At 44.4% G+C, this 144179-nt stretch overlaps 1 protein-coding gene and 1 pseudogene across 1 annotated transcript; one reads left to right on the top strand and one right to left on the bottom strand.

Moving 5' to 3' along the window:
* Positions 1 to 65430: 65430 nt before the first annotated feature.
* On the bottom strand, positions 65431 to 125390 carry NSG2 (neuronal vesicle trafficking associated 2). The gene is made up of 5 exons (XM_065873964.1): positions 125220 to 125390; positions 124174 to 124324; positions 108318 to 108401; positions 70785 to 70895; positions 65431 to 67246 (listed from the first exon to the last, which is right to left on the bottom strand). The coding sequence occupies exons 2-5, from the start codon at positions 124300 to 124302 to the stop codon at positions 67055 to 67057; spliced, it is 516 nt and encodes a 171-aa protein (XP_065730036.1). The 5' UTR covers positions 124303 to 124324; positions 125220 to 125390; the 3' UTR covers positions 65431 to 67054.
* Positions 125391 to 127794: 2404 nt separating this feature from the next.
* Positions 127795 to 128287, top strand: LOC136120968 (large ribosomal subunit protein uL11-like; annotated as a pseudogene).
* Positions 128288 to 144179: the final 15892 nt, after the last annotated feature.

Genomic DNA, 144179 nt, shown 5'->3' with positions numbered 1-144179 from the left:
TGACTTGAGGGTAGCAGTCCCTTCCCTGCGGGTGGCTTTTTGAGGCTCTTCTAGGAAAAGTGTGGAGACTTCCCGGCACATGGCCGGTGTGCTAGAAGCAAATCATAGCTGCCCATTTCAGGAAGAGGAAAGTTCTGGGCTTTACTTCATTCCCACTGGCACCCCTTGGGCTGATACCTGAAACGATTTACCTCCTTCTAAACCTCTCGCACTGTGGAGGCTGCGGCAGTAATCATTTATCACTCTGCACGCCTTTCCCCACTCTCCCCTGTAGGCCCTCTCTCCACCCTGGTGACTGATGGCTCCTAGGTGACAAACCTCGAGACTAAGAGCTCAGGCATGGCCCCTCTGAGCCCCCATGTCTGCATCTGTGCAATGGGCACATGACCCATGCCTCCCTTTGCAGGATGAATTTGTGAAGAGCCAGTGAATGACACACCTGGAAAGGCTTTGTCAGCTGTGAAGAGGCTCAGGTGGTGACAGGATAACTGGAGATGGTGGGGATGATGGCATCTCAGGCGAGCCCCTGACAAAGTCCTTGCAGAGAGCTGGGAACCCAGAACAGCCCAGCCTGCTCAGGACGCTGGGGGTGGGTGCAGGGGCCACAGGCTACAGAGGGAATCCCTCCTTCCTTCACGCCTCCCTGAGTCCCACCCACCCCCACCTCCTGCTTATATTTGGGTTTGGATGTGATCAGAGGAAAGGGGGCAGGTGTTGCTCCAGAGAGGGCCCTGGGTCCTGCCAGACAACAGCTTGGGCCCCCTAAGTACCTCCTTTGGCTCCAACAGAGCCCGAGGCAGGACCTGAAGCAGCATCTTCACCGCCCCAGCCCCAGTCTCTGCAGCCAGCCCTGCTCCCTGAGCCACGGGGAATAACTCCGCAGCCTCCAAGAACTAGAATTCTCCAATCCTTGCTGGCACCCGGTTCCCATGGCAACCCGAAGCTCTCCTTTGCCACCTTCGGGAATGTCATTAGGCTGTGAGGGGGAGAGAGCAAACAAAGGGAGAATGTCAGGCTGCAGCAGCGTTTAAGAGGATGGCTCTGCGGGGCAGAAGCTCTTTTTGTAGCAGTTTTTTTTTTCTTTCCTCTTAAATAAAATATACAAACCATTTCATTATATCAAACCAACTAAGTCCTTTCTTTTCTAAGGGAAAAAGCAAAACTAATAAAATGTACTTGAGTGCCTCACCGAGGAACCAGAAAATAGATGCTCATGTCTTTAGAACAACAGTATAACGACAACAGGGACTCCACGTGTTCCGTCACCTTAAAGACCCCCAACCACCTCTTTTCCTGGTGAAGAAACTGAGTTTGAGAAAGACAAACAGCCCTCTCAAGTCACAGACCAATAAGGGGAGGGCAGGGATGTGAGCCCATCTCAGAGACCTGCTCAGCATGGGATGTGCCTGCCAACGTGCTGTCCTGGAAAACAGTGATCACATCATCAGCACCGGGTTTAAGAGCCAGGTGCCTGTGGAAGTAAGGAAGGGCTGCTGAAGGTTTTCTTTGCTCTCTACCCCCAAGGTCTACTGAATCAAACCTGAAAGCAGCCAGAGCCCCAGGGGTCTCTGGAATTCACGCCCATGCCATCTTCCAGCTGGATGACTTGAGCCTCCTCTATCTTTGTCTCCTTAACTTCCATCTCTCCACCCCAATGCCCACTTCACTGAGGCCACAGAGTCTATGCAAGCATGGTGTGGCCACGTCATCTCACATCTACTTAGACAGCACAGGACAAAGTCCAAGCTCCTCAGCATCAGCCTCAGGGTCCCCCATGCCGGGTCTACCATCAACCCTCCAGCATCATCCCCCAGGAATGAGCCCTTCAGACTGAGCCCTGCGTTGTTAACCAAACACTCCCTGTTCCATCTTACCTCTTTTTCTTTACTTTAGTTGATTCCTCTGCCTGGTACAGTTCCCTTCCCCATGAGCCACATGAAGTCTGATTGAACATCCAACTTCAGCCTGTGTCATCTCCCTGTGAGATTTTCCCTGATTTCTGGTCCCGTCCACCTCCATGCAGACTTAAATCCATCCCTCTTCTCAGTCCTTAAAATATTTAGACTTGCAGCACTTACTTCCTTGACTGAAATTACATACATACCTGCCTCTGCTGCTAGACTGTGAACGCTTTGAAGACAGACTGCATCTGGTTCATTACAGTAATCTGAGCACATAGTAGATGCTCAGGAACTTTTAAGTGATTGACTGATACATACACACACACACACACACACACACACACAGAGATGGACAGTGGAAAGAAGAGAGCAGGCAAATGTGATTAGAAGTCATTTTAAGCTCAGCCAACAAGAGGTGAGGCCAGGATGAGCTACTTTTCAATTTGAAAATCTCTTCAGAGTTGTTGAAACATGATTTATGTGATATAAACGAGTCCAGTCTGATGTTGGACCAATGACCGGGCTCACAGCATGGTTATCCAGGCATGCTGGAGGGTTAGCAGCATCTTGTCTTACCTAGTATGGCATCATTAACATCTCCAGCTAGTCCACCCACTTAGAGAAAAATCTATGGCCTTAAATGCATTTATTAGAAAACCACCAAGATTGACAAGAAAAGGACTTAGCATGCATCTATAAAAAAGGCAGAAAAGAACAAAATAACTCACTCTCTGAACTAAAAGAAGCAATTAAGAAAGATAACAGCAGAAATTAATAAAACAGAATACAAACAAAACAAAATCAGCCAAAGATTGTCCTTTGAAAAGACCAATATAATAGACAAATTTCTGGGAAACTTTATCAGGAGAATCAGAGAGAAGATATTAAAAAGCAACTTTGGAAATGAGAGAAGACAGGAGCTATAGATAAGAGTGATATTAAAAATGTATTTAGGAATGCTAGATACTACTTAATGTCAATGAATATAAGCTTCTAAAGGAAATGAATAACTTCTTAGGAAAATATAAATTATTAAAATTCATTTAAGAAGAGGTAGAAAACATGAATAGATCAGTAAACATAGAAGAAATTGAAAAGGTAACCAAAGAACAATTTCTTAAAAAGGAAATAAAAAATTCAAGTGATTTATGGTGAGTTCCACCAAATTTTCAAAAGTAGATGTTATCTATGATATATAAACTGTTGTAGAACATAGAATAATGTGGAAATCATTTTTCCTTAAGCTCTGAGCAAAATCCTGACATCAAAACTAAAAAAGGAAATAGTAGGCCATATTCACTCAGAAACACAAACATGGCTAAAAAAATATATTAGCAAAGCAAATATACTACCATATTAAAATCATAATCCAAGGATATTTTACTATTGAATATCAGAAAAATCAATATATTCACCAACCTAACAGATAAGAGAATAAAATATGATTTTTTCAGTCGATGTTTCAAAAGCACATGGTAAAATTAAAAACCTGTTTCTGCTGAAATAAAGTCATAACCTACTAGGTGATGTTTAACAAACATCAGAAAGGCTGGTGAAATATAGAAGCATTCCCTCTTAGGACTTGAACATGGTAAGGATACTATCCTTATCATCCTGCTACATAACATTTTACTCAATGTCCTGCCAAAGCAACAAGGCAAGAAAAAAATAAAGGAATAAAATTTCAAACAAAGACAATTGTCATTACGTGTAAGCAATATTATTATCTCCCTAGAAAATTAGCTAAGAAAATAACAGAACTAATAAAAGACATCAGTAAAGGAGGAATAGGTAGATACCTACAAAACATTAAAAATTAATAATTTTCTTCACTACATAATAATCAATTATAGAATAGAATTAACATTTTCATTCATAAGGAAAAACAAACATACACACAAAAGCTAAGAATAAACCTAAGAAGAACTGTACAAGATTTAAATGAAGAAAATTATTAAACTTTATGAAATGAAGGTTAACAACAATAAAAAATCCTGAATAATGGAGATTCATGCCCTAATCCTGGATGGGAAGAAAGATTATAAAGATGTCAATTCTCTCCACATAACCCTCATATTCAATGTAATCCCAATCATAATTTGAGCATGACTTTAATGAAATGTAATAAGTGGACTTGACATTAAAATTGCTAGGAAAATTTCAAAATGAACAATAATACAAAACTTGCTATACCACATTTAAAAAAATACTATAAAGCTATAGTATATATAAAACAGTGTGTTTAGTGGCTTAGAAATAGATTATCAATTAATAGAACAAAATAGAAAATATGTAAATGATCCTATATACATTTAAGAACTTATAATAACGTGGCCAACTCATTAAACAATATTTTATTCTCAGTTGGAAAAAATGAGAATGAAAGTAAAAGATTTATGGAATATCATCATTAAAAAATAATGAAAAGATTACTTACTGACATAGAACGTTTTCCAATATATCAATTATTATAATGTGAAAAATGGTAAGTCACGGAACAATATGCATACTATAATTCCATTCTGATGTAAGATGCAGGTACATTTGTACATGTTTGAATGTAAATGCATAGAAAAGAGTCTTTAAGACAGATGTGAAGCTATTCACAGTGGATACTTTTAGAGAGGAAACTGGAATGTGGAGGGAATATGGAGAAAGTTCTCATTTTGATCTGTTTTGTTCTAGAATATCCTAATCTTTCAAACTGAAAATGTATTCATGCATTTAAAAAAATTTTATGCATTCAATAATAATTGTCCAGGAGGAAAACCAACAAAAAACAAAGAGCAATTCCATAATACACCATGGGAAAGACCCTGGGTGCCTTACAAAATAGACCTGGAGCTTTGGGAAGCTCAGGAAACTCTCTGGACTCATCCTCTGCATGCTTCAGGCCTGCCCACTGTCTTCAGACACAGTCCATTATATCTAGAACAAGTTCCACCTCTGTCTGGGTCAAGTTCAAGAGCTGTCCCCTTGAATTTGGCCCTCACTCAGATGACCATCTGGTTCCTGGGACTGCCTTCACCCATGGACTTCATTCTTCTGACATTCCCTAGCTTTAGCTCCTCACCCCCAGGCCAGTCCTGGCTCATCCAGCACGATGGGGGAATCCAGACCTTCCTATCTGAAGTGTGCAGAAAGTGGATGCCAAAGTCACGGCTCCAAGGCACCTGAGCCACTTGCACCACCCCCCAAGGAGAAGCAAGAAACCACATGGCAACCTCTGAGCATCCATCTCTTGTCATCACCCCCAGCCTTTTACATCATAATTATTTTCACACAGCAAACTATTTCCCACTAGAATGAGGGACAACAGGGACTTGGTCTTGTCCACTCTTTATCCCATCCCCAGCACCTGGAAGCATGGCTGGTAGGCACTCAAAGAACTCATTGGGTAAGCTCAGGAAGTCACATGTCCTGTCTTTAAATCCACCAAGTGTGGTCAGTTTCAAATTCTGGAGACATGTACGCTCAGCAAACAGAAAAGGAGTAGCTTCCTCTGCCTTGCCCAGCCCTGAGCAGCTGAGCACCCAGAAGGCCTGGACCTCTCCTGATAAGATCCACCCTTCTGATTTCTGGCCTCTCAGGGTCAGGTGCAGGATGCCCTTCTCCTGCCTGGTGGGCAAGTCCCATTTCCTCTCCCCAGAATTTTTCAACCAATTGTGAACCACCTTAACTTGTAGGCCTCAGGCTATCTTCCTCCTCTAAGCCTGAGTTTTCATTTGCTGAATAATGTAATCCCCAAATCCCCATGTCAAGGACAAGTCAGGACTCTGCAGCCAGCACCATTCCTGGCTTCTGGGACAGCAGTCACGGAATTTGCATTTTTCTGCGAGCTTGGTCTCATAAATTCCCCCAACACACCCTGGCTGAGGATTTATCAGACTAAAGATTTTCTATATCCCCTTTCCACAGCCAAACTCAAGGAGAATTTCTAATTTTCTGCCGAGCCCCAGTGCTCCGCAAGCTTCTTTCCCAGGGTTTTGCTTCACCAAAAATATTGATTGCTTGAGGAAAAAGCCACAATCGATCGAGCTTTCCCGAAAGGCTTAATGATCAGAGCTTCTGCCAGGCTGAGCCATGATGGTTGATGTTCCAGCAGGCGTTGAGGAGGACTTTGTCACAGGACACAGCTGTACGCAGGCCCCCAGGAGGGAGACTAACAGGTACCTCGTTAACTGGCTCACTCTGCACGGAGGCGAGAGCTCTGGGCGAGGAGGCCTTGCAGCTGGAGAACAGAAAGGCCTAAGTAGGGGCAAGAGAAGCAGTCCCTTTGCATCCTGTGAGACTGCGGGAATGAGGGCTAACTTCCCTGGGCCTCAGTCTCCTCATCTACGAAATGGCTATAATCACGCTCCCCTCCTGCAGTTCCAGGACTGTTACCAGACAGAGTGATCAAATGTACCCAGCACAGACCCAGGTGCCCAACAACTTCTTCCTTTCCTTTCCCTCCGGACTTTTATAAGCCTGGAACTAATTCCCCCACTTAGAAAATGAGCCTCTCACACAGTTTTTTTTTGTTTGTTTTTCTTGTAATCATGTGAAAGTATCAAACCAAAGTTTCATTTGGAGCATGGACTTTGCACTTAGCACTGGGCCAAAGCAGCCCGGGAGATGGTAAAGAAACCTAAGTGGCATCTGCTGCCTGGGGAGAATTTATAAGTTGCTTGAAAACTTAAAAGGGAATATTGGCCAGTAATGGATGCCTGATAGAGGCAGCTTTTACTCCAAAGCCCTGGGGACAGAGTCTGGCGCTGGCTCCTGCCAGCCGTGCCATGTGGACCATTACTTAGTGTCATGGAGCCTGCTTCTGTATCTACGGAACTGACTTTTTAACATCCACCCTCTGGGGATGTGGTGGAGATTTTTAAAAACATAAATAAAATGGTGTAGGTGAAACATTCAGTATTGTGCCAGGAGTGTAACAGACATGCCATCAATGCTTTTTGAATTTTATGACCCAACAGTCGGGGAATAATTAAGTGCAATGCATCCCATGTAAGATGGAGCCACACTAGATGGAAATGAACAGAAAATGCTGAGGAACCGCAGCCGTGGTCCTTGCATCTTGATTCAGAGCAGCTTTTGCTGTTGCCCTGAGATTCCTTCCTAGCAGGAGGCAGCATGCACAGGTAAGCAGATAGACATGTACTGCCATGCAGGACATACTTGGGTTCCAAATCCAGTTTCACAAGTCACCTGCTGTGTGACCTTGGCTGGGCAGTGGACCTCCTAGACCTCCGTATCTTCTCGTGTCTATAGGATGGCCACCACGACAGTCACCTTCGCACAGGCTGGGTGAGGATGAAATGGTGTAGGATGAGTGGGACTGGACCACGATGAGGCTCAGATGTGAGTTAATATCAGGAGAGTTTCTGACCCTGTTCCTCTTTAGGAATGGGGCTTCCCAAGGCCTTGGTGAGAAGCAAGGAAGAGAGTTGAGGAGGGGAGGTAGCGAGAGGGATGGAGGCCCCTCACACATGCAGCGTGAAGGGGCCGGGAATGGAGTCAGCATCACACCGGGAAGAGGGAGAAGAGAAGTGGGGTCCCTCAAGCCCCGGAAACTCCTCAGTCCCAGGTAAGCCAGGACAGTTGGTCACCGTAAGGGTGTGATTGAAGCAGCAGCAGTACAGGAAGGAGCTGGGCCCAGGCAAGAGGACAGTGCAGGAGACGCAAGGGGAGCACTGGAGGGGTCCGGGCAAGGTGAGCTAAGCCCCAAGGAGAGTGTTTCCCAGCCCTGGGGCTATTGCTCAGAGCAGAAGCTCAACACAGGGCCTTTGCTTGTAAGGACATCTTGTCAACCACCTCCCTTGCCCTACACACCCACTAGCACCCTGCCTGGGTTGCACCAATATTGTTTCCCAAGCTGGTGAGTTTCCTGCCATGGGACTGCCACCAAGAGAGGGGATGCTGGAAGAGCCACTGGCCCTTCCTTCCAACTAGTGAGAGCCCAGGAATAAATAGAGGTGCTAGGAGGAAAATGAGGCATCAAGACTAGAGGACAGAACAAGGAAATGGGTGTGTGCCCAGCCCCCACGCAAGGAAGCACTGACAGCTGAAATCCTCAAAGGGATTTGTAATAAACGTGCATGTGTTTAACTTCACAGTTTAACGAAGGTGACTCTAATTGCATAAACCGTGACAGGCGGTGATACTCATGAGGACAGCTAACATTTCTGAGCATTTACTGTGTGCCAGGCACTGACGGGTTGTATCCTCTTTAAACCCTCAGAGCAATCCCATCACAAAGGTACAATCTCTGTGCCCATTGTATAGATTAGGAACCTGAGACTTCCTAAGGGCCGCTCACTTGCCAGGATCACCCGGAGCCACCAAAGAGCTCAAAGGGCTGATTGGCCAAGTCTGGGCTTTGACCATTTACACCTAAGAACTGCAAGTGAGGGAAGCAGCTAGGGTAGGGGGGTCCCTGGAGAAAGAGAGCCAAGCATGGCTTTCTTGACATAAGAGAAGCCATTTCTTTTATTTATTTATTTATTTATTTTGGCGGTACGCGGGCCTCTCACTGTTGTGGCCTCTCGCGTTGCGGAGCACAGGCTCCGGACGCGCAGGCCCAGCGGCCATGGCTCACGGGCCCAGCCGCTCCGCGGCATGTGGGATCTTCCCGGACCGGGGCACGAACCCGCGTCCCCTGCATTGGCAGGCGGACTCTCAACCACTGCGCCACCAGGAAAGCCCGAGCAGCCATTTTTGACCTAAGCCATTTTGTGATCTAAGCCCGGCCACAATGCTTGCCTTTGAACAGGTCTCAGTAATTAATGATCTTAAGGGAACAAAGAATGCAGATCAAGTGGAACTTAAAAGATGATGACGTTGAGTTTTTCTGACCCTCATGACTTCAATCAACTAAAGCTTGGACTCTGTCAACCGCCCAAGCCCCTTCATATATATGCATGTGCCCTTAGCTTAAAATTTCGCCCAGTTTTGCAGTTTGCGAAGACACTGCTTTGAGAAAGATCCCCAGTGTTCTCCTTCCTTGCTGTAAGTGATACATCCTTCCTTCCCCCGATCTTTGGTTTGGCTGTCTCTTTTGGCTAGACATCCAGCAAGAGGTGAACCCAGTTTCTTTGGTAACACCCCCAAAATCAAGATGTGTTACTCAAATAAGGGGGAGCACAGCTGAGCAGGCAGCACCGAAGCCCACAGCCCACTGTACCTCGAGACACACGATCATCCAATCCTTGCCTCTAGCACCAGCTGTACGCAGTGAAATCAAATCTAAAATTAAAGGCTTGCCTCAGCCTTTTTATGTTTCAGTTGTAGAGTCATTAAAAGTGAAAAATCTTCTAGAGGCACAGTCATTGGCCATACGCTCCACATCGTCCAGCCCCCAAGGGCATGCCTTCACATTTCAAATTTTCCGCAGTTCAGTTAAAATAGTTGTGTCTGACAATTAGTCAAGAACTCTCCCTCAACCTAAGAAATGCGTATTATTATTTCTTTTCTTTCTACCTCCAGGAGAACAGGGTGTGTAATTATAAGAACCTAATGATCAACCCCTTCCAAAGAATCAGGCTGCTTGGGCTGCGTTTGTGGCGTTGGACTCAACAGCACTGAAAACCCTACTTGCACCATATTATAATTATCGTCATAAATCATGCTCCCTTTGAAGCACTAAGTGGGGACATTTTCTCTGGAAGGGAAACAAAGCAAACCCTTTCTCAATGACAAGTAAGTAGCAGCATGAGAGGCAGATGGCTTAGTGGTCTGAGTCATCCAGATGAGAGTTCTGATCCCAGTCCTGCCCTCAACCTTGACCTTGGATGAGTCACTTAACATTTCAGCATCTCGGTTTCCTCATCTGTAGAGTGGGGATGAAATGGTTTCCCTCACATCATCGTGTGAGGTTAGCAAAACAATGCATGTCACAGCAAGTCCCAGAGTGCCTGACCCAAAAGAAACACTTGCTAAATGGTAGTGACATTTCAGTTTGATATCTTTGTATCAATATTATTTCATCAAATGAAGATGATGGGCTGGCATGCTCTCGGTAAACTGCCGAGTCCTCTTATAAGCTATTGTTCATTGTTCAGGTAAGAAGCTCACCTCTTAGACCTGAGGAAGTTACTCTCCCCCCAACCTCTTCCTTGGGAGAAGCCCAGATCATAAAGCTCCAAGAGACATGAAAAGATGAGCAGCTTAGGTTCCCTGGCCTCAGTTTCCCCATCTGTAAAGTTGGCTGGTCATCTTTGCTCCCTGGTTCGTTGTGAATATTAATAAAACTATATGAAGTGTCCTCCTCAGCACCCAGTACCTAGTTGCTGCTCCATCAGGGAGTTTTCTCCCTTCTGGTACCCACTAAGCTATCTCGTGCTCCCTGCACTCCTACGAGGGAAGCAGCACAAAGATCTGTGTTCCCACTGGATCAGAGAGGTCAATGGACCTCTTTGATGACTCTCAGCTGGCTGAAGCTGGAATGCAAACTCAGTCTCTGGGTTCCTATGCTCCTTCAGTGCTCCAAAGCCACTCATTCACTCATTCACTCAACAAAGATCTCCTGAGTGCTTCCCACGGGTTGGGCTGTGGGCTGGGCTACTGCACCAGTCCAAGCTTGGTCTAACCAGGGTCTGAGCCCGGGTAGTGGCCACACAGAAGGGTAAGGGGAGCAGCTTCTGTGTCTCTCCTTTCCATGCCTCCTCCTTTCTCTTCCCTGCTTATTCTTCCTCTTATTTTCTTCTCTCTGGGGCTTCACTACCCACACAGCCACACTCTGATGAAGTTAATAATCAAGGTGTCAGCTTTAAATACCAGTTAGCTCAAGGAAGAGAACCTACTTGCCAAAAAAAAAAAAAACCTAACAAAAGGAAAATTCCAGTTGAGCTAACCCATTACCATGGTGCTCAGACTGTACGACATGGTTATATTTCGATTCATTCATTTTCATTCACTTATTCTTGAAACAAGTATTTATGCGCATCTCTCTATTAGGTGTTAGACTTGGTTCTAGGCCAGAGGTCAGCAAACTTCTTCTGTAAATGGCAAGATCTGTGAATACTTAAATATAATGTGAATACTTAAGGCTTGTGGGCCGTGTGGTTTCTGTCACAACTACATATTCAGTGCTGTTATTGTAGCATAGACAGTACACAAGGAAACAGAGGTGGCTATGTTCCAGTAAAATTTTATTTACAGAGAGAGGAGGGTGGGCTGGAGTTTGCCCACCCCGGCTCTGGGCACTGGGACCCAGAGGAGAAGGAGACCCAGGCGCCCCTGTGGAGGTCAGAGTTTGAATGGGAACATATTTCCAGATGGAGCACTGTGATGAGTGAGGATAAAGGGGGCAGTGATGATGACAGACAGCAATTAATTATATGGAGCACCTACTACACGCTGGAAACTTCACCTGAGTTATTTCATTTATTTTTCCAACAACCCTGAGAAGGAGGTATTATGTATCATCATTTATAGATGAGAAAAATGAGGCTCAGATGGGGAAATGACTTGCCTGGACCACATGGCAGTGATGAGTGGAGACTTTGAAGGGGAGAGGGCTGGTGTGCAGACAGGGCCTCCAATGGTGACCCACCGCCGAGCTTGGTGGAAATACCAGTTGGGGGAGCCCCTCTCCTCCTGCCACAGAAGACAACCCCTTCTCTCACTGGACAAAGCGAGCATGGATCCCAGGAGTGTCCACTGTCCTGGAAGCATCCCCAGGGCAGGAACTGAGTTTTGTCCACTCTCTCTCCCCAGGGCCCTGAAGGAGGTCCTGGAAAGCTTGCTGAGTTGTTGGCTAGTTGCCTCCCCCAGGGAAACACAGCATATGTGACTGGATCAAGCAGAACTCCCTCCAATTTTTGACTCCACCCTCCTAAGAGCTCATCAGCTTGACCTAAGGGCAGGTGTGTGTGCGCCCCACTCTCAGGACTGAAGGCTGCATCCCACACTCTCACTGAAAGAGAGGGGGTGGGGCTTCTAACCTGCTCAGGTCACTGCAGCCTTAGCAGCAGCTGTCACAGGAAGAGGTTAAAGAGGGAAAAGAACTTTCTTTAACACACACCCAGAGGAACATTCATTTCCTAGTAAATCCTAACTGGTAAAAGCAAAATCAGCCAACGCTTCCATAAATGAAACATCACTTTCATCTATTGTGAATCCGTTCCGATCTCTCACTTTCCCAGTACAGCAGGCAGATGTGTGTCGAGTAGAAACGACTGTCCAGGGTTACTTATTCCTTTATTTTAAAAAGATGAACAGAAAAGGTAATCAAATTTTTTTGCCCATTAAAAATTTAATTTTCCATAACTATTATAACTAAGGTCAGAAATGCAGAAGTTGGATGAAATTGTTTTTTACTTCTGCTTTTCAGTCTGCAATGGCACATTTGTGAGCTTCCTAGGAATGAAATGTAGTAAGTAGCCTTTCATCACATCTCAAAGAGTTCCAGCCCACAGGATTGATTACTGTGACGATTGCTTTTCTGAAGCATGTGCCCTCTTGGGGTGGGTAAGAGTGGTCCAAAGAGGTCCAAAGAGGGACACATTTTAAATCATTGACATTGAGCTGACTACCAGTCTGTTTCTGGGTAAATTCATGTCATAGAAATCTGCAAGGAATTTTTTTTAAGAGATAGGAAACAATATATTCCTTTTGACACTATCTGGATGCCAGAAGTATGTTTCCAAACTTCATCTCAAGCACTGGGCCCAAAATGTGTCATTACCCTGCAGGCTGCTAGTAGAAGGACCGTGTACAAGAGAATGTGTGTGGTAGGGTTCGGTCTATATTCAGAAAAGAGAATTTAAAACACTCATTATCTCAATTCCTCTCTCTGGGGGAAAAAGCAGTTGTAGGGATGCCAAAAACTGTAGCTATATCTGTTTGCAAGCCTTTTCTCTTTTATATTCATTTTAAGGAAAGCTATCATAGGGAGACCTGAGCTTATCCCATTGTTTTCCACCTTCATCTTTTGTACCCACTGATCTTCTTGCCTTAGATGCCCTTTCTCACTATTTCTGCATAAAGGACGTCTACTTTTCCTTTCAAAATGCAGCTCAGAATTCTGCTTTGAATGTGGTGAGTTAACTCCTAGCAGACGCCAGTTCTCCCAGAAATTACCACTATAAACTATGCACGGTACACAAAAAGCAACTACATTGAAGGCTCTGGAGACTGATTGAAAGCAGGCACATTTTGGAAGGGAGGCAAAACATAGAAAGGGCTGGCACAGGGTGAGTTCCCCATTCTTACAGCTTTGGTCTGGGGGTGGGCTGTGATCTTGGAGTGGTGATAGAAAACCCACCGTCTTTCTGAGCTGAGGAAGAAGCAGATAGAGCCCATCAGAAAGTGAGGGGAGGAATCTAGGAGAGGAGAGAGCTAGAGAAGGGGATCCCCAGGTTCTGAGTATAAACTTCGTCCATGTGCCTGGTCAACCCCATGGACCATGCGTGCCTGGGGAAGACTTGAAAAGCCCAATAAGGATCATATACTGCCCTGAGAATTGGCTGACCACACCCACAGGCAAGCCAGAGATGACAGTCTGAATCTGACTGTCTGCTTAAAAAAAAAAAACAGCAACATTCTTGGGAGGGATATACCAGCAATTAGGAATTTCCACAGCATGAAAACCAGAGTGTTCAGGGTAAAATCCAAAATTACTCAATATATGAAGAACTAGGAAAATACAACCCGTTTGCAAGGGAAAAGAAAGCCGAAAGGGGTAAAACATGATGATTCTGATGTTAGAATCATTAGAAGAAAACTATAATTGTGTTCAATGAGGGAAGAGAAAATATGCTAAAGGTGAAAAGGAAATACTAACAGAGAAATAGAATGTGTGTGTGTGTGTTTATACCAAAAGGGAAATCCAGACCAGAAATACATAATATTTGAAATTTAAAATACACTAGGTGGATAGTATTGGACTTCCAGCTTTAGCTTAGGATATAGAAAGCTGGAAAGAACACTGTTCTCACCTTTACGAAAACCACAACAAAATCCAGACAATCAGAAAAATTAAAAACACTTCTTGAATTCATTGTATACAGACACTGGGCCTATCATATTCAAATTGTTGAAAACTTAAAACAGTATCGTGGAGGTAGCCAGAGGAGAGAAAGAAACATTGCATTCAAAGGAACAGAGATAAGAAGTCCTACGGGTATGATTAGAAACTATGCAATCCAGAAGACAACAAAGTGACATCTTTAAAGTGATGAAAGAAAAATGCTGCCAACATGACACTTTATACCCAGCAAAGACACCTGTTAAAAAGGAGAGAAATGAAGAATTTCTCAGACAAATAAAAACAGAGAATTCATTGCCAGCAGACCTACACTATAAGAAATGTTAGATGTTCATCAGACAGAAGGAATACAATCCCAGGAAGAAACTTGGAACTACAAAAAAAAAAAAAAAAAAAAAAAATGGGGGGTTGGGGAAAAGAAGCACTAAAAGTAGAAAAAAATGTTAAATATCAAGATCATTTTTTCTTATTTTTAGCTGCATCAAATCATAACTGACTATCTAGACCAATAAGAGTAGAAATGTGTTGTGTGTTTATAGCATATTAAAAAAAGTAAAATGTATGTTACCGGTAGCACAAGATACTGGCGGGAAGAATTGGCTGTGTACTATTGTAAGGTCCTTACACTACAAGCAATATTGAACAATATCATACTTGAAGATAGATACTTCTGCTCTTCAAGACACTGTTTAAAAAATGAAAAGAAAAAAAATAAATTAAAAGAACAAAAAATATAAAAACAAAAAAAAGACAATCACAGACTGGGTGAAAACATTTACAGGTCATATCTCTGAGAGAGGACTTGGATCCAGAATATATATAAAGAACTCTCCAAACACAATAATAAGAAAACAAACAATGCAAGAAAACATGAGGGAAATATTTGAACAGACACTTTATCAAAGAATACGTACAACTGGCAAATAAGCACATGAGGATATGCTTAATGTTGTTAGTTATTAAGAAAATGCAAATCAAAGCCACAGTGAGATACCACTTTGCATGTATTAGAATGGATACATAAAAAATTCTTTTGACGTTCAACATCAAATGTTGATGAGGAGCAACTGGAACTTTCATTCATTGCTGGTAGGAGTGTGAAATGATACTGTCACTGTAGAAAACAGTTTGGCAGACTCTTGTAAGGTTAAATAGACACACATCACAGGACCCAACAAATCCATTCTTAGCTATTCACCCAAATGAAATGAAATGTGTATGCAAACGTTTACAGTGGCTTTATTTTCAACCAACAAAATCCAAATACAAGCCTAAATATTCTTTAACTGGTAAATGTAAGAACAAACTGGTACATCCTTTCAATGGAATACCACTCGGCTACAAAAAGAAACTAACCCTTGGTACATGATCGAGATTCAACGGCATGGAAAAATCTCAAATTCATCATGATAAGCGAATGGAGCCAGCTGCAAAAGGCTATATACTGCATAATTCCATTTATATGATATTCTGGAAATATAAACTATAGGGACAGGGAACAGATCTGTAACTGCCAGGGGCTGAGAGTGGGAGAAGAGTTGACTACAAGGGTCCTGGGGCAATTTGAGGGATGATTAATGGAACTGTTCTATATCTTGATTGTGGTGATGGTTACACAACTCTATACATATGTCAAAACTTGCAGAGCTATATACTAAAAAGGGTAAATTTTACTGAAGGTAAATCATACCTTATTTTTATTTATTTATTTATTTATTTATTTATTTTTGGCTGTGTTGGGTCTTCGTTTCTGTGCGAGGGCTTTCTCTAGTTGCGGCGAGCGGGGGCCACTCTTCATCATGGTGTGCGGGCCTCTCACTGTTGAGGCCTCTCTTGTTGCAGAGCACAGGCTCAGTAGTTGCGGCCCACGGGCTCAGTTGCTCCGCGGCATGTGGGATCTTCCCAGACCAGGGCTCGAACCCGTGTCCCCTGCATTGGCAGGCAGATCCTCAACCACTGCGCCACCAGGGAAGCCCTATTTTTTTTTTTAAAGAAAAAAATCACTATAATGACTGAAAGTAGCCATACACATTCTGCGTGAGTCCATTTATGTAGAATCCTAGGAAAGGCAAATTAATGTATATTAATGAAATTTGGATCAACAGTTGCCTGAGATTGTTGGCTGGGTGAAGGAGGCATGGACTGGAAAGGAGTATGAGGCGTATTTTGGGGATGATAGAAATAATTCTGTATCTTGATTGTGACGCTTTTTCATGGATGCATACATCTGTCAGAAGTCTCCAAACTTTATCTTTTAAATGGATGCAGTTTATTGTACATAAATCATACCTCAAGGAAGTTGATTTTTAAAAATCCAGGTCAAACTTTGTGTTGTCTGTGAAGCCCTCTAAGACCTCCCCAGGCATCATGGATCCTCCCTTCCTCTGGACCCCATGGATATATTCTATACATGGGTACCTTTCACAGAACTGGCTTTTCACGCCTCGTTCTTCTCCAACACCCAGCACAGAGCTTAGAATTCATTCTTTCAAAATAATTATTTCATTACAAATATGTAATACACACCTATTAAGAGCTAGGCAATGACTGTGCCTTCATGAAGATTACAGTCCAGCTGGAGAGAAAGATAATAATCTCGTAGATAAGTAAGCATAACTTCTCCGAGCCTCAGTTTCCTCATCTGTAAAGTAGAGGTAATAATAACCATCAGGTCGTTGCGAATATTATAACAACCTTTTAACATTATATGATGTTATACTAATGTCAGTGCCTGATGCATAGTGAGTACTCAGTAAGAGGTTGTCATTATTAAATTTAATTACTACTGTGTCAATGGGTAGGAAGGAAATTAACTTCATTCAGTGATAGAAAAAATGAGAAAGTATCTACTTTAGAAAGGGTCATGGGGTACCTTTCTTCGAGGGGACATTTAAGCTGGAACTTGAAATCTGAGAAGGCACCAGCCAGGCAAAGTCTGTTCCTGGCAGATGGAAGAGCCTATGTGATGCTTTTGTGACAGGGAGTTGGTGGGCCGCTTGGAGAAGCTGTAAAGAAATCAGGTGGCTTCAGCCCAAGCAGGGAAGGGGAGAGAGTAGAGGAGATGAGAGAGAGGCAGGGGCCCCTGCACCAGGACCTCATAGGCACTGACATGGTTTGGGCAAATCTTGGTAAATGTTGGATGGATAGGTGCTTGTCTTGATGGATGGACAGATGGAAGGATGGATGATTGGAGAGTTGGATGGATGGATGTATACGTGGTCAGATGGATGGCCACTCAACTCAGAAGTCACACAGACCTGAGTGAGCCATCTTTGCCTCTAAGCAGCTATGCAAACTCAGCCAAGTACCTTTCCCTATCCCAGCCCCTGCTTCCACATCTGCAAAAATATTGTTTATAAGAGTAGTGATGCCACAGGATTATTGAAAGAATCAAGTAAGATCCTGCACAGAGGTGTCCATTTAGTAAATTTCTCTCACTGTCTCCCCTCACCCCCGCCGTGTGCGTGCATGCATGTGTGTGTGCGTGTGCGCGTGTGTGTGTGTGTGTGTGTTTCATACACCCAGGTCAGGAGCCTTGCCTCAGCTCGGCAAAACCAGAAACAGGACTTGGTGAAGCAACTGGAGCCGACTGGGCTCAGAATCCATCAGACTCACCGGGGTTGGATGCATAAACCGGAAGTCAGGTTCTGTCATGCCCTGAGGAGGAGGGACTGGGCCATTGAATGAGGACATTCTTGGAGGTCATCGGAAGCTGACTAAGGCAGGGCGGGGTCAGGGAATGGATGGATCTCAGCAGCAGAGCAAAGCGAGGGAAAGGACAAGGAAAATGGTGAACGTGAACACAAGTTTTCTTAGGATGGGGAGCACTTACACAGATTTTCTCATTTGATCCTCACTACCAAGCTAGGAGGAGAGTACTATTTTTATCAACATCCCCATTTCACAGATGACGAGCCAGAGGCTCAGAGAGGTACGTCAGGCTTCCCACCAAGGCACCCGGTTCAGTTAAGTGTGTGCTGAGAAAGTATGGGTGGCCTTGGCATTGCATTTCTGACTGTGGGCAAACTCATCTGTCTTCTCCCTGGCAACAAACAAATGTGTACATTTTCTGTGTGTTCTTTGATATGGGCAATGATAAGAAGCACCAGGGCAATTAATTTACTCAAAGTCACCCACTGGTGAGTGGTGGAGGGGAGATTCAGACCCTGGCTCCCAAGCCCACCCTCCACGTCAGGGAAAGCCCTGCTATGCACACACCCGAGCCCCAAGGTCTCACTCCATGGCCACCCTGCTCTCCTCATCTCCGGCAGGATGCAGTCGGTCATGAGCCTCTTTAATCCTCCCACAGGCCTGGCGGGGCAAATACAACTCCATCCACTCTCTAGATGAGGAAATTAGAGTGCCCTTCATGCCCGCTTCCCACTTGTAGAACTTTGTCCAGGCTGTGCCCTCTCTGCCTACCCAGAACCGGGGCAGTGGGGCCGGGATAGATGATGCTTGGTTCTAGAACTTCCTGGGGCCCTCGGTCAGCAGCTCCTTTGCAAGCCTGGTGACCACTTCCTCACCCAGCCTTCCAGGCTCAGCTCAAATCCCACCCCTTTTGTCCCACCCCCAGAAAAACCTAGTGATTCCTCCTCACTCCAAGGCTTCCTTACAGCAGCTCCTCCTGGGATTATAACTGGCTCTGCATCGGCAGCATCCCATTCTGGAAAGAACTTTGGAGGGAAATATCTGCAGGGTGGAGGGCCATGCACAGGGCTGGGAGTTATTGGGACACAGAATTAACAGAACTTGGAGATGAAGTGGATGTGGGAAGAATGCTACAGGAAGGAGACATAAATACTCCCAGCTCTCTGGTATAAGCAAAGGTGGAAGACGATGCCATTTGCTGAGAGGGGATGGAGGAAGCCAGCTGGGGCATCCGTGGAGGGGCAATTGGAAGTCCCATGAAAGCTGGAGTCCCGGCACCAACGACAACAATCTCACAGCAAAGAAATCTTGACAAGGTGTTGAAACCTTTGGAGGCAGAGTCACCAAAAGGCACCCTTTCCCTCAAGTCCCAGCCATTACATTTCTAGACCTTTATTTAGATGATGGAAGCACCTAGAAAGAAATGAAACCAGAAATTTTCAGTGTTGATGAGCTCAGTCGAGCTCAAATGGCTAGGAAATCACCTACCTTTTTGATTCCAGCTGCTGTCTAATGAAATTCCTGTTTGTGGGGAGGAAGTAGAGAAGGGAAGGGGGAGGGGAGATGAATGTCAACAGCATCTGGGGTCCTGGGCTAAGCATAGGGTTGGCCTTGGAGTCAGCAGGTCTGCGTCCTCACCCCAGTGCCACCTCTAATGAAGGCTGTAAGTCTGGCCCTTTCTCTGGAATGCCTGGAAACTTTCTCCTTGTTTCAAGACCACTTTCTGTGACTCTTGTCTCACTCTCAGCAGAGTTAGACATTTTCCTCTTTGCTCCTCAGCACCTTGTTCATCCCTCAATTACAGCAGCTGCCCTATTTAATTATGATCATTCCTGGTCGGTGGCACAAGTAGAAAAAACCAGGAAATCAGACAGTCTGGGGTTCCTGTTCCGAGCTCTTTCTCTCACTACGTGTGACCCTGGGGAAGTCACATTTCCTCTTTGGGTCTCTAGCCCTCAATGTTGTAAGGTTTCAAACATAGGAAGAAAAATGCACATAAACTGCTTGCTATCATTATGGGCACGTGTTAACTGCACAATAAAGATTAGGTCCTTGCCCCAAGAAGATGGCAAGCTCTATTAGGATTGGGACCCTCTATCTTCTGCATCTCCAAGGATCTGGACTTTGCCAGCAGCTTGAAGTGTGTTCATGTCGTGGCTCTGCCCCTTACCAGGTAAGTGACCTTAAGGCAGGTCATTTTATTTCTCTGAGCCTCAATTTCCTAATCTGTAAAATTGTGGCTTTTGTTAGGAAAAATCATAAATGTGAAGTGTCTGGTGATGTCTGTCACTCATTACTATAAAAACCTCAAATTGTCGAATTAAGCCTTTCAAACTGCAGAGTCTGAGATCAGGAACTGTTTCTATCTTCACTAGTGTAACCCCAGGTCTGCCATGTTCAGTTGCACAAATTGTGCACTGCACTATTCCAGAGCACCCTTCATACAGATCTGATGTGAATTGTGCCAACTAGAATTGTGCGGTGCATCAGCCCTGCAAGTACCACGCCTGGCATTGTTCTAGGTGCTGTAAACAGGATCAGTCCCTGCTCTCATAGAGCTTATATCATAGTAAGGTGGGGGGGAAATAAGACAATAAATTAAATGTTACCAGTAAATACAAGAGGAAAGAGGGTGATGTGACAGACAGTGACTAGGCTAGGGAAGCCTTTAAGGTGACAGCGACATGAGCTGTGGCATGAATGCCAGCTGTGCAAACATAGAGTGAGGTGTTACAGGGAAATCACAAAGACAAAGCATGAGTGTGCAGAGAGGTGGGCAGAGGGCCAGCCATCGTGGGCACACAGTCCCAGGTAAGGACGACAGGCAGCCTCAGGAGATTTCCTTCAGGGGCAGGACATGATAGAGTTTGTGATCTACAAAAGGGAGGGGTGGAAGCAGGGACCAATCAGGAGGCTGATACAGTCATCCTGGTGGGAGACAAGGGCCACTAGGACCAGAGGGTGAGTATTAGACTCAGAGAATCCAGTTAGTGCACATCAGAAGTAGAGAAGTAGTAGACACAAATGAATGGGCTATGGAAGAGAAGGACTGAGAATTGTCCTCATCTGGGGTGGATGGAGAGCTACTCATGGAGTTGGGAAGCCTGGAAGAGGGATGGGTTTGAGGAGAGTTTGCAGTGCTATGAGGCAGCCTCGTGAAGCTAATAGTCTCAACTGATGCTCAATAAAACCCACTGGATGAATGAATGAGTGAACAAACCAAGGAACGAGCTTCCATGTCCTCTCTAACCTGGGGATAATAATCCCTCCCCTGAAGAGGGATAAATGGTCCCAGTGGTCTGACCCTGAGCTGCCCTCCGTCCTCCCATCCACCCCCTCCATGGTGGATAGGAGGTGGCATTCCTGGTGTCCCGTGGAGGGGCTGGGCCTCTGCAGGACAGAGCTGCCGCTCTTTCCCTGTGCTTTCCTGTAACTCCCTAACCCCGCTGTTCACCACACTTCTTTGCTCCCTCCCCCCCATTTGGTCTTTTCATTTTCTGGCAGGTGTCGTCTAACACCGTGGATTTGTGAAAACGTCAGTGCTCTTCTTTCTGCCCCATTTCACTTTAAATGCTCTTCAGAGAGACCTGCAACTTCACAGCAGAGCTATGGGACCAGAGAGAATTGGGCTTAAACCCTGTTAGTCACAAGCTGTGCTGCCTTGAGCAAGTCGCTTCCTGTCTCTGAGCCTCAGTTCCTCACCTGCACAATGGGCTACTGGTCCAGCCTGAGAGCTTACCCTCAGATGGACCCTAGACCTCAGCAGAAATTCTGGCCCAGAAGAGCAGCAGATTGAATGCTAATGCTCAGCTTTCTCCCAAATGAATGTAAGACCCCAGGAAGCTCGCTTCCTGGATTCAGACATCTCCTCTTCAGCTGTCAGTTCGTTCAGAAAGTATTTCTTGGGCCTGTCCTGTGTGCCAGGGCCTGGACCAGATATTGGAGCAGATGAAGTGTTAAGTGAGATGTGGAATCCCGGTTCTTGGTAAAGGAGAGTCATGTGAATGGGCAGAGAGGGGGCTGCAGGATGACCTAGCAGTCAAAAGTCACCCCCAGTCAGCCTCCAGGAAGGCTGCTGAGAGGAGGGGTGTCTGGGCTGAAACCTGGAGGAGAAGAAGGAGCTCCCAAGGTGAAGGTGGGGGACGTCACGTGCTCTGAGGCAACGAAAAGCATGAAGCTTAGAGAAAAGGAAGCACAAACAAAAAGGAGGGAGGAGGAAGCATGAACTAGGGAAGCAACGCCATCCCATCAAAGAGCGCCTGGCTCCTTCGGTATACTATAAACCACTAACTGTTAAAAAGGGATGAACTTTAGAAAAAAATAATATAGTTTTTCTGCATTTATATTATGAAGCTGATGTAGAATATCAAAAATTCTTTACTTTGAAAAACAATGTAATCAATTTGACATAATTCATATATATTGAACCTGTGGTACACACACACAATAAAACTTACATTCAAAAAAAAAAAAAAAGAGCGCCTGGCAGCTTCAGGCCACAGGCAGCAGTGCTATTCAACTTAAGGAGTATCCTAAGGGCACTGGTAGTGTGCGTGGGCTGTGGCAGGAGCACACGATCTGATCTCTGGGTGCTTTGCAGAGAATGAATTGAGGATGGTAGATGAAGCAGGGAGTGCTGAAATCAGGCACGAAATCAAAGCCGAATTCCCCTTCCACTCATGAGTCCCGGAATCAGAAGGCCCTCGGTTTAAATCTCAGTTCCACCACTTAATATTTACATGGAATTTGATAAGCCACTTTTCCTCTCTAAATCATGGGTTTCTCGCCTATAAAATGGGAGTAGTTATAAGATGCATCTTGGAGTTGCTATAACAAATTAAATGAGTTGATCCACGGACAGTGGTTGGCACAGAACCAGTGCTCGGTGAACGGAAGCTACTGCGATCGTTCCTGTTGTGCGTGTAATCCCCCACCACCCTAACATACCTTTGGACTTCAGGGTATGTGAAGTCCAAAGTCCCTCCCCATTTTCACAGCCAATTCCAAGGCAACCGCTGTGAGCAGGTCTGGGTTGAGGGGTGAGTGGCAGAGAGGCCTCAAAGGATTTGTGCTGTAGCTCCGTTGCCTAGCAACAGCATCAGCCTCTGCATCATTGCAGAGCCGGCCGCATCAGGCACCCTCAAAACAAAGGCAGCAGCGGAGATGACTCACAGCCAGTCTTTGGGAACTGGTGGAAGCAGGGCCTTTTTTGGGGGTGGGGGGGTGAGGGGGATCATGTATACCCAAATTCTAGCTCTAGGGAGGGACCAGCCTCAGTTCTAGCTCCTGCTTTCCCCCCAGGGGACCATCCCTCTCACCATCCCCTGGGCCTTCTGGTACAAGGTGGAGACAAAGAGTTGATTATGTGCCCACTATATGCCAAAGAACTCTGTGTACATTGTGTGTGCCATCTTCAGAACAGTTCTTTTTCAATTTACCATGGAGGACTCCGAGGCCCGGAGAGGAAAACATTCACAGTCAGAGTCTAGCTAGCCTCAAAGCCCATGCTCTTGTCATTATGCTGCAGGGTGCCTCCCAGATCCTGTTCCCCGGCTGTCACCTCTCTGCAGAGCTCTAGACCCAAACAGCCAAGCACTCCTGGCACCCATGGAGGAACCACAAGCACCACACTCAAGAGGATCCAAACTGGGCTCGTCTCCCTCCCTCATCCAGCTCCCACCCCTCCTGAGTCCTTTTCTCTGTGATGGCGCCAGTACCTACCGGTCAGCCACATCGAATAAAGTAGGTGTCATCGTGGGCCTTTCCCTTCCTCCTCGACCTCAATGCCACTCACCAAATCAGCAACTGTCCCTTTCTCCCCCCTACCCTTTCTTCTCAGTTCATCTTTCCAGCGCTCATCTAGCCATGGTCTCCTGGACGGTATGTGCTCACCCCAGGCCAGCCTCGGCCTCCCGCCCCATGCCCCATCCCGCAGCTCCTTCCAAAGGCCAAATCTGACCATGGCACTTTTTGCTTCAACCCTATATGGCTCCACCAACCACATTTGAAGCCCAAACTTCTTACCAGGGCCTGCAAGATCCCTCACAATCCGGTCCCCATGCCGGCTGCCCACAGCACATGCACAGACATTCATGCACACACATGCTTACAGACATGAACTCACACACACACACACACACACACACACACACACACACACACAGCCATCCTGGAAGCGGGTCCTGCTCTCCATCAAGCCTTCAGATGACCGCAGTACCGGCCAGCACCTGGATGGACAGCTTCATGAGAGACCCCAACCCAGAACCACCCAGCTAATTCACTCCGGGATTCCTGACCCACCGAAACTGTGAGATAATAAACGTTGGTTGTAAGCTGCTAAACTGTGGGTTAATTTGCTCCACAGCCATAGATAACTAATACCGTTTCCTAGAGTAGATCACCTAACCTCGCTATGCCTCCATTTCCTCATCTGTAAAATGGGGTTAATAAGAACACGTGGACAGGACTTCCCTGGTGGCACAGTGGTTAAGAATCCGCCTGCCAACACAGCGGACATGGGTTTGATTCCTGGTCCGAGAAGATCCCACACGCCACGGAGCAACTACGCCCGTGCACCACAACTACTGAGCCTACGTTCTAGAGCTCACAAGCCACAACTACTGAAGCCCGTGCGCCTAGAGCCCATGCTCTGCAACAAGAGAAGCCACCGCAATGAGAAGCCCGCGCACCGCAATGAAGAGTAGTCCCGCTCGCCACAACTAGAGAAAGCCCGCACGCAGCAACAAAGACCCAACGCAGCCAAAGATTAATTAATTAATTAATTAATTAAAAAATAAAGAGTTACTGACTAGGAACTGCTTATCACAGTGCCCAGCGTCTATGAAACATTCAATAATTATCAGGTATTAGTATGATTTCTATTATTATTTATTCTAAAAGGTTTCTTTTTCGTTTCCAAAGACTCTTTCATTTCCAAAGTGTGACCTTCCTGAGTAACACTGAAGAGCATTTTTTAAATTTGGGGTACTTTATTTTTAAATATAACTTGTTATGTTTGATAGTTTGTGGAATAACATCTTCCAATAGTCTCTATATTAAATGCTAAATATCAGAAAGAGAACAAAATTAAGGGCTTGCGCAATACCCGAACAGGTGTTCTCGGCTTATTATGTCTTCCATAAAAAGCCTATGTACCGTGATCGCTGGAAGTCAATGCCATTACTCTGCTGAGAAAAAATTTCAGCCCGATGATTCACAGCCTTTTCCTGCAAAGTGACGCTTCCCCTAAAAAAACAATAACAATAATAATAGGTAACCAATCTCTTCCGCCTAGTTCTCACTCTGCTAAGTGCCTTTCGTGCATAAGCCCTCACATTCAGGAGCATCCAGTCGGGGACCGATGGGGAACATGAAGCTCAGAGAGCGAAGCACCGTGGCTGAGGTCTCCCAGGGAACAAGCGGCAGATCCAGGACACAAGCCTGCTCCATCTGACATAAAAGCTGCTGCTCAGGGGCGTTTCGAGACCGGACCCCTCCTCTCACCTCCCCAGGCACTTCCAGAAAGGCTGTCATTGGCTGTGGCCAGAGCTGTATGCCTGCTCTGAAGTCAGAGGCACTTCTTTTCTGAGGCTACGTCTTTAGAACACGCTCCCACCTGCACTGCAGGGACACGGGGACGCGGGGGGCCCTCCAAAGCTGGGGGCCGCCTTTTGCTTCAGGGTGTGGCACATGTCCCTAACCCCCATGCCATCCATTTGCTGCCCCACAGCCCTCTGAGGCCTCCAGATCCGAGGAAGGCCAAAGGCCCGGAGTGAATGAAAGTTCCGGCCAGTCACAGCTGGGGGATTCCAGCACCCCCTTGCTGAGACGTCACAGAGGCCAAGGCACCGGAAAGCAGGAGGGGCCTGGCCCCTTGGCTCAGGACTTCCGCTCAGAGCTCTGCCATCAGCACCCTCCTTGAACTTGTCTGTTTGTCAAGTCCTGTTCCAGCCACCCTCTCTTACCCAACAGACACCCCAGCGGGTGGCTGGCTGTGGCTGGAAGCCAAACAGTGACCTCGCCAATGGTCACCAAGAAAGCCATCTCTTCTGGCCCTTTGTCCTGGGCTCAAGGACAGGAGAATGTGCAGGACTGAGACTCTGGCGTCTATGTGAGGCCCATCAGACGTTAAAGTTCAAATGCTTTGGGTCCATCTGCCAAAACGTGGACTAGTTTTCAGACCTTCTTTCTCACCCAGCAGGAAGAAGCACACACTTTTCAATTAGAGCCTGAAAGAGGGCAGGCTCTGCTTCTTGTTATCTCCCAGAGGCAGGGGGACAGAGAGCCTTTATGCACCTGGAGATGTGCTGTTTGCACAATCTTACAGTGAGAAAGCCAGACCCTGAGAACGGGCAGAAGAGGCCACGTAGCTTAACTCTCACCCCGTTGCCTCCTCTGTCTCCTTGTTTAGGGGATACTCAGCTTCTCCTTGCATACCTCAACTGACAGAGAGCTTACCACTCCCAAGATGGCCCTCTCTGGAACCCAGATTTTGGAATCAGAGCCCTGGATTGGATATTCAGTTCAGCACATGACCCTGGGGAAGCCACTTCACTCCTGTGGGTCCCAGTGTCTCCCTTTCCATAAATAGGGCTTGTGGTCTCACAGGTCTGCAGGGAGATTCAAATACAATATTGGCTATGGATGTACTTTTGAAATGGAAAGCCACGTGCAGCAGTGAGGGTTATTTTTGTAGTAATTGCTGTCATTATGAGGCTGTCATACAGCACAAATTGTTCCGGAGCTTCTCTGATGTAGAGCCCACACTCGCTCCCCATCATCTCCTACGCTCTGGATCTTCCCGCTGTGGGTTAATCACAGTGGTTGTGGTGAGAGAGAGAATATTGGTCAGCTTTGGGAAGACGCCAATCCAATCTGAGAATCGTCATTCTGGAAAAATATGGACCGAGGGTGCGCTCACTTAGACTCCTCACTAATGAGCTAGTCACAAGGCCACGTGCACCCAAGAGAGGTACGTGCTCTCACCACCCCCTGCTCCTTCTTTCTGTCAGCAAGCATTCTAGTGCCTTCTACAGGAGAAACAGAGAGATCACCCAACATAGTCCCAACACACGGCACCCCTCTACTCTGTCTCCTGCTGATATATTTCCTTCTCTCCTATCAGACGTTTTTTATTCATCCATTTGTTCCCCATCTGTACTCTCCTGCTAGGGCAGAGCCTTCTCTGTCATGTTCTCCACTAGGTTCCCAGTGCCAGCCCAGGACCTGGCATATGAGATATTGAATCTGTGTTTTTTGGATGAATTTATAAATAAATGGTGAGCAAAGTGCAGCCTCTGAACCCAAAGAATTCTGTCTGCTGGGGAACAACAGACAAGCATTCAGGTGGTATCAATTCAATGCGATCATGATAACAGATGAACAAGGAATAGTGGGGACAAAACAAGAAGAGGCAGGAACTCTGCTTCCACGGAGTCCAGGAAGTCTTCCCTGGGCAGAGACTTGAGTTGGGCCTTGAGGGGTGAGTAGGAGTTAGCCAGGTGGATGAAGAAACTGTGGTGCAAAGAACCAGGGTGTTGAACAACGAGATGCATTGGTGGTAGGACACACTGTTCCTTATGGCTTCAGCATAGGAGGAGAGCTCTGGAGCACTGAAAGAAGTGAGGCTGGGGTTCTGTTCGTAAAATATAAGATCAGGACTCGTGTGCTTCATCAAAGAGCAATGTGGTGTTCTGAGAGCTCTGAGCAGGAGTGTGGTGGGATCAGAATCACAGTTGGGAAGATCACTTCGGTGCAGTGGGTCAGAGAGGGGGTGACTGGAGACAGGAAGGCCAGGGAGGAGATGGGTCCAGGAAAGGGGCAGGTCCAGAAAGGGGCAGGTCCAGGAGAGGGGCAGGGCCTCCTGAACGGGGCAAGGGCAGAGAGTTAAGGAGATGGGAATGAGAATGTCTAGAGTCAAGATGAGAACAAAATTAGGAACAAAGAAGAACTGAGAGATTTTTAAATGAAACACTCATCTGCTTTATGATGTTAGCACTAGTCTAGATTCCCCAGGTAGAAAGGGAGGAGATGAGACCACATGTTGATATTTACTATGTGCCAGATACTTTTCGTTCATTGCTTCGCTCAGTCCACGAGATGGGCATTATTCTCTCCATTTAACAGACAAAGAAACTGAGGCTCAGAGAGATTGAAGAATCTGCCCAAGTTTTCGTGACATGGAGGGCAGAGCCAGGAATCAAACACAGTTCCTTCTGATATTAAAATCCAAGTTCCTCACCTTGTATCACCTGCCTCCCAGAAGACTCAGTGGGGGACAGGTTTTGGAAAGAGGGGAAGAAAAGAAAGTAGCAAGGGACAAAACTGTGCTGCCTGCTATGGTCTGAATGTGTCCCCCCAAAATTCATACGTTGAAATCCTAACCCCTAAAGATGGTATTAGGAGGTGGGGCCTTTGGAAGGTGCTTAAGTCATGAGGGTGGAGCCCTCATAAGTGGGATTAGTGCCTTTCTAAAAGAGGCTTCCGGGAGCTCCCTTGCCCCTTTCACCATGGGAGGACACAGAGAGAAGGTGCTGGCTTGAACAAGGAAGAGGACATTCCCTGGAAGGCAGCAACCATGGTGGCACCTTGATCTTGGGCTTCCAGTTTTGGAGATCATGAGCAACACGTTTCTGTCATTTGTAAGGTAGCCAGTGGGTAGTATGGTGTTAAAGCAGCCCAAACCTACCAAGACACTGCTCTTGGAGCTCACCTTCAAGGGGATCTTTCTTTCTCGTTGCCAAATTGTCTTGTCTAAATGCCAGTAGTAAAGAGAACAAATTATCTTTTTTCTTCTGTGCTAATTATGCTAACATCAAAGATTTTTAAAACTCCTTCCTCATTCCTGATTCAGGCACTAATTTCCTTTTCATACTTTAAACTGAGAGTGTGGAGACATAAACTGTGACCTGCTTTTCTCCCTCTCTTCTGGTGCCAATTGTTGGAAAAACCTTTGGCTTTAAAATGAGAATTTCAAAGCAGACGGTCCAAGTTCTTAAAGAGAAGGAAAGTCCCAGTTATTGAATAGCCAGGAGAGTGCTATTACTGTAGGTGCCTTCTATGCAAGATTGTTGAATCGTGACATGTTATCATCTTCATTTCACAGGTGAGAAAACTGTGAGTCACAGGTGGACTGTTTCATGCAGGGTCACACTGGTAGGCGAAGACTGAGCATATCAGGTCCGTCACGTGGATCCATGCCGGCATGTGTCAGAGCCTATGGCCATTTCCTCATTGCTGGGCACAGCTTGGGCACTGAACAAATGTTTGAAAAATGCACGTGTGGGTAGACACATGAGTGTCATCTTGCTCACTGTGACATCTACTTCTATACCTGCATTTTCATTTCCAAGTATAGGCCTGATACCTAGTGTTTACTCCATCCAGGTTTGTTGAGAAGACAGACGAATCATGTCCTCATCGGTGCAGAGTGGCAGAAGGGTCTCCTGCTGGGGCTCTAGAAATATACCCATAATACAGAGCTGTCCCTGCCCAGGTGACCACGACTGACAGAGGGCCGAGCCATGAAGGTGGTCTGGAGTAGAGCCACTGCAGAGAAGACAGGCTTGGAACTCACCAAACCCATTTGTCTAGTTTCCGAGGCACAGAGCGACCTCCCATTTGTACGCAGGTGGAGCCATGTGACTGGAAGAGAAGGTATGACAAGAGCAAAGGTCTTGAGTCAGAAGCTAGCAGGATTCATGCTTGAGGTACAATAAGAAGGAAAGTGTAGCTGGAGTCTGCCATGGTCACTTTTACCTGACATGGCTTTTTTGAGGGTCATACAAAGTTAGATAAGGGGAAAACCTCAGGCAGAAGACTCCTCTTTTCCTCCTTCTTGGACCTGTGGCAGAGAGATGGACCAGCTGAAAAGATGGGCAAGAACTTGAGCTTAATGGGAAGTCGAAGATGATGGGATTGAAGTTGATGATGGTCCAGGAGTGTACCACTGGGTGGCTTTCAGTTGAAGTGACAAAAAAAACGCCCTGACTCTGGTTCCTGTACTAAGAACATTTATTTATCTCTCATAGAAAAAGTCAGAAAGTAAGTGACCCAGGGTTGGTGTATCAGCTCAACAATGTTAGTGAGCTAGGTCAATACCCCTTGAGTTCTCTTGTCCTTCTTCTCATGGTTACAAGGTGGCTGTCATGGCACCAGGCATCACAGCCTCACTTGACCATCTTCAAAGACAGAAGGCAGAGAATAGTAGTGGCACGGTGGAGCAGAGTTTATCCTCACATGCCTCCTTTCCATTATGGAAAATACATTCTCCAGAATCTTGTCAGCAGATTGACTGGATCACTGGTCATACACTGGGAAGGGACTAGTATTTTAGATTGCTGTGGTCACCATGCCCACAAAGTCACTGCTCAGTCTCTAAAGTAATTGGTCAGTTCAGGATAAGTAGACAAATAAACGCATTGAACTAATCAATCAGGAGTAACAACTCATCTTTGAACAGTACCTTATAATTATAAAATGATGTCACATATATTGGCTCCTTACATCCTCACAGCCAACTTTTCAAGAAGGGGATATCATCCCCATTTTACAGATGAGATACTGAGGCTCAGAGAGAGAGTGACCAGCACATGGCAGAGCTAGATTCGTCTGACTCAAAATTTCCCCCCGCTGCATCTACTTCCTCTTCCTCCATCCAAACCATCTGCCTGGTTGGCTGAGGGGACTGCTTGGTCCCCATTGCCCAGAAGTCTCCCTCAGAAGGAAGGGGAGGGGAATCCTGAGCTGTTGATCACCTACTGTGTGCAGAGAACAGATACACAAAGAGCAGAATGATGTCTCTAGATGGTCACGTGGGGCTGGTTCACATTCTGGGTTCTACTGACCTTTCTTTAAACAGTTGGAGCCTTTGGCCTGGCCTTGAGGGGAATCTGAGTTGTTTAAGCAGGAAGACCAAGAGACAGACATGGTGGATGTGTACTGACTCCCAAAATCAGCTCTGAAGAATCAGCAGGGGAGGCTGTGCAAGAAGCTTGGTGCAGGGCTTCCCTGGTGGCGCAGTGGTTGAGAGTCCGCCTGCCGATGCAGGGGACACAGGTTCGTGCCCCGGTCCGGGAAGATCCCACATGCCGCGGAGCGGCTGGGCCCGTGGGCCGTGGCCACTGAGCCTGCGCGTCCGGAGCCTGTGCTCTGCAATGGGAGAGGCCACAACAGTGAGAGGCCCGCGTACCTCAAAAGAAGCTTGGTGCAGGGTTTATGGACCTAGATTTGGAAAAGAGAAGAGGGGGACAGTTAAGCCTCTCCTGCCCCTGCTTGTGCCCCAGGCATGGAAGGAGGGAAGCCAGGGTGTGGAGGATAAGGTGGAATGTGACACCACATTGAGAAGCACAGACCAGCATCAGGAAAACAAGAAGGTACCTGCCGTTCTCAAGCCAGGGACTCCCAGAGGCAGTGACACCCACCCAACCTGTGGATGGTCCAGCGGAGACTTAGAGAAGCTGAGCCACATCCAGAACACCGCAGGAGGACACCTCCTTCTAGCAGCCAAGGTCACATATAAGCTCTCCCACCATATTCCTAGACTGAAAGCTAGGGCCTGTGACACCCACAGGGGGTGCTTTGGTGCTGAAGGGTGGCCCCAGCATCTAGGACTCAGGTGGACAGGTCAGAGTCAAAGGTCCCACCCCTGATGACATAGGCACAGTCTCTTTGAATCTCAACAATGAGTCTAGAAAAACATATATTGACATTTTACCATGATACAGAGCTGGAAACAGACTCAATGAAGTTCCATATCAATTACCAAAAGAAGGAGGAGGTAGGATTTGAACCCAGGACTGTATGTTCTTTTTCTGCCCTTGAAAAGATTGTTCCGAAATCACAACGTGTCTTCTTCCTTATTCATCATTATTTTCATCTATTATATATCATCACTACTATATCTTTTTCGTTGTAGAGTATCGTTCTGTCTTCAAGGATTAGGGGTCTCCTGAAAGCAAAGATGCAAATATCTGGAGGAGAAATAAACTAGCCTCACCTGTATTTTAATAGGCTCTCAATCCTCAAACTTGTCCAGAAAGACCTAGAGGCCTGGGGACAGTGATTTCCTCCATCTGCAGATGCCTCCTCACTTGCTTCCTGGCCCTGCTGTTTCCTCCCCCCGGGGAATAGCATTAACTGTCTACTTTCCTTCAAAAAGGGAAAAACAGTCTCGTGGCAAAACTTTAAAGTATATCTGATCTGATAACCAGGTAGACAAGCACAGTCGCTTTAGAAGGCGTGTTCAGATCCCAGGTAAACTTCTCTTCCTCTTGGGAGGGGGATAATCTTTGAACCTGGTGACTAGTATCCTCTCTCCTCCCTCCCCATCTTCATGTTACTTTCTCTGCTCCTTGCCATCCCCTCCCCTGCCCTTGGGCCCATCCTGCTGGCAGCCTCAGGGGCTAAACGTGGGCAACTAAAGCAGGAAAAGGGGGACTTCCTCCTGGCTTTTAAAAACCCAAACCCTCAGGGCAAGGAAATCTCCTCACAGAGCAGGCAAAATATTTAGGAGAAAACATGAGGCCGAACGAACAAGGTCTCTCCTTCCTTTGTAGCTCACCACCCTGCAGATCAGAACCGATTTTTTCCAGACTGGGGATAGCTCTCCTCTGAAGAGAGGGTCTTAGAGGAGAAACAAGATACTCTGGGTGGGTCCTAAAGAAAAAGCCCCGATTTCTCTCCAGGCTAAGCCCCAAGAAGGGAGCCAAATCCCCAAGATGTCTGTGCGATTCCAGAGGAGAGAGGACCTGCCCCCTTGCAGCCCACAGGAGCCCAAGACAGGGGAAAGAGACCACAGAAAGTGATACATGGTGTATCTTGGAAACAAGTCTATGAACAGCCTCGCACAGGAGCTGCGGAAACAATGAAATAACCTCTGAACATCCAAAGAGCCAGAGACTCAGTCAGGGGCCAGCAGAGCCAGCACTGCTGAAGGAAAGCAGCCCTTCATTCTCTCTCTCTTCTGCCTCTGTCTCTGTCTCTCTCTCTCTCCCTCCCTTCCTCTGTCTCTCACTCCCTCCGTTTCTCTGTCTCCCTCCCTCTAATCTCTCTCTCTGTCTCTTTACGCACGCACGCACACACACACACACACCATTAGAAAATCTCAGACAGATCCTCCAAAACATATCTACATAAGAGATTGTCCCACTAGTATTATTATTTTCACTTCGACTTTCTCACCATCCTCACACCCTGGACCCAGCCAGCACCGTCTCACCTGAATTGCTGCAAGAGCCTCCTAACTTATTTCCACACTTAATCCACTACAGTTTTTCTGGCCACAGCAGTCAGCGTGATCCTTTAAAAACACAGGTTAGATCATGACATTCTTCCTCTGCTCGGAATCCTACAGCAGCTTCTCATCTCACGCAGCACAAAATGCAAATTCTCTCTGTGACCTACAAGGTCGTACCTGCCCGCCCCTCAGAACTCATCTCCCAGTTACATGCTCCGTGCTCACTCAGCACCAGCCACTCTAGTTCTCCTCAGACACACTGAGCTCACACCCCACCTCAGGGCCTTTGCACAGGATCTGGAATTCTCCCGGGCTGGCATGGACCTTACTCCTTTAATTCATTCAGGTGTTGGCTCAAACACTACCTGAGAACCCAATCTCTATAAGCTCTGAAAGCATGGTTTTGTCTAGTTCTTTCATGTCTGTATCCCCAGCACTTAGGAGAATGCCTGACATTTCCTTTGTGATCAATGACTATTTATTGGATAAACAAATGTCCCATGTTGACAACTCTAACCAAGGGCCTGTCAAGTAAAATGCTGAGTTTTTTTTAAAATTAATTAATTTATTTATTTTTGGTTGCACATGGTCTTCGTCGCTGCGCCTGGGCTTTCTCTAGTTGCGGCGAGCAGGGGCTGCTCTTCGTTGCGGTGCGCGGGCGTCTGACGGCGGTGGCTTCTCTTGCTGCGGAGCACGGGCTCTAGGCATGCAGGCCTCAGTCGTTGTGGCTCTCGGGCTTAGCTGCTCCGCAGCATGTGGAGTCTTCCCAGACCAGGGCTTGAACCCGTGTCCCCTGCATTGGCAGGCGGATTCTTAACCACTGCTCCACAAGGGAAGCCCCCTGAGTTTGAAAGGATGTAGTCAAAGACCAGAGTAGCCAGGCCCTTCTCCAGATCTTAGGCACCACCCTAGGAAAAAGCGGGGGAGTATTTGCTCGTGTCCACCACCCTAGAATGGGGACTAAAAATAGAATTAATGTAAATGATAGAAAATGAAATTATGTTTCTTGCCCTAAGCTTGTGGTCTAAGATTCTCAGTAGGCACACTTTCCTCGAAGCAGAAATCCTCAGCCAGTTGGTGGCAACCTCTCAACAGCCTCAATGATTTTCTGTTGGAACAGCTCACCTGCTTCCTTCATTTCCAGGCACCCTTAAACAGCACTGAATCCCTTCGATGTGCCATACCTGGGCTGGTATCAATAATAGGCTACTATCAATAATAACGATTAACATTTATTGGACTTTTACAGTTCCAGAAACTGTGCTAAAGGCTTCCTATGGGTGATGTCCTTTAATCTTCCCAACGGCCCTGTGAGGTTTGTAAGGCTTGCACTATTATTAATCACCTGTTACAGATGGTCCCTGACGTAGAAGCACTCCGAGTTCCATCAGGAAGACAAAGACATGAATCAATTACCATACGGCACGAGCTTGAACAGAAGAAAGCACAATGCTGCAGGGACACAGACGGAAAGCTGATTAATTCTCTTTAGGATGGTGGGGGGGTGGTCAGCGAATTCTGCCTTCTGCAGCTACCAGAACCCTTCCAGCCTCTTCCTTTCTAAGGCTTTCAAATCTATTGTGCCCTCTCAGACACCCCATCCTTAGCTCTTCCCGTGGCTCCTCCTTTTTCAGCTCCAGACTCCTTCCAAATGTCCCTCCAAAGTAGAGTCCCATCTCCCCCACTGGAATGTAAGCTCCCTGAGGGCAGGGCTCCTTCCTCTCTGGTTCATTACTATATTCCCCAAACCTGGGTAAGTGATTGACGCAGCAGAGGTGCCCAGTAAGTATTTACTGAACAAATGTCTGTATGAGTGTGTGAGTAAGTTAACTAATTGAAATTACAACAGGCTCAGTAGGCGGGGAGGAGGGAAGAGAGGAACAGAGAATTCTCCTTTTTGAATGGGTAAAGCTGAAGGGAGGTTGCCAGAACATATGGCAGGGAGGAGCAAAGACCCATCAAAGATGTCCTCTGCCTCACTCTGCTTAGGGAGCCTCATGGTCAGTTCTCCTAGGCCGTCGCCCCCAAGCAGAGTTCTTAGAACATACTAGTCTCCTGATATTTGATGAAGGAGGGGATGACTAGGGATCACCCCAGCTGAGCAAATGCATAGCCAGATGGTGCTGCCTCTCCCTAGCATTCCTTCCTCAATGAGTAAATGGTCAGTTCACTGTTTTTCTCACTAGCCCATTCATTGGAAATTTTGATGTCGGGCAGATCTGAGTTGGTACCCCAACTCAACCACCTTGGACAAGCTGCTAAGCCCCTGAGCCCCAGTTTCTGCACCTGCAAATAGAGGTAACAGTACCTGCATGAGAGCTGGGAAGATTGAAAGAGATGAGGCCTGCAAAGCCCTCTGCATGATGACCGGTACATAGTAAGTGCTCAATAAAGCACTGGATCAATGAAGGAATGGATGAATGAATGAATGAAAAAGGGAATACATATTTTTGGCTAGACCTTAGATTTAGTAAATTTGAGACAACTTGATGCAAGAGAGGCTGCAAATCCTCCTTTCCGAACATCTAGAGAGGTAGTGCTTATTGAAAAGCGTACCGAAGACTCTTGACAGACTAGAGTGGTGGCTTTAAGGGCATGGGCCAGGGATGCTGATGTGATGATTGGCGTCATCCTGTCCTGTGTCCTGGCCAACACAGGCAGAGGGCTGCCCCAGCACACGGAAAAGGGACCCCACAGAGGGGCCTGGGGACTTGAGGCAGCGCCCCCAGCGAGCTTGTTGGCCCTTTGCAGACTTAGTTTAGTTAAGTCTGAGAGTGTGGACTCTGGAACTGTCTGGGTTCGAAAGTCAACCCTGCTTCGTATTAATTGAGCAGGTTTGTGCAAGTCACATGACCTCTCTAGGCCTTGGTTTCCAAATCTGTAAACTGAGAATAAAACAGCATCTGCCTCATTGGGTGGTGGCGGGGATAAGTGAGTTCCCACAGGGAAAGCATGAGAACAATGTCTGGCACACTGTAAATACCCAAGAGACAGATATCGGCTGAAAGTATAAATAAAAAGATTCTGGCCTTATATAACTACCCTTCACTCAGTGTCTCCTCTGTTCTGGATTCCGGACATGGAAGATGCAGAGATAAATAAGCTATGACCTCATTGCTCCCAGGCTGGTAAGGGAGGCAGCTGTGTAAACAGACAGTGGCACCCGATGACACTGGGGCTGTGGTGGAAGAATAATTAACAGGCTGGGAGACCCTCAGCAAGGGCACCCAAGCCAAGCCTGGGAAACCAGAGAGTCCTTCCTGGAGGAGGTGATGAACTTCAAGTGGGAAAGAGCACTGAGCCGGGAAGAGGGGAGGGAAAAAGCATTCTAGGCCAAAGATTGTGAGAGCCGTGGCCCAGAGGCCAGCATGGTTGGCACAGCCAGGGGATAGGAGGATGAGAACATGAGGGCAAGGTGCGAGATGATAGCTGTAGGAATTTGCAGAACACACTCTGTGTGCCAGACTCTGTGCTCAGCATGGGGTACGGGGAGAGCGAACAGTAGCAGCTCTCAAGGGGCATACAGTCTAGTTAGAGAGATGGAGACCTAGATTATGATATTATAGTCATAATAATAATGCAGTACGGCAGGTGCTATGGCTGAGCTTTGCCCAGCGGCTGTGGGGATCCCTAGGTAAGCACAGGAGAAGAGTTTTGAAAGACTTCTCAGAGGACGAAATAACTGCAACAATCTTTCTTCTTTCCTTCCTTCTCCCAAGAGGTAGTATAGGATGTGGCTGAGAGCACCAGCTCTCTGTTCGTATCTCTGTTCTGCCCACTTAGCAGCTGTGTGACCTTGGCCAAGTCTCTTAAGCTCTGTTTCCTCATGGGATTGTTATAGAATTAAACAAGTTAATATATTTCAAGTATTTAAAACCATACCTACCACAAAAGTAAGTGCTCTCTGTGTTGGATGTGGTAGATTCACTTATTCAGTATCTGTGTATTAAGGTGCACTGCATGTCAGACATTGTTCTAATCACGGGAGACATGAGAGGGGACCAAATAAACAAGGTCCTTGCCTTCATGCAGTTAAGATTCTAGGGAGGGAAGATAAGTAATAAGGATGGAAACAATAGATGAACAAGATAATGTGTGCTAGTGGCAAGTGCTGTGATGGAACTACATCAGAGGAGCGGGTGACTTAGATAGTCTGCTCCGGAAAGGCCTTTTAGATGAGCTAATTCTCTGAGCATAAGGAGAAGCCAGCCGGGGAAGAGCTGGAGACAGAGAGAGCCAGACATTGGCCACGGCAGGCCCGATGACCCTGGATGAATGCATGAAAAATCAGCTCAAGACTTCCCACTAGGATGTCTCCCAAGATGTCAGGAGCCAGCATGGCATGTTCAAAGAGGGGAAGGAAGATCAGTGTGGCCAGGGCAAAATTCAGAAGAGGAAAAATGGGAGGAGATGAGATGAATAAAATATGGCTGAGAAAGATGGGATTTGATGGAGTTGGGGCAAGAAGACCCTTTACGTGGGAGACTCCTTATGGACAAATGTTCAAATGTGTGGGTCTGGCTTGCTCACGGCTGCGGCTGGAATTTAGGGTGGATGGTGAGGGTAATGGTTGGAGAGGACGTTGTGCGGATAAGAGGGTATTTGAGCTCTAGCTTCTATGCGACGAGAGCCACCACAGACCAAACTCGGTGTTTTAGAAAGATCGCTGTACCATGTTAGTTTCCTCGGGCTGCTGTAACGAAGTGCCACAAACTGGGTGGCTTAAAACAGAAATTGATGGTCTCACAGTGCCAGAGGCTAAAAGTCTGAAGTCAAGGTGTCAGCAGGGCTGTGCTCTCTCTGAAAGCTGGAGTGGAGAACCTACCTTTCCTGTTCCGAGCTTCTGGTTATTTGATGGCAATCTTCGGCATTCCTTGGTTTGTCCAAGCTTCCTACAGAGCTTCAACCTTTACCTCTATCGTCACATGGCTTTCTCCCTCATATGTTTGTGTCTTCGGTCTTTTTTTTCCTCTTCTAATGAGGATACCAGTCAAATTGGATTAGGACCCACCCTAATGACCTCCACTTGATTACTTATTTCCTAGTAAAGTCATATTCACAAGTACCAGGAATTAGGACTTCAACATATCTTTAAAGGATGCAATTAAACCTATAATAAGTATGGATAATATCATAGTTGTCTCTGGCCCAAATTAGCAGGTATCTGTATGCTGGAAAACACAAGAGGCTGGCCTTGGAGAAAAGGTGAAGACGCATGGGAGCTGTTTTTTTGCAGATTCCAACCATAAGCATTTGCCTTTAAGTCCTTCTCAGACTTCCCCAGTGGCTCAGTGGTTAAGAATCCACCTGCCAATGCAGGAGACACGGGTTCAAGCCCTGGTCTGGGAAGATCCCACATGCCGCGGAGCAACTAAGCCCATGCACCACAACTACTGAGGCCGTGTGCCACAACTACTGAGCCCTTGTGCCACAACTACTGAGCCCGCGGGCCTAGAGCCCATGCTCTGCAACAAGAAAAGCCACCGCAATGAGAAGCCCACACACCGCAATGAAGAGTAGCCCCCACTCACCGCAACTAGAGAAAGCCCTCACACCGCAATGAAGACCCAACACAGCAAAAAATAAAATTCATTAGTTAACTAAAAAAAATACAATAAATAGAGTCCATTAAAACAAAAAAGGCCTTCTCAAAACAGTGTCTGGTGGGATTTGTTGCCTGGATCCACACAGCTGCCACCTTCCCGCTGATGATATGAATCAATAATCTTTTCTCAAAGGCTGTGAAAGTCAGGACCTTATCTCCTGGCTGGAGACGATTTTGCCTTCCCCGACTTCAAATGCACTTCAGAGGCACACACTGTTTGCCTGCTACCTCTGCCTGAACAGCAGTGGGCTCCAGGGCCTGTATGCCGGCCACCCCCAAGAGGGGCACCTCTCTGCCCCTCTGGTGTCGGCGGTGGGAGGTAAGAGGAGGTGGTGGGGTGGAAGACTGAGACTTCCCACGCTCTGCCATGTGCCCGCACGGGTGCTGGGCTCAGGAAGGAACCAGAATTTGAACCCAAAGACACTAAACTTCTCAGCCTTTGACACAGTCACGCCTCACCCATCCCACTGCCCCCGCCCCCAGCCTGGAAGCGCTAAATAGGCTGCAGGCTTGCAGAGCCCTTCTAGATCCTTTGCGTGTGTCAGGATAGACTAGTTGCTGTAACAAACGCATTTCAGTGGATCATCGTGAGAATGGCTCATTCACACAGAAGTTCAAAGTGAGTGTTCCTGCGTAGTAGATTCCCTGGGTAATGAGGAAGAACCGTGCGGGTCTAAGATTTGACCCTGCTTGCAAGCTAGCAAGTCGGCTTGCCACCATTCCGCGGATGCTGGCAGAAGGCACAGGACTCTGAGTCAGAGGCAAAGGACGTGAGTGTCAAGTTCACATTGGTTCTCCTTGTTCTCAGGCTCCGCGGCAGAGAGGCAGAGGAGCCCAGGAGGGTGCTGCACAGCGGGCTTACATCACAGACGAGGAGCCCCATGCTTCTGGAACCCAAATCTTTTGGCCTGGGTGGTAAGTCGATCTGATCTTTGCCCTGAAAGGAAGTATTATCTTTATTCTACCAGGCAGCGAGCAAATCTTCCCTCTGCTCCAGAAGCAGACACCATCTTTATCTCCCAAAGCTGTTCACTGTACAAACATCCTTGAAAAAATAGTCTGGAACAAAAGCTGTCAGTGCCTCTGCTCACAAGACATACAGAAAGGAGAAAGCCCCGTGAACAATAATCTCCCAAGAGTAGCTCCCCAGTAAGCAAGGACTCAAGGGCCCAGGTTCCTTCCAAACCCTCCTCCACATCCTTAGAGCTTTCTCTATACAGATGGAAAATGGGGGAAGAGGATAAAGGATCAAAAGGGAGAGAGGATTTAACAGTGTAGGCTTGAAGTAGCGTGCTGGTATTTCACTGAGCCATGCTTTGCACGGGAGATTGAGAAGTGTAGTGTAGCTTATGCCCAGAAGGGAGAGAAAAAAGGAAGGCTTTGGTGAACCACTAGCCAGGCTCTGCTGTTCTGCTTTTCTTTTTTTTTTTTTAATTGACGTATAGTTGATTTACAATGTTGTGTTAGTTTCAGGTGTACAGCAAAGTGATTCAGATTCTTTTCACATTCTTTTCCCTTATAAGTTATTACAAAATATTGAGTATAGTTCCCTGTGCTATACAGTAGGACCTTGTTGTATATCTATTTTATATCTAGTAGTGTGTATATGTTAATCCCAAACTCCTAATTTATCAGTCCCCCACCCCCTTCCCTCTTTGGTAACCATGAGTTTGTTTTCTGTGTCTGTGGCTCTATTTCTGTTTTGTAAATAAGTTCATTTGTATCCTTTTTCTACATTCCACATATAAGTGATATCATGATATTTGTCTTTCTCTGTCTGACTTACTTCACTTAGTATGATAACCTCTAGGTCCATCCATGTTGCTCCAAATGACATTATTTTATTCTTTTTCATGGCCGAGTAATATTCCATTGTATATACCACATCTTCTTTATCCATTCATCTGTCGGTGGACATTTAGGTTGCCTCCATATCTTGTCTGCCATTCCACTTTAATTCTAAGCTAAACTTTACAAAGATGCTCCAAGGATTTCCAGGAATCTCCTGGGAAATAGAGGTAAGGATAATGGGGAGTGTGACTGAGAAACAGAAAGAAAGAAGGGAGGACCACTCCTCTGAATATATAGTAAAATATCTATTTAACAAGAGTACTAGATTTGAAAAATTAGAAGCACAATTTTAAATCCTTGAGACTATACTTCCCTAGAATGACAACCATCCCAAACTGAGTGTTTCTCGAGATGCGGGACTTTGGGTATTAAAACCAGGAGAGTCGTGGGTCAGCTGAGGCAACTGGTCATCCAATGTCTAAGGAAATGATTTCCTCTTTCCGAGCCTCACTTTCTTCACTTAGGAAGGAGACATACCCTTGTAGGCTACCTTACAGATATGTGATGAGGGACCCAAGGAGATGGTGCACGGAAAAATCTTTTATAAAGGATCACGTACATGTGAGTGTAGTTTGGAATATGCTTTTAGAACCCAGAAGGTTGAAGTGGGGCAGAGGGAATTGGATCCAAGTAGGGGGAAAGCTCAGAGACGCCATCATTGAACAGTTTAACCTATAAAATGAGAAAACATGAGATTCAGGACAATAAGCCAGAGGAAATGCACCCAAGCTCCACCCCAGAGAGCCTGTGGCAGAACTAGCCCTCTTAGCCGTGAGTTCAGTACCTTTCCTCTGCCTCTCATGGAATTTCTTGCCTTCTACTCCCTGTATCTAGCAGGACCCTTGTGGAGTCCACGACACCCCCCCAAAGATGAGCACTCAAAGCCATTCTTGTTGTAGATGGGGAGACTCCTTGTAAATGCTCAAACCCACATTCACCCAGTCCTCTGTCTTTGTGGCCGCCAACTGGTTGGGAAAGGAAATTTTTGTCACTGTCATGAGTATTTATTTCCTTCAGTTAACTCTGGCATTGTATTATGAGAGCCCTAAAATATTGATATTCCCCATGATTTGGAGTCAATAGGGAATAAAGTACTTTGCACAAATCCTGGTTTATAACTCAGATATTTAAAAATGAACTCCAGCATTTCTGTTCAAATTTCAAATAAAAACCTCATATTCAGTCTGGGTCTGCTCAATTTTCTAACCTTCACTGGAGTATAAATATGATTTGCTTCTTCTTGAGTCCAGAAATTTGCTTTACTAAGCCTCCTAACCATTTTTGTTTAAAAAGGCTAATTTATCATGGCAGCATGTGTAGGATTAAGCGGAGAATCTGCTCAAATGGACTGCCCCAATCTTTATCTGCGATGAAACACTTACACGCTTCATCATGAACACACCATCATGTATTGACAACCAAAATGGAATTCATTTTTTTTTCTCTCCAAACCTGGTTCTCTTCCCAGGTTCCCTGTCCTAATAATGCCAGCACAGTCACTTAGATGCCCAGAAACACAAGAATATTCTAGACTCTTCCCTCTCCCTCACCACCACCCCCACACACACTCAATCTGGCAGGTGCCTCATCATTTCCGTCTCCTCAAGTATTATCTTCTAAATCAGTTGACATTGCTGCAGCTCTACTTTGTTCAAGTCTTATCTTCTTTCCCCCGGACTATTACAGTAGCCCCCCGACCGGGTCCTCTGTCCCCCGTTCTCCCACCTCTGATTTCTACACCACCTAGGCTAGCGGTCACACATCCTTCTGATTGTCTGCATTTTTCTTTATTTTAGATTTCTCTCCTTCCTCCCTGATTCTTTAAGAACATCACCCACCTCGGCACTCAGCCTAATGTGTCTCATATGTGGCCTTAAATATGCACTGATTCTTCTCAGCTAAGTGAGGTTGCGTGGTATAAAATGAGCTTTAATTTAAATAAATAGTATCATGCTATTAAGTTCATTTGGTTTCCCTTCTCTTTCTCAGTTTTGTTGCACGGAGACCTTTTCATGTGGCTGTAAATACACCGAGTTTGTGGTTTCTGGCTTCCGCAGAGTGTTCCACGGTGCGCATCCACCATATTTTATTTGTTCTTGCCCCAGTGGTGGCCACTCAGGGTGCCTTCCATCTTCTCTTGCCCTTCCATTCAGACCCTAGCAATGACCATCCTAGGACATGCTCCTTTGCAGACCTTGGAAGCGATTTACCTGAGCTGTATACCTAGGAATGTGTCAACGGGAACATATGGCATATGGACATATGCATGCTTCATTTTGCTAAGTGATGCAGAGCACTTTCCAGAAGGACTCTGCCAGTTTATGTTCCTGCTTCTGAGCAGGGGAGTTCTGGTCTCCCCACATCCCCACCGGCATGTGGAATTATTCACGTACTAATGTTCGCCAAATTAATACATGGAAATCCATTATCACAGTATTGTTCTCACTTCCACTTCCCTCATTACTAGTGACTTTGAGCCCTTCTTCATATAGTACTTAGCCATATGAATTTCCTCTTCTGTTCCACTCCTTTGCCCAATGTCCTATTGAATTCTGTCTTTTTAAAAAAAATGATTTGTAAGGGTTCTTTACATATTACAGGTACCAGCAACTTGTTGATATGACATACTGCAAAAATCTTTATACAGCCTGTCATTTGTCTATTAACTTTTCTGGTGCAATTCGTCATTGAGAATGAATCCTCCATTTTAATGTCAGATTCATCCAGATTTGCTCTATGGCTTGTCAGGACACCCCTTTTCCCCCCAGTTTACTCCTGGTCCCAGCCATGTGATGATGGCTGAGAAAGCCACGTGCCTTCAGGGTTATCTTGGCTTTGTGGCCACAAGCAGTTGGGTCACAGGTGGGCACCTGGCCCCACTGGGCCAGGGATCCCATCATTAAGGGAGGCAAAATGGGGACTGAATGCAAATCAGTCAGTCTCTTTCCAGGTGGCTGTCAAATTTGGGAGCTGTTGATGACTATTTTCTACAGTGATAAAGCTGACCTGCAGGGTGACACCAAAATGTAATAGGTATGTGGAGAGAAGCAGAGGAAGGGCAGGATAGGAGGGCATCACAAATTTCCTTCCCATTCTCTGGTTCCTGAGTTCCAGCTCCGTAGAATGACCCAGCATATTCTTGACTTGTATTTTCCAGTTACCTTACAAAAAGCCATATTTGGGCATTCAAACACCATTTTTAAATTAACCACATCCTTTTGCCACATCTACTGCCATTTGCTTAATACCATTCTTTCAATTGACCAGATATTTTTTCTTAAAACTTTTGATTCAAAGAGGAAATTTCATATCAAGACTATAAGTAGAAAGTTAGCAGTATTTGCTATACCTAGAGGTAATGATAGAAGTAAATAGAAATAAAACGATGTAAATGTTAACTAGATGCCATCACATGCTGAAGAAGTGCATTCAAGCAGAGTAGACCTAAACTGAGACTTTCTTCTCAATGTAATCAGGATTTACAGAGATTTAGGGAGATAGTAACCCTTTCTTGGTGTGATTCAATGTTATATAGTGCCTTCTCTCCAACCTCCGAAAAGCATCTCCCTGTCTCAGTGGTACCTTTAAAAACTAGTGTTCTAATAAATCTTTCCTCTCTCCCTCTGACAGGTTTTTATTTTTCTTTTCCTTAATCTATGTTTAATAATAGGTTTCTGATCATTGAAACGAAAAACATAACAAAATGAGGTTCCTGCAGTTAAGGGGCCCAGTAGTTCTGATTTATCATTAAGAACCAGGCTTATGGGAAAATGGTTGTAGATCACCTTCTCGGACAAGTTGTCCAGGACTCAGGCATAGGAACCCCTCCTAAAAGCAAGGGGGTCTGGGAAATGTAGTCCAAAGCTCAACAGCTGATTCTTTGCAACAACTCTACACCATGGAATAAATGCATGGATCTCTTATGGATGGTGTCTGCCACACACTGTCACCAACAGCTCGCACAGGGCTGAATATGTTATAGGAGCTCAGATGAGAGAGGGAAGAAAGGTAGGAAAAAGGGACAGAGGAAAAAAATGTGCCCTATTCCTTTCCTTTAGGTGAGAAAAATTCTATTCATCCTTAAGTCTCATTATTTTAAATGAGCATGAACTACTTTTTCCACAGCTATACGGATAGTCAGCATAAAGCAGTGAAAACCTTATGGTTTTATTAAGCAGATTAATTTTCACTCCTAGAATCTTTCTGGGAGTATATCATGTATAGATTAATTCCTGAAAGGTCACTTGGAAAATACTTTTCTATAAATTAAATCTTGTCTTCCCCTGACCTTCATGATGCTATCAGAGTTGAGTTTCTCTGGGAACATATTTCTAAGTCCTATCATCTTTAAGAATCCAGTGAAACATATAATATCACAAACTGGAGTGTGTGTGTGATGGTTCTCAAAGCAAGTCACACAATAAAATGACCTGGGACTAAGAATTGCTCTGAGGTTGTATTAGTTTTCTAAGCACGCAGTAACAAATTACCACAAGCTGGGTGGCTTAAACAACAGAAACGGATTGTCTCATAGCTCTGGAGGCCAGAAGTCTGAGATGAAGGTGTTGGTGAGGTTGGTCCCACCCATTGACTATGAGGAAGAAGCCATCCCATGCTTCTCTCCTGGCTTCTGGTGACTTGCTCGTCATCTTTGGCATTCCTTGGCTTGTGGATATATCGCCTTTATCTCTGCCTCCACGTTCACATGGCATTCTCCCTAGGGCATGTGTGTCTTTGTGTCCAAATTTCCCCTTTTGATTGGGATACCAGTCATATTGGATTAGATGACCTTAAAGATCATCTGGAAAGACCCTACAGTATTTTCAAAGAAGGTTGCATTCTGAGGTTCTGGGGGGTTAGGACTTCAACATATGAATTTGTGGGGATGCAATTCAACCCATAGCAGTCATTGTCTCAAAATCAAAATGTTCAAAGGAGAAATAGTAGGGACCATGTAAGAGAACAAAATGAACTGCATGGAAGCCAGCCAGCCTTTGTGATGCCTCCTGGTCCACAGCTAGAGAACAGAAAACACTTCTGATTTCTCCAACCTTCTTTCCCAGGAGTTAAAATAGCAACTGACCCCTAAAACAATGGGCTGCGGGCTTGTCAAGAGGATTAGAAGGTGGGTCCTAGAGGTGGATGGCCTGGGCTCTGATCCAGGCTTGCATTGAACCAACTATATGAATTTATACATGAGCCTCTGTTTTCTCATCTGTAACCTAGGCTGATGCAAACCTCATAAGATTGTCCCGATGATTCAGTGAGCAAAATGCCTGGTAAGTAGTTCCCAGCAGGCATTGTGTTAAGCGCTGGGTACAGAGCGGTGCTTAGGACAAGCTTACCTTAAAAGAGTTGTATGGTGACCTGCCACACGCCCATCGCCTAGATGTGATCAGTGCTTTGCTGCATCTCCTCCATCACATACTTCTCCATCTCTCCGCCCCCGCTAGCCTTCTGTTACTCCATCTCATTTTTAATGCATTTCAAAGTAAGTTGCCAACATCAGTACTCTACCTCCTCAACATTTCAACATGCATATCATTAACCAACGTTCAATATATTTTTTATTTTGTGATAAAATTTAGTACAGTGAAATGCACAAATCTTAAAAGCACCCATTGGTGGGTTTTGACAAGTGATACCACTGAAATGCAAGCATTTATCAAGACACAGAACATTTCCATCACTCCAGAACCTTCCCTCATGCCCCTTCTGAGTCAATCTCCATATCCGCCTACTCCCCAGAGGTAGCCACTGTCCTGATTTCTATCATCAGAGACAAGTTTTGATTGTTACAAAACTTTATATATGGAATCAGACAGTAGGTACTCTTTGAGGCAAGCTTCTTTCACTCATATGATGTTCTTGAGATGCATCCATGTTATTGCATGTCTCAGTGGGTCGTTCCTTTTGTTTCTCAGTCACCTTCCATTATATAGATAGATCACAGCTTGTTTACCTATCCTCTTACTTATGGACACCTGTGCTGTTTCCTGTGTTTTGGCTGTTCTGAAAAACTCTGCTATGGATATTCTTACATGAGTCTTTGTGTGCACATGTGCTTTCATATTTCTTGGGAATGCAATTGTGGGTCATAAGGTAGGGATATGTTTAGTTTTATTATTTTTTTAATTCCAGAATGTTCTACAAAGTAGCTAAATCATTCTACACTGCCTTCAATTTCCTAAGATTTTGAAAATGGAAGATCACCCTGGTGGCCTCTGAGGAAGGTGAACTGGAGGAGGAAGGGCCCAGACCAGGCAGGTGATGGACTGAGAGGCCTTTGCAACATTCTGGAGTAGGTGACAGGAGCTGCACAAGTGCCTCCTAAATCACCAAGACCTCGCTCTTCTTTTTAAAATGTTTATAATGCAGCAGGATTTTGCTCCTGTGTGTGTGCTCAGAATAATCCCAAACTACTACCAGGACACAAGACAGGGCTGAGAGAGAGAAGTCTTCATTCTGAATTTAGACAGTAATTTCTTGGGAGAAAAGAGACTTATAAATGTGGACTATTTTAACATTTGTGCCAGTGTATTCTCTTATTAACTCTAACGAGGTTTCACCTATTTGATATGGGAGGGGGGCCAGTCTGGGCTGAGAAATGAGGATATTTCCGGGCTGTTTCTCCATTCCTTCACCGCCCTGCAGCTGGTGCAGTGAATGGCCTCCCCAGCAGCTCCCAGCAGCAGGGTGTGGGTGCTGCCCAGAAAGCTAAGCCTGTGTTGGGGTCTCCAGCCCTCTCAATGAAGCTGGGAACCCCTTAGCCAATTTAAATCAATCCCTTTTTCTCCTATACTAGCTGGCAATTTTCAAACTGGGGTGGGGTGCAGATCCCTGAGAGGATGTAAAGTCTCGGGTTTTAGGAATCAATTTCCAGATCTTCAGCTTCCAAAAGCCCTTGTTTCTAAAATGGGCCCTCTGGTAACTTCCAGGGTCTGCCTGTTCTTTTCCACCTTCTCTTTCACAATCACACCTCTTGCACTTAACAAAAGAAAGGCTTGCTTCTCCTTCAGCTTATTATTGCTATAAAGGGCAAAGATCTCCAGGACCAAATAAAGGGGAAGAATTTCAGAAGGACAGCTCCAGAGTCGGGGAGCCCCTTAGCAAAGACCTATAGTGAGGAAAACTGGAGCAACCTCTTTGCAGGATCCCTCTAACTTTATTCAACCATCTTATCTGTCTTTCCATCTATCGGTCTGTCTATCTAACTTAGAATTGTTTGTTTATTTTTTAATTTTTATCGAAATATAGTTGATTTACAATGTTGTGTTAGTTTCAAAGTGATTCAGTTATACATATATATATATATATATATATATATATATATATATATTCTTTTTTAGATTCTTTTCCATTATAGTTTATTATAAAATATTGAGTATAGTTCCCTGCGCTATACAGTAAGTCCTGGCTGGTTATCTATTTTACATACTAACCTAGAATTAGAATTCAGAAGTGCAATAGTTGTCTCATGGTCAAGTTTATTTGAACTAAGTGATGCAGTCAGATGTTTTCTTTCAAACACACTTTTTTTTTTTTTTTTTTTTTGCGGTACGCGGGCCTCTCACTGTTGTGGCCTCTCCCGTTGCGGAGCACAGGCTCCGGACGCGCAGGCTCAGCGGCCATGGCTCACGGGCCCAGCTGCTCCACGGCATGCAGGATCCTCCCGGACCGGGGCACGAACCCGTGTCCCCTGCATTGGCAGGCGGACTCTCAACCACTGCGCCACCAGGGAAGCCCTCAAACACTTTGATCTGGCTGATAGTTTCAGTATGTGGCCTTGCCATTTAGGCATGGGGGCTGACATTTTTCAAAATTGAAAGCACTAAATGTACAGCTTCAAGATTTCAAAGAAAATATATCTAAATCAAATACTTACACAATGAATAATAAGGTACGTCTTTTACAAGCATCTAAACTCGTGACTTAAAAGAATTTACGTTATTAACCTGAAAAAATGTGCAAGAGAAAAAGCTTTTAAAATTATTATTGTTTCAGGGGGATTTGGAGTAAAATTTTCCAAGACCTCTGCCTTGGGATATCACCCTTCATCCAAACTGGCTTCTCAAGGTGTTTCTTCCAAATAAATACTATTGTGCTCTTTTCAGGCGGAAGTCTGGAGAATTGAATTCTCCCCAGCTCATAACTTAAGGGGAAAGAAATGATAAAGCTGTCCCTTTGCTTTTGGGAAAGGAAATGCATTTGCAAAGGATTTGATCAGCCACAATAAAGCTGCCTGATGGGCCTTAATGAAAGACTGGACGTATCAGAGACCAACAGAATCACAGGGTGCTCTTTTCGGCCAATCCGTATCCCGAAGGCCTCCATTGAAAGAGACTTTCTTACCAGAATTGCAGGAAGGGGCTGTAGGCTGAAGCCCAACCAAAAAGTACTGCTTGGTGCTTTTCACCCAACAAGGCTTTGCCACCTTCACTTGGAGGACAGCTCTCCTCCAACGAGGAGGCGTCCGTATCAGCAGCGACCCCTCTGCTTGCTTAGGAAGCGTGGAGAGAGGATGCACCTGACTGCAGGACCGGCTTGAGCCCAGCTGCACCGTTCATGCGTGTTGCTGAGAAAAAGGTCAAAGAACAAGTAATTAAAAGCACCACTTCTCACGCTGGAGAAAATACAATAATGACTTTAAAAGATTTTCCTGTTTTCTTTCCAAACGCAATTAGATGCCAAGCACCTTGACTGATCCCAAGTCCAAATAGCTGATGCTATTTTATCTAACTCATGATTACAAAAGCGTTGGAGAGCTAACAGCAAATATGCTAGGGAGAAATTTGTTTTCCAGCTCATCTAGTCCACATGAAGTTTTTCTCCTATTTTTTTTCCTCCTGGCCAGCTCATGGTTGGGCTGCGGTGGTAGGTGTGGCAGTTGTTATTGCCTATGGAGTGTTCTCCCCTCACCACACTGTGAAACTTCCGGCACCAGAGTTCATGGCGGACTCCCTTCCCGTGGCCCCCTCTAAGCTGTGTGTAACACTGCATCCTGCCTTGCAAGGGTCAATCTGGGAGCTCTGTAAGGGTGGCACCAGGTCCTCCCACCTGTGAGTCCCCAGCAGCTGATCCAGACAGCCTGGGCACTGCCTGAATGATTACGGGACATCTAAAAGGGGAAAGAGCATCCCTCTGGAGCTGTACGTGTTTGGCATCTGTCACTATCTCCTTGAAGGTGGGGTCTGCATTTCAGACGTCACTGGCTCCCCAGTTTCTAGCGGAGACTCTACATGTGAGAGGTGATCAGTGAACACTGAACTGGATGGATCACTCAACTTTGTATTCATTTATTGTAACAGCTATACAGTGACTAGTTGCTACATACAGCTCAGAGAAAGAGCACAGCCCTTGGGGTCTGCATTCGTTTTCTAGGGCTGCCAGGACGAGGACAACAGACTGAGTGGCTTAAAATAACAGAAATTTACTGTCCTCATCGCTCTGGAGGATAAGTCCAAGATCAAAGTGTTGGTGGGTTGATTGGGTCTGGGATGTGAGGGAGAGTCTGCCCTGCCCCTCTCTAGCTTCTGGTGGCTTGCAGGCAGTCTTTGCGTGTCTCGGTTTGTAGATGCATCGTTCCAATCCTCTGCCTGCACAAGGTGCTCACCTCGTGTCTCTGGTTCTGTGCCCAAACTCACCGTTTTTAGAAGGACACCAGTCACATTGGATTAGGGGCAACCAATGACCTTACTTTAACTTGGCTACCTCCCTAAAGATCCTATTCCCAAGTAAGGTCACAATTTGAGACACTAGGGGTTAGGACTTCAACGAATCTTTTGGGGGAACACATTTTTTAAATTTTATTTTATTTAATACAGCTGGTTCTTATTAGTTATCTATTTTATACATATTAGTGTCTATATGTCAATCCCAATCTCCCAATTCATCCCACCACCCCCCCCACCCCGCTTTCCCCCCTTGGTGTCCATACATCTGTTCTCCACAACTGTGTCTCTATTTCTGCCTTGCAAACAGGTTCATCTGTACCATTTTTCTAGATTCCACATATAAGCATTAATATATGATATTTATTTTTCTCTTTCTGACTTACTTCACTCTTTATGACAGTCTCTAGGTCCATCCACGTCTCTACAAATGACCCAATTTCGTACCTTTTTATGGCTGAGTAATATTGCATTGTATATGTGTACCACATATTCTTTACCTATTCCTCTGCTCATGGACATTTAGGTTGTTTCCATGTCCTGGCTATTGTAAATAGTGCTGCAATGAACATTGGAGTGCATGCATCTTTTTGAATTATGGTTTTCTCTGGGTATATGCTGAGTAGTGGGATTGTTGGGTCATATGGTAATTCTATTTTCAGTTTTTTAAGGAACCTCCATATTCTTCTCCATGGTGGCTGTATCAATTCACATTCCCACCAACAGTGCAAAAGGGTTCCCTTTTCTCCACATCCTCTCCAGCATTTGTTGTTTGTAGATTTTCTGATGATGGCCATTCTGACAAGTGGAGGTGATACCGCATTGTAGTTTTGACTTGCATTTCTCTAATACTTAGTGATGTTGAGCATATTTTCATGTGTTCGTTGGCCATCTGTTTGTCTTCTTTGGAGAAATGTCTCTTTAGATCTTCTGCCCACTTTTATTGGGTTGTTTGTTTATTTAATATTGAGCTGCATGAGTTTATATATTTTGGAGATTAATCCCTTGTCCACTGATTTGTTTGCAAATATTTTCTCCCATTCTGAGGGTTGTCTTTTCGTTTTGTTTATAGTTTCCTTTGCTGTGCAAAAGCTTGTAAGTTTCATTAGGTCCCATTTGTTTATTTTTGTTTTCATTTCCATTGCTCTAGGAGGTGGGTCAAAAAAGATCTTGCTGTGATTAATGTCAAAGAGTGTTCTTCCTATGTTTTCCTCTAAGAGCTTTATAGTGTCTGACCTTACATTTAGGTCTTTAACTCATTTTGAGGGTTCTTTTGTGGATGGTGTTAGGGAGTGTTCTAATTTCATTCTTTTACATGTAGCTGTCCAGTTTTCCCAGCACCACTTATTTAAGATCCTGTCTTTTCTCCATTGTATGGCCTTGCCTCCTTTGTCATAGATTAGTTGACCATAGGTGCATGGGTTTATCTCTGGGCTTTCTAACCTGCTCCATTGATCTATATGTCTGTTTTTGTGCCAGTACCATATTGTCTTGATTACTGTAGCTTTGTAGTATAGTCTGAAGTCAGGGAATCTGATTCCTCCAGCTCCATTTTTTTCCCTCAAGATTGCTTTTGTTATTCGGGGTCTTTTGTGTCTCCATACAAATTTTAAGATTTTTTGTTCTAGTTTTGTAAAAAATGCCATTGGTAATTTGATAGGGATTGCATTGAATCTGTAGATTGCTTTGGGTAGTATAGTCATTTTCACAATATTTATTCTTCCAATGCAAGAACATGGTATATCTCTCCATCTGTTTGTGTCATCTTTGATTTCTTTCATCAGTGTCTTATTGTTTTCTGAGTACAGGTCTTTTACCTCCTTAGGTAGGTCTATTCCTAGGTATTTTATTCTTTTTGTTGCAATGGTAAATGGAAGTGTTTCCTTAATTTCTCTTTCAGATTTTTCATCATTAGTGTATAGGAATGCCAGAGATTTCTGTGCATTAGTTTTGTATCCTGCTACTTTACCAAATTCATTGATTAGCTCTAGTAGTTTTCTGGTGGCATCTTTAGGATTCTCTATGTATAGTATCATGTCATCTGCAAACAGTGACAGTTTTACTTATTCTTTTCCAGTTTATATTCCTTTTATTTCATTTTCTTCTCTGATTGCCGTGGCTAGGAGTTCCCAAATTATGTTGAATATTAGTGGCGAGAGTGGACATCCTTCTCTTGCCCTGATCTTAGAGGAAATGCTTTCAGTTTTTCACCATTGAGGATGATGCTTGCTGTGGGTTTGTCGTATATGGCCTTTATTATGTTGAGGTAGTTTCCCTCTATGCCCGCTTTCTGAAGAGTTTTTATCATAAGTGGGTGTTGAATTTTGTCAAAAGGTTTTTCTGCATCTATTGAGATGATCATATGGTTTTTATTCTTCAGTTTGTTAGTATGGTGTATCACATTGATTGATTTGCGTATATTGAAGAATCCTTGCATCCCTGGGATAAATCCCACTTGATCATGGTGTATGATCTTTTTAATGTGTTGTTGGATTCTGTTTGCTAGTATTTTGTTGAGGATTTTTGCATTTATATTCATCAGTGATATTGGTCTATAATTTTCTTTTTTTGTAGTATCTTTGTGTGGTTTTGCTATCAGGGTGATGGTGGCCTCATAGAATGAGTTTGGGAGTGCTCCTTCCTCTGCAATTTTTTGGAGGACTTTGAGAAAGATAGGTGTTAGCTCTTCTCTAAATGTTTGATAGAATTCACCTGTGAAGCCATCTGGTCCTGGACTTTTGTTTGTTGGGAGATGTTTTTTTAATTAATTAATTAATTAATTTATTTTTGGCTGTGTTGGGTCATCGTTGCTGCTCCTGGGCTTTCTCTAGTTGTGGCGAGTGGGGGCTACTATTCGTTGCGGTGTGTGGGCTTCTCACTGTTGTGGCCCCTCCTGTTGCGGAGCATGGGCTCTAGGCATGCAGGCCTTAGCAGTTGTGGCACATGGGCTCCGTAGTTGTGGCTCTCAGGCTCTAGAGCTCAGGCTCAGCAGCTGTGGTGCATGGGCCCAGCTGCTCCACGGCATGTGGGATCCTCCCCGGCCAGGGCTCAAACCCGTGTCCCCTGCATTAGCAGGCAGATTCCCAACCACTGCGCCACCACGGAAGCCCTGTTGGGAGATTTTTAATCACAGTTTCAATTTCATTACTTGTGATTTGTCTGTTCGTATTTTCTATTTCTTTCTGGTTCAGTCTTGGAAGGTTATAACTTTCTAAGAATTTGTCCATGTCTTCCAGATTGTCCATTTTATTGGCATAGAGTTGATTGAGTACTCTCTTATGATGCTTTGTGTTTCTGCACTGTCAGGTGTAACTTCTCCTTTTTCATTTCTAATTTTATTGATTTGAGTCCTCTTCCTTTTTTTTCTTGATGAGTCTGGTTAAAGGTTTATCAATTTTGTTTATCTTCTCAAGGAACCATCTTTTAGTTTTATTGATCTTTGCTATTGTTTTCTTTGTTTTTATTTTGTTTATTTCTGCTCTGATCTTTATGATTTCTTTCCTTCTACTAACTTTGGGTTTTGTTTGTTCTTCTTTCTCTAATTCCTTTAGGTTTAAGGTTAGATCGTTTATTTGAGATTTTTCTTGTTTTTGAGATAGGATTGTATTGCTCTAAACTTCCCTCTTAGAACTACTTTTGCTGCACCCCATAGGTTTTGGATCATCGTGTTTTCATTGTCATTTGTCTCTAGGTATTTTTTGATTTCCTCTTTGATTTCTTCAGTGATCTCTTGGTTATTTAGTAATGCATTGTTTAGCTTCCATGTGTTTGTGTTTTTTTTACAGTTTGTCCCTGTAATTGATTTCTAATCTCATAGCACTGTGGTCAGAAAAGATGCTTGATATGATTTCAGTCTTCTTAAATTTACCGAGGCTTGATTTGTGACACAAGATATGATCTATCCTGGAGAATGTTCCACGTGCACTTGAGAAGGAAGTGTAATCTGCTGTTTTTGGATGGAATGTCCTATAAACATCAATTAAATCTATCTAGTTTTTTTTTTTTTTTTTTTTTTTTTTTTGCGGTATGCAGGCCTCTCACTGCTGTGGTCTCTCCCGTTATGGAGCACAGGCTCCGGACACACAGGCTCAGCGGCCATGGCTCATGGGCCCAGCCGCTCCGCGGCATATGGGATCCTCCCGGACCAGGGCACGAACCCGTGTCCCCTGCATCGGCAGGCGGACTCTCAACCACTGCGCCACCAGGGAAGCCCTAGTCTATTTTGTCATTTAAAACTTGTGTTTCCTTATTAATTTTCTGTCTGGATGATCTGTCCATTGGTGTAAGTGAAGTGTTAAAGTCCCCTACTGTTATTGTGTTACTGTTGATTTCGTCTTTCATAGCTGTTAGTATTTGCCTTATGTATTGAGGTGCTCCTATGTTGGGTACATATATATTTATAATTGTTATGTCTTCTTGTTGGATTGATCCCTTGATCATTATGTAGTCCTTCCTCATCTCTTGTAACATTCTTTATTTTAAAGTCTATTTTATCTGATATGAGTATTGCTACTTCAGCTTTCTTTTAACTTCTATTTGCATGGAATACTTTTTTCCATCCCCTCACTTTCAGTCTGCATGTGTCCCTAGGTCTGAAGTGGGTCTCTTGTAGACAGCAAATATATGGGTCTTGTTTTTGTATCCATTCAGCGAACCTGTGTCTTTTGGTTGGAGCCTTTAATCCATTCACATTTAAGGTAATTATAAATATATATGTTCTTTTACCATTTTCTTAATTGTTTTGGGTTTGTTTTCGTAGGTCCTTTTCTTCTCTGTGTTTCCCACTTAGAGAAGTTCCTTCAACGTTTGTTGTAGAGCTGGTTTGGTGGTGCTGAACTCTCTTAGCTTTTGCTTGTCTGTAAAGCTTTTGTTTTCTCCGTCAAATCAGAATGAGATCATTGACAGGTAGAGTAATCTTGTTTGTAGGTTCTTCCCTTTCATCACTTTAAATATATTGTGCCACTCCCTTCTGGCTTGTAGAGTTTCTGCTGAGAAATCAACTGTTAACCTTATGGGAGTTCCCTTGTATATTATTTGTCATTTTCCCCTTGTTGCTTTTAATAATTTTTCTTTGTCTTTAATTTTTGTCAGTTTGATTACTATGTGTCTTGGTGTGTTTCTCCTTGGGTTTATCCTGCCTGGGACTCTTTGTGCTTCCTGGACTTGGGTGGCTATTTCCTTTCCCGTGTTAGGGAAGTTTTCAACTAAAATCTCTTCAAGTATTTTCTCGGGTCTTTTTCTCTCTCTCTCTTCTTCTGGGACTCCTATAATGCAAATGTTAGTGTGTTTAATGTTGTCCTAGAGGTCTCTTAGGCTGTCTTCATTTCTTAAAATTCTTTTATCTTTATTCTGTTCCACAGCAGTGAATTCCAGCATTCTGTCTTCCAGGTCACTTATCCGTTCTTCTGCCTCTGTTATTCTGCTGTTGATTCCTTCTAGTGTATTTTTCACTTCAGTTATGGTATTGTTCATCTCTGTTTGTTTGTTCTTTAATTCTTCTAGGTATTTGTTCTTTAGTTCTTCTAGGTCTTTGTTAAACATTTTCTTGCATCTTCTCGATCTTTGCCTCCATTCTTTTTCTGAGGTCCTCAGTCATCCTCACTATCATTATTCTGAATTCTTTTTCTGGAAGGTTGCCTATCTCCACTTGATTTAATTGTTTTTCTGGGGTTTTATCTTGTTCCTTCATCTGGTACATAGCCTTCTGCCTTTTCATTTTGTCTACCTTTCTTTGAATATGGTTTTTGTTCCACAGGCTGCAGGATTGTAGTTCTTCTTGCTTCTGCTGTCTGCCCTCTGGTGAATGAGGCTATCTAAGAGGCTTGTGCAAGCTTCCTAAGGGGAGGGACTGGTGGTGGGTAGAGCTGGGTGTTGCTCTTGTGGGCAGTGCTCAGTAAAACTTTAATCCACTTATCTGCTGATAGGTGGGGCTGAGTTCCCTCCCTGTTTGTTGGCCTGAGGCAACCCAGCACTGGATGTTATAGGCTCTTTGGTGGGGCTAACTGTGGGCTCTGGGAGGTCTCATGCCAACAGAACTTCTGCTGCCAGTGTCCTTGTCCGGGGTGTCGGGGGAAAACATTTCAACCGACAACAGAGTTCACCAGACCTAGGTACATTTCCAGCAGTGGGACCCTATGCTCTAGGGTCCTAAGAGGATGCACCATCTACTTGTGTGTTTTTCTGCAATATAAAGTAAATGAATATTCTTCCCCTACTGTCAGAGCACCTTGGAATTCCCAAAATATCTGGATCCTTTTTCAAAGGAACTTTCTAGCCATGGTATGAAGTAGGGATCAGCACCCCCACTTCACAGATGAGGAAAGTGTGGCTCAGAGAGGTGAAGTGACCTGCCCTAGGGCCCGTGGGCAGAGAGCAGTGAAACTGGGATTCAAATCCAGGTCTGTTTGACTCCCAGCTCAGGACTTGGATGCCACCTATTTGCTGACAGCGCCTTCATTTTCTCTTTCAAGAGCTCACTGGTCTGAATTGTGTTGTTGTTGGTTTTTTTCCTTATTAATTAGTGGGACAATTTGCATAGGAGGGAATAAATTGCCGACATAGAGAGACACATCTTCCTAATCAAATGTGTTTGTTTAAAGCTGAAGGGGAAAGAGCTGACCTGTGGAGATGCTGTGGATGCTGTCATCCTGCAGGAGAGCGGGACTGGGGGCCTCCAAGCCAGATGGCAGAAGGCCACAAGGTGGATGGAGGATGGCGAGGGTGGGCACAAATGGACTCCACACAAGGGTGCAGAGACGCACACCTGGGTGCCAGAGCAGCAGGGCGGGTGTAAACCTCAACATCTGACCCCTCTGAGCTTCTGTTTCTTCATTTATAAAATGAAAGAATAATAATACCTACCACATATTCTACTGTGTATATAAAGAATTATAAAATAAGTAATGTAATAGAGGAATAGACAAGGAGCTATGGAGGCCCAGAAGAGGGGCAAGTCTGTACCACGAGGATGACGAGAGTGAGCCTGAGAATGGTGAGAAGGGCAGGGAGGGTATGAACCTCACTCCGTAAGTTCAGGTGGGCAAGATTGCTCTCTTTTCCCCCAAACTCAGTTAAACTTCTGTCTTGAGCCTTCATTCTGCTGGGCCAGCAGAAGGTGTAGCCTCAGCCATTCAAGGAATTTCGTTCTGGGATCAGAAGCATCTCTTAGAGACACAGCTTGCCTGTCTCCATGGTCTTTTCAGTCTGCTTCTGAGCCACAGATGAACCCCTACAGTCTTCTGGATGAAGACTGTACAGCATGTCCATTCTCCGGACATGCCTTTGCTCTCTGGGGCCTAGGTGCCCTTGGGTGGGGGAGGGGACACTTGGTGCCCTTAGCATCAAGGGTCCCTCTTCTCTCTGAGATCCCCAACCTCTCTGCTCCATCCGCTGCTCCCTTCAGCCCAGGGGATCCTTACCGGAATAAGACAAATCTTTCTACATGTTTCTTCAAAACACTTCATCTGTACCCAGGAATTATCTCCCCTCTGTGGTGTAGATTTTGGAAACAAAAGCAAGAAGTTCAGGAAAGGGCTTTCTGCTTTCCTTCCTGCCTTATCCTTTTCCCACGCAAGAAGGATACCTATTTCAATAAGGCATGGTGAGGAGGATGGAGAGAGGGGAAAAAATGAAACAGTGTCCCAGCTTACAGAGCATTTGAGGCTATGGGTGCTGTGAAGGGCCATCTTGGTGGGACTGAGTGTGTGTGGTGAGGGGGGTGTGGTCCATGGAAGACATGAGGGAGTGGGAGGAGCCAGGGTGCAGACTGCAATGGGCTTTCAACGTCAAGTTTGGGAGACTGGATTTAATCCTAAGGACCAGGAGGAACATTGAGAGGCTACAGTCAGGGGAGTCATGGGGTCCATTTAAGCCAGTGAGAAAGCTGGATGGGAAGAAAAACTAAAGGAGGGAGATTGTAAGGAGGCATCTGAGGGAGGAGTGAGGGGGACCTGGACTCAGATTCTGGCAAAGGAAGGGGCCAACTCAAGTCACTTTGAAACTGGAATGGTCAGAACTTAGCAGCCGATAAAATGTTCATTGATATAAAGGGAAGCATCTAAAGTGGCCCCTGGGTTTCCAGTCTGGTGACATCATCACCCAATTTAAAGCACATGGACATATAACATAGTTGGGGGAAATATGATGAAGGTTCTGGGGAACATGTTGACTTTGAGGTGCCCACAGGGATATTCAGTTAGCAAGAAACAGCATGAAGAGATATATATGAGTATGAATCTCAATAGAAAGATCTGGGCTGGAAACAGACATTTAGAAGTTATTGGCATAGAGATTTTTCTTTCATCCATCCCTTCAACCATCCATCCAAGAGATCACTGACAAGTAATCTGATGATAAAAATAGATTGTAGCCATTCTGTGATACAGGGATACACAGGATTTGGGGGGACTGCTATGGAGAATCCTACCCAGTTTGGAGAGATCAGGGAGATCACAGAAAAAGTGACACCTGAACTGAGTCCTGAGGTGTGAATTGGAAAGTGCTTCATGGATGAGAGAACTTGGAGACTGAGGAGCTCACCTGAGGATCTAGCTGGAATCACGAACCTAAGCCCAGAGGAAGGTCATTGTCACAACCAGTCCTAAACAAGGCATGGTGTTCAGATGGAACATGGATTTTATTTATGTATTGGTCATGGTAATTCTTTTTACTGTAACAAATAAAACGCAGAATTTCATTAATAGCACCATAAAAGTTGTTTTTCATTCATGTAACAGCCCAATGTAGGCAGGTGGCTCTCCATATGGTGATTCAGGGATCCAGGCTCCTTCTATCTTGTGGCTCCATCATCCCCCCAAGAGTTCTCAGCTTTACAACATCGCAGAGTAGGGAGGAATGGGAAGGAAGAGACAATAGAGATTCTGTACTACCTGCTTAAAAATGCCATCCTAGAAGGGACACACATCACTTCCACCTTCCACTCACAGTCGAATGCTGAAAACTAGTATATAATGAAGCTTAGAAACAAGAGGGGGTGAGAAAGATAATCCCTTACCAACTGAAGCCCTCATGGTGACAACTCCATGCTATGGAAGGTGGTCATGGACTTTCAATAGAACCAGCAATCTCTGTCACTCTCAGCATCAAAGTGAGCGATAGAGGGAGCATGGATAACTGCTGTAGGGGAAGATGATTTGGCTGCAATAGGGCACAGTAAGAAAGCTGATGTGACAGATTCACAGTCTTCCATGGGTGCAGATAGGAGTAGTTATGGTGCGTGGCCAGTTACTTCCAACCCAAGCATGACACCTCTTCCTCAAATTTGCCTTTTAGTGAAGCCCTGTGGATTCATGTTGGGGTCCCAAGTAGAGTGTGGAGGAGGTAAAGGTGCTGTCAATATAATAAAAGAATAAAAGAGCTGTTTGGTTAAAACTCTGTAGGGCACAGGAAACACAAGCAGTCCTGCAGTGGTCCTCTGATGATAGACTGAAATACAAAAGGAAAAGGGTATCTTCTCCCTTTACCCCACCAGAGCCTGAGGAAAGTGGAAACTACAGGACCCCAGGGCATCAGTGGCCCTGCCCATCAGAGTCTGAGAAATTCTGGGTATCCAGGGAGCTCAGTGGATAACAGACCCCAGCAGGTTCACACCTGTTCTCCAGCACATGTGAGAGTCCACCTGGGCTAGGAAGAGTGGTCTTCATAAGAGGATGGAATCTCCCAAAGGCAGATGGGGGCAGGTGTCTATGACATTTAAGGTGCTATTGTTATTAAGACCCCATCATTACTCTCAGTGGTGAGGCCTGAGAAACTCAGCTTAAATATAACACAATGCATTGAGCCATTCAAAAATGTTAGCTTTCAGGAAATAAATGGCTCTCTATATATGTCTTACAACGAAACACAAAGCAAGATGGTTACCCTAACACACAAAGTTTACGAATCAAAATGTGTCTCTAGTGATGTCAGAAATTCTAAATGTCAAAAAAGGCATGTATCTGAAACATTACATGTATACGAGAGATGAATAAGTAAATATATTGTAAATAATAGTCATCTGTCTCACTGTCAGAGAAAGAAATTACAATCAAGCAAAGAGAGGATGTTAGAATAAACCCTTTGCATTGGAACCAGAGGTATCAAAATAAACTTATGTTTGATTTTGATAGAGATAGATAGATTATAGATGATAAAAGAGAAACATGGAGAGAGAGAGAGAGAGAGATGGAGAATGACAGAGAGAGAGAGAGAGAGAGGTGTGTGTGCGTACATGGACTGCTGTACCTCCATCATTTCCTAACTCTGTCCACTGAGAGGAACTAGAAGCAATGACACTCCCCTAGCACAACTAACATCAGATCTTGGTTTCTAAATACGATTTCTCAACAAAAAAGAATCAGAGCTCCTTGGAGTCATGGTTGATTCCAGGACTAGGAAAGGGAGAACACAAGATGAGCCTGGAGCATCTTGTAGTGCCAGAAACTAAGAAAGCACTGAAAACAAGTGGGATGTGTATAAAATAGATGACTAATGAGAACCTACTGTATAGCTCAGGGAACTCTACTCAGTGCTCTGTGGTGACCTAAATGGGAAGGACATCCAAAAAAGAGGGGGTATATGTATACATATAGCTGATTCACTTTGCTGTACAGCAGAAACTAGCACAACATTGTAAAGCAACTATACTCCAATAAAATTTTTTTTAAAGTTAAAAAGAAATAAAGTGGAGAAAACAAAAGTGGGATGTGTCAAAAGGACACAGGAACCAACCTGAAAGAGCTTCCAATTACAAAAGCTGAAACAATCTGAGCAACAAAATAGAGTATTTGATTATAACCCAAAGAATATATAAATATCCTTGAGTCCACACTAATAAAATGAATGATTGAATCAACACATAAACGGGGACAAGAAACAACTCTTCCTTTCAGAAGAATTCTGATAAATGAAAGTAGAAGAAATAGAAAATTACTACCGGAACACTACAGTAGTAACTGCTGCAGGCAAGACCCACTGATGAACGCTAAAATTAGCGTCAGAAGGTTTAAGGAGAAACAGGATATTTGTACATCCTCCAAGTACCTTCCCCCCAATGTTTACTAATTACAGAGGGAACCATGGTGACATTACAGTGGAGAAACTTGGAAAACACCACCTAAACTGAGGGGTCGAGGTTAACAACACTAAGAATAAGACAGATCAATATCACATACCCCATAACGCGATGCACTAAGAGCAGCATATCCCCTCAGAATCCCCAAAATCATATCTTCAGTGTAACTATGGAAAAACAGCAGACAAACCCCAAATTGAGGGTCAGTCTACAGGACAGTTCTCTTCAAAAGTGTCAGGGTCATGAGAGACAAGGTAAGACAGGGGAACTGTCACAAATAAGAGAAGACTAAGCAGACAGCTAAATGTAACGTGGGATCCTGGAAGGATTTTAGTGGAAACCTCGTGAAATCTAACTAAAGTCTGTAGTTTGGTTGTTTCTTTTTTTTTTTTTTTCAATGCATGTAAGGAGTTTGATCAAAATTGTTTCTGGAAATGTGATGGAGACCTCAAAGCAATATTTAATGTCTTAGCAGCCGCATGGCACAGGGAGATCGGCTCGGTGCTTTGTGACCGCCTGGAGGGGTGGGATAGGGAGGGTGGGAGGGAGGGAGACGCAAGAGGGAGGACATATGGGAACCTACGTATATGTATAACTGATTCCCTTTGTTATAAAGCAGAAACTAACCACTATTGTAAAGCAATTATACCCCAATAAAGATGTTAAAAAAAAAAGAATAAAATTACAAAAAGTGACATTAGCAACCATTCTAGAAGAAGCACACAGCCTCTGTAGAAATACAAGTAAATTCGCTCTTTTTCCTTAAAAAAAAAAAATTAATATCTTCATTGAAATGATATATTTGTGTCTTAGTTTAGCAAATAAAAACTGTTAGTAGACAGAGGAAGATGGGGTGTATGTGGCTCTGTACAAGGGAGTCTGCTCTGACGATCTCTGGGAGGCCTGGAAAGAAAGGGGTGTGCCCATGAGCTTCCTAAGGGCCCATGGGAGATAATCGACTTCTGGGCTATGGGCACTTCACAGCCACTGCATTATTTCAAGCCACAGCAACTCTATGAGGGGGGGTGTTATTTATAAATAATTCCAATTTACAAATAAGGAAACTGAGTCTGAGTGAGACTTATTAAGATATAGCAGCCACAATTTGTTGAGTGCCCGCTACAGGTAGAAATTTATTATTTCATGGCATTCTTGCAAAACGAGGTAGATACAATTATTATGCCCATTTTAGAGATTGGGAAGCTGCAGCTTAGAGAGAGGAGGGGAACTGGCCAAGGCTACAGAGCCAGGAGGAGCAGAGCCTGGGACCCACGCTTCTCCGGGGCTGTCTCACTCTCTGCCACCCACCCCACTTCACACCCAGCCCAAACCCAGCACAGAGCCCACCATGGACCTAGAATTGAAGCATAATTACAGCAAGTCAGTTCGCACCTCCAGACATCGTTTCCCTTGGAAGGAGACAGGGAGGCAGAGGCACAGACAAGGACAGATAAGAACAGAGAAGAGACAGAGCAGAGAGTCTGAAAGAGGTGTGGCCACCTCTCAGGGCAACTCGGACTCATGGTCTCTGGGGCTGGGTTCTCAGAAACACATCATTTCTGACAAAAGAGCAGAGTTAGATGAACACCCCTCTGTGCCAGACTGCATCTCATGGCATTGATATTGCCAAGGAAACCAGCCCTCAACGGATCCCGAGAGCTATTCTTCTAAAGAGACAGTGTTGTGTACTTCTTGAAAAAATTATCGGAGATTTATTTCTTTTCTTTCTTTCTTTTTTTTTTGCAGTACACGGGCCTCTCACTGTTGTGGCCTCTCCCGTTGCGGAGCACAGGCTCCGGACGCGCAGGCTCAGCGGCCATGGCTCACGGGCCCAGCCGCCCCACGGCATGTGGGATCCTCCCGGACCGGGGCACGAACCTGTGTCCCCTGCATCGGCAGGCGGACTCTCAACCACTGCGCCACCAGGGAAGCCCAGAAATTTATTTCTTATTCTTCCTCCACATGAATTCCCCCTGGGATTAAAGCCCATTGTAGGGATGGAGGGGGGATAAAGTGATTCACAGCAGCTCCAAGTGGTCTTTCAATTTTCCAGAAAAATATACATCTCTCTAATATGTTCAAACCTGATTGACTGCTGGGATCACCCCAGGCGCCATTCCTGCCTCTCCCCAAGGTGAAGCAATAGTGCCTTCATTTATCTCCCTCTCCCTCTCCCTGGCCTGGACCCTGAGCCCCAGGGCAGTAGCAGCAGCTTCCTGTGCCTGCTTAATCTTCGCATCCAGCACTGGCACTGGGGAGACATCCCAGGGGCATCTGTGAGGGGCAGCCTTGGGCTGTCTCCTCGGCACCTTTATGAGGCTGTTCCCATGGCCTGGGAGGACGGCTCTGAGGTGTCTTCTCTCCCCCTCCTGATTTCTTCCTGTCAAAATGCAAAATCCTTCAAGATCCAGGTCTAAGTTCAGTTCCTCCAAGAACCCCAGGCTGGCACCCCACTGCCACGCTCTCCCCTCCTGAGAACTTCTGTCCCAGCTCCTCTCATGCACACCTGATTGTCTGACCTCCCCCAAAACTGTGAGCATCTTGAGAGAGGTTCCCACTGCTGGAGAGCAGATTAAAAAATGAGCAAAAGCCACAAACAGATCTTGTTCTACAAACCAAGGCACTGTTTTTGTCATCATCTCCTGGTTCCCCTTGGCCCTTTGTCAGCCAGCAGTGCCCTGCAAAACCCCATCCTCCAAAACCCAGGGCAGCTTTCCCCTGACCAAACCCCCTTTGGTTAAACTCTTCTAGATCCAATCTCCCACTCCTTGGATATTTGTGGGAGGAGTTAAGCATCCTCCTTTTTTCTGATGAGAAAATTCCAACTCCGCCAGGAATTGCACATGGCCCCAGGGTCGCTCCTAAAATCAGAAATCTCTGTCCCCGTCTCCTGTCCCTGACGTTCTCCCTTCCTTCCAGTCGTACTCCCAGAGCCTGTTCATTCCAGAGAAAAGATAGCTTTGGTTTATTTTTTGAGGCAATGGAGTCGCAAATCCGTTTATGACAGAATGTTTGAACGTGTGTTCACTAAGTCTTTAGCTGACTTTGCGTAATTGAGAAAAATAGTGGGTGTTTATGCATTGGCCATAAGGATGAGGCTACCTCTGAGAGTGGGAGGCCAGCCCACAGCCTGGTCCTGCCTGCCCAGCTCACCAGTCCCTGAACAGAGGCTGCAGTCTAAGGCCTTATGGGTGCAGGTGCGGTTGGCTAAGGCCCGTTTGCGCTCAGCTGCCTTTGTGCAGGAGCCGTGCTACCTCTCTCCTCCTTCCCTCCAGCAATGCCTGCATGGCCACCACCCCCAGTGCAGCAATGAGGCTGGGGAATCAGCCTCCAGCTCTGCCCACATTCAATCTTGACCTCTCCCCCGATGGTCTGCCATCTGAGGTTGAGAAGAGCTGTGAACACAAACTAGAAACTCCCAAGCAAAAGGCAGAGATAAGCGGTTACTGCTGGAATGGCACTGTGGTTGAGAAGCTGGTACCCAAGTATGTGGGTTGGAATCACGCCTCAGCCGCTTCCTAACTTCAGGCCTCAGGTGGAGGTGCTGCGCTGCTCTTTCATCTCAAAATAGGTGTGATGATGACATGATGACAGTGATGTTGGGTATGGGGGTACCTACCTCACGGAGCTGGTGGAAGGGTTACAGGAACCAGGATGCTCAAAACGCTTACTGCTTGGAATGTAGAAAGGGACCTTTAAAAGCTTGCTATCCTTAACATTCACTGCTGATACTGAATTCAGGCTGAGAATAAGCTAGTTCGCTTTTATAAGTGTGACGTGACTTTCTGAGGCATGAACCTTGACAGCATTGCTTTGGGGTCTTACAGAAGCAGTCGAGGGGGATAAAGTAGTCACACACACCTGGGTTTGAATCCCAGCTCATCCGCTGTAGCCCCAGGGCCTCTCTCCATCCCTCTGAGCCTCAGTCTCTTCATCTGTCAAATGGGGACCAATAATCTCTACCTGCCTAGGTAGTAATAAGCCTTAAATGAGCTCATTATGAAAAGGGACCACTCATCACCCAGCAGCTTCCTCCTTAAGCTGTTGGCCAAATGCATTCTGTCAATGGCGCCCTCAGACTCTTCTTGTGCCGATGTCTGTTTCCACATCCGACCCTACCTCCAGACTTCAGAGTGAATATGTGTCATTCGTGGCTGAATGCCCCATGCCCAGCACAGCCTGGCCCTCTGCAGGAGCTCAGCAGATGCTCATAGGATGAAGGATGTTGGGCTGCAAGATAAGAGCCAGGTGCACCTCTTGGTCCTTTGCCTTTGACCTCAACATCATTTCAGACCCATTCGGCTGAGGATGGAGTTCCCTCCACAGCCCAGATCCAGCCCCAGCCTAACAGGACACTCTGCCCCCAGAGCTCACCCATCCTCGGGGACCCCTGCTCCCAGCATCTTCCCCAGCAGGCTCACTGAGCAGAAGATAAAGAAAAAGGCAAAGGAAGGTCAAGACCCAGACACATCTATCTTTATTTGTTTCCTGTCAGAAAAGTCCAAGGATTACACCAAAAAATACTTCAGCCTCTGCTACCTACCGACAAAAATACACCACAAAATTATAAAGCGCTCAGTAGTTTTGCTAGGGACAACTTGTTATTCCGCTTTAGATGACCAACGAATTTACAAGTGACTCGAGGTGACTGAAGGGTGGGGAGGGAGGAAAAGTCAGATGATAGCTTTCAGCAGACTAGTTTGAGCTACGCTTGTCTTATTACCCAGCTATTAATGTACGATGATTTCAGCATCATAGCAAAGCCACACACGACAAAATGCCCTTTAAATGGCCCGTTTGAGCTTCGAGGGGAGCCAGTACCACATCTCATACAGCCTCTCCCAGCCAGTGCTAGCTTTGCTGGACCTGGAGCCAACGCCACACAGAGGGGCTCTCCCCAAAACGTTTGCGGGAGAGCCGCGTGGAAGCGCCTGAGGTGGGACCAGGGCCACGGGAGGCCTGGGCAATGTCAGATGCTGCCTCCTGGCTAGGAGCTTCCAGAACCAGACTGCGGAGTTTGGACGGTACCCACTGTCAACACAAAGGAGTGGCCAAAAGACGGCCACAGGTCTTAGCTTCCTTTAGAAATGATTTGGCTTTGCTGCAGCTCCAGTGAAAAGCCTCCCTGGCTATCACCTGAGGTTCCTGGTTAGGACCCTTCCTGTTCTTCCTCGTGTTATTAGCACTTCGGAAAACAGCAAACAGACACAGATTTTAAACTTGGGTGCTTATAGCTTGGCCAAATGTCACATGCCCACGCTGGGCTTTCTTCCTGCAGCTTCTCCTTCCTTCTCTTTCTACCTCTTCTGTCTCCTGGGCAGTACCCAGGTGTAGGGCTAGAAACACAAGAGAAAGACAAAGAAAGTCTGCCCGCTGCTCAGTGTTTCTTATACCCTACACATCCCTAGGCCGTGCAGCCTGGCCCCAGCTCCAATGCCCATACAGACAAGTTTGTGCTAACTTTGCAAAACACACGACGCGGTGGAGGCTTTTCTCTCTGGGTTGTATGCATCCTGGGCTTAAAAATGCCAAAATCAGTCCTTCTCTCCAACTCAGCAGTTCCTAACTTCCGGTATTTCTCCCCTGCAGACCGGAGGCCAAGGCAAGCAGCCCCGCCTGCATCACTCACAAGTTCTGTACCTTCCGAAGCTCACACTGAAGCTACCATCTCTTGTCCAAGAAGCCCAGAGCATCTGTGCTCTTTACTACCCTTCAGTGTCTTCCAGGTGCAGCCAGTCTAACTCTTTTTTGTTCACTTTCTTTGTTTCTTTCCTCTTCTGTTTTTAAATTTTCCTAACAAATAATAAGCAGTGGCTTTGAAAATATCTTACATGGGAACAGTCAACACGAAACATGCCTTTGTACATGAGCCTGACTCGGGGACGAATCAACCATACCAAAGGACGAAAAGAAATATTGATTCAGACAACTCCAGTGCAGGAGATTTTCGGTGAGATCCCACCCCCCACCCCCGGCCCCACCCCCGCCCCCATATCCCGGGAGTACAGTGTTGTCTTATAACTGGAGCTTGGCTTAGCCCACGGGGGTCCCCCTCTCCGCCCCCGATTCTGGCTGGGGGTGGGCCCCTAATGGCCCTGGGTCTTGGGCGGCTTGGGCTCGTGGATGACGGCGGCTGCCGACAGCCACGGCCCGATGGCCCGGGCAGTGCTCTGCTTGGCCACGCTGTAGTGGCTGATGACCGTGTAGAAGCGGCTTCTGGAACTGGGGTCCTGGGATGAGTAGTAAGCATCCAGGGAGGCCGGGATACAGCGCTTGTGCTAGGGGAAGAGAGAGACAGAGTCAGGGGTAGCTCAGTGGACTGCTTCCAACCCGCCCTGCAACACGGCCACCCCACCTGGGGCCCACAGGCACGCCAGGCTCTCAGCCAGAGCGTGGGGGATGGTACCTGGCCTGCGCCTGGCCCTCATCAGGCTTTCCCCAGCGTCATCACCATCATCAAAGCTGCCACCTACTTGAAGCCAGAAGAAACTAACCTGATGCTAGGTTGTAGGTTCCCAGAGGTGGAGAGGTGGTAGGAGAAATGGGTGAAGGTGGTCAAAAGGTACAAATTTCCAGTTATAAAATAAATAAGTCCTGGGGATGTAATGCATAGCATGGTGACTGTAGTTAATAATACTGAAAGTTGCATTTTTGAAAGTTGCTAATAGAGTAGATCTTAGAAGTTCTCATCACAAGAAAAAAATTTGCAACTATGCAGGGTGATAGATGTTAACTAGACGTAGAGTGGTGATCAGTCTGCAATATATACGAATACTCAATCATTATGTTGTAGACCTGAGACTAATATAGTGTTATATGCCAATTACACCTCAATAAAGAGTAAAGGAGAAAGAGAGAAAGGGAGAGAGAGAGAAGGAGGGAGGGATGGAGGGAGAGAGAGAGGAAGGAAGGAAGGAAGGAAGGAAGGAAGGAAAGGAGGGAGGGAGGGAGAGGGAGAGATGGAGAGAGGGAGGGAGAGAGAGAGAGGAAGGAAGGAAGGAAGGACGGGAAGGAGGGAGGGAGGGAGGGAGAGGGAGAGATGGAGGGAGGGAGGGAGAGAGGGGAAGGAAGGAAGGAGGGAAGAAAGAGAGAAAGAAAAAGAAAGAAAGAGAAAGAAAAGAAAAGAAAGAAAGAGAGAGAGTGAAGGAGGGAGGGAGACGAAGGAAGGAAGGAAGGAAGGAGGGAAAGAAAGAGAAAGAAGGAAGGAATGAAGGGAGAAAGAGAGAGAGGAAGAAAAGAAAGAAAAAGGGAGAGAGAGGGAGGGAGGAAGCTGCTGATGATACTAATTCAAGGTCAACATGCTCTGCTTACTGACTGTGGGGTTACAGTAGACACTTGGTAGCTCTTTACCTGGCTGATTCACCCACCCCCTAACTCCTCCTCTGGGCCATTGTCTGCAGCCGACTGCTGTCCATTTCGTTCCCTTGATTGGATAGTTGTAACTCTTTTCTCTTATACCAAAAGCCTTGGTTCCTCACAACATTAATATAATTATATATTTGCATTATCCTACAATATATATCAAATGGTCACAAAATAACAGCAATATTATGAGTAATAGTTGGACTACTGAAGGAACTATAGGATTTCCCTGCAGCTCTCTGTGTCCTTAGAATATATGCCACTGAGGCTGTACAGTCAATATACTGCATTCTACAGTCATTTGGAATATTTATTTTCTCGGTAAGTTTATGTTCCCAACTTGATATACAGCTAGATTTTAGCTTGTATTTAATTTCAGGAATTATTTTTTATTTATTTATCTTTACAAATACATCAAACATTGATACACATCGAGGACGAATGTAGAGCAAGATACATCCAGAGAAGCCTTGCTCCTCGTCCCTATTCTTTCTGTCCCCTCCCTGCCCACCTGAGTCACCATTTTTCTTACTTTTTTAAAATTTATCCATTCAGAATTTCTTTCTGAAAATAGAAGTAAACATCCCTGACCTCCCCTTTTCTCACTCCAATGCAGCACCTTTTTTTCTTCACTATTATCCTGGAGCATCTGTGATGTCTTAGAAAACTCATAACAAAACGCTCTTCATCTCCGTTTCCTCAGATGTAAAATGGGGGCAAAAAAACCTATTTTTCAGAATGGGTGGAGAGCTCAACTGAGATACCGTTTATGAAAATGTCTAGGTAGGGGGTGACATAGAATGGGTACTCAGTAAATGGTAATTTATAAATATTCGTTTCAGCTCTGAAATGTTACTACCACTAACATTTGTCGAGAGCCCATTCTCTAGCAGGCCCTTTGCTAACCGATTTTATTTAAATTTTCTCCAAAATCCTGTGGGCAGACATTATTGACGCCCATTGCAGGCGAGAAACCTGAGACTCAGAGGGGCGAGGGGATGCCCGGGGCTCATGCAGCCGGTTCAGTTTTGCAAGGGAAGGAGCACAGTCAGAGTGAAGGTGATGGGGAAAGGGCCCAGCTGCAGGATTGGGGGAGGCCACCTCAGAAGCTCTGCTCCCTGTCTTCACGTCTCTGCAGGAAGAAGAAACCAGCCATCAAACCGGGAAGACTCACACCTAGGCAGAGCGCTCTGGAGACGGAAGTCTATTTGCAGCAGGAGTGAGCTCTCCCAGATGCGGATGGGCAGTCGAAGCAAGGGCCATCTGGGAGAAGGCCGTCTACTGCCTACTTGAGACCGAGTCCTTCACGCAAGCCTGAAAACTCCTTGCCGGACATTTATGACTTTTTTTTTCTTGTAATTTTTTTTTTTTTTTTTTTTTTTGCGGTACGCGGGCCTCTCACTGTTGTGACCTCTCCCGTTGCGGAGCACAGGCTCCGGACGTGCAAACTCAGCGGCCATGGCTCACGGGCACAGCCGCTCCGCAGCATGTGGGATCTTCCCGGACCGGGACACAAACCCGTGTCCCCTGCATCGGCATGCGGACTCTCAACCACTGCGCCACCAGGGAAGCCCTCTTGTAATTTTTTATTTCATATCAAAATTTATTGTGAAGATACAACTTTTTAGAAAAAAATTTTAGATTGCCACCATCAGTTTTGTCTTGGTGTTACTTATGCATTTCTTTATACTAACATTTTTACGTATTTCAACGCCTTTATTGAGTGCATAAAGTTTTCTTTTTTATTGAGGTATAGTTGATTTACCATATTTTATAAGTTTCAGGTGTATAATTTCATGAGTCACAGTTTCTACACTTATAGTTAGTATAAAATATTGGCTATATTCCCTGTGCTGTACAATATATCATTACAACTTAACTTATTTTACACATAGTAGTTTGTACTTTTAAATCCCCTACCCCTATCTTGCCTCTCCCTACTTCCCTCTCTGCACTGGTAACTACTAGTTTGTTCTCTATATCTGTGAGTCTATTCCTTTTATGTTATATCTACTAGTTTGAGGTACTTTTTAGATTCCACATACAAGTGATATCATACAGTATTTGTCTTTCTCTGTCTGACATATTTCACGTAGCATAATACCCTCCAAGTCCATCTGTGTTGCTGCAAATGGCAAACTTTCATTCTTTTTGTGGCTGAGCAATATTCCATTGTATATATGTACCACATCTTCCTTATCCATTCATCATGGATGGACACTTAGGTTGCTTCCATATCTTGGCTATTGTAAATAATGCTGCTATGGACATTGGGGTGCATGCATCTTTTCAAATTAGTGTTTTCATTTTCTTCGGACACATCTTACATTTTAAACAGTCTGTAGGGAGGTTGCCATACCCAGAATTTAAATGTCAATGAAAAGAAGACATTGATAAACCCTTTAATTGAAGCTGACAGTCACCTGGGCCACTCCCCTGCCAGAAGCCCCTTACCTTATAGACAAATCCTTCTGGGCAGCTGTGGTCATAGGTGAAGGCTTTGTAAACCACCAGGAACACGATGCAGGCGAGGAAAGCTAGGGCCAGGCTGACGAGGATGGTGACCTGGAGAAAACAAAACAGAATCCTCCAGCCTCAGCTTGCCTGCCTTCCATCCACATGGTGCAGCCTTCGAAACCCAGAGCCGATAGGCAGCCTGGTATGTTAGAAAGAGTAGGGGGTGGCCAGGGGCCCAAAGAACCAGCTCTGTCTCAGCTCTGTCACCAACTTGGAGTGTGAGCCTGAGCAAACCATCTGCAGTCTTTGGGTCTCGGTGTCTCCTTCTTCCAGAAACTCTCGGAAGCTCCGTCTTGGCCCAATGTGTGATTTCCACCCCCTCCCCATTTACTTTTCCTGTTAATTCTGTGGAGGCAGGGGGATGACCGTTAAGCCCTCACTTACGGTGTTCCTGCCTCCCATCACCTCCCTCCCTGCCACTGCTGATTTCCAGTCTCAGGTATCAATGCTCATTCTACCTCCACTTGGACGTCCAGTACTCACCTGAAGTGTGTTCTCAAACAAAACTCCTGCTTCCCTCCCATCCTAAACCTGCTCCACGCCCCGCATTTTTACCTATCTCAGGAAATGTCAACCCCACCTTTGCAGTCACTCAGGCCAAAAAGTTTGAAGTCATCTCTGACTCTCTTCTTCCCCCATTCTACGTCCTAGTTACCGGCAGAAGCTGTCATTTCTGCCTTCCAACACATCCATAATCCAATCACTTCTGACCCCCTGAATCATCTCTTTTGTGGCCAAAGCCATCATCACCTCTCACCTGCAGTACTGAAACTGCCTTCTAGCTAGGGGCCTCCTCGACCCCTACATGTATTCACACACAGCAACCTGAGAAGTCCATTCAGACTTGAACTCAAGGCATGTCCCTTCTCTGCTCAGAAGCATCTAATGGTCTCCAAATTGCTCATACTAAAAGCCCAGCTCCTAACCATTATCAACAAGTAAGCTTTAAAAATAATACACCACCAAACAAACTGAAGTCACCAACAGGATTTACCAGAAAGGACTAAGTAGCTAATTTCAGAGGCAACTCCAGGTTTGCACTGGCCCCATCCCACCGCCTGTGTAAAAAATGGTAGAGTAACCCCCATGATGCTGGGCACCTAGTGTTATAAGCAGACTTTTTTCATGTTATTTTTAAAGCTGCTGGGCTTTTGAGTCAGTTGGCCTAGAAATATGGTAGAATTCCTATCATGGAGAGAAGTCTTATTGTGATTCAGAAGAAAAATAAAATCAACTTTGGGGGGGTGGGGGGGCGTCCCTATCCCATCTCCTTCCCACCTCAGGACATGGTTTATAAGGACAGGAGGAGATGGGATTCTACATTACTCCGAATGGAGTCATTTGTTAGCAGCTGTAAATACTGGATGGAAGGAATTTGAAAAGGAAAAGAGGAAGATGGGTGTGGGAGACGTCCATCTGAATCCTATGGGCAGACACTGTCTGTGAGAAGTTCCTGTGCATGTGTGTGTATGAAGTTTTAGGACGATGTGCCATTGTGATGTAAGAGATAAATCTATCTGGTCTTGTTCCCGGTTCCTGGCACAGAGCTAAAACACTTGTAATTTCCTAAGTGATAAGAGCAGGGTAGCAGCATCTTTTGTTGTAATATTTGGTTTTTGTGCCCAGTTCCTGAAATAACTCTGATCCATAAAGGTGAAAGGAGCAGCTTCTATTATTCATAACAACCCCCTTTCAACTACATCTGAGTTAATGTTGTTATATTATGTTATGAGGTAACTTTTGGGAAGTCCCTAAGGATGGGGGCTGGTTGCCAGAGGAACGAACCATTGATTGGAGCGTTGTAACTTAACTGCCTCCCCGACCTCCAGGGAGGGAAGAGGGGCTGGAGATGAAGTTAACCACCCATGGACAATGCTTTAATAAATCATGAAGCCTCCAGAAAACCCTAATCAAAGGGGCTCAGAAAGCTTCCAGGCTGGTGAACAAGAACACATCCATGCCCCTGAGGGTGGTGTACCCCAAACTCCACTGGGACAGAAACTCCTGTGCTCGGGACCCTTCCAGACCTCATCCCATGTATCTCCTCATCTGGCTTTATCATCCTTCATAATGAACCAGTAATAGTAAGTAAAGTGCTCTCCTGAGTTCTGTGAGCCATTCCAGCAAATCACTGAACCTGTGGGGGAGGTTGCAGAAGCCCCCAGTTTATAGCCAGTCAGTCAGAAGTTCAGATGTCAACCTGAGATTTGTGACTGACGTCTGAAGTGGAGGCAGTCTTGTGGGACTGAGCCCTCGACCTGTGGGGTCTGTGCTGACTCAGGACAGTTAATGTCAGAGTTGAGTTAAGTTGTAGGAAATCCAGGCAACCTCCACCAAGAACTGGAAAAGTACGTGGTACGGAAAAAACCCTACACATTTGGCGTCAGAAGTGAGACTATAGAGAAAAAAATGTTTTTTCCTTTTACATGGTGACACATACAATTCAGTTCTGAACTACTGTCCACACAATGTCCTGTCCACCCTCTCCATTCACATCCCAAACCCTCAGCTGCAGCATCTTGCTCACTCATCAGCCTCCTCCCCAGGATTAGGGTGGTGACAGCATGGGGTGAGATGGTACAGAGGTCAGACTGGAGTCACCCAGCAAGATGTGGAGAGAGATGGAGATGTCAAAGGCCAGAATTTGGAGCAAGAGGTGCCCCCAAAGACGTATACATCCCTTAGAACCTCCAAAGATAGTATTTGATTAGTACAGGGACAGGAGCCACCCGAGACCACTACTCATTGCTGAGGACCTAAGAACACCCAGTCAGCAGGTGTTTGGAGTATAGATGTAAAGAATTTTAGATGCCCAGTTTTCCCAATAGCCAAAAGGTAGAAATAGCCCAAACATAATCAACTGATGAGTGGGTAAACGAATTATGGTCTAACTGTACAATAGAATATTATTCAGCAATAAAAAGGAATGAAGTTCTCGTACAAATGTGGATGGGCCTCGAAAACATGCTAAATGCAAGGCCACATATTGTATGATTCCATTTGTACAAAATATCGAGAATAGGTAAATCCATAGAGACGGAGCGCAGACTGGTGGTTGCCAGGGGCTGGGATGCGGGGAACAGGGAATGACTGCTAATGGGGATAGAGTTTCCTTTTGGGGTAATGAAAACCTTTTGGAACTAGATCGAGGTGATAGTTGCACCACATCGTGAATGTACTCCATGCCACTGGATTTTTCACTCTACGTTCTCAACTTTATGGTATGTGAATTTTACCTCAACTTTCTAAAACATGCCCAGAGCTCCGGCTGACTGTGTCAAATGGACCTTAAACTCCTGCTAGCACCCCCTCATCAGAGCTGCCCCCATGACGGGGACAGACACGCTCACGGTCGCCTCCATGGTCGCAGACCTTGAACATGCAAAGGAAAAGTCGAGAGCTGCAGCCCGCCCTGCCACCACCTGAGGCAGGATCTGGGGGAACCCTCACAGAGCTCCCCCTCCAAATGACCCCATACAGCCCCAATCTCCGACTGAGCAGAGAGCCAGGTCTCTTAACTGACTCGGAACCAGGACAAGACTCCAGTGTGGGCATCCCCAGGCAGGGCTGGACGCTTCCCCTGGTTCCCAGCAGGCTGGTGATGGAGCTGGGAGCTGAAGCAGGGCCCGGCAGGCTGGCTGTGAGACAGGTTCCCGTTATGGTGGGGTTTTTTTTTGGTGGTGGGGGGGACCTCTTTCATTCCTAACAGCCCTGAGTTAACAGCCTCCACCTAGGAGGGGCAGGATCTGATTCCCCATAGCACTCCTATGGCTTGACAGGGTAAGCACAGCAAATGTTTCTGAAAAAAGAAAAGAGAGAGAGGAGAGGAGAGAGAGAGGGGGATCCTAAAGGATTCAGTGCTGATGCCTAGATGGCCACCACCCCGGTGGATTCTGATTTATCTGGTCAGGGATGGTGGGTCCAGGGCACTCTCCAGGTGATTTTAATGTACAGCCAGACATGAGAGCCGCTACTCCAGTATGACTATGTATGAGGGTCCTTGAGCTTAGAATCACCTGGGCAGGGTTTTAAGCGATCCTGATGCTCTGGCTCCGTCTCAGACCAATTACATCAGAATCCCAAGGCAGTTGCTGTGTGCGGGCAAGTATTGAGAAGAGTGCGGGACACAGACCCCAGTCAGGGTGGCCTATATGACCATCAGAGTCAAGATCTGATGCTGACTGGGACGCCAGAGGTGCAGCCCACCTCAGGGCATTCTTCCGAGCAAGGCTAACTTCTGCCACGTGTTCCATGGCCCCGGCACGAGGGTGATGGGAGGCCGTTTTAGGCAAAGATAAGTCTGCCTCCCCGCCCTGAGTCTTGGTAACTTCTGCAACAACTAGAGGTCGGTCATTCCTTAAAAGCCTGTGGAGGTCAGAGAGTTCAGGGCTGTGAATCGGGCACAAGCCCCACCTCAAGTCTTCACAGCCCACAGGGAGGGGGAGAGGTGGACAGGAGGACACAGGCACCGTGTAACACAAGGGTGGCACCATGAGTGAGGACATCAGCACAGAGGGCTGCTGGACCTAACAGGCCTGCGGGTGGGGAGATCAGGGAAGGTCTCCTGTGGGAGGTGACTCCGGAAGTAACTTCAGGGAAGAATGCCAGGATAGGGGAGGAAGAAGGTTCTGAGCGGGGGAAGTCACACCTGCCACAGTGCAGAAGCTGGGGCTGTTCTGGAAACATCATATGGTTTGTCATGGCTGGTCCGGAGTATGCAAGTGAGGGAGAGACAGGCCTCGGGCAATGGGTAGGTAGGAAGAGAATAGATAAGGAAGGACCAAGCTAAAACTTGGGCTTTATCTCCAGGGTGGCAGAGAGCCCCTGAAGGTTTTAAGCAGGGGAATGACAGGATTAGAATTACGTTTTGGAAAGATGGTATGGTGGGGGAAGGGAGGAGTGAGGTGGAAATTGAAGCAGGTTTGCAGGGGCAACGCCGGAGGCAGGGAGGCTGATGCACCAGGACATATGCCCTAAATAGGCCAGACCTGGGGCTGTAAGGGTGGAAGGGGTCAATGGCTTGAGAAGGCCTGGGAGGTGAGCAGAGTGGTGTGAAAAGGAAGGAGGAAGGGGCTGACTCCCAGGAGGAAGGAGGATGTCGAGCTGGGTCTGGATTCCTATTCTTAATGACCGAGTCAGTGTTGGCTATTGGCTGGGGTGGGAGGGGGAGACCAAGGTTTCTGATTGGTTCCAGGGTGAGATTTTTCCTGAAGACGGGTCTCCGTGGGGCATCCTGAAGCTGGCCTCTCCCTTTCCGATGGATTAGATTCTTGGAAGTCAGAGGTCCTAGTGCTTGGGCCCTGCAGTAAAGCTCCCGATGTGGCAGGGGAGCCTCAGAGGACCCGGGAGAGCAGTCCCCACTTCCCCCATAGAGCACCTCTGAATGTGAAAGCCAGCAACACATCAATATTGATTGACTCAGTTTATATAGCCTTGTTGCTTGGAAACACTCTAAAGCCCTTGGCTTTACCTCCTGAAAGGAACAGCCTGGGATTAGAAATAAACAAGTTCTCAATGCTGACTTGAGTGTTTCCTTAGAGATTGGGTCCTCTCTGCTCCCCATCTCCCTGCTCATCCCTTCATTCACTCAGCATGTGTTTATTAAAGGGCCCACTGTGAGCCAGATGCCGCCATACAGTGGGAGTTTACGGCAGGGAGAGGGTCAGACGCCGAACTAGCAAATCACCAAATAAATAACTTCAAAACAAGACCACAGCAGGATCTGGAACAGTGAATAGGAGGGGAGCCTCGGATATGGTGGGCAAGGGTGGGAGAAAGAGGCCCACACAAGAAGACCCTGGGCCAGAGCCACCTAGACCGAGGCGCAGCCCCAAACCCCTAAAAACAAGAGGAGCTCAGGGTCTCAGTGGACCTGGAAGAAGCGGTCTGACTGAGATGGGAGAAGGGGCAAGGGGGAAAGAGTGCTGAGGTGAGACCCTATAGGCCTTTGGAGACCAAGATCACCCTTGTCCTGCCCAGGAGAGGAGCTTCCTCCAGCTTCCATCCAGTGTTTTCCAGGTAACGTCCTGCTCAGCCTTGCGTCCCTCTGCCACCCTCCAGCCTCTTAGGCCACCGCTCCCTAGCTCACAGTTTCCCCTCCAGCCACCACCCACCCCCAGGCTGCTGAGGGCTCCTTCTGTCATGCTTATCCGTGCCTTGCCCAGCCCTAGAACACATCATCCCCACTACCGTGTCCTTCCTCATCAACCTCCTGGCTCAGCCCTGGGGCCCCTTCCCTGAACACCTGATCCTGCCCTGCTCTGTACCTGGGGCCTGCTTGGGCTGCCCTGATGGGACCCACCATGTCATCCTTACCTCCTCATACCTCTGAACCCTCCCTCTGCTGGGAGTGCACTGGGCAGCCAGCAATCTCATCCTTTCCTCTGTACCCAGCACCATGGCTCCCACGGTGGGGGTCACCCATAAACACTTCCTGAACTGAAATGCTGAATTGACTTAAGACCTGGAGGATGAACACATCCATATACACACGCACACACACACACGCACACCCTTACTCCCCACATACACACACGCAGACACTCAACCTGGTCCAAACCACATCACATGGGATGGGGTGGGGCACTGAAACATCTGTACTTCTCCAGCCCCTAGTCTCAACCCCTTCCACCACCCGCCCATACACATGCTCAAAATAAAGTACCTTAACCTTGAAAAAACTCAGGGTTTGGGTTAGCATCAGCTAAGAGCTGCCCAAGATCTCTCCTCCAGCTTTTGAGCATAGGTCAGGGAGAGAATAGAGGAAGAACTTAGAGTGTACAGCCAGGGCCTCTGGTGAAGGTGCACTGAAATGGCAGTCATGGTGACCACCCTGTGATCCACACTTCCATATAGTGATAATGGCAGCAGTAGTGGTAGTCACAGTAACAAAAGATGCTAAGAGTTATTGGGAGCTTACCGTATACTAACATCACCACCATCATATGAAGAAAGTAGAATTCTTAACCCCATTTAGCTGATGGGGAAACTGAGGCTCTGAGAGGTTAGGTGACTTGCTTCAGGTACCACATTTAGTAAAAGATAAGTCTGAACAATGCTTCAAGGTACCTCAAGGGCACCTTGAACTCACCATGCCAGAACCAGCCTGCTGTCTTCCCCTCAGCTGTGGTGGGAAGCAGCTCTGCCCACTCGCCTCTGGACCTTGCAGAGGTCCAGAGGCGAGTGGGTTGTCCTGCAGCCAACCCTGCCAGGCCTCCCACTTCTGTCCCCAGCCCCACCCGTCAGCCACCAGTTCCCGGAACTTCTGCCTCTGGTGTGGTTTGTTCATTTCTCTCCACCATCTTCAGCATAACTTCCCTGGGTAGGACCACCATCACCTCACCCCTGCATGCAGCGGCCTCCCTGCTGCTCTCCTGGCCTCCAGCCTCCCGGCTTCTAAGACCACCCTAGACTTTCTAACAAGCCCACCTGAACATTGCTGCTTCCCTGGTGAATGAGCCATCACACCTACAGGGTCAAGTCTGAACTCGTTACAGAGCAGACAAGGCCCTTCCTGATGGAAACTCGATGTGCCTCTTTGGCCCCAACCCCTCCCCCCGCTGCCTGATTGCACCCTCATTTCCCCCACCTCGAAGCTCCGGCACTGCTGGGCCCTCTGCCCAGAATGCCAGCTTCCCCTCCCAAGTCCATCAAGCTGCTGCTCATCCTAGACCCAGGTCAAGTTTCTTCTCTTCCCCAGAGTCTTCAGGTGGTATTTAGCCACTGCCCTGTCTGCTCACCGCTCCTGACACACTTTTCCCAGAGCACTCTAATTAACCACCACCTGTATGCCTCCCCTCCTGAGAGGCAGTGTGGAGTAATACAACACACTTCCGTTTACTAAGCACAGATTGTGTGCCAGGCACTTTTCTCAGCACTGGACGTGGATTTATTCTTTTTTTTTTTTAAACATCTTTATTGGAGTATAACTGCTTTACATTGGTGTGTTAGTTTCTGCTTTATAACAAAGTGAATCAGTTATACATATACATATATCCCCACATCTCCTCCCTCTTGTGTCTCCCTCCCATCCTCCCTATCCCACCCCTCTAGGTGGTCACAGAGCACCAAGCTGATCTCCCTGTGCTATGCGGCTGCTTCCCACTAGCTATCTATTTTACATCTGGTAGTGTATATATGTCCATGCCACTCTCTCACTTCGTCCCAGCTTACCCTTCCCCCTCCCCATATCCTCAAGTCCATTCTCTAGTAGGTCTGTGTCTTTATTCCCGTCTTACCCCTAGGTTCTTCATGACCATTTTTTTTTTTAGATTCCATATATATGTGTTAGCATACGGTATTTGTTTTTCTCTTTCTGACTTACTTCACTCTGTATGACAGACTCTAGGTCCATCCACCTCACTACAAATAACTCAATTTCGTTTCTCTTTATGGCTGGGTAACATTCCATTGTATATATGTGCCACATCTTCTTTATCCATTCATGTGGATTTATTCTTACAACAGCCCTACAAGATGGTACATTTTCACTTTTTAGACTAAGGCACAGAGAGGTTACATAATTTTCTCAAGGTCACACAGCTAATTAAGTAATATAGTCAGGAGTCTAACCCTCTAGAGTATGGCCTGGGCTCGTAGCCTATGCTAAACTTCTCGTAAAGCGTTTATTCACTAAATATTAAGCACTTACATGTGCCAGAGAGAATTCTACACACTGGGCGTACGGTGCTGAGGAGGACAGTGAGGTTCCTGCTCTCGTACAGTTTACCTTTAACTGTTTCAACAAGTGTCCACTTCTGCAAAGGGGAGTAATAGTAGTATCTGCCCCTCAGAGTTCTGAGGATTAAATCAGTAATGGATGGGAAGCCCTATAGTGCGTTGAATGGTGGCCTCTCAAAAGATATGTCCACGTCTTAATCACCAGAACCTGTAAATATGATCTTATTTGGAAAAGAGGTCTGTGTAGATGTAAGTAAGCTAATGCTCTTGAGATGAAATCATCCCTGGATTGTGCAGGTGGGTCCTAAATCCAAGGACAAGTCCCATTATGTGAGACACACAGAGGGAGACAAACACACAGAGAGAAGAGAAGGGCATGTGAATAGGGAGGCAGGGATTGGAGTGATGCAGCCACAAGCCAAGGGACACCTGGAGCTACCAGAAGCTAGAAGAGGCAAAGATAGATCCTTCTCTAGCCTTCAGAGGGAGCATGGCCCTGCCAACACCTTGATGTTGAACCACTGATCTCCAGAACTGGGAAAGGATGAATTTCTATTGCATTAATCCAGTGTGTGGTCACTGGCTGTGGCAGCCCCAGGGTGCTTTCCCACAGTGTCTGGCATATGTGCTATATAGATGTGCACTCCTCCGTCTCTCCATATCATCTGCCATGCTTCTCAGCAGGTACTTCAAAGGCTCCAACCACTCAGGAAGACTGCCATTTCTCAACATGTATTTCTCTTGTATACCTTTTCAGCCCTTTTTTCCTTGGAGAACTCCTAGTCATGCTTCAAAGCCCAACTTACAACACCTCATCTCACCTGGGAAGCCTTCCCTTGCCAATTTGTGTTCTCACCACACTTTTTTTCCCTTCACCACTTAGCACTCAGCCCCCTGTATCACGACTATCCATTCTATTGTATGTTTGCCTCTGTGGTCCCAGCTCATGACCTGGCACAGAGCAGAATGTACATCCCACATTCCCTACCGCCACACCTCTTTCTTCATTTTTGACACAAAACACTACCAAGAGTGAATTTTAGGGCCGCTTTTAACTGTTCCACACCTGACAGGGTAACTGGATAAAATCATTGCATTGGGTCATCTGAAGTAGTCTGTATGATGCTGGGAAATGATTAGTTTTGCCCCTGAAACAATCTCCTTGTCTGCCTGCTATGTCCTAAAAGACGGGAAGCTTTTCTCTGATGGCTGGGTGAATTAGACCTTCACTCTAGTCAACGTCCGTGCAGTTCTCTGCAGTAGCTGTGGCCCCATCCCTACAAGGTTCCCATTCTGCTTCTGCCTCTGATGAGCTGTATGACCTTCAGCAAGATGCTTCACCTCTCTGAGCTCCCGTTTCCTCTTCTGTTAAATGGAAACAAAAATCCCACCCCACAAGGTTGGTGTGATGATTAAATGAGATGATGTCTATAAATTATCCAGCGTTGTCCTGGCCCCTGGGCTTAACCGATAATAGCAATCACTTATTGACTGTAATAGTGCACTGATACTGTGTCAAGAGCTTTTCATATAATATCTCCTCTAATCCTCATGATAGCCCTATAAGCCTAAGTATTACCCCCGTTTTACAGTCCCCCCATGCACACTAAGGCACAGAGTAACTTGTCTGAGTTCACGTGGTTATTGAAGTAGCAGAGCCTGACTGGAACTGTGGAATATCTGATTCTGTAGCCCTCAACCTTAAACACTACCTTAACAGACTTTCTGATAAATATTCCTCAGTCCTGCTGCTGCATTTGCTCGCAATAGTGCAATGAAGCAAGGCGATGTATACTGTAAACTTATTCTAGGAGGATGTGTCACCACAGACATGAAACCCCAGGAGTTAGGAAGAGAGAGGAGAAAAACAAAAACCTTCCCACTGTCTGCCAAGCCAGGGTGCTGATCTAGGACCCTCATTATGCCAGGAAACATGAACTTCGTTAACATTCATGTACTGCAGCATCTCGGCACCACGATACCGAATAAACCGTCCTTCTTTATGAAGAATGCAAACCCTGGAAATCTCAAAGCAATAGAACCACTCATAACAGAGAAATTAAACTTTGTGGGGAGATAAAAACAGAGCTTCCCAACAGACATTCATCTTTTGTATGTGACAGCTGGAACCTCCAGAGACAGAATTAGACCACCCGGCACCCTGCTCCTGGCTCTGCCCCAAAGATCCTGACAATAGGGCTTAAGAGGAAAGTGCGAGGGAATCACGGAATCCATAAATTCTGCCCAAATGACACCCTGGTTTCCCTGGCCTTCTCCCTAGCACCAAGTAATGAATAGAGTCGAGTCTTTGGAGCTGGATTGTCAGTCTGAAAGCCCAGCTGTGTCACTTATTACTGTGTTCCTGGGCAAGCTGATTGTCCTTTGGAATCCTCTGCCTACTTCTCTCCACCGGCTGTTGTGAGGCAGAATGTGCTAGTGTCTGAAGCCCTCAAGCATAGGCCTGGCCCAAAGTAATGACCTTCGTTAGCATCCAGGGGGAGCACACGCACGTTACATCATTTTGTGTCCTCACAATTCTATGGGGAAGGCACTATCAATGTGCCCATTTTACAGATGGTCTATCAGAGGCAAATGGAAAGACTTTCCCTATATGAGGTGAGAACTGAGTGTTTGAACTCAGGTCTGTCTAACGCAGAAGTCCAGCTATATTGCCAGTAAATCTATAACTATGTTAGAGTTTATTTTTATTAAAAATGTATTGTACCATTATAAGAACAATATTGGAAATCCAAGAGGAGAAACGCCCATTACAATTCTGCCACCATCTCCATCCAGTTCGTTTTTACACGCTTGTTATTTGTTCCTATCCACGTGCCTCCCTGCATAAATCTTGATTCCTTCTGCTTCTTCCCATTTCACCCATCTGTGGCCCATCCAACCGTCTCTGATCACGTAGGACATCGTCACAAGCCTAGTCCGAGCCACCCCAGAAGAAGAGAGGCCTCAACTTCACCATCTGCAAAGCGGCCCCAAAACTGTCATGGGGCACAACCGAGATGAATAATGCAAACAGCAAATTGCCACATGAAGGCAAAAATGATAAGCGAACGCTTCTTGTTGCCACCACTGTTATCGTTACAGTTGTACAGCATCAGAGCTGAGTGTGGTTCAGCTATTTCCTCAGCACGAGGACCTTCAGCTGTTACACTGTGTTACCATCGCCTGTGACCTGTCCTCCCAGACCAGCTAACAGCCGCCCCTCAAGGGCAGGGCAGTGCCCTCTGTCTTTGGGCTTCTGAGGGCCTGAGGGTCCTACTATTTAAAGGATTTGCTGGTGATTCATGTTGATGGGGGAGAAAAGCATCTCTGCCATGAGCCATCTCCTCCCTAGTCTCTGCTGCTTCTCACTCCCAATCCATCGTCCCTGCTGGCCACCGATGGGATCTTCCTATATTAAATTACCCCTCTGAACCTTTCACGGTAGGGCTGAAGATCCCACGTGAGCCTGCTTTGGGGCAGATTTTGTGTCCTGACACAGTGGGTCCAGGATCTTACTGAGCATCAGAACCCTGATGCATCAAATAAAGGCGATGGATCAGATGCAGAGCCCTGGGCCCTGCACCCAGAGATCCGGGTTCCCCTGGTCAGCCCAGCACTCACGGGTCAGCATTTCCACACAAGTCCAGGAGGTTTGGATGCGAGTGACCTGGAAACTGTAGTTAGATCAAGATGAGGGCCAAAATGCTTTGGCTTCTGAAGAGAAGAAAGCAAGGAGCTCACATCCCTGATGGTCAGATATACTCAGCATTTTCCATAGATGATCTCACTCGGTCCTACCCAGTGTCCCATAAAGTGGGTACTGCCCATATTCCTGTTTCTCAGACGATGAAACTGAGGATTGCAGAGGTTGCATAATTGTCAGGATTTTCCAGACCATCAGTGGTGAAGCAAGTCCCAGAAGCCAGGTCTGTCTGGATCCAAAACGTATTTTCTTCCCTCAGCACTGCACTGCCTTCATCCTCTGGCCCCCACCTACCTGTCCAACGGCACCAATTGCTTCGGCCCTAGGAGCCCTCACACACACACACAGAAAGGCACTGAGACACACACAAACACATGCAGACACACATACGCAGTTATACACACACAGACTCACGCGCAGACACACAGAGACACACGGAGACACACACAGACACACACAAACACACAGACACACACAGACATATATAGACACACACAGAGACACATGGGCACAAACACACACAGTAACAAAGACACACAGACACAACAAACACACACAGACTCACATAGATAGACATATCACACAGACACACACACACATACACACACACAGTGCAGCCTTAGTTCCTGAAAGTTCTAGGCTTTCTGCTACTGGCATGCCTTTCCACTGTCTTCCCCTGGAGGGTGTCACCCCCACACACCAGGCAGCCTCCGCAGATCTCTCCCTCAGGAGTGAGGTCTCTCTGGGTTCCCCCTCGCTCCATCCTCACCACCGTCATGTGTTGCTCTGTGTTATGACGACTTCTAGACCTGTCAGCACGCCCTACTGCACCGTGAGCTTCTCGAGGGCAGGGAGCGTACCTCACTGACCTCCTGTCCAGCTCTCAGCTGGGGATCAGCACCAAGAGCACATGTGTGAGCTTCGAAGGCCTCACATCCATTTGCTTCAGCCAGCCCAGAGCCAGGCCCCAGCGCAGGGCAGGTGGTCTCCTGCCCCAGATGGCCGACTACACGCGTCCTGGCCACAGACGGAGGTACACGGCTGCCTTACCACATCCCAGCCGAGCCTTGTCTAGATGCAGCCTGCATCCGCATCTCCATGGAAACACCAACCCTGCAGGCCAAATAGCCTGTTCCATTAAGCTACTTTCATTTCTCAGTCCCCTTTCTTGGCAGAAGAATTGATTTAAAAAAAAAAAAAAAAATCAGGTCAACAAAATTGGTTTGGAAAATTAGAAATCATCTTCTCCAAGTTCCAATGTGTAGCACTGCTAGGCGTGCCAGCGGGGGGTTCTGAGCCAGATAAGCTACTCCACGTCTTCCTATAATTCCTGCAAGGCTGAGAACGAATGCCTGCCAATAATAACACAGCAGCACACACAGCAGGATCGCCTCTGGACAGAAGGCGGCCATCTTTGGGGGAGGCAGCGTTCCTGCCTCTCCTCAATTTCTGCCTCAGAAACTAGTCAGAAGTAGTAGTTTCTGCTACTTTTGTCCATGAGGAGGAAGGAATCTCTATCCAACCTTCTACCTCCTCACGCCTCCCGCCCTACACACTTATACCCACACAGACACACACTCCCTACCTGGGAGGAGTCCTGGAGTGTTTTCACAAAACAGTCAACACAGCAGACCTGAGACAGCTGCCCTTGGAAAAGTCCACTTGGGAGACTGAGCCTTGGCTGGCGTCCTGGAACTTGGACATTGGGAGGGCTCCCACGATTCCCAGAACTAGTAAAAGGGGCTCACCGTGCGTAAACCGTGCAAACAACGTGGTTTAGGCTGAACACCTGCCTTCCTTCTGGAGGCCGGAACTTGGGTACGTGCTAGGCAGCGGGTGCCAGCCCCCAGCAGAAACCTTGGGCACTGAGTCTCTAATGAGTTCCCTGGTCCACCACTCTCCATGAGTGCGCTCACAGCTCGTTGCTGGGGGAAGTGAGCGTGTCCCACGTGACTCCACTAGAAGAGGCCTCTGCAAGCTCCTGTCTGCTTTCCTCTGGAGGTCGCCCCCTGCACCTTTTACCTTTGCTGCCTGTGCTTTGTACCCTTCCGCTGTAATAAAGCATAGCCGAGACTACAGCTACACCCTGAGTCCTGTGAGTCTTTCTAGTGAATCATCGACCTGGGGGTGGCCTCAGAGACCTCCAACACAATTCCCCTTGCTGTCCCCTTTTCGGTTTCCCCTGAAGGAAAGACACCGTGAATCTTATGTTTCAGAGCCTGGCAGCAATGGCTATGCTATACTATGGATCCTGTGCCTTAAAGGCAGTGCCAGGTTCTAGCTGTGAACTCTTCCCTTCCTGCCCCCCAGAGCCCAGGCCCCATGAACACCTCTTCTCTGACTCCTTGCCTCATGGGTCAGCATGGCTGTAAAGTTCTCACTCTTCCTACATGGAAGAAGCCTGGGCCGTCTCTTTCTCGTCCATCCCTCCCCTCCCCTGCAGCATCTTGACCAAGGTTATCACTAGGTGTACCCGATATTAGGAATTAGGAAGAGACACTCTCTCTCCTACCTCCCACCTCAATTTTCCCTCCAGTGATGATGAGTATCCATGAGTATGAGATCTCTTCCTGGGGTGAGGGTGGAAAAAACAGGGTGAGAAGCTAGAGAACCACTTAGGCCTCCCACTCTGAGCCTCATGCCCCGCTGTGCTCATGGGAGAAGCTGCTTCTTGGGTTATTGGGTGCCCACCAGGTGAATAAGACAGTTCTTCATCTGCCATTTGGGGCCCATCCTTATGTGCAGACCTCCTTGGCAGGGAGCCTCAGAAGGAAACAGCGGAAGGATTCTGGAGCCAAAAACTCTTCCAGCCCCTTGTCAATCTACAGCAGTGGGTATGTAGGCTGACCCCTCAGCTACTTGGCCCTGTCAAGGGTTCACCATTCTCACCGTCAAGCAGCACCTAGAAGTTGAATCTACCCTCCAAGCCCAAATGTTCTCAGATCAGCTATGCATGTGTCACTGTGGCCTCAGATGGAAAATTTCCCATCAGTCTGTTCTGTTTCAAGAAAGAGAGAAAAATGGGGTGGTGGCCAGAGCCTTGGCTTGGAAGCCAGAAATGCTCATGTTTGGATTCTAACCCCAGCACCTCCTGGTTCTCTTATTACATTTCCTGGGCCTCAGTTTTCTCTTCTGGAAATTGGGATCCTAATAATTATATTGAAGCCCCGATGTAAAGATGAAATGAGATCGCTATGTGAAAACACAGAGGGCAACACCTGGCACAGAGCTGGTAGCCGGAGATATTCGTCCCAAGGATCTGGAAAGAATGAACACGCCTCAGGATCTAAAACCACGTGCCCTCCGCCTGTCCCATGGTTCCATGCTTGGAGTGATTTCTTTTTTCATGCCAAACAGACGGCATTCGCTCAATGTTAAAGAATTCATGCTCCTATTTTGGACACATCAGACTCAGGCACATAGCTGTGAATGGGAAATAACCAGAGGGGCCAAAACAACAACCCATGGTGTTTTTGTTGGTTTGTTTGGACTAATCAGGAGAAAAGAAACCGTTTCCTTTGGGTTTTATGAAATATTGGGACGAGGCTGCAGACGGCCATCACTACTAACCAGAGCCAGTCTGGAGCCAGTGCAGACTCTGAGAACATACATGCTCTCTATTGGCAGCTCCACCCCTCCTATCTGTGTGACTTCAGACAAGTTCTGTGACATCTCTAAGGCTCAGTTTCTCCATCTATGAAATGGGAGTTACGATGATCCCTCGCTCCCAGAGGCTCTGAAAGACAACATGAGGTCATACAGATCACCTGCCTGGCTTTGGTCCGAAGCAGTGTTCGGTAAGTGCCTTCTAAGTGAATGTATCAGAATGATTTCTGTTGAGAATGTTATCTCTTGGGCAGAAAAGCAAACGCTGAAATGGCAGGTCAGGTCTGGAGGGTGAGAATCCGTTCTGTTTACTGACCATATTCTGTTTCATTCCTCACTTGGGGTCAGTTCCTGAAGAAGGAGTTGGCTTTGCTTATGGTTTTGCTTTATTTCTTATTGAAAATTTTAAAACCAATCCCATAAGGTAGGTCTTTTCATTTTTCCTGTTTTATAAATGAAGAATGTTGTAAGACCCAAAGAAGTTAAGTCACTTGCCCAAGTAAACTCAAATAATGAGTGGAGAAGAAGCTGAACTCAGATGTGAACCCCAAGGTGGTGTGTACATACACTTCCTCTGGAATGGCTGCTACCAGAGTGGCTGTTTGGAATACAAAGGTTCTCTCCATCCCAAATCAAAAAGATTACGTTTGGTCAGACTCTTTGGTCAGCTTCCCATGGAAGCCCCCCAAAAGCCATTAAAGAAGCCCATTCTCTAGGGCCCCAGTGAATCCCGCTGAGGTAATTGCCTTTTGAAAGGAAAGGGAAAATGAAACATCTGTGGCCTCAAACTTTATATGAGCAAAAATTCAAGAGTCTCTTTCAGAACCCAGAAAGGGCAACTCCCCACGGAAGGTGGAGCGGTACAGAAGTGTGATCCCGGCCAGAGACAGGAATTCATTTATATTAGTGGAAACCTTGAAAGAGAAAAGGCACAATTTAAATTGGAACATTCCAAAGCAATAGCTCATTTTCCAATTGAATTTGCTATTGGCATAATCATTAGAAAGAAGAAACAGGGGCCCTGGGGCCCAGGTTATGCAGGAGATAAATCTCTGGACTCCTGAGGTATTTTTCATTTTGCAAGGGCAAACCATTGTTCAGCTTGGGCCAGAGGATATTAAGACCTTTGAGAGTAAACCTTTTACAGGTTGGAGAAGCTGAGGCCTTACTTCACAAGGCTGTGTCTTTATCAGCCGATAATCAAAGGCAATTGCAGAATAGAGATCTTAACCAGTGTACCTAGATCTAAACAGCCTATCAAAGAGAGAAGCCATCCTTTCCTGGTCACCTACTATGTGCAACCACACAGCAGACAAGCCACATAACTGAGGCAAGAGGGCCAGGTGTGGAGACTGGAGGGAATGGAGGAAACATGTCCCGTCCACGTGGGGTAGTTGCTCAGCCCCAGACAATTGTCAAGGATGGGAATGAGGCCCTAATATGGCTGTTCTTCTGCTTTTTCAAGAAAAGACAGAGATTCTGCCCACAAGTGAAATGCCCCAATTTTTAAAATTGGGGGCAGCAGATACAACACTACGGTTTCTTTCATTATTCATTCTAAACCTTTCAGTGACTCTGTAAAGTCTGTCTTTTTAATCCTATTTTATAGGAAATAAGGTTCCAAAAAGTGGTTGGTCCAGGGTCAAACAGCCAGTAAAGGCTGAATCCAGGACTCGCTCCCAATTTGTTCTGGGAGGGAGGTAACGAGGTCCAAGGTGATGAGCTGGGGAGTGTGAATGGTCTGGGGCTGAGTGGAGAGCCAGCCCAGGTGGCACCCAGAGCACCTGTGACACTTAGTATACACGGCAGGGTAGGGAATTAGAAGGGTCTGGAGCACATGTTTAGGAAACAGCTGCAAAGAGGCCCAGCACTGTCTATCATGGAGGAAGGATTTGGGGGCATGGAGAAGGAGGACCTAGTATTTATTGAGCAACTACTAGAAGCTAGGCCCCAGGCTCTACATGCACTGCTTTACTGAATCCACACAACTATTTGAAGATGTTATTATTCCTGTCTTCATGAGGGGACTTCCCAGGACCACACAGCCAGCCCGGGTTGAGCCTCTTTGTTCTAACATTTGCTCAAAACACCTGGACCTTCCTCCCGCCCGGGCTTTAGACAAGGAGAAGCCTGGAGCTTCCACTGCAATGTGGTCAATCACCAGTACTTTGTAAAAACCGGTCTGGGCCAGAAGGCCTCACAAATCTTACCAGGGTTATTTTGCACAAAGTGGAACTCAGTGAATTAAGATGTTGCACAAGCCTTGCTGTTTCCGTGGGGAGGGATCATAGCTACAAATCTGTCCCAACATGCAGGTAAATGGGCTTTGAGCAGATAGGTCATGAAGTTTGTTTACTGCTGCTGTGATTATGATTTTTACTTATTATTAAGAAAATGAAAGGCGTCCAAGTATCCAGGGTAGAGGCGGTGTGGCTGTCCACTTTCAGCTCTGCAGAGACTGGGATGCAGGCGTCTAAAAGGGAAGCAGTGCCAGGTGGTACAAGAGGGAGCAAGCCTGGATCCAGTCTCTCCTCCACCACTTATGGGCTGTGTGACCTTAAGCATGTGATGCCACTTCTCTGAGCCTCAGTCTCCTTAGCTGCAAAAATGGGATTAATCATAACAGCCACTACCAGGGACATTGGTAGGACTCCCAAGGACGCCGGATGTAAAGCTCCCAGCAACGCTGGATATCATCACTGTCGTTATTATTAAAGTACATTCTGTAAGCAGTCGCCTATAAAACCACCTGCTTTATGCCCTGTCACTAAAATAGCATGATGCCTGGCTGGACCTCTTAATTTCATCAAAACGGTCTGTTGAGTCACAGCTTTAATTAACTTTCCCATGATTTCACTGGGAAACCATGTTTCAGGCCCTTGCCTCTTGCCCCCTATCCCTGGCTCCAAACAATGGAAGTTCATGTCTCTTATAAACCAATTCTGACTCTGCGAAGACGAGCAAATCACCTATTGACACCCAGGGTTGCACACACAGCTAGCCTGCGATGCTGCAGAGACCTTTCCACAGAGCATTAAGGTAAGGGCTTGGAACCTAAGGAAACTGCCTTTCCTCAACGAGTTCCCTATAGTGGCTGCAATCTGGGTCCCTGGTTTGTGTGCATATTCGACTGTGACCACCTGCTGTGTCTTCCCAGCAATCCTGGTAGGATGAGCTGGGCATGGTGACCCAGAGCAAAGGATCATTGTGTTTCACATATATGCGAAGCTGCTCTTTGCAGGGTTGCAGAAAACCATGGGGCTGGGGGTGAGGTTCAGGTCAGGGTTGCTTCCTGGGTACAGAAAATAAAGCAGGACAGAAGAGGCAGAATGTTCTCAGCTAGAGGCTCCGTGGTGGGAAACCACAAGCCTGCTGAGAATGCCTATGGGGGACTTGAATCTTGACTGAGCTGTTTCCTCCTTGGGGACCCCAGCCCTGAGGATTCATCTTGGTAGCCCCTGCATTTGGCCAAGGCTTGACTGCAGTAGGTGCTCAATAAATCTGTGCTTAGTAAATAAATGCCCCTAACCAGTTTCATTCATCTTATTTTCATTACACCCCTATCTTTTTCCAGAAATGATTTAAGGTGCATGATTTAATAATCATTAACATTCGTTAAGCGCTCCCAGTTTGCCAAGTTTTGCCCTGAGCATCTTATATGGTTTCCCCATTGTGTCTTCACAGCAATCTTTGTGATAGGTATTGTTATTACAGTCCCCATTGCACAGATGAGGAAAGTGAAGTAAATGAAGTAAACGCAAGTGAATGAACGAAGTAAATGAAAGGAACAAGGATGGACATACATCAGAAGCAGGTGTTATAACAGCGCCTGTACTTGCAGCAGGGGGGCAAAAAATTGGTACAAGATTTTCTGGACGCCTAGCCACAGATAGGAACTGGATCCTTTATAACATTCAGGAGTCCAGAAGATAAAAATAAACTGATTGCTCAGGAGATGCACAAATGGCTCCTATCTAACATGTGTGGCCTTGGTCAAGTCACTTCTTTCCCACCCTCCGGTTCTTTGGTTGTTTTTGGTTTTGTTTTCTGTACAAAGAGAGTGATTACAATAATGTCCCCAACACAGAGCAGTTACGAAGGTCAAAGGAGATGATAAATGAGGCAAGCCCAGTGCCTGGAACCCGGAAGATGCTCTATCCATTATTCACCCTGTCATATTTCTGGCCTTTTCTCCCCCTCCACTTATTGAAGGAGGCATCTTGGAGTGTGGGTGTTTAACTGTAACATCACCAGCGAGGCTGCCCAGCCAGCTCAGTGTTGCCTAAAAAGAAGAAAGGAGCTATGCAGGGCTTTTCAAGCAGGCCTGCTCCTGAATTTCACAAGCAGTGGGTGGCTGAACTGTTTGGTGAGTTCCAGCCTGGGCCCCGCTTAAATCCACTTTAAAATGAAAGGTGCCTCTAACGTCCCGTTATAGGACCTTGCCCTAGGAGGCTCAGGAAAGTCATGCTTTTCCATCGTCTCCTGCAGCCAAGAAATGCAATTGATTCTCCTGGTCTTATTTTCATATTTTAAAGAACTGTTTCCCCCGGGCTCCTCAGAGAACCGAAATGGAGAAAATCTCATTCATATTTTACCATGTAACCCAAAGACTAATCATGCACCTGACAACAGATACTAGTGGAACACCTGGTCCATAGCAGGTCTAGGCCAGGCACATGGGATGCAGGGATGACATATGTGTGGTCTCTGCCCTTAAGAAAGACTTTAGAAGACAAAGTGAGAAGCACTGTGATGGAGAAAGCACTGGGGAAGGGGTCCTTAAGCCAGCCTGGAAAGAGATGGAGAAAGGGTGATTCAGGCAGACAGAACAGTCTTGTACAAAGATATGGAGGTGTGGGCGGTACATGAAAGATGACGCTTAAAAGGTAAACAGAGGCAAGCTCAAGAAGGAGCATGGGTGTCAGACTAAAGAGTTTATTGTGAGCACTAGAGAGCTAACAGATGTTTGACATCTGGTATTCACTGACATGGCTCCATTATTTTAAAATGGAAATTGAACGGATGGGTGGAAATTGAATTGGACGGGATGAAATTGGGAGGTAGGAGAATCAGTCGAGGGCTCTAAAAATAGTCCAGACCTAAACGAGTATTCCATGAATGTCTTCTTCACAGCCCAGTACTGAGCTAGCTACTTTGGGAAATACCAAAAAAATGGGTGCCAACTGTGTTTTGATGCTTCACATTGACATACTCATTTAACTATCACAAAACAGGATTAGTATCTCCATCTTACAGATTAAAAAGTCTAAAGTTCAAGGAGGTAAAGAGAAGTGAGTCACACTGGGAAAGCCCAGGAGTAAGGCAGGTCTGACGGGCTCCACCCACTGCTGACCAACGTGGCCCTACCCTGCAGACCAGCATCAGAAATGGAGCAGGCTCAAATACAGAAAGGGGAGACAAATTGTTACATCTCTGTGTGCAGCCCTGAGTGAGATGTTTTACTCTAGATCCAAGAATAACTAATGTGTGCCTAAAGGGTGATCTGTAAGTACAGAGCCCCGAGCTCTATTAATATTCAATGATGAATGATGTTTCTTCCAAATCAAATTCACATAAATGGAGGTTTCAGCAGTATGCCAGCTCCTGGGAACATTTGACTGTGGGCCATGTCAGGTACTTCCATGAATCACCTGTACCACCTACCTCAAGGCCAAGGACACAGTGGCTACTCTACAAATACTTGTTGACTGAATGGGGCCACTTTGAGAAAAATCACTGAAGGGAGTTACAGTTAGGAGAATGACAGTGGGTGCATTTCATAATGTCATCTTTTAAAGCTTTAGAGAGGTAACTGGGTACAAATGGAATTTTTTTTATGAATTCTTCACATATTTACTGAAAACTACCCACACCCTCCCAATAACACTAAGCCAGAGGATTTTATGAGTTAATTCTGTTTTATAAAAGACTCAAAGAAACATTATTTCTTTACTCTTTCCAATTTTCTAGAACATGGAGAAAGGAAAAGGCATGTATACTCTCTTTATGAACACAGCATAACACTAACAACCTTACCTGACAAAGACAGCACAGAAAAGAAAACTCAACACAACCTCACAATATTATTAAAGCAACAATTTAAAATAATATATTAGCAAACAGAATTCAGTGGTACACCATGACCAAATGAGGCTATGTAAGAATGCATTAATATTTAAAAGTCTATCAGTATAATTTACCATAATACTAGGTCAATGAAGACAAACCATGTGATCATCTCCATAAATGCAGAAAGGGCATTTGAGGGGGAAAAAATCCATCAAAATTTAAATGGTGAAATGCTAGAAACAGCAGATCTGAAGGTATTCACCAATGCAATTAGATAAGAAAATGACATTAGGAGTCTAAAAATTTCAAAAAGGAAATAACATAAGAAAACGAAGTTTCAGAAAAGGGAAGCTATTAGTATTATGGACAGATGATACAATTATATATGTAGAAACCCAAAGAATCAAAATTTTTAACAAATTATTTGGAACAACAAGAGAAGTTTGTAACTGCCTAGTGGCAAATAAATGTACAAAATTCAAAAACATTTTTATTAAGTATAAATAAAAACTTAATAAAAATTAAATTAGAAAATATAATGGAAGAAAAGGGCCTTTTACAATACCAACAAAAAATAGGTAAAATACTTCGGAATAAATTTTTTTTTTTTTTTTTTTTTTTTTTTTTTGCGGTACGCGGGCCTCTCACCGCCGTGGCCTCTCCCGTTGTGGAGCACAGGCTCCGGACGCGCAGGCTCAGCGGCCATGGCTCACGGGCCCACCCACTCCGCGGCACGCGGGATCCTCCCAGACCAGGGCACGAACCCGTGTCGCCCGCATCGGCAGGCGGACCCCCAACCACCGCACCACCAGGGAAGCCCCGGAATAAATTTAATAAGAACTGTAAAGATGATTTTAAAGAGCAGTTGAGAACCTCAAAAGAAGATGTCAACAAATGCAAAGTTAAATCTTGTTTCTAAATAGACTCAATACTTTAAAGATGTAGCTTCTCTTCAAGTTAATCTTTGAATTCATGTAACCCAAATTTAAAAAGTTAACAGGAGTTTTTTGGACCTAAAATATATATTAATATTTACCTGGAAAAGTAAATGTGCAAGAATGGATTAGGAGTTCCCGAAATGTAAAAGGAATAAGAGAAGACTTTACACAGATTTTAAAGTGTATTATAAAACTACGTAATTGAGACAATTTAGCATTGTCTCTGTTATCAATAGCAAATAATTGTCAGATCCATGGAAGAAAAGAGAGCAGAGAAGTAAACTCAAATACATATGGGAACACAGTATCTAAAAACTGTGGCATGTCTAGTCAAAGAGAGAAAGGATTAACTAATAATCATAGATCAACTGTCAAACTGCCATTCAAAAAGAAGTCAAGTTGGATTCCTACCCTGCTCTTTACAAATTCCAGAGGGATCCAAATTTTAACATAAAATAAAAATCATAAACGCAGCAGAAGAAAAGATGACGTTAGGGTGAGAGAAGGCTTTGATTTTTATAGAGTCAAATGTACCCATAATTTCCTTTATGTCTCCTGGAGTGTGTGATTAATTTGAGTTATAAAGCAAAAGTAAGAATTACTGAAGATATAAGAAAGAAGTTGCACCATTAACAAAACAAAAAAGACAAAGGACAACTGAGAAAATACTGAATAAGTGAGAATGACTAAGTTCTCAGCTTTTGGAAGAGGCCACGCAAATCAACAAGAAGGAACAGCAAGTGGTCCAACCAAGTAGGATGTTTTCTGGGAAGGACACAAACAGGCAACTGGTATGTGGAAAGAGGCTCGATCTCACCAGTAGTGAAAGACATACAAACTTAAGCAAAGGTGAAGAGCCATTTTCCATATATCAGATTGGTGAAACTTTGAAAGTTTGTTGAAACAGGTGCTGGCAATGTGGGGAAGAATACATTTGCAGGCATAGTGGAGGATGTATATGTGGTGGGAAATTTTTGGAAGGTAATTTGGCAAAAGCTATTAAAACTGAAAATTCACTTTGGTAAAGTTTTTAAGATAAAGATTCTCATATCTTACAAATATACTTGTAAAATATATGAAAGATGTGTGTGTGTGTGTGTGTGTATGTGTGTGAAAATACACATACTAGGAATATCACTGAAGCAGAGTTCTTAGCAGCAAAAGACTGAAAGCGAAAACAATAGGGGACTGATTAAGAAAGATTGTGAAAATCCTCAGTCTACAGTCATTAACAAGAACAAAAAAGGATCTCAGTGTGGTGATGTGGAAAGGTCTCCGAGATATATTATTAAGAGAAAAAAAAAGCAAGGTACAGAAGAATATATATAAAATGGTCCCATTTGAGAAAATGAAAAAGAATATCAAATGTGCATATGCGTATATAAATACAAATATGCTGACACGTAGAAAACGCCTCTGGATAGAAACATAAGGAGATATTCCTAGGCTGTTCTATAGAGATTTCTGCAATATGGAAATGTCCTATAAATCTGAGCTGTGCAATATGGTAGCTGCTAGGCTCACGTGGCTATTGAGCGCTTGAAATGTGGCTTGTGTGACTGGGGAATTAAATTTTGAATTTTATTTTATTTTGACTAATTTAAATGTATATAGCCACACGCGGCTCGGAGCTTCCAATTTGGATAGCACAGACTTAGACAATGGATAGTTTGGGGGAGAAGGATTATGAAAGGAGAGAAAGGGAGATATTTTCTCAGTTTATGCCTTTCTATAGTGTTGGAATTTTGTGCATGTATTATATGTGTTACTTTTCTAATAGTTTAAAGCACATTTTATTTGCTTTCAACTTATTATCTGTGTAGAATATACTCTACACCGCAATCTGAATGCTCTTCAATGGGCATTTGATTACACAGAATCTCCAAAACTTTTACTTTATTTTTTTTCTTCCAGTTTTATTGAGATATAATTGACATACAGCACTGAATAAGTTTCAGGTGTACAGCATAATCTTTTGACTTACATACTTTATGAGATGACTACCACAATAAGTTTAGTGAACATCCATCCTCTCATATAGATACAAAATAAAAGAAAAAGAAAAAAAAGTTTTTCCTTGTGATAAATACTCTTAGAATTTACTCTCTTACCAACTTTCATACATAACATCCAGCAGTGTTAATTATATTTATCATGTTGTACATTACATCCCTATTATTTATTTATCTTTTTATAAATGGAATTTTATTCCTTTGACTACCTTCATCCAATTCTTACTCTTATTTAAAAAGTTACTGACCACCAAGGTCCCAGGGTCGATAGTCATAGTAGAGGATTTAGAAGTGAATCAAAGGTGGTGTCTGTCCTCAAGAGTCCAGGCTTTCTTAGGGCCATGGGAAAACACATGTAAGGAAATAACTGCACAGAGGAGGTCAAGTTGACAAACTCCCCGGTGAGTAAGGTCCCAGAGGAAGAAAGGGTCAGTTCCACATCTGACAGTGGGGAAGAGAGGAGGGGCTATCAGAACAGGCTTCACCCAGAAGGTGATGTGTGAGCCAGCCTATGAGATGAAAAGGTGCCCGCTAGACCATGGGGGAGAAAAAAGCACTCAGGGTGGAGGAAACAGCTACTTGGAGGAGTGGAGGCAGGATAGGGCAGAGTATGCCCAGGATTCCACGAGTAATTTTGGTTGGTGGGAGGGGTGTGAAGTCAGAAAGGAGAGGAGGTTGAAGAGAGGAGAAAGAGGTTCTGAGGACCAGGGACAATAGACTGAGGGGTTCAGATTTCACCCTGAAGGCCAGGGAAGCCCCAGATGGCTTTAAGCAGGAGAGAGAACTGGTCACACGTGACTCTCAGAAAAGACGTCTGTCTGGCTATGGCTTGGAATGTCAAAATCGAAGACAAGCTGGAAAATGAGGGATGCAATTGAAATATTTTTATCCTATATAGAAAAATAATAAAGCTGTTTATGGATTTAAAATTGCATTTTGTACATTTTACTTTGCCCGTGAACAATCACCCTTGATCCATTAAGAGTTATGCAGTGCCAAGGGGAAAGAAAATTCAAAGGAATTAATTTTTCCCACCTCCTGTGACCATCTCATATTTTAGTTAGTCCCTTAGGACCTTGAGAGGTCTTTTGTCTTTTTACTAATTTTTCTAGGGCTTCAAATCTCCAGGAGATGGCTAAGATAAGAAACTGAATACTCAACAACTCTGACATGTCGTGGTGGGACGTAATTCCTATTTTCAGACAAATAAATATGGCGATAAATCCTAGGCCAAGGTTTTCTCAGCCTTGGCACTATCGATATTTTAGGTAGGATAATTCTTCATTGTGGAGGGCTGTCCTGGGCATCACAGGATATTTCACAGCATCCTTGACCTTACCCCACTAGATACCAGTACCACATATACATACAAACACACACGCAGAATGGTGACGACCATAAATGTCTCCAGACGTTGCCAAATGTCCCCTGGGGAACAAAAGCATCCCTGATTGAGAACCACTGCCTTAGAACATCTCAGACAGAAGAGCCCTTGGGGACTGTCCCACCCAACTTCCTCATTTTTACAGATGAGAAAACTGAAGCTCTGAGGCTGAGACCAGAAACCAGGTTTCCTTACTCATTTTAGAATTTTTTTTTTTAGAGATCAGATATATTTCTTTTTTGCTTTTTTTTGAAATTTTTCTCCAGTTTTACTGTTTATTTTATTTATTTTTTGGCCACACCGTGCAGCATGCGGGATCCTAGCTCCCCTGACCGGGGATTGAACCCACACCCCCTGCATTGGGAGCACGGAGTCTTAACCACTGGACCGCCGGGAAGTCCCGAGATCAGATGTCTTTTTCTTAGCCTCAGAGAAATGCAATCTTCCAAAAAAAAAAAAGTTGGAGGAATTTTAAATCAAATCAGTTGCACATGGATGGACCTGGAGATTATCATATTAAGTGAAGTAAGTCAGACAGAGAAAGACAAATATCATATGGTATCACTTATATGCAGAATCTAAAAACAAAAAATGATGCAGATGACCTTATTTACAAAACAGAAACAGACTCACAGACTTAGAGAACAAACTTATGGTTACTGGGGGAAGGGTGGGGGGGAAGCTATAGATTGGGAGTGTGGGATTGGCATGTACACACTGCTATATTTAAAATGGATAACTAATAAGGACCTACTGTATAGCACAGGGAACTCTGCTTAATATTCTGTAATAACCTAAATGGGAAAAGAATTTGAAAAAGAATAGATACATGTATATATATAACTGAATCACTTTGCCATACACCAGAAACTAACACAACATTGTTAAGCAACTCTGCTCCAATGCAAAATAAAATTTTTTTTTAAAAGATAAGGAAAAAAATAAATCAAATCAGTTTCATCTAGCTGAATATTCATTTATTTTTTCTCTCTCCTCTCTTTTCACCTCTCTCGCTCTCTCCCTGATATACATGACTCAGCCTAGAATTTCGATTTACTAACTTGTTTTTCTAGCTACAAATGCTACCAAAATTAATAACAATAATGATGATGATAATAATAATAAAAGAATATGAAAACATCCATCCTTCTCTAAGTTAGCATTTCTCTTCTTTCATTTGTTCACAGTGAAGAGGTGAACGGGAAGACGTCTAGTATATATCAGAGTTCCTGCGTGTCAGGCACTCTGCCAGGCGCATCCTAACACAGCCATTACAACAACCCTCCGAAGTGGGCGTTGGCATACCCATGTTACTAAAGAGGAAACTGAGGCTCACGCAAGTGAGATGACTTGCCCACGTAGCCACTGAGTTCTAGAACCAGCATTCAAACCCAGGTCTGTCAGATTGCATAAAACTGAGTTTGGGTTGTGGAGTCTTAGAGTGCGTTCGTGATGATCGCCCAAGTGAGAGTTGAATCCCCTCTGAGAACCAAATCCACCTGCAACTGCTCGGATCACAGAGCCCAGGAGCTTGCCAGCATCTCCAGGAGGAAGCCAGGCCTATGTGGCAGTTGCTATGACGACTAGTTTTCTTATAATTATAGAACATGATGGTGACACAAAAAGCCACACAGTCACTTTGTTAGGACCTGTCTTCCTCTGACAGTTCCAGGAGCTTAAACATCATAAAATTTTTTTTAATCCCGTTTAAAATAATCACACATGGCAGCAGCAGAGGCCCAGAGAGCAAGACAGTCAGGAGATTAATCCTCCCAGCTGCGTGAGGGGACCGCGAGACAAGCCACATGACAAGCCACGAGGAAAATGGCATGTCTTCCTTGGGAAATGTTTGCTTCTCTCCTCTCTTTTGGATCAATGCATTTAGGACTTGGCCAACCAGTGGATTTAAAGAGAAAAAAGAAGAGAGCCAAAGCAAAATTGGCCTAATGCTTGGCAAGTAACAGGGATAGGCAGCAACATTTTAGTATTCTAGCAACCACTTTTCAGTTTAGTTTAAGTTAGCCAATTACCCATATGTACAGGGTTTCCTGATTTGGAAGCTGATAGAGACAAAAGAACACACACATACTCTCATATACATACCATAGACATACATACCCCTCTGGTCCAGAAAAGCCTGACTCTTGCCACTTATTGGCTGTGTCAGCTTGAATACCTTCATTAAACTCTCTGACCCTTGGTCTCCTCATCTGGCTTTCAAAAATAATGCCTACTTCAAGAGTTAAAGATAAAATAGAAAATGACTAGCAAACTACCCAGCATATAATAGGAGCTCAGCGAAATGGAAGTTATTGTTATTAATTAATTACAAATAAGAATTCTTTAAATCTTGTTTTACTTTCCACAAGCATCTTCCTTTCATTACCCCAACATGGGATGTGAGAAACCTTTATGAAGCCCTACCTTCTGCACCACTTTCATCAATCCAGCCAGGTAGCAGGGGAACTCTAGTTGAAGCCAATGTGGCATCTCAGAGCAGTGGTGGGTGCAGGCAAAGGCTGGGACATTCTCCAGGTGAGAAATTGACTTGGGGAATCAAGGACAGGTTTCTGGAGGAGGTGAGCTGGTCCACAGGGCGGAAAACGTGGGCTGGCAATAGAGCCAGGGGAAAATGCATGGGCAAAGACCTGGAGGGGTGAAAGGGCATGGTGGTTTTACAGAGCCATGAGAGGCCCGGAGCACAGAGGACACAGGAAGGGTGGAGGGACTTAGCAGCAAGGACCACCTTTGCAAGAGCCTGCAATATCACGCAAAAACCTCACATTGTTGCCTGTCGGAGTGGGGAGCCATCAGAGATTTCTCAAGCAGGATCTGATGATCGTTCTGACTTCATAACAGGTAGAAAGGGGAAGATGGGATGAAGCTGGAAGGTCAAAAGCTGGCCTGGCAGGAATGGTGGGCGAGGAGGTGCAACTGAGCCAGGGCAATGTGTCAAGACAGAAGGCCTAGTGAGATGGAGCCAGGCGTGTCTTCCCACTGAGACCCACCCTGGGTGGAAGCATTCCGTCTAGCCGGATGACCAACACCTCAGCAATGAAACTATCATGTAACTATGAGAGGCAGCTCACATTGATCAAGCTACCATGGGGCTTATATTATCTCATTTTGTCCTCAGGCCAGGCCTATGATGTAGACAGCATTATCCCATTTTACAGATTGGGAAACACAGGTTCAGAGAGATGAAATGACTTGCTTTAGCTCGTACACACCCACAATGTCAAACCCCCAGCCCATGTATTTCCTCTTTTCCATACTGCCCTTCACACAAGTGTACTGGTAAACCCTCCTGGGCTAAGAAAGGGGGGTGATGCATGATTTACACTGTTTGCTCATTTCCATAGTGTAAATACTCCCACCATGGTTGGTTACAAACTTCCAACGGTTTAACAAGCAGTGTGCAAACTTTTAATCAGCCACCTCCTACAGGAGTCCCATAGGAAATAAGAATATTCACTAAAGTCTAGAAGTCATCTACACTAAACTTATAAACAAGTGACTTGCTTTATTACAGCATTTATTTGCCAATGTTTGAGTCAATGAGAATCAGAACCTGGCAATAAAAGCAGCCCAGTCATTAGGCTGTGGAGTGGTCATTGAATCTCCCAGTCCCACATCCAAACCCTGAGTACATTCCTCCTGAGATAGCACCACAGATGTTTTCTCTCCCAGGGAAATGTTTTGTTAAAAAAATTAAGCCACATTTGCTTCTCAGTTCTCAATAATATATGTTTTTGAAGGTCACTCTAATAGTACCATTCCATGAGGCCAGGAGAAAGCACCCAGCCATAAACATAGGCCTACATCTTTATTCTGATTTTTGGCAAAACCCTAGCCAGAAGTGTGATAATAAACATCAAATACTATTGCAGATTTTCTCCACCAAGCGCTCGCATGTAAATTCTTTCCGTTCCAGATGATGACTCTGCTCTTAAGCCAGCAGGCAGTGTTTTTAATAACTTACCCGAAATGTTCCTCAAAAGTTAAAAAAAAAAAAAGAGGGCAATAAAAACCAAGACAACAGATAATAAAGTAAAATCGCTTATCCCCATTTGCTGCTGTCAGCAAATATTAGAATCCCACCAATGGAGGGCAGCCCCTGGGGTTTTGATGAAAGATTGGTAGAAGCAAATGGCAAAGCTATAAATGAGGTCTCACCTCCCAGGGAATGTGATATCAGGAAGAGGACATTTATGAGAATGTGTCATCGGCAAGAAGCTTAGAAGCAAAGATAGAGCCCCGATTTTAAATAAAGATATTGAAAATGAGGCAGCCAGAGCTCTGGTATTTATCAATGTGTAGTTTTCCATCAGCCAGATATTTGTGTTTGCTCATTAACCTGTTTATTTAGTTATTAAAGACATCATTTGGTGCCAAGTGTGGGCCGGCACTGGCTAGGTTCTTGGGGAGCAAAGATAAAGAAGACACCATCCCAGCCTTAAGTCAGTGGGAGACACAGCAGGTAATGTTGATGCCAACACTATATAACTGGAGGGTTATATAGCAGGTGCAGGAACCCCGAGGAGGAAGGACAGACTGCACAAGGCCTGGCAGGCAACCCCTCACAGGCCAGAGCCATTTGAGTTGGGTGCTGAGGGATGAATAGGGAGTTTGCCCAATGATGGAGGTGGAAGGGCATTCCAGTGGGAAGGGACAGTACGAACAAAGACAGGGAGGCATACGAAGTATGGTGTCATGAGGGAAGGACCAGGGCTTCACGCAGGTCAGGGAGAAAGCAGGTGAGCAATGGAAGCTATGGCAGGGTTAGAGGATGGCAGTGTCCTCGCAAGATATGCACGTTAGAAAGAGTCCTTCTTTGGGGAGGTGAGAAGGATGGGCAGAAGGGGGCCGAGAAAGGAGGCAGAGGGACCCAGAAGGAGGATGGGCCAGGAGATGATGGGTGAGGACAGAGACCAGAGAAGAAAGCACAGTTACCAGAGACTCTCAGGAAGGAGAGGGGCCTGGACTCTGCCGGCTGTTAGATGTGGCCACCTCCCCACACCCAGCCGGGGAGGCTGATTCTGGTGTTTTGCCATGTCTTTCCCAGGTTGGAGTTAGAAGGACTGTGAACAGAGTTGAGGCCTGAGACAGAGTGCAAACACCCCCAACCCCTGGCTGGGTGGAAGAGGAAGAGAAGGAAAGAAACGTCTGGCAGGTAGACTGGCCCAGCAGCATCCCCCGGGAGCTATTCACTGGTAGTCAGGCTCTCTTCCACTGGCGGCAGCTTCCTTAACCTCTTACACCCGGCCACGGCCCCCTGCTTAGGACCTGTGAGTACATCCCAGCTCCACAGCCTCCTGGGCGTGGAACTTGGGAAAATTCCCAGCCTCTCTGAGCCTGGTTCCCTCACCTGCAAGTGGGGTGACAGTCTCGCCAGCCCAGTTTGCTGGGATCATTCAGGAGATACCTTACATAAAGCGCCAATCACAGGTCAGGTCAGGAGCAGAGCACAAGCCCCAAAAAGTTGAGTGGATCAGTGAATGGATGGAACACTGAAAAATCAACACCCTATAATATTAGGCCTGAAGCTTCAACTGGATTTTCGTTTATTTTTGTTCTGTTGGTTTGTTGTTGTTGTTTGTTTCTAATAATAGCCCACAGGCACCAGCTCCTTAAAAACTGCTAAGCTCTCGCTTCTAGTTCTCCCCAACCAGCTTTATTTTAATGCGTCCATTTGCTTGACGGGAATGGTGGGTTCTGGTCCCTTTACACTAATGCATCCCTCCCATTCTGGATTCTCCCCACTGACTGCGCTCAGGGTCTGGTCTGTAGGCATCCCCAGGATCTTTCCCCATGCGCCCGGACACCCTCTAATCTGAGCTTATCCAGGCCATAGCCACCAGAGGCAAATTTCCTGAACCCGGACTCAGCACGTTACTGGGGATGAATACTGAGGCGGTCCCAAAAGTCTGGGGCTCACGTTGCAGCACACGTGACACCCACTTTATGCCAGGCCCTCTTCTGGGAACTAGGAACACATGAGTGGGCCAGCGTGACCCTACCTCCCGTGGACCAGAGGCTGGAGGGGGCTGAAGATGCCGGAGTAGCCAGTTACAGTACAGCAGCATTCGAGAACCCCATATGATCTGCAGAGCCCAGAGGAGACACCAAACCCAGCTCAGAGGATCAAGGGAGGCATCCCAGAGGAGGTGACCATACAGGGACAGTATTCCAAGAAATTGGCCAGAACACTCTTGTCTAATCCACACCTTTGCAAGCTCCTCCAGAGCAAGGATTTTGTCTTGCATATCCGTGTGTCTCCCAGCAACAGGCATCCAGCCCAGCCCAGAGCAAATTTGATAAAGACAAAGAAGAAAGGGGAGAAAGGGCAGGAAGGGAAGAAGTCGGGCAGGAAGGGAAGAAGTCAGGCAGACCACAGTTTGGCAAGGACAATGGCAGGGTGGCATCAGGTGTAGCAGAGAGAGTGGGATGTGGAGCCATAGGGCTGGGTTCTTATTTTGTTCTGACACGTCCTCGCCGCGTGGCCTTGTCAGACAATTCACTTCTTTGAGCATCAGTTTCCTCATCCGTAAAATGGGGATAAGAATAACAGTAACAAGTACACAAGGTTGTTGTTAGCCTAAAAAGTGGATGTAAAGGCATTTTTAACAGGTACTAGGATTATTCATTTTATAATGGATGTGTTGAGAAGTAGCCTACCAAAAACTATTGCCTACACTCCCCAGGAGGCAAAGAGATAGCTCCCTAGGTCACTGTAGAGAGCCAGAGGCCACCCATGGATCCGGACATTGAACTGGCTACACTTAGAACAGTTCCTCCAGGTTTTCCCAGCCACATTCCCAGGGAGAAAAAGCCAGGAGAGGGAGGACCAGGTCTGTCTCAACCAACACACAAAATTCAGCTAATTAGGTAACAAGCTAAGAACCCAGGGTGAAGGAAAGGGATCTGAACAGGAAGAGAATAAAATGATCATTCGTTGAGAACTAGAGTACGCCAAGGACTTACACTTTGTGCTACTGTGTCCTGGTTTACTGATGAGGAATCAGGAGCTCAGAGAGGTGAAGGGACTTTCCCAAGGTCACGAAGCTAAGAGGTGACAGGGCTGTGACCCAAGTTGCCAAGTGGATCTAGCCCCAAAGTGCAGGTGTTCCCTGGAATACCTCTCATCAGCTTGGCACAAACAGCCTCCAAATGCAAGACTCAGTTCCTTCTCACAGGTGAGCCTGGGGACAATCAGGTCTGATGGCATGGCCGGATGCACCAGCTCCTTTGATAGCATAATCAGCTTTAGAAGAACCTCCAGCTCCCAGGACTAAGAAAGAAGGAGGGGCTTCTCTCTGCATGCTCCCATCTTCTCAAAGAAGCCTGATGAACGGTCTCTCAAGTCTGTGGCCCTTGGCAATGACTGCAAGAGCCTTCAGGTTAAAAAGAAGTTCCAGGCGATTCTTTCAATCTTTCTCAGTTCGTCTCTCCCTCCCTGCTCTCTCCTCTCATTCTCTCTCATAGAGAATTGCTACAAGCTGATCTCCCCAGGTCAAATTTGAGATGTGAACTCACAAGTTGTTCCACCTCCATGAAGATATTGGAATGAGGGAGGGAGGCATCTTTGCCATCCCCATGGTTACTTCTGCCACGGGCAATATCCTGGAGGGGCAGCCCGGCCACTGTTTACCAGCGTTATGCTCTCTAAGATGAACTGGGAATTCTCTGACTTCCAGCCCCTGTGGTCTAGCCGAAATTCCTATCCTGAGCTCCAGACCCGTTACATCCAAGAGTGGCCAGACTGCCTCTGCCCCACCCCTCCCATGGTCTCCAGGCACCTCACACTCAATGCGTCTCCCACTGCCTGGTCCCCCACCTCCTACCCAGTGGACAGCATCCCGCCCACCACCCCCCCCAGCCCCCCTGCTCAGTCAGCCAAGCCAAACATGGAGGAGCCCCTGATGCCCCTTTCTCCAACCAGGAAAAATTCTACCTCCATAACAGCCTAGCTGGACCCCCGAGTCCCACTGCAGCTGACAGCTCAGACCCTCAGATGCTTCCTTTTTTTTTTTTTTTAACATCTTCATTGGAGTATAACTGCTTTACAATGGTGTGTTAGTTTCTGCTGTATAACAAAGTGAATCAGTTATACATATACATATGTTCCCATATGTCTTCCCTCTTACGTCTCCCTCCCTCCCACCCTCCCTATCCCACCCCTCTAGGTGGTCACAAAGCACCGAGCCGATCTCCCTGTGCTATGTGGCTGCTTCCCACTAGCTATCTGTTTTACGTTTGGTAGTGTATATATGTCCGTGCCACTCTCTCACTTCGTCCCAGCTTCCCCTTCCCCCTCCCCGTGTGCTCAAGTCCATTCTCTACGTCTGTGTCTTTATTCCTGCCTCAGACTCTTCTTAATCACCAGCACCACAACCTCCTCCCCAGGGTGCTGCATCCACCCTCACCCCAGCAGATGCATCCTTCACGCGGCTCAGGGGGAGCTCTCTTTAAGGAAGTGAAAAGCCAGGCTAATAAATGCTCACAGCTCTACAAAAGCAAACCATTTTGCTCCATTCCTCCCATTTTGTTCCAAGCGGCAGGGCCCTCCGCCCACACCTGACAGTCGACAAAGGGCTGCCCCGAAACCCCAACGCCCTTTCTTCCCAACCCCCAGGGCCAACTGAGTCAAGCTGCGTGGGGCACTTCCTCAGGCCCTGGACCCTGAAAAGCCACTCATTTTCTCCTGACTCGCTTCTGTTCTAACCCATAGTTACCTAAAGCAGGCTGCACAGATGAACAGAAAGGCGGGGGGTGGGGCCGGCTTTCAGCACTGGCCCTGCCACTTGCTAGTGGGTGAGCAGGTCACATCACTGCTCTGAGCCATAGTTCCCCTTGAAAAAAACGGGATTATATCAGCTTCTCAGGGACTCGTGGGCATCAAATATGATAAAATTGCCACATCACCAAAAGTTGCCAACAAAGAGGAAAAAAAAAAACCAATGACAACATGGTCCAACACCACGGCTGATAACACAGCCACAAACGACATTTTGAGACATTTCTTTCCATGTCCTTTTTCCTCTGTATACTTGTGGTTTTTTTCATAGTTCCAGCCATAGAAAACATACAATTTTAATCTCTGCTTTTTTCACTCAGTTTCCTCTATGAAGCATTTGCCCAAATTATTGCATGTTTTCATAACCATCATTTTAAATGATTGCCAAATAAGGAATAATTCCATCAAAAACTGTAACACTCTATTTGGCAAATTTTTAAAATATTCTAATTTTTTCTGATTATTGTAACAATTCATGCTCGTGTAAAATTGAGAAAGTACAAGAAAGATGAAAATATCTCGTTAAGCCCATAATTCAGAGTAAACTAAATACTCTCCCTCCAAAAGTGATTCCTAAGAAACTGTTGAAACAGTCCATCCTATGCATGTGGTCTTACATATGGAATCATGAGAAAGCTGCTGAAAATCTAGCATTGTTTCCAATGCTTCGATTTTACAAATAACACTGCAATAAACATTTTTGTGCATGAATCTGGGCATACTTCTGATGATCTTTGCTGCCAGGAGGACAGGTCAGCTTTCCTCCCTGGCCTGATGCTCATACATTATGCACCGTGATACTCCTCCCCTCCCCTCACAGCTACCTGCTGGTTCTTGCAGATACCTGCATGCAGTTCAGGCCAGGTCAGCATTCACTGGGCCCATGCTGTGTGCCAGACACTAAAGCTACAGCCAAAAATAAAAGCAATTCCTGCCCTCAAAGAGGGGGCCAGCATCCAGGGAAGTCCCACATTCTGGGGGGATGTACACAGAGGTGCCATATTCCCTCCCAGGCTCACACACCCAGCTGCTCTGACACATGTAGCAGGGAGAAAGATAGGGACAGAAACGGACCAATGTGTTTATCCATGTATAATACATACTCCAACCAAGTATGTATTATACAAATACATATAGACAACCAACCAACGGCTGTTTTCACTTCCAAAGCCCTCAGCCACAGTTGATACAAAATAGTTACTATTAATCATGCACTTATCATGTATAGATCCAAGTGCTTTGCATGTATTCTATATTCCACTCTCACAGTAACCTTCTATTATCGCCATTTGATAAATGAAGTTTATTGGCTAGCTTGTGGCCACATGGCTGGTATGAGGTGGAAACAGGGCTCAAACCCAGCCAGACTGCTTCAGTTTCCATCCACAGAACCACTTATTCTACTGCCTCCATGGCTGATATTGCCTCCTAAGTATCTTTTAGGCCTCTCTCCACTCACCTTCTTTTGCTAAGCCACTATTGTTTTTTACTTGCAGTAACCCAGCAGTCTCCCCACCCTCCCTCTATTACTCATGTAAAAGCCAGCATGCTTTTTCCAAAAACCCAGTTTAATCATATCCTTCCTCTTCTTGAAGTCCTTTGGGGTTTCTTTCATGCTTCTAGCCTAAAATAATAATTCCTCCATACGGTCTATGATGACTGGGACTGTCTGCCCTCTGCCCACTTTTCATACCTCATCTCTGTCTGGTCCCCACACCCCTCCTAGAGCTGAGCTTCACTGCCCTTATTCCTATTCAATGTTGGGTTCAACTTCCCTCCAGCCTCAGGGCCTTTGCACAAGCTGTGCTCTCCTTAGCCATCTAAGTGACTTCCCTAGGGTACTTCCCTGAGCTTCCTCCATACATCCTCACAGAGCAGCCTTCATGACTCCTTCACGCAATTCATCACAGTGATATGTATTCACCAGTTCTCCTAGTGACCCGGCCACCAGTAAATAGAAAATCAACCATTCGGTTTTTACCACTAAGAAGTCAACTTTTCTCTCCCTTTGTCTTTTTTGTATTTGTTGCAATCAACCAATGTCTAAACTTTGAGTTTCTTTATACATTTCTATCACATTTCCTGATGATTGTGATGGAAAGGCAGAGAGACAGGGACAGGAGGAAAAAGAAGAAATGAGACACATTTATCAATTATCAAATTGTCTGAACATTTCGGAGTAGGAGAGAGGATAACTTGTCCTCAAGAGGCAGAGCTTTAGTTATTTGATTAGACTCAGTGACCCACACCCAGTCTTTCTGTTACACCATCAAGACACTGACCGTAAATTCAGCGATTTTCGGCACCCGGAACTTCCCTTTGTTCTTCTGTTCGGGCTGATATTCCGTTCTTGTCTTCACAATCACCTGAAATGTTCAACCAGTGTTAGCATGCACAGAGACTTGACTTTTCTGTTCCTTTTTTTAGTAACTAGAATTTACCGTATATTGCATAAAGATCAGAAAATAAAGAGCCTCCCACTCAAACAAACACAAGAAAATAGAAAATTCAAATTACCCATAATACTTTCCAATTCCAACAGACAACCATAGGTGACAATTTTGGTCCCACCTTTCCAGTTTTTATATGCATATATATGCACATATTCTGCATATGTATTTGCTATTTATGCAAATATATACTTTATGAAACGGATTCATACTTCATTTTATCACACAACACTACTAATATTTTCTCCATGTAGAAAAATATATGATTTCATTTTGCCTTTTGATGTAGCTTAATATTTCATTGTATGCATATAGCACAATTAATCTAACCGGTCTTGATGGCTGAACACGTAGGTTGTTTCCACAGTTCAGGGTATATAAACAAGTTATGATGAACATCTTGTAGCAAAACTTTTGCACATATACTTAATTCCAATTTCATTTACGGACTTCCACAAAGAAAAACATAAAGGTCTACTGAATCTATTGTATCATCTTATTTTTCTGAAGTCTGAATATTTTGCAGAGGTGGTTAATATCTTTTCAAGATAAGCTGTCAACCTGCCAAGAGATTTATGGGACTCCATCCCACAGTGTAGGCAAAGTGGAAGAAAAAAGAAACTTGACAGACAATCAATAACTATTGCCAAGTGTCACAGTGTCATGGGTAACACAGAAGATGTCTGAGTCTCGGGGCCTCAGCTGTAAAATATGGACAGTAATCATAATCATAACCCCTAGTTAACAAGGCTGTTTTGAGGGTTGAATGAGATGATAGTGGGTAATACTTTTGGAATAATTTATTATGTGCCACAGCTAGATCAAGCCCTCCATATACTTTATCTACATATCACTGCTATTTCCATTCTCCTGAAAGGAAAACTGAAGCACAGAGCTGTAAAGTCACTGGTCCAAGGTCACACAGCTCAAAGGAAGCAATCTTCTAACTATGATCATTCTTCTCATTAGTGCTTAAATTAACCAAATTTTCACTGAAAACTTTCACCAAGTTTTCCTAGAGACAATAGTCAAGTGTGTGTACTCCTGCAAGAATTCTTCTATGAAGAATTTTCTTTAAGGTCTGTGAGGCATACCTTGGACAAAATATAGCTCAAAAAGGAAAGGATGGGGAGGAACGACTATTATTGAACACCTACAGTGTGGCACTTAAATATGTTAGTTAAGGAGGATCCGGGTCCCAGCCCATCTAGAACATCACTCCTTCCCTGACATTTAGAACTCATTTGCAAATGTAAATTCTGTTGTTTTGCTCCACCCTCTTTGGATTCTGCTTCTCCAAATATTAAAAAGTGAGCCCTGGCTTCCTTAAAGAAATGGTACAGCTAAACAAGGATGAGGGTTTTGTGGGGGAGTGGGGTGGGGAATGTTCTTTTTATTTTTTTCTATCTCCTGTTCCAAAGAATAGGAAAGCAGAAGCTTCTTTGCCACAAGTAATAAAAATATCCCTCATGCTTTGCAAATTTACTATATGGCAGACACTGAGAGCTTGACATGCACTATCTCACTTAATTCTGTGCTGTGGGGCAAATACTGATACTGTCAATATTGTAGGGAGAGGAAACATTGTGCTTTGGGTTTGAATCCTGGCTCAAGCACTACACCTTCTGTGTCTTAGCCTTCTCATCTATTAAATGGGAAAATAACCATCACTACCTGGTTGGGTTGTTAGGAGGCTTAAATGAGTTAATATAAGTTAAGCACTGAGACCGTTCATTCAGTAACAACGTTTTTTTCAACACTGCCTCTGAGTGCTGCCAAATGTTCTTCCAATAGGTGTCTGAGGCAGATATGGAATCGGGCCTCTCTTGTACCTGTCAGCCTGCAGGTCCTCCCTATCCAGCCCTTCGAGAGCAAGGCAAGGATTTCTCAAGAACAATACTGTTCAAGCATGGTCTGAAAAAAAAGGTTTCAAGGATGAATAGAAGTTTCCTGGGTGAACAAGACAAGATACTTTATGCAAAGTGAGCCACACGGTCAAATAAACAAAAGTGTAAAATAGCATGTAATCTACACATTTGGCCGTTTTGGTGTTATGTGAACTTCAGTGTGTTACTGAGAGTTAAGAACTAAGATAAATGTAAGAGTAAATGCCAAGGCACGGTTCACAGGCTAAGTGTTTCTGTTAGAAACTCACAACGTTCTGAGAAGGGCCAAATGAAATAATGTATGCGCAGGTGCTTTGTGAACTTAAAAGATATTCTACAAATTGTAATGATTAAAAATATTTGGAATATCACTAGATCAACTGACAGGCTATGGAGTATATTGAAAATTTAGCTGTCTGATCAGTTCTCTGAATCCACATTTTTAGAAATATTCACCAACTGGGAATGACAGTTTCTTCTCCCAATTCCCCATGTTGTGTGTGTATATATATCCAATGTCTGTATGTATATATATAAATATATTATAATACATCTCAATGTCTCTTTCTAAGATAGTGAATTTCCTGGTCAGTGTGCCATGTGACCTATAAGCCTTAGGGCAAAAACTGCCTTTGCCTTTTATGATAGACAGCATTCTAAGATGGTCCCCAAGCTTCCCACCCCTGTGTACATGCACTGTATAATCTCCTCCCTCGAGACTGAGGACAGGACCTGTGAATATGACGGCATAGTCACTCCCATGAGTATGCTATGCAAACTCGGTCACAGCAGACTGCAGAGAGATTCTCTTGCTGGCCTTGAAGAAGTAAGTCAACATGTTGTGAGAGGGCCATGCAGCTAGTACCTCAGGGTGGACTCTAGGAGTTGAAAATGACCCCGATCAACAGCCAGGTCACTCAAGAAAATGGGGACTTCAGTCCTACAACCACAAGTAACTGAATTCTGCCAACAACCTGGACCCTAAGAACCAGATGAGAATGCAGCCGAGCTGACAGCTTGATTTCAGATCCATGAGACCCCCGAGCACAGAACCCATCTAAACTGTGCCTGAACTTCTGACCTATACAAACTATGAGATAATAAACTTGTGTTGTTTTGAGCCACTAAAGCTTTGATAATTTGTTACATAGCAACAGAAAACTAATATGCCTTCCCACATTGCAAAGTCCATCTCGACCATCTCTTAGCTTGAGTCCTTCATTTCTAGATCCTTCGCCATCAGACTGGTCTCAAGCATAACACCTCAAGTGTTAAGAAGCATTTAGCTTCTTAGTTCTTAGCTTCTTCTTAAGCTTCTTGGCCTTTCCCTCTGCCCCTTTATTTTTATAAACATCTTTCCCAAAACTTCTCAAAAAGCCCTTTATATCATTCCATGTAACTTTTAAAGACCTCATGCTGTGGCCAACATGTTGAGATAGGAGCCAAAACTAAACAAATATTAATTACTGTTGGAATGAGACAATGAATAACCATTACAGTCAATATCATTATAATTGTCATAATAAATATTTTGTGGTTGCTTCTCTAACATCCATTTCCTTCTTCAATCCAAAGCCCCCGCCCCCCCACCGCCCGATATTGCTTTCAAGAACTCACCCCTGTCCCATGTGGCAGCCATGTGGTTTGGTGGAACTGATGACTTCCTTGATGGCGGGGATGGACCCTAATTAGGTTAAACCAATCAGAGCATATTATTCTATTGATCACAAAATTTGATTGGCTCAGAGATGGGCATGTTACCTAACTTGAGTCAAAGAGATATGAGGCAATACTGACTGGGAACTTGGGGGAAGACACCTCCTTGCTCTTTATGAGTATTCCCTAAAGAACATGTTCTTCCTCTGGATGGTGTGGTGAGGACTTAGTTCTGAAACTGCTGAAGCAATCGGTGCTACTATGGGGAGGAGCCAGGATGAGGTCAAAGGCAGCATACAAAAGAGGGCAGAGCCAAGAGGAACCCAGAGAAGTGGAGATGAGCCCTGATGACACCCTGCCCTCTAGATCACACCTTGCCTGAAACCAGACACATGCTGTACGCTGAAGTCATAGGGGTGGGGAGGGGGGCAAATATATACTCTTTGAACCTTAATCCAATTTAGGTTGTGTTTTCTAGTACTTGAGGTGAAAAGCTTTCTATCTGATAGAAATGTATTCCAAGAAAAAATGAACTGAAAAGCTATTCGAATTTAGTAAGATGGTCAAGTACTAAGTAAATATAATAAAACCAATAGATTTTCTCTGCACCAGCAAAAACTCACCTCAAAATATGATGAATCCACCAAAAGATACACACAACAATGTTCATAGCCACTTTTTTTTTCATAATAACACAGGACTGAGAATAATCCAAATGTCTATTAACAGGAGAATGGATAAATTGTGGTGTATTCATAAGATGGAATGCTAACAGCAATGCTACATGGACATGGGTGATTCTCACAGACATTATTACAGTGAACTAAAGAAATCTGAGGCAAAAAAGTATTTTTATGTCTTGTGTGATTTCATTTATATCAAGTTCAATATATATAAAATAATTTATATATTATCTGAATATATATTTAATATGCCATTTACCATTTGCAGGACTGATGCTGAGTTTAGGCAGAGTTGGGGTCATAGCCCTCCTTCAAATCCATATACTACTTTGCCCCGAACCCCTATGAGATGTTGCTTATGCCCTGAGTGAGTTTCTAATGAAAACACTTCTTTTGGCTTCAGAACACTTCTCAAACCACTGAGTTCAAACTAAGCCAACAGACTGGTTGACTGACCCTGTGTCAATCCTCAGTCATCTGCTCCTCTCTTTAGCTATACCATCTTTTCTCCAAAAGCAACCCAGGTAATGTTTTACCTTTGCCCCTAAGGAAGTGTTAGCTCATTAGAACCCCTTCTCCATGTCAAGAGCAGGTCTTTGCCTACTTGCCTGGAACAAATGGGCAGTCCGCTGGCCTCATCTTCTTTGACGTCTCAGTAATATTCTTTGACCACTCACTCCTCCTTAAAAGTCCTCCTCCCGGGTCCACGGTCTTCTCCCCGCTCACTGACCAGCCCTCCTCAGGTTCCTCCTGCCCTGCTTGACTTCTCAATGTTAGAATCTCTCAGGGCTAGGTCATGGGCATGCTTCCTTCCTACAAGTCCCTTCTGAGTGTTCTTGCTCCCATCATTTCCAAGTCCATCTTTATTCTCATAAGTCTCAAATTTACATCTCCAATTCGGACCCCACCCGGCACTCAGATTACCCTACTGGACATTTGCCCTTGGATAGACACACATCAAGTTACCATGTCCCCAGCAAAGCACTTGGGTTCCCTGACCCACTTTCCCCAACCATCTTGCCCTCAACATTCTCTTCCCCGTGTAATCGCCAGATAAGAAAATAGCAGCATGATATGTCATTGTTTATGTCAAGTCATATACAGGAATCTCTCATGACCCGTCCCTTCCCTTCAGTCTCCAAATCCATTCCAATCACCAGTTCCTGCTTCCTCAAAAATTTCTCTCAAATAAACCCATTTGTCCAGTTACACTGCCAACACCCTAATCCAGAGCATCATCCTCTCTCTGCGAACTTTTGCTCTGACAGCTTCCTTGTTTCCGTCCTTGCCTCCCCAAACCCAAACAAAAAGAGATTTCTAGACCAAGAGAGCATCATAAACCAGCAAATGTTCAGAAGACATGCAGGAGGCTGGACCTGGGAAAACCACAAAGGGGTAGTTTTGAGTGGCCAGGGAACAGGGCAGGTGAAGTGAGCGATAAACAGAGGCTCTGAATGCCATGCCTAGCATCTTGAAGATGAACTTGAGAACAGTGAGGAACTGAGGAAGGATTATAAACCAGAGAATGGCTTTCCAGGTGTGCATTACATGTAGAGGAAAAGCCTCTGGCACAGTGAAGATACACTGGAGACATGTAGAGAGCAGGAAAAACCAGCCCTACAGTTACTGGAATCAACCAGCTATTGGGCATGCCATGGAGCGTGGTGTGCTGCTCCCGTGGACTGGAGCCAGAAACAATTCCCTTCTATAAAAGGAGATATAGTAACAGTCAATTTTTTTTTAGTACTATGAAGGGGAAAGCATAAGAAATGTTAGCCAATCGTTATTAATTGTACCTTGGAGGAGTCAGCTTGCATACACAAAGAAAGAGAGAGAAGAGAAAATAAATTTGCAAAGAAAGGGTCTGTTTTCTGCAGTTGAAAAAAAAAAGTGGAGCAAAACAGAGCCCTGAGCTCCCTGATTAATAACAGAAATGGGAGGAAAAAGTGGAGAGACGGGAGGAAAAAATTCTTTCTACTCTTGTTATTATTAAAAGTGGGGTTTTATAGACACTTGGGAGAATGAAACTCCAGGTTTTCAAATATCATTGTGGATATGGGCAAAGAAATAAATCTGTTTTCTTTTCATGTCAATACATCAGTCCCCATTGTTCGGTCAGCAGCTGATATGAAGAACATAATTTAACACGATCAGCATTGTGAAAATGGGATAAATTATTCATCCCAAAAGGACCCCTCATCTGGATATATTCCCCCTTTGCTGGCAAGGCCAGATAATACATGGTGGTTCAGATGGTGCAAAGTACAGAACATAAAAATTTAAAATACTACTTCCCAGGATTATCAATAATGAAGAGGTTCCTGCATGGAGAGGCCCCAGGATTGGCAGGAACAATAAATAAAAATGCAGAAGTGCTGACAAGGAGCATGATTGTATTTTTATGAGCTGGACTTGCACAGGCCAAAAATAGACCTAAGCTGTATCCTTCGGCTCATTCCTGCAGCAAAGAGAGAAGTTCGGGGCAGTACAATGAAAGGCTAGCCCCTGAGCACCTCTTGTGTGCCAGACACTGACCTACAGGCCCTACTGATGTTTTCCCTCAGTTAGTTCACACAGCCCCCCTCTCCGATCCTCACATCTCTCCTTTAAGATCATTATTATTCCCATTTTTCAGATGAGGAAATTTAGCCTCAGAGACTTCAGTCACTTACCTGTGATCAAATGACTGGTAAGTTGGTTGAGCTGGTATCCAAACTCAAGAACATGTTGCTTTTTTCTATCACTTTTTTAAGGTACCCACTATGTGCCTGGCACTGTACCAAAAGCTTTACATCCTATATCTCAGTAAATCCTCTCAATCACTCTGAGGTAGGACTGATTATCCCCATTTTATAGGAATCTGAGTCTCAGGGAGCAGAAATGACTTCACAACCTCACATAACCACTAAGAGGCAGAGTCAAGGCTTGAACCTGAGCTTCTGGCTCAGATCAAGTGCCACTAGTAAGGTCATCATTCAAAACTCGTAACACTCAAACTCTGATCCTATGGCACCTGTTGCTCCATAAATGTTATTAACTGAATGAACAAATGAATGAATCCTTCATCTAAAGAGACAAGGTGAAGTCACCCCAATGGGGCCTGAGTACATAGTTGGGAACCTTCTCCCATTTACTGCCTCACTCCTCAACCCTCACTCTATCTCTTTGCGTTCGAGTCTTTCCCTGGACCCTTGAAGTTTGGTAGTGGGCCCAGAACACAAGGTAAAATGTCAGTGCTCAGAGTACATTAGTGGCAGTGTTGTCCAATCCACCCATTCACCGACGGGGACATGGAAGCCCAGAAAGGGGGAGGGATTTGCTGCAGGTCACACAACAAGGCAGTGTCAGAAGTAGGACTCTAGTATGGACCTGCTGACTCCCAGTCCAGGGCTCTTTCTGTGAAACTGAGTCTCTTTTACTTGCTGGGCCTTTGATTTCTCAGGGCAGAATGGAAGGCTGGCCAGTATGGCCTCAAATGGATGGTCAAACCCAATAAGTCTATGACTCTCCAACTCTCAGGCAAGGCACAGAATTGGGCAAGGTGAGCGACTCTTCATTGGCTCCTACAGGGACGGCCAGCTCCTGCTCTGAGCAGAGAGGGTAGCTGCCCGGGGCCGGAGTCACTACAGCAAGGCCGGCCCACAGCTCTGCCACCCAGGCCTGTCCCCTGTAGGGCAAGGCCCAGCCCACCTTTCTGCTCAAGCCTTCTTACAGCCTGGGGCCAGCCCCGTGCACTTCAGGAAAAACAATCCTGATTCTGGGACTGAACTGATGTTGATGATAACAGCAACAACCATAATAGCAACCTAGCATTAATCAGTTACTCTCTGCTGGGCACTGTGATAAACATTCGATATGCATTTTCTCATTTTACCCTTTAAACAATCCTTAGAGGAAGATATTGCTGTCCTCGTTTTAACAATGAGAAAACAGAGAGACAGAGTGGTTAGTAAACTGGCCCAGGGTCACACAGCGAGTAGGTGGTGGAATTAGGATTCAAATTCAAACTGCGTTGCTATAATGCATGTACATCTATACAGACCTCCCTCTACATGCAGGGGCACTAGCTCGTTCCACAGTGGTCTCTCTGTGTGTGACCGTGAGCAAGTAAGTAAGTCACTTCAGCTCTCTGAGACTGTTTCACCATCTGTGAGATGGAGGTGATTTTTTAAAAATAGAAAATTTGATATATGCTCATGGTAAAAAAATGTATGAAAATTGTAGAATAAAAGTTTTCGAAGGGACCCCAACCACTCCATCCATACTCTAACCATCTAATGGTTTCTTGCGTGTCTTTTCAAGACTATTTTATGAATTATAAGAATGAAACATACACACGTGTTTCCACAAATGGGATCACTCTATACCACACTCTTTAAAGTTGTTTTAACAGAGCAATGTGTCTGTTGCTTTTTCCACATTAGCGCAAACACAAGCAAATCTGTCTCATCCTTATAACAATTGCTTACTATTCCACATCCATGCACCAGGGTTTGTCCAACCACTCCAATCTCATGGAACATTCCAATTGTTCTCTCTCTCTCTCTCTCTCTCTCTCTCTCTCTCTCTCTCTCTCTATATATATATATATATATATATATATATATATGCCTTTGCATACTTGAAAAACATACCCATAGAATAAATTCCTGCCAGTAGCAAACATACCAACTAAATACGATATACAGTTTAAATTTATAAACAATATCCAAATACCCTCTAAAAACCATTGCATCCCATTATATAACCAACCAGAGTGCAATGAGAAGATCTGCTTTCTCCCAGTGTTAGCAACACTTGGCACTATTACTTTTTTTTTTTGCCAATCAGATAGGTCAAAATTTATATTTCATTAAAATTATATTTTCAAATTATAAATAATTTTTAATCTGCTTATAGGTCATTTTTTGTCTATTTTCTGGAATCACCTAGTCAAAGCCTTTGCCAAATTCAGGATGATTTATAATCTTGTGAGTCTCTGAAGAGCAGAACGAGGGGGCTCAATGAGACTGGAATCGGCAGAGACGTGCATTCTCTGCTCCCCAGAGAAAGGCTGACAGTTCTCTGATCCTGTGTATCAGGGAGAAAAAGAAACCCTCTAGGGAAGCCATGAGAATGACCAAGAAGGCATGGAGGACTCAGTGACAGGAGCAGCATCTCCTTTGCCCAACATCCTTCCAGATCCGTCCTGTCGGACCCCTGCTCCCTCGCTGTTGAAACCCCATCCTTCTCAGCATGTCTCACGTTTACAGTCATCCTCCAAAAATGTCACCTTCGGGAGACATATTCCGAATATCCAGTGAAAGAAAGGAAACTCTATCAATGAGCACCATCTTTGGGTCATTAGACAATTTTCACTTTTTTTTTTTTTCCTCACAGTAACCCGGTTAGGTAGCTATTATGTTAATTTTACAGAAGAAGAAAAAAAAAAAAAGCCCAGAGATGCCAAGCAACTTGCCTAAAGCCACACAGTACATAATTAGTTTAGCTGAGAGTTGAATCCAAGTCTCTAAGACAACCAAGCACATGCACTCTACCACACAAAGTGAAGGGTGCTAAACATCAATAATTGATCTTTTAATGTCTGCGTTCATTTCCTCCCACAAGCAGGTGAGCCAACGTCCTCTAGGATGTGTAAAGACTTAGTAGAAAGGAAAGGTACATTTGCTTAGAGCCTGGCAGCTGGCTTGATGAATACACAGTTCATCTGGGGCTTTGCCAAGGTGGGGTTGTGCCGGTCTGTGGCTTGCTTTCCACAGACCAGCCATCCCTTAGCTGGCATTTCCCAGCACTCTTGGGTGCAGATCTTGGCTGCACTGTTTTCTTTCGGTGTGTCCTAGGACAGCATTCCCCTTCTCTGAGCCTGTTTTGCATGGTTACAACCTCACAGAGGAGTTGTGGAGACATCTGGGTTATCGTGGTCACTTAGGTAAACCAAAGGCACGTCCTGGAGATTGGTATCTACAGACTGATGTTCCAGCTTCTCAAGAGCTTGCTCCCATGACCTAGAGAGAGCCATCAGACTGCTTAGATTCAAGTGGAAAAATTAAGCCCAGCCTTACCCTAGGCAAGGGGCAGGGGGCCTCGTTCAGCCAGCATTTCCTGCTGCCCGCCATACGCCAGGACTAAGGGTACAAAGATGAGACAGAGCCAGGACCCTCAGGCCTAGTAGGAAAAGCTCCTCAGTGCTGACCCAGCACCAAGTCTCCATCAATCCATCCACTTCCCCATTTCTGTTGCCACCATCCTAGAACCCACCACCAACATCCCCTTCATGAGCACAGCAGTAACCTTCTAGCTGATCTCCTGCCCCCCACTCTTTTCTTCCACCATACATGGCCAGGGCTGGGAGGTTGGTGGTACTGCAGGAAACCCAGTAGCCTCTGTTTTGGGGACATTTCTCTGGTGCTGCCTCATTTGGAAGATGGACTGGAGAAAAGAGGAAGAAGAGACCAGGAGACAAAGCATGAATCCCTTGGCCCTAGGGTGGCCCACTGCAGCCAGAGGAATCTTCCTAAAATAGAAATCTGATCCTGTTACTCTCTTCTTTAAGCCTCTTCAGAAAAATGCACGGTGCCCTCATGAGCTGGTGCCCACCACACGTCATCTCCCAAGTCTCTCCCCCTCCCTCAGCTGACCCAGCCAACCCAACCTCCGGACTGTTCCTCCCATTCCCTCAGTGTCTGTCCACATGCTGGTCCCTCTGCCCCCTACTCCCCTTACCAACCCAACCTCCATCTCTCAGCCAGGGCTCCTTCCTCAGAAGGACCTCCCCTGACCATCCTGCCATCATAATTTAATCCCCTTAAGTCTTTTTTTTTTTTTTTTTTTTTTTTTTTTGCGGTACGCGGGCCTCTCACTGCTGTGGCCTCTCTCGTTGCGGAGCACAGGCTCCGGACGCGCAGGCTCAGCGGCCATGGCTCACGGGCCCAGCCGCTCCGCGGCATGTAGGATCTTCCCGGACGGGGGGCACGAACCCATGTCCCCTGAATCGGCAGGCGGACTCCCAACCACTGCGCCACCAGGGAAGCCCAATCCCCTTAAGTCTTAGCGTCTCTTAACTCTACAGCACCTTATTCTTTCCTTAATAGCCCTTCTTGCAGTTTGCATCTCTGTATTTCTATTTGTGTGCCGGCTTGTTTGAAGTCCCTCTGCCCCCAACGGCCATGCCTGACTTTTCATGGCTGTATATGCATAGCTTAGCATAGGGCCTGGCACATAGAAGTGCCCAATAGACATGCTGGATGAGAGAGTGAGTACCTTCCAGTGCAATCAGTATAACCTTAGCTATAATTATGGGTGGTCAGGGAAGGTATCCAGGAGAGCTGCCATCTGAACTGGGCTTAGAAAGATGAGCACTGGCTTATCAGACAGGCAAAGAGGCAAGGAGAGCATTCTGGGCAGAAAGAATGGCGTGGGCAAAGAGGAGGGAGCAAGAAATACCCTGGAGAGTGTAGAAAATTCCAGGGCGGGGTTTCTCAACCTCAGCACTGTTGACATTTTGAGCAGGGCAATTCTTTTTTTAGGGGGGTGGGGGGGTGGAATTTTGTGCATTGTGGGATATTCAGCAGTATTCCTGGCCCAAAACATCCCTCCTCCTATTGTCACAACTAAAAATGTCTGCCAAATGTCTCTCTGTGGGGAAAAGTCACCCCCGGTTGAAAACCACGGCTCTAGGTTAGTTCTGACATGCTGGTGTTCAAGGTACAAAGTGAGGAGTGATAGGAATGGAAGCCAGTGGGGCAGATAATGGAGGACCTGGAGTGCCAAGGTCAGGATTTGAGGACTGTACCCTGTGCGGGTGACTGGACAGGCTTTCCCTGGGAGAAGGACTGGTCACAACTCCAGAGGCACTACTGCAGGTGTGCTGTGGAGGATTGATTAGCATGATAGAAGAGGTGGGGAAACAACCACGAGGCCAGCCAATCTCGTCTCCTAAGGCAAGCACAGTCCCGCTAGCACTGGGTAGGGAAGGAGCCCTGGAGGCCATGACATTCTCTCTGCAGGATCGCCCCAAGCCCCACCTGCATGTCCAGGAGAGCTCAAGAAGAAGCCATCGCCGTAGATGAGGGAATGCGGAGTTTGAGGAAGCACTGCCTGGGGATGGGAGGCTTCTCATTATCGAAGGTAGCACGGTGCAGAGGGGAAAGCTATGGTGTCAGGTGCACCGGGGTTCCAACCCCAGCTCTTCCACTCTCTCTGTGAAGCTTGGACAAGTCACTCCATTGATCTGAGCCTCAGTTTCCCCAGCAGTGAAATGGGTGCACTAACACTCACCTCGCAGGGGTGCTGGGAAGATTAACTGAAACGACAGCTATGAATGCCCTGCATGGCCCATTCCTGGCCCAGAGCAAAGGTTTCAGACATGTTCATCCTCACTGCTTAGCCTCCAAAAGCTTTTCCCCAGAAACTCGCATTCCATACTAAAGAGTATGTAGTGAACAAGATAATTGTCAGTATTACACACCAAGCACACTCTGTATTTTACATTTTCAAGAGGAAAACCCATGATGTAACATTGGGGTTAAATATACTTCTTTCTGATAACCTTTTTAGCTTCAAACCCTCATCATCTGGCTGGACATAGTGAGAGAGCTGACAACTGTGTCAGAACTCACCTTGCCTTCTCCACAGCCCCTTGAGGTTGAGTCCCCCCCTCTACCTACAAGGAGGCTGAGGCTGAGGCAGTTAGAGAACCTCACTCAAGTCCTCAGCCAAGGTAGGCTCATAAAAGGTAGAGCGCTGAACCCCCCAAGAGTCTGTGCTGGTAAACACAACACTGCTCTCAGCATTTGGCTTCTTGAGTGGAATTTACTGTTAACACATCTGTTCTAATGTCAGGGGAAAAAACCTGGTTTACTCTTATAAATATTATAAATCTAAATCCTAGCACAGAAAACTCACAGGAGTTGAGCTGAGGTTGGTGACGGAGCTCTTGCTAGAGTCCAAGTTTGGGGACTCCCAGACCAGCTGGCTCCCTATTCCTGCTGAGGTGGAAGGTTCTAGAACAGCGCTGCCTGGGCTCTGGGTTCTCCAGATTTTGCCAGGAGGCTTACCAACTCTGCGCTTTGGGAAGTGACTTTACCAATCTATGCCTGAGTTTTATCGTCTTTAAAAACTGGATCAAAGTAGCAACCCCTTTATTAGGTCCTACTAACTATTGAAAGGATGAAAGAACATTGTGTGTGTGTGTGTGTGTGTGTGTGTACTTGTGATTTACAACATCAACTAGCATTTAAGAAGCACATGAAAATGATAATTTTTATTCTCTTATGGTTAGTTTTGTGCCAAGCACTTTATTTATAAGACCACATCTAACTTTGCCCCAACCACTGTGAAGTAGGTGTGATCCTCCCCACGTCATGGAGGAGAACACTGAGGTTCGCCTGGTACAAAGACTTTATCATGAACATCAGAGTGAGTCTGATGTGCCCCTGTGGCAATGTGTCCCTTTAGGGATTTGCATCTTACAGGATACTTTGGTTTGCTTTCCATGCATGCAAGTCCACAATGTATTATCTTCGGGCTTTGGGACATCTGGACCAGATGCTCAGTGGTTATCAGGTGTGTCTCCTCTCTCAAGGAAAGAAAGAAGCCCTTGGAGGTGGGAAATGGGGTGGAGAGTAAGGGGAGACAGAGGCCATGATATCTCTGGATGACCCGCAGATGTGTGTAGAGCTAAGAGGAGAAGTGAGCTCACCCCAATCCCTTTTCCTTGCATACCTGTCAGGGACATAGAGATCTTCGAGACTGTAAAGGGTAAAGATTCTTCCTGAAACTTCACGAAACCTTGAGAGAATATTCCCTCTGCTTCTCCTCAATCTCCATTACATCTGGGATCAAATTCCAGCATTGCCACTTACTCCTTCTGTGAATTTGGATAACTAACCAAATTTCTCTGGTCCTTCACCTTTTGCCCACAAACGTGGATGTATAATCCCTGGGTAATGTGCATCTAGCACAGTGGCGCTCAACTTTGGCTACACACAGGAGTCACCTGGGAAGACTTAATTAATATTGACACCTGGGTCTCACCCCCAGAGATTCTGATACAATTGCTCTGGTACAGATATCAGGATTTTCAAAGGCTCCCCGGGTGACTCTAATATGCAAGTCAAAAACTGAGAACCTCTGCTGTACAGGTAGCCAATACCCAATTAATACTGTTCCTTCACATTTCTTTAGTGCTAACTGCCTGTTCAAATTTTATTTTCAAAAGGTCTTACCAGTTTCTCAGAATGGCTCAAGGATTCTTTATTTCTGCCACCCTTATGCACATTTTCATACTGACAACCTCTGCACTTTCAAAACAGATGACTCAACCCTTAGCCAATCAGCCAGGACGTCTATCTAGCTTTGGCTCCTCTTCTGTTCATTGGATAGAGCCAATTGGTTAAGACACACAATGCCCTCCTGGAGATGCTGATGAGAAAATCAAACAAATGGAATGATCCATTGTTCACTCTTCAGCAAGGGAACCTCATCATTTGCCTCCAAATCTCTCTCTTATGGTAGGTAAAAGCTCACATTGTAAAACCCCAAGTTCTCTCAGATGGATCTTAAACAATATCCTTTCTCTCACCTACGTCCGTGGGATAACTCCACCACTTTTGTATAATTGCTCACCTCCATTCCTCATGGACTACTCCCATGTCAGGAGATGTGCCATCAGCCAGCCACTCATTTCCAGCCACGCCTCCGCCAAAGACACTCTACTTCAGTCATGCTATTTCCCAAAAGCTCTCCATCCTTTGCATATGTGTGCCCTTTGCCTTAAATGCCTTTTCCTCCAATGGTCTACCGGGAGGTTTTTACTCACCTTTAAAAGCCAAATTCAAATGTTCTCCTCTGCAGCTTACCTAATCTGTCCTCCCAGTCCCCTCTCTGCCACAACAGAGTTTAGTTTTTTCCACTCCTGTGCTCTCACAATCTTTGTAATGCTCAGGCACTGCATTTACCATGATGCTTTATATTAATTTAAGCGTTATACTGAATAGGGATTTCGTAATGTGTCTTTTTATAACCAACTTGCAGCATAGGAATGGGGCCTTAGGAGGCGCAAACTAAATGCCTGCTGGACTGCATCCAATTCTCTGTCCTCAAATCTGTAGCAGTCAATTTTTGAAACACCTTCCCAAAATAATCAAGACAATTTTCTCTTTCATCATCTAGAAGCTTATTGGTATTCATCTACTATGATGGAACTTTTAAGAGGAAAGATTATTTTCTTGCCCATGTATGTATATGTGAACAAAAAAATGAATAAACACTTACCATAAATCTGAAATAACATAAGAGATGTCATGTCTCTGGAAGGAATAACTACATTTTACAAGAAAGGGAATGTATTTGGCTGATGAGGGAATGAAAGGGTTTGGGGGAGGTGCAATTTTTTGCTGCTTTATTTCCTGGGAAGGGGGGAGCATGGCGGGGGGCTGATGAGGAAAAGAGCACCTGCTTTACCTTTTCCGGAGCAGGTAGCTGTAAGTGATTAACCTCCAAGGGAGTGATGAGAGGGACGGTCTGGAAGCCATCCTCAACCGAAGGCGGCTTGGTTCCCTTCTCACTGGGGTTACTGTTCAGCTTCACCATCCTTACGCCTTTCTTCCCAGACCTAAGGCAAGCAGTGGGATTCTAGTTACAGTGGGAAGTGAGGCAGGAAAACAGAGGGCTGACGACAGAGAAAATAGCGCTGTCCTCAATAGTTCCACTCCAGCAGCTTCAGTGTACAGATCAGTCATCGATCTTCCGCTAGATTTCCTGACATGATTCCCATCCATCCAGTAAAACTTCTTTAATCATCCAGATATGCCACCTACCCATGGCACTTAAGAGCTTTCAAATTTTAGAAACTCAAGGAAAATCCTAGGCTCACGTACAAAATATACAATCTTAAAAAAATATCCAAGACACTAGAGCTAACATAATCATATAATCTCAGTGGAAAGCTTATTCTTAGTGCAAAAATAAATCCTATTATTCTGGGTCACCCTGCAGTATGATAAATTTCACCTTACCATCTTGGTTGCTATTTTATAATGTGGTTGTTTTTTTTCCATTAATCTCCCTAAAATACAATAAATACACTCAATGCCCCTATGTGTAGTGTACCCTTTGACTCAATATGTAGGTTGTACAGGAGATACAATTTCCTAAAACAAAAAAGGTTTGGCTTGAACCTGATCCTGTTATTCAGCCATGGAATGCCTCCATTTCCTCAATAGCAAAGGGCCATTTTTTTTTTTTTTTTTTGGTTCCATGGAAAGTTAGCAATCCCCATATTGCAAGATTGCCAACTAAATAAACAAATCACATTTATTTCTTTCCAGCTCCCTTGGAAGTGAAACGGTGATCCCACCCCAGCCCCAGAAGCCCAGCACAACTGAATTTTTCTTGTCAATCCTGCTGATGGAATGTTATTAGACAAAATAGGGTTGTTGTGGGAGTGAAAGGGAAAGGGTTGGAGGACATTGGGGAGTGGTTTATAGCAAAAACAAATGCCTACTTACTGCGCTGCACTCTTGAGGGGTCAGAGCAGATTCAAGCCAATTTGAAGAGGAGGAGGACGGCCAGGAGTCCTCCCTCCTCAGCCGGAGCTTGTGGTGCTGAAAGGACAGCGCCTTGCGTGCGTCTGGAGTGAGAGCTTCTGAGAGCGAGGCGCAAGCGAGCGGGCTCCTCGCAGCTGTCTGCCTGCTTGCTCGCTCGCTCGCTCGCTCGCGCCCCCTCCCACCGGGAAACGGGCTCCCACACCATCTGTCATCTGGCACCACCTGCTGTTTCTCATGCATGGCCACAACCACAGGATGGAACAAAATGGTTTCAAAAAAGTGGGAGGGATTCTGGCCATAAAAAATAAAAAATTAATACGCACCATATTATAAGCAATCCTTGAGCCTTTAGAAAAACTGGAGAAGGAGGCACATTCATTAGGAGAACGGACCACTCCTAAGATCTTCCAGAACAATATCATGAAACAGAATTGTTCAGGACCTGCATCGTGCTCTGACCTGTCTAAGGAGAGAAGGAGAACTAATATTCATTATCTCCCATGCAGTGGGGACTTTCCCAGGCTCTTTCAGACTATTTCCCTCATTTGCAAATTGTGATTTCTAAGAGTACCTACATGATGGGGTTAGTGTGAGGTGTGAATGTGATAACTTGGGGAAAGCATTTAGCTCAGAGCAGGGTGCTTGGCAAGCAACGCATAAACATAAGCTCCTATTCTCACAATGCTACTGTCATCATGCAGGTCAGCTAAGGTCACAGAGCTGGTATAGCACCAGGAACTGGGATTTGAGCCCCGATCCATTGCTGTCAAAGTCTGTATGCAGTCCATGACATTACGGGGCTTCCAGGTTGGTGTGTGGAATCAGAGAGGGCAAAGTCCTAGTGTCAGCTGTACGAAATTCTGGCTGTGGGGATCTTAGACATTTTGCATTCACTCTCCAAGCCTCCATTTCTTTATCTCTGATAATAACACCTCCCTTGTAGACTGGTTGTGAATATGAGAAGAGATTGCACTCAAGGAAACCCCTTTTAGTTCAGGGACAGGGATCTGAATGGCTGAAATGTTTCATCTCTGGGGGTTGCTCTTACATGCTCTTCAAATCCTCCAAGGTCAAGGCTGTTTCCACTGGTTTCTCCCAGCTGTGTCCAAATCACATTCGGCCATTCATTCCCAGCTGCAGTGCTGTTTATGAGGCACTTCATGAGGTCTTGGCATTAGTAATAGCATCCCCTTTCACTTTCAAAAGTATCCTGGCTTGCACGATAAATTATTTGGTCACCTTAGTTGGTGTTCACATACTGAGCATATAGTCTCCTAGCTAAAAGGCCAGGAGAAAACATATACATTACCTGTACTGCTTAGGAATGAAATGTGTGTGTGTGTGTGTGTGTGTGTGTGTGTGTGTGTGTGTGTTTGTAAAAGAGAGAGAGATGTTTCTGAGACAATAGAGGCTCTACTACATCAGAGCTGCGTAGGGCACTTCTGTTAATAGAGGTATGCATATATATGAGAAGGAGGTATTCCAATAAATGTTAGTCCCCCACTCCCTGCTTTTCCAAAGACCTGGAGGATTTTCAGGTGTAGGCATTGACTAAGGACAACAAAATGTAGACAGCTACATGGAAACAATTGTGAACACTTGTATTTGATTCTATTATTGCTGCCTCCAAAGGAAAAGGGAAGTCCCTTCAACACCACTTGTGATTGATTCACAAGCAGAAACTGTGCCTTTAATAACTCTAAGCCACAGGTCCTGAGAGTTTAGTAAGGTCCAGGATAAGGGCCTGTCTCATGGAAATGGAAAATCCAGACTTCCTTATATGTGAGGACAGGAGAGAGGGTGCAGAAAGAAACAGGGGGCCAGAGTGATGTGGAGAAGCCCCTTGTTGAAGAGTTATACTGAGAAGTGCTAAATATAGTAGACTATTATTCTCCTGTAGAGCTCTGGAAAAGATGTTTGACAACTGAAAACAAAAATTATGATATTTTCTGATGAGGTTCTCCAAGTATGTAGACGTAGATGTAATATATTAGACAACTGCAACATAATAAGTGAAGGATAAAGGGACCAATCTGGTGGTAATATATATTCCACTTGAAGTGGTAAAGTACTAATTCCAACTAAACTGTGAAAACTTAATTATGCTATTGTAATCGCTAGTATAACCAAAAATATACTAAGATAAAGTCCAAAATGTGATATATAAATTTAAATGGAATACTAAAAAAAGTTCAAATAGCCCAAAAGAAGGCAGAAAATGGAAAACAGAGAAACAACAACAAAAAAAAGAGAGAACAAGCAGAAAACAAATAATGAAATAGTAGACTTAAATTCAAACATATCAATAATTACATTAAGTGTAAGTGGTCTAAAAAAACCAAATAAAAAGAAGAGTTTGTCAAAATGAAGGAAAAGCATGAACCAAATATATATTGTCAACAAGAAACTCACTTCAAATAAAATGATATAGGCAGGATAAAAGTACTGGCTCAGACTTTCAGCTCAAAGGAAGACAAGGTGTAACTCTCTTCTGTCCTCCCACCTCTGGGTTCATCTGACACTAGCTGCCTCTGTCATGCCACCCAAGTGTGACCTCAATGGGATCAAAGTTATGAACCTCAGGTACACCTGTGAGGAAGTCAGTGCCACGTCTTCCCTGGCCCCCAAAATCATCCTGCTGGATCTGTCTCCAAAAAATGTTAGTGATGACATCACCAAGACAACTGGTTACTGGAAGGGTCTAAGGATTATAGAGAAACCATTCAGAACAAAGAGGCCCAGATTGAAGTCGTACATTCTGCCTCTGCTCTGACCACCAAAGTCCTCAAGGAACCACCCAGAGACAGAAAGAAGCAGACAAACAGTAAGCACAGTGGAAATATCACTTTTGATGAGATTGTCAACATTGCTTGACAGATGCAGCACTGATCTTTAGCTAGAGAACTCTCTAGAGACATTAAAGAGGTTCTGGGGACTGACTAGTCAATGAGCTGTGATTTGATGGCCTTCATCCTCATGGCATCCTAGATGACATCAACAATGGTACAGCAGAATGCACAGCCAGTTAAAAACTACAAAGGAAAATATTTCACTAAAGGATTATTTGACAACAACAACAAAAAAAAGGTAATGAGATGGAAGAAGACACATCATGGTAACGCTAAGCAAAAGAAAGCTGGAGTAACTATGTTATTATCAGACAAAGTAGACTTCAGAGCAAAGAAAATTACCAGAGATAAAGAGGGACGTTACATGGGCTGAAAGGGTCAGTTGACTAAGAAGACATAACAATCCTAAATGTGCATGAACTTAATAACAAAGCTTCAAAATACATGAAGCAAAAACTGACAGAACTGAAAGGAGAAATGGACAGGTTCACAATTGTAGTTGAAGACTCGAACACTCCTATCTCCTTAATTGAAAAAACAAATTAAAAATCAGCAAGGCTATAGAACAGAGTTTCTCAACTTCAGAACTATTAACATTTTGGACTGAATAATTATTTCTTGTGGGGGACATGGGCTGTTCTGTGGACTGTAAGATGTTTAGCAGCATTCCTGGTCTCTACTACTACATGTCAGCAGCATCTTCCCCCAAGTTGTGACAATCAAAAATATCTCCAGACATTTACAAATGTCCCCTGAGAAAGAAGGGCAAAACCACTACCAGTTGAAAACCACTGTTATAGAAGAACTGAACAACATCATCAACAAACTGGATCTAATTGACATGTATAGAAAACTCCACCCAACTACAGAATAATATGTATTATTTTTAATTGAACTTGGAACACTTACTAGGATAGACTATATCCTGAGTTACCAAGATATACTATAACCTGAGTTATAAAACAAGCCTGAACACAGTTTTTCAAATTGATAATTATATAAAGAATGTCCTCTGACCATAATAGAATTAGACCTGAAATCAGTGACAGAATGATAATGGGCAAGTCTCCAAACACTTGGAAATTAAACAGCAAGCTTTGAAATAATCCATGTGTCAAAGAAAAAATCTCAAGGGAAATTTAAAAATGTTTTGCACTGAACAGAAATGAAAATGAGATATAAAAATTTGGAGGGGCTTCCCTGGTGGTGCAGTGGTTGAGAGTCCGCCTGCCGATGCAGGGGACACGGGTTTGTGCCCCGGTCCGGGAAGATCCCACGTGCCGTGGAGCGGCTGGGCCCGTGAGCCATGGCCGCTGAGCCTGCGCGTCCGGAGCCTGTGCTCCGCAACAGGAGAGGCCACAACAGCGAGAGGCCCGCGTACCGCAAAAAAAAAAAAAAAAATTGGGGGAGTGCAGCTAAAATGGTGCTTAGAGGAGACTTTACAGCATTAAGTGTGTATAACATAAGATAATAAAGGTCTCAGATCAATAATCTAAGCCATCACCCAGAAAAAAAGAAGAGCAAAATAAACCCAAAGCAAGCAGAAGGAAAGAAATAATAAAGAGCAAAAATCAATAAAATTGAAAGCAGAAAAAACAGTACAGCAAATCAATGAAACCAAAAGCTGGTTCTTTGACAAATTAATAAATCAGATAAACTTCTTGAAAAACTGACAAAGAAAAAAGAGAGAAAATACAAATTACCAATATCATGAATGCAAGAGGGAATAACACTACAAAGCATACAGACATTAAAAGGATAATAAAGGAATAATACAAACAACTCTATGTACATAAGTTTGATGAACTAATTTAAATGGACCAATTCCTCAAACACCATAAATTACCAAAACTCACCCGAGATGAAAGTATAACATGAATAGTCCTAACTATTAAGGAAATTGAATTTGTAGTTAAAAATCTTCCAGAAAAAACAAATCTCCAGCCCCAAATGATTTCACAGTGAATGCAACCAAATATTTTTAAAGAAATAACACCAATTTTACACAATCTCTTCCAGAATATAAAAGAGGAGGGAAACAATTCCTAATTCATTTTGCAAACCCTGCATTACCTTAATACAAAAACAGACGAAGACAGTACAAGACAAGAAAACTACAATTCAATATACCTCATGAACATAGGTGCAAAAATCGTCAACAAAATATTAGAAAATCAAATCCATCATTAGACAAAAAAAATGAAACACCATGAGCAAGTGGGCTTTACCATGGGGAGGCAATTCAATGAGAAAATGATTTTAATAAAATTTAACATTCATTCGTAATAAAAACTCTCAGAAAATTGTGAATAGAAGGGAGGTGCCCCAACCTGTTAAAGGGCATAAGAAAGAAAGAGATAAAGGCAGGAAGGCAGGCAGGAAGGAAGGAAGAAAGAAGGGAGGGAATGAGGTAGGGAGAAGGGAGGGAAGAAGGGAGGAAGAAAGGAAGAAGAAGAAAGAGAAGGAGGGAGGGAGGAAGGGAAGAAGGAAGGAAGGAAAGAAGGAAGGAAAGAAGAAGAGGGAGGGATGAAGGGAGAGAGAAAGAAAGAAGGAAAGAAAGAAAGGAAGAAAGAAGGAAGGGAGGGAGAGAGGGAGGGAGGGAGAAAAGAGAGAGAAAGAAAGAAAGAAAGAAGAAAGAAAGAGAAAGAAAGAAAGGGAGAAAGGAATGAAAGAAGGAAAGAAAGAAAGAGAGGAAGGAACAAAGGAAGGAAAGAAAGAAAAGAAAAGCTAATGTCATAATTAATGGTGAAAGACTGAATGTCTTTCTCCCAAGATTTAGAACAAGCAGGCAAGAATGTCCATTCTCACTACTCCTAGTCAACAGCATACCTGGAAGTACTAGACATTGCAATAATGCAAGAAAAATAAGAGGTAAACAGATTGGACAGGAAGAAATAAAATTATCCTTACTTGCAGACAATATGATTATTTACATAGAAAATTCCAAGAAATCTATTTTTTAATTCCTGGGACTAAATGTAAATTTAAATCTCTAGTGTAGCAAAGTTGCAGACACATGGATGTATGCAACTTAATATTTCTATATTTTAGCAGTGAACAATTAGAAACCAAAAGGTTTTTAAGATATCATTTAAAATATTGTCCCCAAATGAAACACTTAGGTATAAATCTAACAAAGTATGTACCAAATCTGAATGGGGAAAACTATGAAATACTTATGAAAGACCTTAAATACATAAATAACTGAAGACATACCACATTCATGAATTGGAGCAGTCAACGTAATAAAGATGTCAACTCTAAAAATTTATTTATGGATTAATTTTCTATTATAATCTTCAGTAGCAATTTTTGTAAGTAAATCTAGATCATTCTAAAATATATATGATAAAAAAAACAAACAACCCAATCCAAAATTGGGCAGAAGACCTAAATAGACATTTCTCCAAAGAAGATATACAGATTGCCAATAAGCACATGAAAAGATGCTCAACATCACTAATCATTAGAGAAATGCAAATCAAAACTACAATGAGGTATCACCTCACACCAGTCAGAATGGCCATCATCAAAAAATCTACAAACAACAAATGCTGGAGAGGGTGTGGAGAAAAGGGAATACTCTTGCACTGTTGGTGGGAATGTAAATTGATACAGCCTCTATACTGGAGAACAGTATAGAGGTTCCTTAAAAAACTAAAAATAGAACTACCATATGACCCAGCAATCCCACTACTGGGCATATACCCTAAGAAAACCATGATTCAAAAAGAGTCATGTACCACCATGTTCATTACTGCTCTGTTTACAATAGCCAGGACATGGAAGCAACCTAAGTGTCCATCAACAGATGAATGGATAAAGAAGATGTGGCACATATATACATTGGAATATTGCTCATTCGTAAAAAGGAATGAAACTGAGTTATTTGTAGTGAGGTGAATGGACCTAGAGTCTGTCATACAGAGTGAAGTAAGTCAGAAAGAAAAATCAAATACTGTGTGCTAACACATATATATGGAATCTAAAAAAGATTCTGAAGAACTTAGGGGCAGGACAGGAATAAAGACACAGACGTAGAGAATGGACTTGAGGACGCGGGGAGGGGGAAGGGTAAGCTGGGACGAAGTGAGAGAGTGGCATGGACATATATACACTACCAAATGTAAAGTAGATAACTAGTGGGAAGCAGCCGCATAGCACAGGGAGATCAGCTTGGTGCTTTGTGACCACCTAGAGGAGTGGGATAGGGAGGGTGGGAGGGAGACGCAAGAGGGAGGAGATATGGGGATATATGTATATGTATACTGATTCACTTTGTTATAAAGCAGAAGCTAATACATCATTGTAAAGCAATTATACTCCAATAAAGTTGTTTTTTAAAAAGTAAAATAAAATTTAAAATAAATTTTTAAAAATAATAAGAAAAATATAAAACATAAAATGTATATGAAAAGGCAAAGGAACTAGAATAACCAAAACCATTTTTTAAAGAAAAATAAAATTGGATGAATCACCCTGCCCACTTTTAAGACTTACTATACACAGCTACAGTTATTTATACTGCATTGTATTAGTAATGGGACTGACATATAGATTAAAGGAAGAGAATAGAGACAACAGAAATAGACCCATATAAATAATAGTCAATTGTTTTTTGACAAAGTGCAAATGCACTTCAATGGATAAAAGATAATCTTTTTAAAAAATGGTGTTTGAACAATGAAACTTGACTTAAACCATATGCCTTATACAAATATAGATCATAAATCTAAGTGCAAAATATGGAAATATGAAACGTTGTGAAGAAAACATAAGAGAAAATTCTTTGTATCCTGGAGTTAGGCAAACAGTTCATACACTTGACACCAAAATCACCAAAATCAATGTATAAAAGATTAGTAAATTGGTATTCATCACATTTTAAAATTTTTGTTCTGCCAAAGACACTTTAAAAAGACAAACTACAGACTGAAGAAAATATTTGCAAATTATATATACCTGACAAAATACTTGTATCCAGAACATATAAAGAGCTCTCAAAACTCAACAGCAGGGATTTCCCTGGTGGTGCAGTGGTTGGGAGTCTACCTGCTAATGCAGGGGACACATGTTCGAGCCCTGGTCTGGGAGGATCCCGCATGCCGCGCAGCAGTTGGGCCCTTGAGCTACAACTACTGAGCCTGCGCGTCTGGAGCCTGCGCTCCGCAACAGGAGAGGCCGCGACAGTGAGAGGCCCGCGTACCGCTATGAAGAGTGGCCCCCCACTTGCCACAACTAGAGAAAGCCCTCGCGCAGAAATGAAGATGCAACATAACAAAAATAAATAAATAAATAAATAAACTCCTACCCCCAATATCTTCTTTAAAAAAAAAAAATGACAGTAAAAAAGAAAAAAATGAAAATGAACAAAAGACTGAAACAAATGTTTCATCGAAGAGAATGAATAGGTGGCAAATAAACACATTAAAAGATGTTCAAATATCATGAGCCACTAGAGTCCTAGAAGAGGACATAATTAAGTCAATCAACCTTTGTGTGAATGAATGAATCTTTATGACCCCTTCCAAGACTTCATAGAGAAAGAAATCAAGCATGATTAAATGGAAGAAAGAAGCTTAAAATGCTTTAAAGGTAAACTTCACCTACTTCCCAGAGGCAATAATGTGAAGTGGAAAAAGCATGGATGATGAGGTCAGACATGGGGCTTTGAACCCACCTCCAACATGGTTCCAGATCTTGAAGATGTCACCGTCCACTAAGAGACTCAACTAGCAGGCAGATACATAGTCCTTCCTGTGTGCCAGGTACCGTGATAAAGATTTTGTATGCATTTTCTCTTACACTTCACAACAAACTTCTGAAATAATGATAAAAATATTTAACATTTTTTGAGTACTTACTATGTGCCAAGCAATAGTCTAAGCACTTACCATGTATAATACCATTAAATTCTCACAATTACCTTATAGTGTAGATACTGTTATTATGCCCATTTTACAAGAGAAAAAAAATCAAACTCATAGAAGTGACTGCCCAATGTCAAGCAGCTAGTAAGTCACAAAACTGGAAGTCTCTCTGAATCCAGACACTAACAGGACCACTATAATAAAGGGAAGCACAGACTACAGTAAGATTACTGAGATTCCACTACCCAGTACTAGCCTAGAAACAGGAAAGATTACCCAGAGGAAGTCTTAGCTGAGATCCGAGGACAAATAAGAGACAGGAAGGCAAGGAGGGTAGAGACATGTACTGAGGCTTGGACAATTCCCAGGAATGCAGAGTAGTTTGGTCTGGCTGGAGTTCAGAGTTCAGAGCATAGAGTTTAAGCTGCAGAAGAAATAGAAGAAGTGAGCAGAGGTCAGTTGAGGAAAAACTTTCCTGTAATCAGGACTCTTGTGATTTCAAATAGCAAGTTTGTGCAGTCACCTTATATTGAATCAGAAATGTATTGGCTCAAATAGTCCAACTGTAGAGACCACAGAGATGGATCAATTGATTAATTTGTCTATCATTTTTTCTGTTTCTCTCTGTGTTGACTTTATTTTCTCAGATCATTTTCCTCCATAAAACAAAAGTTAAGGTTAACAACAGCCTTCAGGATTACTTCTTAATGGACAGTGAGATTCCCTTTCTCCGAAGAGTACTGTTTAATGCCCAAACATTTGGGGATTTTTCTAGATATCTCTTTTGTTATTAATGAATACCTTATTGTGCTGTGATCAAAGAAAATGTTATTTAGGATTTTATTCCCTTGAAATTTACTAAAACAGACTTTATGGCTCAGCCTATGGCCAATTTTGTCAAATGTTTCATGTGCACTTGAAAAGAATGAGTATCCTTGAATTGTTGGGTGCAGGATTCTTTATAAGTCAACATGGTTAGGGTTGTTTATCATATTGTTCAAATCTGCACGTTGATTTTTTTCATCTGTTTGTTCTATCAATAACTGCAATAAGTGTACTAAAGTTTCCTACTGTAATTGTGGACTTACCTACTTCTTTTATTTCTGTTAGTATTTAATCCCTATTTCTGTTAGTTATTTAATCCCTTTTTAAAATATTTATTTATTTATTTAATTTTTGGCTGTGTTGGGTCTTAGTTGCAGCACATGGACTCTTCATTGTGGCAAGGGCTTCTCTCTAGTTGTGGCTCGCGTGCTCAGTAGTTGCAGTGCACAGGCTTAGTTGCCCCGTGACATGTGGGATCTTAGTTCCCCCACCAGGAATTGAACCCACATCTCCTGCATTGGAAGGAGGATTCTTAACCACTGGACCACCAGGGAAGTCCCTATTTCTGTTACTTTTGCTTTACATATTTGAGCATACAAAATTAAGTAGATACAAACTTAGAATTGTTTCTGTTGGATTAACCCTTTTCTGTCATTATGAAATATCCTCTATCTCTACAGCTGCATCTTGTTTTAAAGTCTTCTTTATCTGGTGTTAGCATAGATGTACCAGCTTTCTTTTGTTAATGTTTGTACAGGAAATACTTTTTCATCCTTTGATGAAATCTTCAATCTCTCTGTGTTCTTATATTTGAGGTATGCCCCATGCAAGCAGCATATACCTGGGTTTAAATTTTATCCAATCTGAAAATCTTTGTCTTTTTACAGACTTGCTAACACTGAATCTATTTATTGATATATCTGAGTTTAATCTACCATCTTACTATTTGTTTTCTATGTATCCTATATATTCTTTATTCCTTTCTCCTTTTTTACCTTTTTTTGGGTTATTAAAATATTTTGTTAGTTTTACCTATATTTGTTTTAATTATTTTTTTTATTACTTTGCTCATTAACTTGCAGATTGCAATGTGCAACTTTGATTTATTATAGTCTAATATAAATTAATATTTTTACTTTTCAAGAACCTTAGAACAATTTAACCACACTCTACTACTTTTGTGATCCTGCTGTCATAAATTTTACATTATACATATATTGAAAACCCACCAGAGATTATTTTTTCTTTTCTTTTTTTTGAATTTTATTTTATTTTATTTTTTTATACAGCAGGTTCTTATTAGTTATCTATTTTATACATATTCGTGTATATATGTTGATCCCAATCTCCCAATTCATCCCACCACCACCACCACACCCCCACTTTCCCCCCTTGGTGTCCATACATTTGTTATCTACATCTGTGTCTCTATCTCTGCCTTGTAAACCAGTTCATCTGTACCATTTTCCTAGATTTCACATACATGTGTTAATATATGATATTTGTTTTTCTCTTTCTGACTTACTTCACTCTGTGACAGAGTGAAGGTCCATCCATGACTCCGTGACAGTCTCAAGGTCCATCCGTGACTCTACAAATGACGCAATTTCAGTCCTTTTTATGGCTAATATTCCATTGTATACATGTACAACATCTTTATCCATTCATCTGTCAATGGGTATTTAGGTTGCTTCCATGACCTGGCTATTGTAAATAGTGCTACAATGAACATGGGGGTGCATGTGTCTTTTTGAATTATGGTTTTCTCTGGGTATGTGTCCAGTAGTGGGATTGCTGGGTCATATGCTAGATCTATTTTTAGTTTTTTAAGGAACCTCCATACTGTTCTCCATAGTGGCTGTATCAATTTACATTCCCACCAACAGTGCAAGAGGGTTCCCTTTTCTCCACACCCTCTCCAGCATTTGCTGTTTGTAGATTTTCTGATGATGCCCATTCTGACTGGTGTGAGGTGATACCTCATTGTAGTTTTGATTTGCATTTCTCTAATAATTAGTGATGTTGAGCAGCTTTTCATGTGCTTCTTGGCCAACTGTATGTCTTCTTTGGAGAACTGTCTATTTAGGTCTTCTGCCCATTTTTGGATTGGGTTGTTTTTTTAATATTGAGCTGCATGAGCTGTTTATATATTTTGGAGATTAATCCTTTGTCCATTGATTCATTTGCAAATATTTTCTCCCATTCTGAGGGTTGTCTTTTCGTCTTGTTTATAATTTCCTTTGCTGTGTGAAAGCTTGTAAGTTTCATTAGGTCCCATTTGTTTCTTTTTCTTTTCATTTCCATTTCTCTAGGAGGTGGGTCAAAAAAGATCTTGCTGTGATTTATGTCAAAGAGTATTCTTCCTATGTTTTCCTCTAAGAGTTTTATAGATTCAAGTCTTACATTTAGGTCTTTAACCCATTTTAAGTTTATTTTTGTGTATGGTGTTAGGGAATGTTCTAATTTTATGTACATGTAGCTGTCCAGTTTTCCCAGCACCACTTATTGAAGAGACTGTCTTTTCTTCATTGTATATACTTGCCTCCTTTGTCATAGATTAGTTGACCATAGGTGCATGGGTTTATCTCTGGGCTTTCTATCCTGTTCCATTGATCTATATGTCTGTTTTTGTGCCAGTACCTTATTGTCTGATTACTGTAGCTTTGCAGTATAGTCTGAAGTCAGGGAGTCTGATTCCTCTAGCTCTGTTTTTTTCCCTCAAGCTTGCTTTGGCTATTCGGGGTCTTTTGTGTCTCCATATAAATTTAAAAAATTTTTTGTTCTAGTTCTGTAAAAAATGCCATTGGTAATTTGATAGGAATTTTTTGAATGTGTAGATTGCTTTGGGTAACATACTCATTTTCACAATATTGATTCTTCCAGTCCAAGAGCATGGTATATCTCTCCATCTGTTTGTGTCATCTTTGATTTTTTTCCTCAGTGTCTTATAGCTTTCTGAGTACAGGTCTTTTACCTCCTTAGGTACGTTTATTCCTAGGTATTTTATTCTTTTTGCTGCAATAGTGAATGGAATTGTTTCCTTAATTTCTCTTTCTGATCTTTCATTGTTAGTGTATAGGAATGTAAGAGATTTCTGTGCATTAATTTTGTATCCTGTAACTTTACCAAACTCATTGCTTAGCTCTAGTAGTTTTCTGGTGGCATCTTTAGGATTCTCTGTGTATAGTATCGTGTCATCTGCAAACAGTGACAGTTTTACTTCTTCTTTTCCAATTTGTATTCCTTTTATTTCTTTTTCTTCTCTGATTTCTGTGGCTAGGACTTCTAAAAACTATGTTGAGTATTAGTGGCGAGAGTGGACAGCCTTGTCTTGTTCCTGATCTTAGAAGAAATGCTTTCAGTTTTTCGCTATTAAGAATGATATTTGCTGTGGGTTTGTCATATACGGCCTTCATTATGTTGAGGTTGGTTCACTCTATGCCCACTTTCTGCAGAGTTTTTATCATAAATGGGTGTTGAATTTTGTCAAAAACTTTCTCTGCATCTACTGAGATGATCATATGGTTTTTATTCTTCAATATTTAATATGGTATATCACATTGATTGATTTGCATATATTGAAGAATCCTTGCATCCCTGGGATAAATCCCACTTGATCATGGTGTATGGTCGTTTTAATGTGTTGTTGGATTCTGTTTGCTAGTATTTTGTTGAGGATTTTTGCATCTATATTCATCAGTGATATTGGTCTGTAATTTTCTTTTTATGTAGTACCTTTGGTTCTGGTATCAGGGTGATGGTGGCCTCGCAGAATGAGTTTGGGAGTGTTCCTTCCTCTGCAATTTTCTGGAAGAGTTTGAGAAGCAGAGGTGTTAGCTCTTCTCTAAATGTTTGATAGAATTCACCTGTGAAGCCATCTGGTCCTGGACTTTTATTTTTTGGGAGATTTTTAATCACAGTTTCAATTTCATCACTTGTGATTGGTCTGTTCGTATTTTCTATTTCTTCCTGGTTCAGTATTGGAAGGTTATACCTTTCTAAGAATTTGTTCATTTCTTCCAGGTTGTCCATTTTATGGCATAGAGTTGCTTGTAGTAGTTTCTTATGATGATTTGTATTTCTGCAGTGTCCGTTGTAACTTCTCATTTTTCATTTCTAATTTTATTGATTTGAGTCCTCTCCCTCTTTTTCTTGATGAGTCTGGCTAAAAGTTTATCAGTTTCGTTTATCTTCTCAAAGGACCAGACTTTAGTTTTATTGATCTTTGCTGTTGTTTTCTTTCCTTCTATTTCATTTATTTCTGCTCTGATCTTTATGATTTCTTTCCTTCTACTAACTTTGGGTTTTGTTTGTTCTTCTTTCTCTAGTTCTTTTAGGTGTAAGGTTAGATTGTTTACTTGAGATTTTTCTTGTTTCTTGAGGTAGGATTGTACTGCTATGAACTTCCCTCTTAGACCTGCTTTTGCTGCATCCCATAGGTTTTGGATCATCGTGTTTTCGTTGCCATTTTTGTCTAGGTATTTTTTATTTCGTCAGCAATCTCTTGGTTATTTAGTAATGTATTGTTTAGCCTCCATGTGTTTGTGTTTTTTATATTTTTTCCCTGTAATTTATTTTTAATCTCATAGCGTTGTGGGCGGAAACAATGCTTGATATGATTTCAATTTTCTTAAATTTACCGAGGCTTGATTTGTGGCCCAAGATGTGATCTATCCTGGAGAATGTTCCATGTGCACTTGAGAAGAAAGTGTAATCTGCTGGTTTTGGATAGAATGTCCTATAAATATCAATTAAATCTGTCTGGTCTATTGTGTCAGTTAAAGCTTGTGTTTCCTTATTAATTTTCTGTCTGGATGATCTGTCCATTCGTATAAGTGCGGTGTTAAAGTCCCCCACTATTATTGTGTTACTGCCGATTTCCTCCTTTACAGCTGTTAGCATTTGCCTTATGTATTGAGGTGCTCCTATGTTGAGTGCATATATATTTATAATTGTTATATCTTCTTCTTGGATTGATCCTTTGATAATTATGTAGTGTCACTCCTTGTCTCTTATAACGTCTATTTTATCTGATATGAGTATTGCTACTCCAGCTTTCTTCTGACTTCCATTTGCATGGAATACCTTTTTCCATCCCCTCACTTTCAGTCTGTATGTGTCCTTAGGTCTGAAATGGGTCTCTTGTAGACAGCATATATATGGGTCTTGGTTTTGTATCCATTAAGCAAGCCTGTGTCTTTTGGTTGGAGCACTCAATCCATTCACATTTAAGGTAATCATCACTATGTATGTTCCTATTGCCATTTTCTTAATTGTTTTGAGTTTGTTTTTGTAGGTCCTTTTCTTCTCTTGTATTTCCCACTTAGAGAAGTTCCTTTAGCATTTGTTGTAAAACTGGTTTGGTGGTGCTGAATTCTCTTAGCTTTTGCTTGTCTGTAAAACTTTTGACTTCTCTATCAAATCTAAACGAGATGCTTGATGGATAGAGTAATCTTGGTTGTAGGTTCTTCCCTTTCATCACTTTAAATATATTGTGTAACACCCTTCTGGCTTGTAGAGTTTCTGCTGAGAAATCAGCTGTTAACCTTATGGGAGTTTCCTTGTATTTTGTCATTTTTCCGTTGTTGCTTTTAACAATTTTTCTTTGCCTTCAATTTTTGTCAATTTGATTACTATGTGTCTAGGCGTGTTCCTCCTTGGGTTTATCCTGACTGGGACTCTCTGTGCTTCCTGGACTTGGGTGGCTATTTCCTTTCCCATGTTAGGGAAGTTTTCAACTAAGATCTCTTTAAGTATTTTCTCAGGTCTTTCTCTCTCTCTCTCTTCTTCTCGGACTCCTATAATGCAAATGTTAGTGTGTTTAATGTTGTCCCAGAGGTTTCTAATGCTGTCTTCATTTCTTTTCATTCTTTTTTCTTTATCCTGTTCTACAGCGGTGAATTCCACCATCTGTCTTCCAGGTCACTTATCCGTTCTTCTGCCTCAGTTATTCTGCTATTGATTCTTTCTAGTGTATTTTTCACTTCAGTTATGGTATTGTTCATCTCTGTTTGTTTGTTCTTTAATTCTTCTAGGTCTTTGATAGACATTTTCTTGCATCTTCTCAATCTTTACCTCCATTCTTTTTACAAGGTCCTGGATCATCTTCACTATCATTATTCTGAATTCTTTCTCTGGAAGGTTGCCTATCTCCACTTCATTTAGTTGTTTTTCTGGGGTTTTATCTTGTTCCTTCATCTGGTACATAGCCCTCTGCCTTTTCATTTTGTCTGTCTTTCTGTTGATGTGGTTTTTGTCCCACAGGCTGCAGGATTGTAGTTCTTCTTGCTTCTGCTGTTTGCCCTCTGGTGGATGAGGCTATCTAAGAGGCTTGTGCAAGCTTCCTGATGGGGGGGGGGACTGGTGGTGGGTAGAGCTGGGTGTTGCTCTGGTGGGCAGTGCTCAGTAAAACTTTAATCCACTTGTCTGCTGATGGGTGGGGCTGAGTCCCCTTCCTGTTGGTTGTTACCCAGCACTGAAAGCTATAGGCTCTTTGGTGGTGCTAATGGTGGACTCTGGGAGGGCTCATGCCAAGGAGTACTTCCTAGAACTTCTGCTGTAATTGTCCTCATGTCTGCAGTGAACCATAGCCACCCCTCGCCTCTGCAGGAGAGTAGGTCTGGTTCAGTCTCCTATGGGGTCACTGCTCCTTCCCCCTGGTTCCTGATGTGCACACTACTTTGTCTGTGCCCTCCAAGAGTGGAGTCTATGTTTCCCCCAGTCCTGTCAAAGTCCTACAGTCAAATCCCGCTAGCCTTCATAGTCTAATTCTCTGGTAATTCTTCCTCCTGTTGCTGGACCCCCAGGTTTGGAAGCCTGACGTGAGGCTCAGAACCTTCACTCCAGTTGGTGGACATCTGTGGTATAATTGTTCTCCAGTTTGTGAGTCACTGACCCAGAGTTTATGGGATTTGATTTTATTGTGATTGCACCCCTCATACCATCTCATTGTGGCTTCTCCTTTGTCTTTGGATGTGGGATATTTTTTTGGTGAGTTCCAGTGTCTTCTTGTCAATGATTGTTCAGCAGTTAGTTGTGATTCCAGTGCTCTCGCAAGAGTGAGTGAGCACGTCTCCTTCTACTCCGCCACCTTGAACCAACCTCTCCAACATAGATTATTGTTTTAATTAAGTTTTATTGTCAATATTCATTTAGATTTACCCAGATGTTTATCCTTTATATCACTTTTTATTGCTGTCTGCATTTTGCACTTCCATCTAGGATCATTTTTATTCTCAAATTTATTCTAAAAGAGAATAGTCTTTAGTATTTACTTTAGTATAGCTTTATTGTAATAAGATCCCTCATTTTCATTTGACATTGGCTTTCTATTAAAAAGGATATTTTTGCTCGGTATAATGTTCTTGGTTGGCAGTTGATTTTATTTTTCAGCCCTTTAAAAGGTGGTATCATATTGTTTTCATTTTTCTTGATAAAGCAACTGTCTATTTTATTGTTTCTCCTTTGAAGATAATATTTTTTACTTTGTATCCTCTTAATATTTCTCATGGCTTAATTTTCAGAAGTTTTATTATGATGTACCAAAATGCGTTTTTACTTTATCTTGAATAGGGTTCATTGTACTTCTTGAGTCTGTGGTTTGATGTCTTTTGTCAGATTAGAGAAATTTTCTTACCTCATTTTTAAAATATATATATATATTTTTTTAGAGCAGAAAAACTGAATGGAAGGTACAGAGATTTGCCATGTGTCCTCTGCCCCTACACATTCATAACCTCCTCCATTCTTAACATCCCCCACTTGAGTAGTACATTTGTTACAATTGATGAATCTACATTGACACATCATTATTACCCAGAGTCCATGGTTTACATTAAGTTTCACTCTTGGTGCTGTACCTTCTATGGGTTTGCACAAATTTATACTGATATGCATCTACCACTAGACTATCATACAGAGTAGTTTCAGTGCCCTAAAAATTCTCTTTATCCCATCTATTCACCACCCTCCCCCCAATCTTTGGCAACCACTCTGTCCATAGTTTTGCCTTGTCCCTAATGTCATAATTAGAATCCTACAGTATGTAGTCTCTTCAGATTGACTTATTTCACTTAGTAATATGCATTTAAGTTTCCTCCATGTTTTTTTTATGTCTTGATGGCTCATCTCTTTTCAGTGTGAATAATATTCCATTGTCTGCATGTACCACAGTTTATCCATTCACCTACTGAAGGACATGTTTGTGGCTTTCAAGTTTTGGCAGTTATGGATAAAGCTGCTATAAACATCTGTTTGCAGGTTTTGATGTAGACATAAGTTCTCAATTAATTTGGGTAAATACCAAGGAGTTCGATTGCTGGATCAAATGATAAAAGTATGCTTACTTTTGTAAGAAATGGCCAAACTTCTTCCAAAGTGTCTGTACCATTTTGCATTCACACCAGCAATGAATGAGAGCTCCTGTTGCTCCGCATTCTCATCAGCTTTTGGTGCTGTCATATGCTTATTTGCCATCCATATATCTTGTTTGTGGAGGTGTCAGTTAAGGTCTTTGGCCCATTTTTTAATTGGGTTTTTTATTATTGTTTAATTTTAAGAATTCTTTGTATATTTTGGTTAACAGTCCTTGATTAGATACAACTTTTGCAAATATTTACGCCTAGTCTGTGACTTGTTTTTTCATTCTCTTGACAGTGTCTTCTGTAGAGCAGAAATTTTAATTTTGATGTAGTCCAGCTTATTACTTCTTTCTTCCATGAGCCATTTGTTTGCTGCTGTATGTTAAATGTCAACACCAAACTCAAGGTCATCTAGAATTTCCCCTATGTTATCTTCTAGGAGCTGTATATTTTGGCACTTTACATTTGGGCCTTTGGTCCATTTTGAGGTAATTTTTGTGAAGGGTATAAGATCTGTGTCTAGATTCTTTTTCTTTTCTTTATTTGCATATGGATGCCCAATTGTTCCAGCACTATTTGTTGAAAAGACTCTTTTCTCCATTTTATTGCCTTTGCTCCTTTATCAAAAATCAGTTGTCTATATTTATGTAGGCCCTATTTCAGGGTTCTCTATTCTGTTACATTATTCTACTCGTCTATTCATTTTTTTTTTTTTTTTGCAGTATGCAGGCCTTTCACTGTCGTGGCCTCTCCCGTTGCAGAGCACAGGCTCCAGACGTGCAGGCTCAGTAGCCATGGCTCATGGGCCCAGCCACTCCACGGCATGTGGGACCTTCCCGGACCGGGGCACGAACCCGTGTGCCCTGCATTGGCAGGCGGACTCTCAACTACTGTGTCACCAGGGAAGCCCTACTTGTCTATTCTTTCACCAATATCACACTGTCTTGATTAGTGCAGCTTTACAGTAAGTCAGGTAGTTTCTGTCCTACAACTTTGTTCTTCTCCTTCTATATTGTG

This window comes from Phocoena phocoena, chromosome 3 (assembly GCF_963924675.1).
Source record: "Phocoena phocoena chromosome 3, mPhoPho1.1, whole genome shotgun sequence".
NCBI classification, from domain to species: Eukaryota; Metazoa; Chordata; class Mammalia; order Artiodactyla; family Phocoenidae; genus Phocoena; species Phocoena phocoena.
This window is presented reverse-complemented; position numbering and strand designations above follow the sequence as displayed.

Excerpts from the sequence above, each read along its gene's own strand:
- NSG2 (XM_065873964.1), bottom strand. The coding sequence starts at position 124,302 with ATGGTGAAGCTGAACAGTAACCCCAGTGAGAAGGGAACCAAGCCGCCT. Across the intron at positions 108,402-124,173 it reads AGCTACCTGCTCCGGAAAAG|GTGATTGTGAAGACAAGAAC; the intron begins GTAAAGCAGGTG and ends TGAACATTTCAG. Across the intron at positions 67,247-70,784 it reads CAGAAGGATTTGTCTATAAG|CACAAGCGCTGTATCCCGGC; the intron begins GTAAGGGGCTTC and ends CTCTTCCCCTAG.